This window comes from Phodopus roborovskii, unplaced genomic scaffold, assembly GCF_943737965.1.
Source record: "Phodopus roborovskii unplaced genomic scaffold, PHOROB, whole genome shotgun sequence".
Classification (NCBI taxonomy): domain Eukaryota; kingdom Metazoa; phylum Chordata; class Mammalia; order Rodentia; family Cricetidae; genus Phodopus; species Phodopus roborovskii.
Window position 1 is genome coordinate 20961446 of NW_026126571.1, and position 144179 is coordinate 21105624.

At 43.2% G+C, this 144179-nt stretch overlaps 1 protein-coding gene across 1 annotated transcript; it reads left to right on the top strand.

Moving 5' to 3' along the window:
* Positions 1–3574: 3574 nt before the first annotated feature.
* Cpvl (carboxypeptidase vitellogenic like) lies at positions 3575–110351 on the top strand. The gene is made up of 12 exons (XM_051202778.1): positions 3575–3753; positions 10502–10620; positions 23851–23965; positions 24892–24950; positions 25851–25930; positions 30574–30640; positions 43940–44062; positions 44439–44570; positions 49640–49738; positions 51287–51460; positions 79636–79818; positions 110159–110351. Exons 1-12 carry the CDS (start codon positions 3579–3581, stop codon positions 110267–110269), a joined length of 1437 nt encoding a protein of 478 aa, XP_051058735.1. The 5' UTR covers positions 3575–3578; the 3' UTR covers positions 110270–110351.
* The last annotated feature ends 33828 nt before the right edge of the window (positions 110352–144179 follow it).

Below are 144179 nucleotides of genomic sequence, written 5' to 3' on the forward strand. Positions count from 1 at the left end.
ATGTTAATGGTTTTCATTTCCCTTAGGAGAGATGACAGCTGAGCAGTTGTGGAATTCTGTTAAATGAGAACTGTGAAATGAAGTATGTTGTTGCCTTCATTCACTGACATGGAAAACCGAGACTCCACCAGTTATTTGATTAAATGAGCTCTACTAAATTGACCTAACTTACTTTTGTGTACTAAATTTATGTCAATTGAAACAAGCCCCCTTGCACCTATTTTCTTTTTTTGCATCGCTGAGCAAAGCTCTGCTTGCGGAGGCCAATGCTGTGACTACAGTAGTTGTTTAAATATTAATGGTGCCATTAAGCAGGCTGGAGGTTTGGTGCTGGAAGAGAGGGAAACTAGACAACAGGGTGGGTTTTTTGTGTCTGCCCCAGGGCACCCTCTTCCTGGAAGAGCTTCTTCTATTAGTACTATTTTTTTTTTTTTTAAACTCTATGCTTCTCTTTTCTGAATCAGTAGAATTGTTGATTTCAGGCATTTTTTTTTTAAGTAGCTATGTGATTAAAGCCTTGGTGTAACAAATTTACATAATTAAAAACAATATCTTAACTGTGCCATAGTGGCCATTACCCCTGGGTCTCTTAAGAACTTAATTTCAATTTCTAAATGCATTTGGTTCTTCATTATAGTCAATAATAAGCAAAATCATTTTTAGCTATGTACTATATTTGGATGGGTTTGTTTGTATTAAGCATAGAGAATTCTATTAAGTTAACCCTGAGAGACGTGACAAGGGTCATATATTCAATCAAATTATGATTATAAACCGTTACTTCAATGGGAAAATGCTGCTGAAAGGCTTTTAAAAATTGCCACAACCCAGTATTTTGTATTATGCTAAATTGGGTTATGTTAAACATGTGGTTAATAGGTTTGTACACATATTGTAGTTTTAAAATGTTCCAATGGTTTAACATTTTGAAGCACTGAAAATCAAAAGCAGGCATAGTATTTACATAATTGTATATTTCCTTTTGTAATCAGAAACCTGAGTGAATGGAGTATTTATTCACTGCATGGTATTTTGTCTAGAATGTAGCTGCTGGGGTTATGAATCAGTGGCAGATTACTTGTCTACCATGTGCAGGGCTCTGGGTTCCATCCCCAGCTCTAACACAAAACCTCACAAAGCAGAATTTAGAGCTAAGGCTGTCCACCATGCTTAGGTATTGGTGGTGTAGAGCCAGGTGCGGGCAGGTGCAGCGCTGTAATACACTAGGCAGGGTTGGGGTGAAGGTGTGGCGAGAGCGGCATCTGCCTCAGGTGGAAGATCTAAGGCGTGACAAAAACTTGGGAATTGGTGGGCAGTGGTGGTGGCACACACCTCTAGTCCCAGCACTCGGGAGGCAAAGGCAGGAGGATCTATGTGACTTTGAGACCAGCCTGGTCTACACAGCGAGTGCCAAGACAGGCTCCAAAGCTACACAGAGAAACCCTATCTTGCAAAACCAAAAACAAAACAACAAAAACAAACAAACAAACAAACAAACAAACAAAAAAAAACTTGCTAATCAAGGGACGTGTTATAATACAACACATTGGAAACTCCATATAATGACAACAAGAAAACGGAGACAGAAATAAATTTGTTTGTTTTGAGGCAGGGTTTCTCCGTGTAGCTCTGGCATTCTGGAGTGCTCTGAGTTACAGGCAGAGGTTGGCCTTGAACTCACAGAGATCTGCCTGCCTTTGCCTCCCTCAGTGCTGGGATTAAAGGTGTGAGCCATCACTGCCAGGCTAAATCAAGATCTTAAATGAAACCAGCTGTAGTCAGATTCAACAGGAGTTTCATGTATCCCACATACCCAGGGGGCCCTGAAGTCAGGCCCTGGGTTGTCTAACTTCATGTCCTTACATGACATCACCTATCAAGTCCAGTTTTATTACCTACCCTTGATATGTATTATTCTTGCCTTTCTGGTGGAGTTATTAGGAGATTCAAATCAGCTAAAACACATTAAAATATAAAGGAAGTTGGGCAAGCACAACTTACGTGTTTATGTAAAGTCTGGATGGCAGGCAGCATGATTTCAAGCCATTGTGATGACATGCCAGGAGAATACTCTCAGAAAAATCGCATTTAAAGATTGTTGCCAATATTCTACTTTTCTTCTCTCTCTTAAAAAGTACTTATTTTTTATCTTTAACTGAGTGTGCCTGTGTCTGTGTGTGAGTACGTGCACTTGTGTTCATTTGTCAACAGAGCCAGAAGAGCGCATCAGATCCATGGATCTTGAGTTACAAGAGGTTGTGAGTTTCCAACATGGGGAAACAATCTTCTGATCTTCTACAAGAGTATCAGGAACCCTTGACATCTAAACCATCTTTCTGCCCCCTTCTACACCCATATTTTGTTTGTTTGTTGTGTAAGACAGAACTCTCCTGTACCCCACGCTGGCTGACTATTCTCTCTAACTGACTTCTGAACCTTTTGACTCCAACTTCTAAGCACTTGGTGATATGGGATAATGCTCTTGTACACTGTAAAGATTTGTCACTCTTAATGGTTTAATAAGACGCTGATTGGCCAGTAGTCAGTTAGGAAGTATTGGCTGGGCAACCAGACTAGGAGAATTCTGGAAAGAGGAAGGCAGAGAGTGAGTTGCCAGCCAGATGCAGAGGAAGCAAGATGAGAATACCTTATTGAGAAAAGGTTTAGCCACATGGCTAAACATAAATAGGAATTATGGGTTAAGTTGCAAGAGTTTTGTTAGAAATAAGCCTGAGCAATAGGCCAAACAGTTTATAATTAATATAATAAACGTCTGTGTGTTGGTTTGGGACTGAAGGATGGGGAAGGACTTCTACAACTTCTTTCTACAACTAGGATTATAGGTATGCTTGTGTCCCATCTGGCCTAATTTCTTAAGTTTACTTATCAGATGACAATGAGGTATAGGATCCTCCATCTCTTCTTTCTGTTTTGTTGTTGGATATAAAACTTACAATTTATAAGAGATAGAGGGATTCTGAAGAAACCTATAGCTTATTTTAAATTCCCCTGTGAAGAGCACTGGAACCCCTTGGTCTCCCTTTGCTTAAGCCATTTCCTGTATATCTAGTGCCGTGTGTGTGTGTGTGTGTGTGTGTGTGTGTGTGTGTGTGTGTGTGTGTGTGGGTGTGTGTGGTGTGTTTCCATATGCCTGAGTTTGACCCCCTTTCATACCCTGCCATTCTGTAGTGATGGAATGGTCCCTACCATTCATTTACTCAGTGGCCATGTCTAGAGCCCTGGTTGCTCCCCAGCTTTGCCTAATTCTTTACTGGATCTACTGTCCAGGCCATAGTTTTTAACAGTTGCTTTCCAGTTTCATTGTAAGTCTCTTGCAGAATCTTTCTCTGGGTATCTGAGGTTATGATCAACAGGGATTGAGTAGGACTTATTTTCTGGTGATGCCCAAGGTGCTCAGTAACCTGCCTTTAAACACAATAGGAAAGGTTTTCTTGTATGTTTTGCTCTTTTGTTTTTCTTTTAGTAAACAAATGGATTTCTTGCATGTAAAGGGGATAGGCAAATACTGACTTTTGACTCATGCGTGGAATGTCACTTCTCTTTTCCAAGGCCAAGAAATGGTTGGCATCATATCGAAGGTGATTGTTTCACTGATCCTGTTTATGGTCAGCCCTGGTGATGGACTGTTTCGCTCCATATACCGAAGCACCTATGTTTCCATGCCACTCAGGGGAAATGCAGGACGGCCTCTGTTTCTTAGCCCTTATATCAAGGCTGGGAAGATCAAGGAAGGTAAGTGTCAGAAAAGGGCTCCTACACTTTCAATGGTATTTTAAAAGCAACCATCCCCCAAGATGTGAAATACTTGTCAGTATTTTTATTCAGTTGTTTTATTTCAAATATTAAAGACTTGCTGTCATGTATCATCTGACTTTTGAGCTGAAATGAGGTGGTTGGTTGGGGAAGGAATATTGGTATGGTTAAGTTGCCGCCTTTCTCTTTATACAACCAGTGAATGTCTCCCAGTGGGACAGCATTGACCAAGCCATCACAAACCTTGCAACTTTCATCTGTGAATGTTGACATTAACACTTGGCAACTAAGCAAGGTGTGTCCACATAGGAGGACTGAAGTAGGAGGTCCAAGGACCTGCTAGAATTCACATAGACACTGGCTGGAAGGTGTGATCTCCATACCCACAGGGTTTCTCTCCATCCACCTGCTGTGACTTTTACCTGGCGAGTTATCCACAGAGCAGGCCTCAGTTTCCATGTTAAAAAGATTTAACTAACATCTTATATAATTTGCAAGAATACCAGGAAAATGTAGTGAGAGAAAACTTGGAAGACTCCCCATAACCTGCAAATTTCTCCCCAAATCTCATTGTTTGCAGAGGTGTCATTAACAGACTATCAAGAGGCTGATATCTATCAGTTAATAGATAGAAGTCACATTTGGTGTTGTTAGACTAAAGTGTATGATTGCCTCTGCTCTCACCACATCTTAGTGCCTAGGTAAGTCACCGAGGCCACAAAGAACATCATCTGTGGGAAGTCAGTTTTCCCATGAGCTGCAAACAGCACACAGACTCTGGCTTTGAGGAATTGTTTGTAAAAGGAGCAGAGGACTGGGCTGGTGGCCAGAAGGAGTCAAGGAAGGGTTGCAAAGAGGAGACAGACAATGAGTGTTTGCTGAAGCAAGGGTTGGCTGAGGTGTGATGTGAGGAGCTGCTGGCAGGCATTGAGTGCAAGAGACACAGAAGAGGGACTTGCTGGAGAGTCAGCTGGGATTGAGAGTGGAAGACACCAGACGTTTCAGGGAAATAATGGTTTCAAAGACCAAAAGTAAGTCTAAACATTCTACAAGGAAGTTTAAAATAAAGCAGTTTGCTCAATGGAAGTGCCCTCACAATCAACGGGTTGCTCTAGACTTTGCCAACTCTTTGCTGCAGGAAGGTAAAAACATCTTCCTTGTGTAATCAGAATATGTAAAAAGGGATTCAGTTTCACTTTCTGCACCAAATTCACAGAAAGATGGCTGCCTGGCCACATGGGCAGATTCTTAAAGATGTGTCTTAGTAGGAAACACAACAACCACCGAACTCCACAGTGCCACACTGAATTCAGCCCAGCTTCCTTGATAACTGCAGACTGACACATTTATCTCATTAACAAGAAGTCAGAGAAAACCATTGGATGTGGAGCTGAAAAGGAGTTAAGGTCATTATAACCAAGTCCTACCCAGCCTCATGCAAGGAAGGAGACTTGCACATCTAGATTTGTCCAAAGGGGAAGCTGGGAACAGAAACTCAGGAGCAGAGAAGCCTGTAGGACTCAGATCTTTTGGCTTCCCCTCTGTGCCTTGCCTGCTGCGGTCTCTTTTTTCTTGTTTAAGAAGTTTGTGGTCTTCTGAAATAGATGTACTAATATATGGGAATCAAGTAAGAAATGAAACTGAAGTGTTATATATAAGTTAAGTATGCTAAAAGATTGAGAAGGAAGGCTATTGATATAATCTAGATAGAAAATAATAGTAGTAGTGAAAATAACTAGTAATAAACTATAAACTCAACATAAATAAAATAATAAATAAATTAAAAATAAATAATAAAAAGCGATGACTAAAATTCATTCATTATTTCCTAATACTTAACACAATACTTTTATGGAGTAGGCACTTAGTAAATACTTAGGCAATTTACATTTGGGTCTCAACCTTGTGCCAGAAACCACATTTGCCATCTATTAGCTCATGTAGGTCTCAGAGTAACCCTAATAAAGCACATATAATTACTGTTCCCATTGCATAGATGAGAAAATTGGGGTTCTAGGAAGATAAGTATCTTGCCCAGAGCTATAAAACTAATAAGTGACAGATCTGGGGTCATAACTTTTGTCTACCAACCATACTATGAACCACTGTGTCATGTGACCATCTCCCGACTCAATGCTGTAGGGCAAGAGATGGGGGACCCAAAAGGTCTTTATGCACACCGAACGGTTAGACGGCTAAGCAGAGGCATTGTTAGGGGGAAACCATCACATGCCTGTGCCCTATGCGGCAGAAGGAGTGAGAAGAGCCCCGAGGAACCCATCTGAGCAATGGTCATCCCCATCCCTCCCTCGAGGCTTCTCTGGCTTAGCAGCATTCCAGGGTCATGGGCATACACAGTAAGGGAGAAAGCTTGAGCTTTAGACCTTTGGTAGCAAGCCCTGCAGACCCTCGCCCCATGAATGGCATCATTTGAGACCCTGATGGATAGGTAACTTCCATCATTAAAGTTGTGTTTCCAACTCAGAATTGCTGAGTGCAATTTACATGGTGGATCCCAAAGCTGGCGCATCTGGGGACTCAGATACTGCCCAACAACATAATTAAGGATAATTTTATTCACCCACTTCGCTGAAAGTTCAGGGAGCTGTGGGCAGATGGGCAGCTCCCTCTTTAAATCCCTGTTGCTAACGGAATCTCTTAAAGCTGCAGGAGCCTTACCATTGCAACAGAACAGTTTTGAGATAAACTGTAGTTCACAGAAAGACAAGGGGAATTTTTATTTTTTTAAATACCCAATTAGCTCACTTAATTTTATGTAATTGTAATTGCATGTTTGCTTTCTCTGAGGCTAAAATAAATCCTTACATTCTGAAAGAAAATGCAGAAGGCAAGTTTTAGCATCTGTGCAAACACTATATTTTTACAAATTCCAAAGAATATTTGCTGTTGGGTCCTAATTTGTTGCTTGTGGACCGAAAGTGCATTGTCACTCTGGGGATGGCTGGGGTGTTTGTGGATCTCAATGTGTACCCCAGGTGGCTGATTCAACCCTTCACTGGCCACACTCCAATTATTCTCAGGGTATTAATGTCACAAACACTGGCAACAGCAGTGAACAGCAAAGGAGAAAGTGAGGTGACTTCAGAGAAAACCTTTTCCTTCTTTAACTGTTTGTAAAACATTTATATTATGTGTCACCGTGCCAGAAAGATCAAAAAACTACCCATGGGAGTTTGTTTTCCATACCGCATTAACAGCTGACTTTGGTCTAAGGATGAAAGGCACATTCAAACATATTTAAAAATCAAGTTAGTGGAGGGGATTTTTGATTATTTTACTGTTATTTGGTGAATAGGAATTTAAAATATGAACTGGAACAAAAAATAATTAAATAAAAAGGGTTTCCTAGATTTGTTAAGATATTGACAAGGTTTGTCCGTTTTCCAGAGGGGTTTGTAGAAATATGCTAATCCCAATGCAGTGTCAGTGGCTGCCCATTCATTTATTCATTCATCTGCCCCTTCATTTATATTCATTCATTAAAAGGTATTTATGGAGTTTCTTAAGAATGTGAACTATCACACTAAGTCCCAGGGGTTCAGAGATTAAGTGAGACAAATTCGCTGCTTCCCTACAGCTCCTGCTGGAGGAGAAAAGGGACAGGACAAACCTAAGTACAAGTCAGAAGAGATGCAACCCAGTCATTCTCAAGAGGGAGGGACAAGTGAGCAGCCAAATCGATCTAGAGCTAGCTTGCAGACCGTGTGTAGCCCTGGTCTCAGAGACAGATTGATTCAATCATCTCTCGCCCACATTCCATCCCCTCCAGCTCCTTTCTATTTTATATTTTCTCCTTTTCTCATTGTACTTTGACCTCTCTCATCTTTCTCTGTCTTCTATCTCAAGTCCTGTCCTACCCATCACCTCTCTCTGGATTGTACCTCACCCATTCCAGCCTTTAATTTTTACTTCTTGGTCATTCTTTTTGGGGAATGGATGTGTGTCTGTCTGATGCTAAGATGATTAGTGGATTTGCTTAAGGAAAAGGCTTTCCAGCCCTGCAGTGTGATGCGGATGCTCTTATGATTGAGAGTAGAAGGAAAGGAAGAAAATGACAATTGGGGGGAACAGTGTGAGTTGAGACAAGGCCAGTGTCTTAGTCACCGGTCTATTGCTGCGAAGTGACAGCATGGCCAAGGTGACTCTTATAAGAGGAAACATTTCATTGGGGGCTTTCTTACAGTCTCTGAGGTTTAGTCCATTATCAGCATGGTGTGAAGTATGCCAGGATGCGGACAGACGTGATGGTGGAGAGGCAGTTGAGAGTTACAACCTGATCTGCAGACAGAGAGAGAGGGGATGTGGTAGACTGGGCCTGGCACGGGCTTTTAAAACCTCAAAGCCCACTCCCAGTGACACACTTCCTCCAACAAGGCCTTTCCCCCTGGGTGAATACATTCATGTTTATGTACTCATGTGCACATATGTGCCTTAGTGTGGAAGCCAGAGGACAATGTTGGGTGTCATTGTCAGGAATTTTATCCATCTGCTTTGGGACAGAGCCTCTCACCAGCCTGGAGCACACTGATTTGGCCAGAGTAGCAGGTCACAAGTCCCCAGGGTCCTCCTGTCTCAGCCTCTTCAGCACTGGGATTGCAAGCACCCACCACAGAAGTTGCAATGACATATTGTTTATGATGTATTAAAGCCACTGGAGATCAAAGTAGCAAACCAGTCATACTAGTTAGCCATAGAAGCAAGGCAGTGGTGGCAAACAGCTTTAATCCCAGGACTCAGGAGACAAAGATCTCTCTGAGTTCAAGGCCACCTGGGACTATAAGAGATTGTATCGGTCTAAAAGAGCAACAGAGCTCATGCTTTTAATCCCAGCATCAGAGAGGTATATAAGATAGGAACAGGGTCTTCAGTAGTCAGTATCAGGCATTCATTCTCCAGCCACATTGAGGATAGGAAGGCATTGACTCTGTCCATCCATGCTGAGGGGAGGCAGCAGTCTGAGGCTTGATGAGAGCTCATGAGACAGGATCAGCCCTTTCAGCCTGAAGTAGAGGTAAGAGATAGTGACCAGCTGTTTTGCATTTCTGTTCTTCAGCTTGAAGCTTGAACCCCAATATCTGTCTCTGGGTCTTTTATTTTTCATGTTACAATAAGATAACTTTTTCTTTAGGTGCTAGGGCTTCAACCCAGGTCCTCATGCTTGCAAGGAAACCCTTGACTGATGGAGCAATCTCTCAAGCCCCTAAGCTGGCTTCTCTTGACAGACTTGGATATGATGGACCGTGTTCCTGAGGATCCTAAAGGATGCCACTGAGAATCTACAGCACAGACGAGGCTGTCACAGAGTCACAAAACTGGTTAGGCAGCTGTGCTAGAGTACAAATGGAGAAGAAGACAGGGAAGTGTGTCTCAGAAGTGCATCCCCTTCTAAAGGCATGCCTATTTCTAAAAAAGGACATGTAGTCTCAAAGCTAAGTCTTACAAGACTTTGGAAAAAGAGAAGCATAGGATGGGCCGGTAATGTGCCCAAGGCCTCCCCGCATTGAAAAGGAACCGAGACACACACACACACCCCAGTAGCCACAACCAGGCTGTAAGGCTGTTCCTTCCTGCCTGCATTGAGTCAGGGGTATGTGGGAGAAAGGTCCTGGACTTTACATCACTTCCCTTGTAATTGAATACTGTTACTATGGTAGATTTCTTTGTCAGTGATGTGGCTGGGTGCTGGGCTGGGGAGAGATGCCGACAAGAGTGGGTGTCGTTAGTTGAAGGCATGTTGACCTCTTTTGCATTCTCCAATTTCATGTATCTCAGACGAAAATACCATTCTGGAGGGAGTCTGTACTAAAGGACAGTTCTCTCCCTCTTGCTCCCATATGCCCCAACGCCCACTTTCTGTTCTCCTTCTAGACTGTTCCTTGTGGTTCCTTCTTCCCACGTCTTGTCGCCTATACCCCCAGCTCAGTGCAGCCACCTACAGCAGGCAGGAAGGAACAGCCTTGCAGCCTGACTGTGGCCAGTGGTGTGGGTGCCTCAGTTCCTCTCTAAAGCTGGCAGACCTTGGGCACATTACCTCCCCTTTCTCGTAGGCTTGTAAGTCATAGCTTCCATGGGCATCGTCTTGTCTAAGGCCCCAAAGGCTGGCTGAGCATGCCCTTTTTTTCCTTTCCAGTCCTTTTGCTGGCGTTAGAAATCCAGGGCCTCTGCCTTCCACAACTGTCCCTGTTCTACTCGGCTCTCTGTGTAGTCATGAGGTCACCCCAATCTCAGCGCCCTTTTCCAACCACTCTGAGTCTCTCGGACCTGATCCCTAAAAGACCAGCAGGTTTTGTGCTCCTAACAATGATAAGGTGGGACCCAGAGGCTGCCCTAGGACTCCCAGCTGCTTAGTCTGATTCCCTGCACCCTTCCCCCTGCCCATTCAGTGGGTGCTGTGGAAACGCCCGAGGTACTAAAGTGATAGATGATGGGTGACTTCCTTTTCTCAGGAAAAAAATAAAAAACAGCTACAAAGCATTGGATCCTGCCCCCCCCCCTTACAGCTTCTCTTGACCTTGGCCTCACTGTGAATGGGGAATCTATGGGACCAGCCGGAGGAGGCTGGAACTTTCAGTTGTGAGTACCCTTCATGCCAGCCTCCTCTTAGCTTCTTATCCTGGCCTAGTGGTCGGCATAGGTCTCCCCGACCTGAGCAGGCTCATGGAGCATGTTCTCTAATCTCTGGGTATGCTTTCTTTCTCTTTACCAGGGCAAAAGAAGAGCATAGTCAGTCCTCTCCCTGGAATGAACATGAAGAGTTATGCTGGCTACATCACAGTGAATAAGACTTACAACAGCAACCTCTTCTTCTGGTTCTTTCCAGCTCGGGTAGGTGGCCGAGGCTTGTAGTGGAGGGCTGAGGGGGGCTCACTCAGGTGAGTGGAAATGGTAGCTTCCATGGGTAGATCGATGGGTTTTGTTATTGTTTATTTTTCTGCATGTGTCTCTCTCTCTGTATGTGTACATGTATGTGCATGGAGGTGGGAGGTGGATGTGTCTTCTTCATGTGGTCATCACCCTAGTTTTAAAGGCAGGGTCTCTCCCTGAACATGACCATGCTACACTGGCTGGACACTTGCCCCTGGGATCTGTCTTTGTCTCCAAAATGCCAGGGCTACAAACCCATGGTACCAAACCCATCTTTATGTGGGTGTTAAGGATCCAAACTCGGGTTTTCATGTCTTTATGTCACTTTGGCCACTGATCCATCCCCCCCCCCCCCCGCCCTATTGGCCTTTCTTTTAAAATCAGCACACAAAGGTGAAAACTGACATGGTAACAGATTTCTTACGGAATTTTCATGCATAATTTGTTTGGGCTGATTTTCTTTCCCACATCTGCCCCGTCTGCCTCCCCCACCCTTGTTTTGTACCTTTCTGCCCCTAGCGGTCCTTTCTGTGCCGTCTACTACCCTCTCCCACTTTCTTCAGAAGGCTAGAGAAACTTCAAAAAGTACTTTGTGTTCCTAAAAATGAGTAAATATTTGTGGAGGAGGTGTGGGCAACCCCCCTCTTCATTTTATAGTAACACAATAACTCCCTTCCTGGCATACGACCTTATTTGTATCTTTTAATGGTTGTTTTATTCAAAGAATGCTTGGGGCATGGTGGGCATTGAAAAGAGTCCAAGGAAAGTAGGGACTGGAGAGCCCCTGAGAGGGAGGAGTGGGGCGTGGCTAGAACTAACAGGTCCCGGCTTAGCCACCAAGCTCACTTGTGGTCTTCCGCGGCTACTCACACCCCCAGGTCCCTGGAGACACAGGAGCTTTTGAGCTCACCAGTGAGGTCTGGCTCATTCCCAGGTCACACAGTTCTTTGGGAGCAAGACACATTAAGGTTGAAGGTCCCTTTGGGGCTCTGAGGAGAGGTGCTGAGGTACATAAACACATCAAAAGCCCACTACAGAGACCTTTTCTATTTTCACTTGCAAAACTGGATTTGCTTTAGAAGCTGGAGAAAGCAAAGCAAAGCCTATCTCCATGGAGGCTGGTGTTCATATTTGCATACTATTAGTATACAACATTGTTGCCTATTTAATAACCTAGCAAATTGCTCCAACCAGTGCCACTGTGAAGTTGCAGAGTTCTTTCCACCCTTGGTACTCTCCTGCTGTGTTTCCTTGACTCATTTCTCTCTCCTAACCACATGATTTGTGATGTAGTTCATCTCCCAGTAGGCTGTCCTTCGGAGAACGGAGGTGGGCGGGTGAGAAGTGGAGAGCTTCAGCTGTTCAAGGTGGGGTCTTTGGACCCTCACCCTGGTAGACTTTTCCTGGACTCTGAAGGGATGTTTATTTCTTCCTCCATGTGGCTGTTGGATGAGTAACTGAGTAGTACAGAGCACAAAGTTTTGGGAGAGATGGGGAGAGGTGGCTATGTCCGAGGTCAGCACTTGCCCAGGAGCACAGTCTTCTTCCTGGTCGTTGGTAGGCTCCAGCTGGCAGAGAAACTGAGGCGTGCTCCCTTGAGCCTCCCAGCAGAGCCCAGCAGAGTGAGGGCTGCTAATGGACCGTCAGCAGCAAACAGCCCAGAAGTCTCAAGTCCACTTAACTTAAATAAGGCCTAAAAGTATTACCTCACTTTACTACATAAAGATGTTTCTTGTATTTCTGTATTGTATTCATTTCAGAGCTCAGCTTTATATGCTTAGTCTAAAGTGATCAAAAAATACCTGAGTTCCTAGCAGAATTTTATTGTGTTTCTTGCCATCTCCATCCATGCGTGTTTCTCCTCTCCACACCTTGTCCTCTCAACTCTTTTTTCTCAAGCCCCAAATTTCCCTGAAGTTCCATACCTGACTTAGGAAATGTAAATGTATTTATGTAAGCTTTGTCTTGTTTGGAGATAGGGCCTTGCGATGTAGACTGGGCTAGCCTTGAACTAGTGGTGATCTTCCTGCCTCAGCATCCCCAGTGCTTAGATGACTGGAATGTATCACCACACCTGGCTACGTAGCAATTTTTAATCTACACATAGAAATTATACATCTTTATTGGCTACCATGTGATGTTTTGCTACACCTGTACAGTGTGTAGTGTTTAAATATCAGCGTGGTTTCAAATGCAGGTATGCATTTGATGTCTTATAAGTTAATGTCTTATAAACATGTGTTTCTTTGTGGTGAAAATATTCAAAACACTTTCTTGTGTCTGTTTTGGAATGCACTGTACTTTGCTGTTATCTGCACTGACATGATACTGTGCACACACCCGGAACCTCTTCCCTATTGTAACTTAGTACCCACCCGGAACCTCTTCCCTATTGTAACTTAGTACCCACCCGGAACCTCTTCCCTATTGTAACTTAGTACCCACCCGGAACCTCTTCCCTATTGTAACTTAGTACCTATGACGCCAAATTTGGGGACTAACCCTTGCCCCCTACCCCCTCTGCCTTCTTCTCTCCAGGCTTCTGCTCTGTTCCACAGTGGTCCCCATCTTCATCAGAAAGAAGTGCTCATATTAGTCAAATGCAGGTCGAGGGCTTCGTGGTCACCTGCATCCCTTTGGGGTCTGGACTAGGATGGGATCAGCTTTCACTAAGATCTCTTGGGACTCAGCCTGTCACCCCATCCTCTCTTTCTCTGTGATCCCCCCCCCATCCCAGCCCGTGAAGCCCGATTCTCTCCTTTCTCTTCCACATTGTTGCATCCTTGCTTTGTAGCAAGAACTTCTTCATCAATGTCTGAAAGTTGAGTCTTTAGTAATTATTCAGATTTTGAGAAACAGCAATTAGTAATGAGAAAAGATCAGATAAGAACCCAACAACAGAAAGAAGGTTTTCTTTTCTTCTGTTTCTACCTGGCAGGTCTGGTCCAGCATGGCTTTGTATGCTGGACTGGAAAAGGGGTGCAGTTTCTTTATGCTCCATGGGCTCGAGGTTAGCCTGTTTCTTCTCCTTAATTAACTGAGACCCTAGCTGTTCACCTACCCACTGAGCTGTGGTCTTCAGATCCAGTTCTATAGCCATAAATACATCCTAAGAAAGCCCCAAAATTCCTGGCCATGTACTGTCTCGACACAAAGATCTTAGGCTCAGGGTTCGACACAAAGATCTTAGGCTCAGGGTTCTACAACAAGCGGCAGGCAAGCTTCCTGGAGAAAGACTGTGCAACACCTCACTGGGATGCTCACAGTCCCAACCAGTTATCCAAGGCTTCCAGCTAGGAACCAAGGAACAGAGTGGGACAGGTAATAGCACCTGAAGAGAGGAGAAGCAAGTGCCAGCCACAATCAGGGACGCCCCCTTTCTTCTGGCAGAAATATGAGTTCCTTGCCTGTCCAAGGGAAGCCACTGACATTGTCTTCAGAAGAAAAATGACACCTTTAAAGACTGAGGGTAGCAAAAATAGAGATCCAGGAAGGATGTTGCACTCAGAGCATCCTCTGAGTCATTTTCTGGATGCTGTTTCTCAGATTAGTTTAGTTTTCCTGTTATTTCTGTGAGAGTCCCCTGTTATTGTCTACAATTCAGCACATAATGAATTCCAGAAGACAACATCAGTGTGCATTGGGAATACTGTAGGAAATAGCAGGCTTTATGCCTGGGATGGGCAGCACACTATATAGAAGATGACACCTCTGGTGGCTGCTGTCAGAGGGGACACAAGCCCTGTGCTGAACCACCTTGCTCCTTAGGCTGAGCTAGAATTTACAGCTCAGTTTTTGACCTAGACATCTTTGCATTTGACTGTTATGTGTCACTTCCCTAAAAAAGTCATCCCAGAAAGTTCTGGGGTACAGAGGTTGAAAGTATGGCCTCTTGAATTAGTCAGGCCTGAGTGGCTGGGGCACTCACCCATACTTCCTAGAGGCACAGAGCATCTGTTGTCTCAGCTCACAGTAAGAGTCTGAACAGCTCGATGCCTGACCTGGGTCTCAAGGCAAAGAATAATGGAACCAGCCGATTAGGGAACTCACAATAAATACCGCTTTTATTGTTATGTCCTTGTGACTGTTATTAGCACTATCACTTTCGTGATACTAGTTGCCACAAATACTGAGCCAAATAAACACGTTTGTGGGCTTTAAAGGAAATAGAGGGAAGTTGCAAATCAGAAGGCCCCAGCCACCAGGCAAGAATGTAGATTAATTGCTGTTGGATAAGGAAATTACTATGTGAAATTGGGATTTGTCACACTTCAGAAGATAAAGGGACTTTTGAGGCTGTCTTCATTGGAACGAGATAGCCAGATTTTGACCTTATCTTCTAGGAACACAAGTAATTTGAAGTGTTCAGAGTTAGCCAAGCCCTTTTCCTGAGGTCTACCCCTAGCTCTTCTGGCAGAGGACAGGGCATGATTCCTGGTTTATTTGGTGCTTAAAAAAGAGCTGAGATACCTTGAGGCGCCTGGGGCAGCATATGAAGAGGTTGTCACTCGGGTGCCTGCAGGTTGGACCCTCCACAGCCAGACACCGGGAAATCACGTGCCACGGATTACACTATCAATCCCTGCACCCAGCCATCAGAGAATGGCAAGGGGCTGCTCTGACACTCATGGAAACAAGGTGTTTTCTCTGTCAGTGGAGGCAGATGTTCTAAAGTGTCCTGAGGACCCTACTGGACAGCTTGTCTTAGGAGTGAAGGTGGAATCAGGGACCCCCTAATCTGCAGCCAGGTGTAACTCCCTCCTCTGGGTATCAGAACTTCCTCAGCAGCAGAGTATATGTTGGAGAGGAGAGGAAGTCCAGACACCCTGCTGCTCATCAGAAGCACCTGGAAGCTTCAGACAAATGACAGCTCCCTCTCAGGTGCCCCGCCCATCTGGAATCCCGAGGGTCCAGATCAGCACACCACATGCACTCCTAGTAGAGCTTTCGGTGCTGTTGGAGAATGGGAGGTGCGGGTACAGGGATTCTGTTCCAGGTGCACAATTCCTGGTTGTTTAACTTGTTACAAGGCATTTATTCTTCCTGGGGTTCTGATCTCATTCAAACAGGGGAGATCGATCTAATCGACGTCTAGGACTATGTCTTAGTTCTCCAAGACACCCTGAACCAGAGCCACCCTGAGACATCACCATGTCTCTGACCCATGAACAGTAGGAGGGATGATAGTATCATCAAGGTGTAAAAAGCTATTAAGGTTTGTAAAGACACTGCACAGCCCTGGATAGCAAAAACCTTGTTCCTTTAGATTGAGCTATAGTATCTTGGGGCAATTGGTATCTACTCATTATTAAACTGTGAGATGGAAACTTAGGCAGTGGTGGCTACTGCATAGCTTGGATGCGCCAGTGTGCATGCTTGCTTGTTTTGCATCTCAGCTCTAAATCACCATGACCCAAGATTACAGCATTAAGAATCTTTGCTATTGGGTGAGTATGTCAGTAGAGGGCGCTGGCACCGCGGCACAAAGTTGCCTTCCTTTTCTGTTCCCTGTTCTGTGTTTTGCTTTTTTGGGTCTTGCTGCCCAATGGGTGACGTTTTGCCTTTTAGTTGTTCACTCAGACCTCTGCCTAGGTGGCCATCCAGCTGTGGCCTGTTTATGGTGAGGTAACCCAAGGAACTTAGCCCCAAAGGGTTGTTCCCAGGACTTTTTCAAGGTGGCCTGGAGCACAACCTATATAGTTATAGTACCTATATCCCCCTTTATGGGATTGACCTTCCACAGCCTTGAGTAGTGCCCACATCGGGGGTTTTGAGATTGATCCTCCACAGCCTTGGGGAATGCTCACATCCCTCCGTGTGGGATTGATCCTTAGTCCAGTCCCCTCTAGTCCAGTGTCCTCTTTATACACCTATGGAGAATTTCCTATTGCAGCTGTGCCTTTTATACTGTCTTTCCTGTTCCCTGGGAGACACAGGCAGCTTACAGGCATGTTGGTCTTGGTCCGCTCTCTGGACTTCTGTCCCACATTGCCTGATGCTGTCTGTACCCCATGTGGCCACAGCAGACATGCATGCTGAAGTAAGATTAGAAGTCAGTGTTCCTGGCTAAACAGAGAGGCTGGTCAATCACACAGGGAAATGACTAAGAGGCTCCTGTCTTAGGACCAGACCCTGAGAGGTAGCACCACTCTTTCTCCCAAGGAACGGAGAATTTTCTGGAAAGACCTCAGGGGCTGGGTCAGCCAGCATGTCACTCACCCTCCTTCTTGGCACATCAATATGCTTTCTTCTACAGGAAGTTGGCCAAGTTGGCCAAACTGTAGCTTCCAGGCTTACCTTGACCTTGGTTATGAAAACATCAGGGATTTGCTAGCGTGAGTTTAAAGGTACTTGTGATTGGCCAAGCTCACATATCACATGATCTTACTTTGATCAGCCAAGGGTCATCTGATAGAAACATGACCAGTGTGCCTTTTCTATGAGTGAGGGACCGTTCCTGTGAAAGGCACGTGGGCCAGCAGATTCTCAAACTATGTGAACTGCAGGACCACTGAGCCACTGACCAAGCAGCAGGGGTTAGAAGTCAAAGACTACTGCCTTCATATTTTCTTTTTGGTGTTCTCAAGGCATCAGGAATCTGAAATAGCAAAGCTATATGGATCAAAACAAACTAGCTAAAAATGATGTTACAGATCACTCCATTCATAAGTGTATTTGAACTCTGTAGAAAACTTTTTGTGCCCAAATGTGTTTGGGGGTAAATGAAAATTCTAACCAGAGATGGAAGTCCTTTTCATCTTATCTTGAAGCAGAAATAAGACCAGATTCCACATCCACACTGCCTTTCTTTCTTTCTAAGCCAGCTTTCTTGCCTGAGGCCCTAAGACACCCTTGTTACCTCCCTGTGTCAGACCGCAGTCTGATGGTTAGGGAAGAGCCAGCAGAGAGTCTGGTAGGCTTGAAGCTGATTGCTTGATAAGAAAAGTCAAAGCTTGGTAAGAACCTAGTAGAGCTTGGAAATGATATGAAGAGACCAGAAAAAAAAATGAAAAAGTTAATTTTCCCTATGAATGATCATAGTAAAGGAAGGTCTAATGTGTGTCAGCATGAAGCTAGATGAGCATCCCTCCCTGGGAACACACATAAATCTTAAGCAAGTGGTTCACATGTGTTGGGACTACGTGTGTAGAATCCAAATGGGTACAGCATAGCCGTTTAATGATTCTGGTTACAAAACTAATTGCTTTCAATAAAAACCCTTTTCCTTGATTAACACGGTGTGGCAGTTGAGGCATCATAACAGCAGAGATCTGTGGGGAAGAGTGGGAGTCCGTTCAAATCCACTTTGGGGAATTTAAAGACATTTACGTCAGATACTAATGACTTTGATAAAGAGAGAACACGAGACTTAAAGCAAGTAAACCACCAGTCTCTGCATATAGAGGTACACAGAAGGACTCATTGACTTACAGAACACACTTTCCATTTTAAGCATGGCTTGAAGTCTGGCAGTGGTTTGGCTGTTATATCCTCACCTAGAGTGGTGTTTCTTAGTGGCTTGGAAGAAAGGGTTGGCTAGAAGCAGGTGTGCAGATTGGGCACTAGCAAAAATACTGTCCTCTTATGTGATAAGCTGTGGTGATATATTAATTATGATTTAATAAATCTTGCCCGAGGGTTCAGAATGTAAAGCTAGCTGCAAGTCATAGAGGTCAGGCAGTGGTGGTACACACCCGTAATCCCAGGACACGAAATTGATCCAGTCTAAAAGAGAAATAGAGTTCGCACAAAAGTGATCTCAGCACTTGGGATCACACACCTTCAACCCCAGAGCTAGAAAGGAATACAAGGAAGAGGCAAAGTCAGTCTTAGTCTCCAGCCATGTTGAGGAGAGGCAGCAGTCTAGGACCACGGTCTGACGGTTGCCAGAGAGCAGTGCAGTCATCACTGTACTCTAAAGATTTGTGGAAACAGGATCATGCATTTTAGTCTCAGGTAGAGGTAAGAACTAGTGACTGGCTGCTTGGCCTTTGTGATCTTCAGCTTGAAGCTTGAACCCCAATATCTGTCTCTGGGATTTTATTATTCATGTTACAGCAAGTTGCTGAAATTCCCTAGAGCAAACACAGCAGAATCTTCTATGTAAAATACAATCACTGGAATGTTTAGGTTTTTGTCTACTCGATACAATGCAGTCACCTTAGAAGAGGGAATGTCCACTGAAGAATTGCATCCATCAGATCAGACTTCGGGGTATTTTATTCATTAATGGTTGATGTGGGAAGGTCCAGCCCACTTTGGTGATGCCACCCCTGGGCAGGTGATCTTGGGACATATAAAAAGCAGGCTGAGCAAGCCAATAAGAAACATTTCTCTATAGTCATTGATTAAGTTTGGTTCTTTCCTTGAGTTCTTGTCTCCATTTCCCTTAAAGATGGACTGTAAACTGTAAGATGAAAAAAACACTTTCCACCCCAAATTACTTTTGGTCATGGCGTTTATAACAGCAATAGAAAGTAAACTAGAACAACCACACTGAAATTGGTGCCTTTAGTCCCTGCACCCGACGTATTGACTCTCCATTTCAGCCCTTGTGTAAGATACAAATAGAAAGTCGTATATACACTGCCGTTTGCCTATGCTGCAAAGCTTGGGGTCTGCTCTGGTTGGAGACATGGTTTAAAAGTCTAGGAGTGTGACTGATGTGTCTCTATTTGTAAAGTGATGGGCCAGGTCAGGGCTAGTTTATATCTCATAAATTTTGCTTCCTTCAATCCATGAAGGTATGAAGGGTAGGGTACAGGATCTTTTTAGTAGTAGAATGTACTAGTGTAGAAATGTCTAATGGACAGAATAGAAAAAGTGCCACCCCCTGGACTGGCTGTTGATTACTCAAGAAACATTGAGGAAGGAGTAGCCAAGTTTGTGACTGGCCACCAGGGGTCGCCAGAGGAATTGAGAGGGCAGCTGAAAAAAATGGGCCTTGTTCTGTTCTTTCCTTTGCAGCTCTTTCTCCCTTTCCGTTTTCTTTTCCTTCCTCCCTCCTTCATCTTGACAGAGTCACTCTGTGTAGCCCAGGCCAACATAAACTCTTAATCCTTGTCTTCATCGTCCTAGCAGTGGAATTGGGGGTGTGTCTAAACACCCAACCACCACAGTTCTTTCTTGCTCACCAGTGAAGGGCTCATCCTCTTGGGCCCCATCTTTCCCATGTCCACCCGTCTTCTTTTGCTACCTAGGTACCCAAAGATCCAGGAATCCTCTGCTCCTTCGCATCTCATTGCCCCTTCCTTCTTTCAGCAGCTCCTGTGATAGTACTCAGACCCACGCTTCTCTGTGCTCCCAGAAGTCTTCTTCTCTTTGTCATCAAAAAGATAACTCTTTGCCAGTGGGATTACTCATCTATGATGTCCAGGGCATTTGAAAAACCCCTCAAAAGCCCTGCCTTTCAGTCCTCGATCTCGTGTTCCTTTGCCCATCTGTCCATATATGTAGCTATACTTAGCTGTCTTCCCACCTGTCAGAAAAACCAGTCAGAACTCATTGTTTAGAAAGATGCACCAGATACTGCCTGAAGGTTATGCCTGTACCTACTATTCACATATGCTCAATAACCTGTGTTTCCAGGCAGAGGGCACAAAGGTACAGAGAAAATAAGGAATTTGCCCTAGGACACACAGCTATAAAGTAGCATAGTTGGAACTCCAGTCCTGGCAGTGACTCTGGATTGCACACTCTTTACCAGTGTGCAATTTTATTTTTTTTCTAGCCATGAGTAGGAGCTAACCCACAGCTTGAGAGAGCAGCCTGAGAGTGGATAGTGTGTGCTATTAGATAAACTGAGCTAGATGCAGGCAGCACAATGGTGATAACTTATTGCCGTGGAGTGATGCCCACGACCTGTAGTCCAGGACCACAGAAACAAGATCTTATCGCTTACTGTGTCTACAGCGTATGGAATGTTCATAAGATGACCATGCACGTGGCATGTGTATAGAGAACTCCGCAGATGTCTCCATGGTCAGCTTTAGGAAGTAGGACTGGGAAGAGCAGAGGGAGATTTGAAAATGATGGCTCAGTGTGTAAATGCACACACCACCAAACCTGAGGGTGTGAGCTTGGCCCCCCAAGACCCGCATGAGAGAATCAGCTACCAAGATTTGTTCCCTAGCTTCTACAAGTGTTCTGGGAGATAGAGATAGATAGATAGATAGATAGATAGATAGATAGATAGATAGATAGAAGATGGAAGTTTCTGTCCCGCCTGATCCCACAGCCACTTTGCCCCAAATAAACACACAAAGACTTACATTGAGTATAAAATGTTTGGCCAATGGCTCAGGCTTCTTATTGGCTAGCTCTGTCTTAATTATTAACTCATTTCTATTAATTACCCATAATCCAACATGTTATTCCTTCTGGAACATGGCGTCTCTTCACGGCCTCTCTCTGCCTTCTCTCCCATCCTTCTCCTTGCCTGGTAGCCCCTTCTATGCTTCCTGCCTGGCTACTGGCCAATCAGTGTTTTATTCATCAACCAATAAGAGAGACATATGTACAGAAGAACATCCCCCATCGATATATAGATAGGTAGGTATGTAGGTAGGTAGTTATGTAGATAGATAGATAGATAGATGTAATAAGATTTCAAAAGAAGTTCTTCACTTGAAATACAGTATGTATTGAGGAAAATGACTTTAAAGCCTCCAGGGGAAGAACTAAATGTTTTGAATCATAACTTTAATGAAAGTAATTTTTTTTAAGTTCCAAATTCCACCCTACCTGCAACTAATGAGCAACAGTTTCTTATTTCATTGGCTGCCAAGTCTGTAGTGTGGCTTTGTTCAGGATGTCATCGTCGAATTCTCTTCTTTCCCAGGAGAAGGGCCTCACCTCACAGGTGAGAGAGGGCTATGTCACACAGGATTATCTGTAAGAAATTCATGCCACTAGTGTGGTCTGTCATAGTTTTTTTGCTTTCTTCACCACGGAAGCATGCCACGCTGTGAATGATGCTTGGGGACATAGCATTAAATATACACCTTTGCATCCCTGCATCTGGTTGAGGCATGGCATAAGCACACAGGGGGCTCGGCCCGTCAAGGTGTGGTAGGGTTTTCTTTAAAATCAAGCTGCTGCAAGAGCTGCTGAGCACCGAGAGGGAGGTCAGCTGAGGCTGCAGGCTGGCTGGCTCTTGGTATTCCAGCCCAAGAATGCAGAGTGCTTCACAGCTCCATAAGAACCCTGTTTGGCACATTGCTATTTGACTTGTCCTGTAGAGGGGCCTCTAAGAGTCTAGAGATAACCCTAACCCTGGCAGGTCACTGGACAGTGGAGGAGAAGAGGGCAGTGGAGACCAGTTGTCTAGGAGACTAAGACAGCAGGATCGCTGTCACCTTGCAGGTCCCCAACCTGTTTGTTGTGTAAGAAACTTCTGAAAAAAGCCGAGGGTTCCACCCTGCTCCTCCACAGCATGGCATTGCAACCCCTGTGGCGTGAGGCAAGGCGGAAGTCATTTTCTTAAAAAGACATTTCCATATTATTTTAATATATGAGCAAGCTTGAGGAACACGGGTATACGTGGACCTAGAGGAACCCTGGGGTTGAGCATCCTTAAGTCAGTGCACCCCAGAACCTCGTACTCCCAGGAGGCTGTAAGAATGGGTATGACTTCCTGTTCCCCTGGTTTTCCCACCTACCCCTTGTTGTGTGGAGTTTGCTCCCTCTACTGGGTGAATAAAAGTGTAGGGGTTAAGGACCTGGTGAGCAGCAGAGGCCCTAGGAGGAGGTAACTCACAAGTCTAAGCAAAATACACAGCAAGTGGCTCCAGGAAGGGTGGGGCAGGGTATAGAGCATAGATTTTCAGCAGAGCACTCAGGTACCGCCACCAGCATCGCCACCACAGGGCAGGTGAGGAAGCTGAGACTGGAAGAAGCAGGGGCCAGGGTCACCACAGCTGTTGTCGAGTAAAGTCACAGCCTCCTGGTTCCAGGCCTCCCTCACAGCAGCTCTGACACAGTGCCTTCAGTTTTGGGTTTTCTGCTGTGACTTAACAGAGAAGCCCCACCACCACCGCCACCTAGTGTGTGTGTGTGTGTGTGTGTGTGTGTGTGTGTGTGTGTGTGTGTGAGCCATGTCAACATTTGAGACAAGAAGATAACAGAGTGAAAAATACATCAGGGATCATAGGAGCCAAAGGATAAAAGAGAAGCCGAGCAGGGCACTCTGCTGTTCTTCTGTTTGTAGAAGCGTTGAGTGCAGCTCGCTGCTGAATCCTTAGTGTTCATCCTTCCTTTGCAGCAGTAGCTAGCATTTGCAGAACACATATCACAGCCGCTCACCAGGTTTTATGGAACATGATTCAGCCTCCTGTCAACTACACATTGCAGATAGTGGCACCAAAGCTCATTTCACAGGTGTGCAAAGCAAAGCCCACATTGCTTATGTGTCTTACCTAAAGTCACCCAGTTGGAGACAAGCAAAGCCCAGGCTTTCATCTGGAGAACTTAGTGCAGGTATTTGTCACTCACCCATGCCTGACCATGGCTATAGGCCTGCAGGCCAGAAGCCCAGCCTGACTAACACTTTCTACACTCACTCCTCAGTTATAACAGCCAATCACATTTACTGTGTCGGAATGCCCCAAGAGAATTAACTATGTCACTTTATGTCCTGAGAGTTGAGAGTGGGTCTGGAGGTGGCACATCATGTCAAAGCTGTTCTACAGCCAATGGCTGTTCCCAAGAGCACTCTCAGAGAAGGTCCAGAACAGACGAGAGAACCTATTAGACGACAGGAAAGTGGTACCCCATGTATGGTCCTCCATATTCTTGACTTCAGCTCTCAGTGACACCCTGCTAAGTTCGTCTGGCCTCTCACTACAGCCTCCTCACAGTGTCCTGAGGAGGAATCCAGCCTCCTCCTGTACTTGTGTGAGGAACTGGGACAACTAGGAAGGGCAGGAGATATTTGATTTCCTTACTGTGCTTGGAGGATAGAGCATGCAGATGGCAAGATGCTGTCAACTGCACAGGAAGACACCAGCTTTTGGGGCACACATAAATCCCAAGTAGGAAAAGGTGACCGACCTTTATTTATAGGGTAGGTCCCTTGGGGCTAGAGGCGTTCTAGAAAGTTGTCAAGGATGGGTAAGACAGAGGCTTCATGCTCTTGGGTGTACTTGGCAACCTTGGTGCATTTCTGCTCACTGGCTTTTCTGTCCCCTCCAGATACAGCCTGAGAGTGCCCCAGTAGTCCTCTGGCTTCAGGGTGGTCCTGGAGGGTCATCCATGTTTGGACTCTTTGTAGAACATGGGCCTTATATTATCACAAATAATATGACTGGTAAGTGATGCCTCGACTGCTTTTCCCATGGGCTTCCTTCCAGACCATGTCCCATCTTCCTTCTTTTATCTACGTTAAGATTAATTGAGAATAAACACAAGAACCACCACGAGTAGCTTAATAGTTCCAGACTATAGGAACACAACTTTGTGTCTGTCTAGAAGGAGGAGCCCCGGGGTGAATGTCCTGCCTGGCTTACTTTCTCCTGCAAATGTGGGCGAAAGGGTCTAAGCTGTTTTCTGCAAGCCAGCTGCTGACTCAAGCATTCTTGGCTTACAAAAACAGTTGGTATTTATTACTGTTTGGGTGAGCCCTCTTGCACGGGCCTAATGGTGGAATTATATCCCTCATTATCCACAGGGATTGAAAGGACAGAAGGCTTTATGAGTCCATCACTTAAATGAGACAATGCCTTGAAAGCAAGATGCTGGGGGTTGTGCTAAGGTAGAGGAAGGGTTAAAGAAAGAGCCTCTGGCTGTGTCCCAGGTCGGACTCTATCTCTGTCTCACTGTGGAGATAGTTCGCCATCTCTGAGGCAGCATTCAAAGTATGAATTTGTTTGCGACTCACCATAAAAGCTTTTGTGACAGCTTTGGTGGGGTGGTTGTTCTTTTCATCATTGGGGAGGAGGAAGAGGATCCAAGAGCCTGGGTGTAGGGTATAGGAGTCCTTTATAGGATAGGACAGATAGGCATTTCATGTTAGTTCTTCACGGGATTTTGTTGTTATACTCACTTTCTTAGCTATAGATGCTGCTATGTTGGGCAAAAGTACAGAAAAGAAGAAAAAGGGTGAAGGTGATGGGTACTGGTCTTCCAGAATGTGGCACAGTGACAGAGTGCATGCTGAGAGGACAGTGGGGCATGCTGGGGCACACTGCCTGGGATATTTTGTCACAAACTCAGCCATTTCTTCTGTTTTGACAGTTCTTGCTAGAGACTTCCCTTGGACCACTACCCTTTCCATGCTTTACGTGGATAATCCAGTAAGTACCACAGGACACCAGGAAACATCAGTGCTGGCATCATGTCTGTTTTTTTTTTATTATTATTATTTTAATTACACACAGTCATGGCTGCATGGTGGCATTTTTGGTCAACAGAAGCCACATACACAATGATGTTTCTGTGAGGCTCTCAAGGAGCTGAGATGCTCCTGTTACCAGCATTTTTCTGTTTTCCTTTACCTTTTCAATCATTACACACGTTTAGATATACAGATACCTGCCACGTGCTGACGATTCTTGCTGTATTCAATAGAATAACATGTTCTTGTGTACATTCCTCCAGTGTGTGATGGGCTATGCTTTCTAAGTTTGTGTGACCCCTCACTCTGATGAACTTATGAGAACAAATGCTTAAGTTGTCATAAGCATCAGCTATATATTACTGTATGTTTTCTAAAATACAGAAACATTTTTTCCTTTTTAGATTAGAATTTAATTTATAAAGTGAGCAGCCAGGCATGGTGAAGCATACCTACAGTTCCAGCATTTGGAGTCTGGGACTGTAGAATAGTGAGCCCAAGACCAACCTGAGCTGCATCAGGAACTCTAGGCTAGCTTATTCTGCATTGTGGGATCCCTCCATCCCAAACAGCATTGAATGTCACCACTAGGAAAAGGGACAGGTAGACTTTCACTCACGGTATGAGTTCCCTTTCTCATGAGTTACTGCTTAATAATGGATTCCCCATCTCTTATGCAGACTTCTAGACACAAAGAGCAAGGGACGCAGAATGCCTCAATGATACATAGGATGATGGCAGAGATCCGAAATCAGAGGTGGATTTAGAATCAGTGGGGCCACCTCCCAATGTGGGGTCCAGTTGAAAGTCCCCAGGGAACATGTATCTTCATACTTCTCTTCATTTCCTTCCTCCTCAGGTGGGCACAGGCTTCAGCTTCACTGACAGTATCCGGGGATATGCCATCAGTGAGGATGATGTAGCCCAAGACTTATACAGGTATGATACGCATCTATGGCAATAAGAAAAGTCTGGTGGTAGAGTTGCTTCAGATTGGTCCTTATTGCCCAACTTCTAAAACTTTGCAGAGCGTTTCTACATGAGTATGAGTGTGTACCCACACACAGCTTCTTCTGCTCTTTCTTTCCTTGTCATTGGCAATTGTTTGTATGATGACCAGACAAAGTAAACAGAGCTAAATCATGAGTATGAGTTTTACATCAATATCCTATGAGAAACAGTAAAGGTATAATACACATTTTCAACTAAAGATTCCTTCTCAAGTTGTTCATCCAGATGGCTTACAAGTTTTCAATTGTCTCTAAAATTCTATTTAGCTTTGTGCTTGCCAGAAGCATGTCTTCCCCCCCCCCACAATTGCCCCTTCTGTGGCTCTAGATGTATAGTATAGTTCACTCTGTAGCTTTGTCATTACTTTTCCAGACTGAATATGGTCTTTCTCCTTCTCCTTCATCTTACAAAATTTTTCTTTCACTTAAAAATAAGTGGTGGTGGTGGTGGGGAAGAGATATAAAGTTGTGATCTTGCTTAAAGTATATACACATAAATTTTCCTTTCATTTTCTTGCATTCTTTACATCTATTTTTAGTATGTTTTAAAAAACTAAGTTGACCTTTCCTAATTTGGTCAAATTTTTCCAGGCTATAAATTGTTAGTAAAGAATAAGCCTGAATTCTTTCAGAGAGTCTGAGCACCCTTGGATGCTTCATGACAATCTACTAGAAGACTCCTAATGGCCAGTCTTTCCTGCACACTCACTCTGCTAGTTACACAGTGAGCAAACCCTTCATGGAGCGGGACTCCAAGGAGGAAGTGTATCAGATATGTCGGGGGCCAAGCCACCAAGCTTTCCCTGGCTTCCTGGTCTTTATTTATTTCCTGCCAAGGACTTCTCTTTCTTTCCCTCTGCTAACCCAGAAAAGAATACGACTGCTCTCTAATTTCCCACATCCAATCCCTGAAGATTTTTAACACTTGAGTTCCATTCCCAGCAGGGATACCTAGGTCCTTACACCTTTGTGTCTGGGCGGGCACAGTGGCTCCTTGGGCCATATTAGCCGGCCGATCCCCCAGAGGGACCTCTTTTAGCCTCCCACCTCCACTGTCTTCATCCCGGCATAGATGTGACCGTGGTGCCTGTCCTCAGAAGCTGACTCAAGTGCCTCCCACCACTACTTGACACTGTGTGTTCTCCATGTCAGACACCTACCCCGACCCTTACTACAAGGATCTTCTGGCTCCACTGTTTAACTAGCAAACAGCCCTGAGGCTAGAGGCTCTCTAGTGAAGAAATGTGGTCAGCCTTTGCAAGCCAGAGCTCTGCGGAGCGCCCCAGCCCTTAAGCCGGAAGCAAGGATGCTTCTTCCAGCTAGCAGTTGACCCTCTGTGTGGATGTTTACTGCTGACATGTGGTCTGTCTCCTCTTGCATGGCATGGAAAGGAGACGGATTTCAAAGCAGCCCTTGTTTATTGCTGCTTCAGTTTCCTTTGCTCCAGGCTCCTCGAACTGGAAAATAGCTAATCAAGAGTAGTGCAGAAAACTGATTTCAGCTGTTTCCTTTGCAGTTCACACCATTCCTTTCCTTTGGTGACTGCATTCTTCTCCCCCGATGGGGGTTTGCAATAAGAAGGATGCTTCAGAACTAGTAAATGGGCTACCGGGGGAGGGGGTGGGTGAGTTAAAGAGCAGATCTTTCTTCTCACCCCCCCCATCACTTCCCACCCCTGGAGACGGAGTTCTATTTTTCTGTGAACAATGCCTAGCCTGCAAGGAATGGCCTCTCGAAGAGCCATTTAGCATTTGTGTTTCTACTGACTTTCTTTGTGTTCCGAGAGAAACTTACTCACTCGTGTTCATACACACACTGTGAAGATTGGCTGCTGAGCTATGGCAGCTCTGGGCCCAGAAAAATGTGAATGAAATGTAGTTAGCTTCCTCACTCTGATGTGGGTGTTTTCCCTGGTGCCGCTGTCCAGTCTCCCTTGATCACTGGATGTATTCCTGAAGCGGGAAGCACACAGCTCCTGTCATCTTATAGTTCATGGCCCTGTACAGCTTCTGAAGTTACCTTCTTGGAGCTGACTGGAGGTGGCACAAACCTGCTCTCGCCTCATGACAGCCAGGAGGTAAAAATGAGGAAGAGAAGGAGGCCAAGACAAATTATACCCTGTCAAAAAGACATCTTGGTGACACATGTCTTCCCATAAGTCCCCGCCTCCTGAAGTTTCTGTCTCCCAACCTATTAGGCTGTAAATCCACGTGTGGATTAATTTATTCCTAAATTGGGAGCCTTTGTGAGCCAGCCACCTCCCCAAAGCCCTACCCCATGAGCCTCGGAGCTAACCATCAACACCAGAGTTCTGGCAAACCTTTCAGAGTCTGGCAAACCATTACAGTGTGGCATTCCTGCTCTGAGCCTTGAGTCCCCTGAATGTCTCTTGTGCTCATGTTACTTCCACTCAACCAGAACTGACCAGATTCTCTTAACAGCCACTGCCTCTGTTGCATATCATCCTTCCATCACCTTCTCTGCCCTATATGCAGGAGAGAACCTTCTCAAAAAATCATCTGAGGAGTAATGCTCCCCCAGGCCATTCCCTCTTTCAACAATGTGTCATTCTGTGAGCAAATAGCCTTTCACTAAAACTCTGTTTATCAGGGAAGTCCTTGGCACATAGTTCCATCGGGGATGACTAATAGTGATGATGACGCAAGACGTCTGTGCCACGTAACATTCATCCCTAAATAAATCTCGCACACATTTGTGCATCATACATGCCAACATTATGCTTACCTTTGAAATGCACAAGAGAGTCCTGGTTGCATTTTAAGCAGAACCTCAGCACATCATCAGAACAGTGCTTGCCTCAAGTACAGTTAAAAGAGCAAGGAGTGTGTGTGGCTCTGGGTACTGAATTTGCCTTTTTCATAATTCACTGCTGTGTAAGAGCCACTTACCAAAGACTGAAAAAGCAGGCAGTCCGTGGAAAGACCTGAACTGTGAGATGAAAACAGTAATAGCCTCTTTGAGCAAGCTCTCACTTTAGAAACCTCAGCTACTATGCTGGCGCTACCCAACCAGAAGTAACATGGAAGATTATCTCCTTCAATTTAGGCTGCCAGATACAGAGAAAATTTCCAGTTAAATGGAAAAGTCAGATAAACAATGACTATTTCTTTATATGTGTGTCTTTCAAAGGTGAAGAATATTGAAAAAGAGAGCCAACACAGACCTCTGGCTTATACACACACACACACACACACACACAAACAAACACACACAAACACACAAACACACACACACACACAAACACACACACACACACACACACACACACACAGAGAGAGAGAGAGAGAGAGAGAGAGAGAGTATATTCTAGAAAATATTTGGACCAAAGCATTACTTACAATTTATCTGAGCTTCAATTTTAATAGACACCTTGAGTTTTTATTTGCTAAACCTATCAGCCCTAATAAATCCCTATCAAATGCCAAGGAAGTAAGCTATAAGTTAAAGCAGAAGACTTGAAGTTTACTGTAGTAAATGAGCTGGTGCCCTTCCAGCCATCAGGGAGGGAGGAAGGGAAGTGGTTTTTAGCCCCAAGGTTCCTGAGGGGATGGTGGAGAATGCACTCCTCTTTTTACCCTGTTCTGAAGCCAGCCCTAATGTGGAAGCTATCAAAATGCAGCCTCCCAAACGTAGTTCCCCAAAGCCGCTATAAATAACAAGCAGAGAATGCACCCAAACACCAACCACAGCAGTGGACTTTTATGGAGCCTTTGAAAATCAAGTCTAGCAGGGATCATGGTGGTCATAATGCCTGAGCTTTTCTCTCTATAACCCTTGAACTCTCTCCTGCTCCTGGCTTTTCAGAGCTTCCTTGCCTTTCATCTTCCCTGGAAGGTTCATGGCTTTTAGTCCCTCAGTAGGAAGCTGGGACCTAAGCCCTGCCTGGCTTCTCAGGCCTTGCAGTCCAGGTCAAGACATTCCTAGAGTGCCTGAGTTTCATGTTTTTTGTTTTTGTTTTTGTTTTTTCCTCCTTTTTGGAAAGACTTTGGTAAAGACATTTAAAAGTCAGCTGGTCCCATTTCAAGCTGTTTGAGCTTAGGTCACACCAGTGGCCATGGGGTTCTGGTCATTTTGTTTTGTTTTGTTTTTCCTTCTTCTCTCTCCTCTGTTTTGAGAGCTTTGGTGTTCTTATTAAAGTGCCAGCATTCTGGGAGCTTCTTTAGAAATAGTCTGGATCCCCCCCACCCCACCGCAATGGTTGGTTGATGAGAAGCTGAACTTTGCGTTTCCTCCTCACGAATCTGGCCTCACAGTCTCATAAGGTTTAAATGAAAATTGCTCAACAGTATGTAGAAGCTGGCATCATGGGCACAAGGACACCTCAGCAGTTAGATGACCCGAAGTGGCATTCACAGGGTTTGAACTTGCCTGTGATGAGGTCCAGTGTCCCTACTTCTTAGTATGATGGCATCAGCCCACCCATTTACAGCATTAGCCACTAAGGACGAAAACCACTCAGCAGAGGCATGCACACTCCAGGGCCGGTGAGGCATGGCAGCAAGCAGCCCTCACTCATTTCTCCACTCAACTTCAATGTCCTCTCTTCCACAGTGCGCTGATTCAGTTTTTCCAGCTGTTCCCCGAGTATGTGAAGAATGCCTTTTATGTCACTGGGGAGGTGAGTTGACATCTTATTTCCTTGTGTGCCTCCAATATTATGAAGACTGAACTATATGATGACAGTTAAAGCAAACATTCATAAGTGTGTGTGTGTGAGTGTTAGTATTGGTCCTGTCTGCCTTCACGGTTTCCCCCAAATATCCTCTGTGACAATGTTTTGATCTGGGGATGAGTGAAGGTTCACATATTGGGATAGGTGCTGTGAGTTACTGTGTTCCAATGTCCCGCCCCTTTTTGTCATTGCCCTTCATAGCAATGACATTTAGTGGGGACCAGGCGCCTACAAGTACATTCTGTACGGGAACCTGTCTTATTCTCCCCACAGTGTTCAGAGTCAGTGAGGATTACACCTGGATAAGCCTGTATGCTTTCCAAGCAGTCCACAGGGAATCACCTCATGGTGCTTTGCCCCGAGGGTGATTAAGATGGCATGGGCTAGACTCCACCACTTAAACACACCTGCTTCTGTTCGTAATTCATAAGTAGTCCATGGCCACATGAACCACTCTTCCCCAGGCCTGTCTCCCCACAGTTTTAGATCCACTGACAAGCCATGTCTATTTTGACCTGTAGGTTATAACACGGCAAGTTTCTCATCTGCCTTTGTACAGATCATCCCACATTCTCCTACAGAGCCGAGTTCCCGCTGTCTCCTCTCTGTATTCTTGTATATCCTGCTGGACCCAAACATTGGTATTTCTCTTTGATCTGTCAAAACTGATTACTTCTGTTTTTATGTTTGTTCCGATTCTGCTCTTTGAAAGGCCCTTCAAGCTGGCTCTTGTATCTTTTGATGGGTTTGGCCATTTTTGAGCATTTCCTTCTGTATCACAAATATTTGCCTCTGAAGCACCCTGTACATCCCTTGCCCTGATCCTGCATGGAGTCAGGCGTTTTTCTAGGGACTCTGGCTCCTTCCAATGGAGAATGGTACTGAAAATCCAAGGCTGGAGAACTAAGTGTGCTTGCTGCTGCTGGGGTGGCTGTTACTTTGGATCCTGTGCCTCTGGCTGTGTCCATAACTCTGATCCCCACCTCAGGCTTCTCCATTTCTTTCCTCTGCTGACATCTATGTGCACACCTTCTTCCACACTGAGGAGCAAGATTCCCAGCAGCACTGTGCTCTCCTCCGATGGATGTGCAATCCCACTCTGTGCCCTAAATGGCTTTAGCATGGCTCCATTGTTACCACAGCCAGCCTGTTTCTTCCGCCACTCTCTGCTGCTGTCCCTGGAGCTTTGTTCTTGTCTGGGTTCATTCCCAGGCAAGTGCTTTTCCTATTAAATAGCCCCTGTCTTCCACCCTGGTGCATGTCTCATGCACCAGACAAGTCTACCCATGCTCCTCAATCTCTGTTTGGGAACCAAAAAAGCTGGGCTAGAGGGATACAACAAAGGACAGCGACCAAGCCCTACCCTGATGCTGTGGGGGAGGAAGAGTCATATTGGGGCCATCATTCTCCAAGCCATAAGGCTTAATTGTGGAATGAGTAATCTTCACAGAAAGGTCCAAGGGATGGTGCCAGAGGAAGGGCTGAAAGGGTGGCAGGCAAGTGGTCCACAGATGTGCATGAGCATATGAAGGGGCCGAAAGACAAAGACAGGCTAAATGCCTAGGGAATGGCAAGCATGGGACCGGGAACTAGAGCCTGTCTTCTTTCTAAGCTGTCAGAGAGACTGCTTTAGCCATCCATACTAAGTTTGGTTTGGTTTTTAATACTCAGCTGCTCAGTATCAAATCACACTTACTTCCTCTGTCAGTAATATTGCCCAGTGTCCCTTTCCTTTTGGCCATTCCTAGAGGCAAGCTGGAAAAGGGACAGAAAGTGACACCCTTGTCATTTCCTAGTTCCCCCGGAAGACACACATTTCCCCTTCCAGCAAGAGACTGGTCTGCTCAGCATGTAATTCCTTGTCTAACAAATAATGTGGGGATGTCATTAACCATGTTGCTCCACCAAGCTGCCAAATGCTGGAGGAAAATTTTGACTTGTCTGTTTTATTTGTGCCTTGTGGTTTTATGCATGACATTTCCAAATGTGTGTGGGAAAAGAAAAAAAAATTGTATTCTTTGCTGCCGGGATGGATACTCTTAAAGAAACCTGTGCCTTCCATGTGATAAAGGAAGATGATGAGGAGGGCAAAAAGGGCCTGGGGGCAGAGAGGCAGCCACCATGTGGCCTCAGCTTCAAAAGAGCACAGTGGTCTGTCCATGCCTGTTCAGCCTTCTAGCATTGCGACACTGTGTCATTCCTAAAGTTCACAGTTGAGAACTAGCAACTGGGTTGCAGAAAAATAAATAAGGAAAGAAAGAAAGAAAGAAAGATAGGTAGAAAGAAAGAGAAAAGAAAAAGCAAAGCAAACATGAAGCCTCATGTGTTAAGTATGTTTGCGATTCTGTGTTTGGCTACAAGATGGACGTGCCTGCTCTAGAAGTCGCGTGCCTTTTTAGGAGGAAGAATAAGAAGTAGCGATGCCCCACTTCTTTGTTCTCACAGGTTCTGTTTGGTTTGTCATCTAAGACCAACAAGGAGAATAGAGTTCTGGGTTGAGGATTGGAGACCTGGAATAGAGTAGAGGAATTCCCGGTTGAGAATTGGAGAGCTGGGTCTTAATGGAGTTCCAGGCGAGTCGTTAACCTTTCCAAGTCTTTGTTTTGTTTTTAATCTTGCAATCAAGCGTGTTAGCTACTTCTAAAGTCAATTCCCATGGCTGTTTTGCTTTACTTATTAAAAGTTCCATGGCAGTCGCTCAGATTCACTCGTACAGCATCTCCATGTCTCTTCAGTTTGAACATAGTACTAACCCTCCCTGTCTCTCTCCAGCCCTTCACCAGTTCAACTGTTAAGTTATGGTTCTTCCCTTCCTTCCTTCCGTCCTTCCTTCCTTCCTTCATTTCTTATTTGCTTTTGTTTTTAGAGACAGGGTTTCTTACAGTAGCCTTGGCTGTCCTGGAACTCACTCTGTAGACCAGGCTGGCCTCGAACTCATAACGATCTGCCTGCCTCTGCCTCCCCAGTGTTGGAATTAAAGGTGTGTGCCACCACTGCCTGGCTCCTTCCCTTTCTGAGTGCTCATTTGTTTTTCTTCTTAGGGAGTCTCAATACATTTGTAGATTCAATCTTGAAAAACAATGGATAAATTCAAGGAATGTTTTTCTGCTTTTCATTGAGCCTGTGTGGGGTAGAGCACCCTTTTAATTTATGTTCCAGGAATGAAAGCAACCTGCATAAAGGGGCTGCAGCAACTGTCCCCAGTTCCAGGTCGGTCTAAGCGAGTCTGGAAATGATAATGGTACCTACTACATTGTGCTGTTTGAGTATTTGATTATATAATTCCCCTTAGATATTTCAGTGACTGACTGTAGTGAGCATCCAGCACATGATGCCTCCAAAGCATGTGGCTCACAGCATATAGATCAGGCCAGAAGTCTTTAGAAGTTCTGCTTGTTCATCATAGGTCTATAGCATTGCCAGTTCTAATCTGTGGAGCTAGTGTGTGTCTGGAACTCTAACCTAAAGCTTTGAGCATAAGCCAGCCCACTATTCCTCATTCTCAGCCAAAGTCATTAAAAAAAAAAAAAAGCATTTGTTTTTACCTAAATGATGAAGGAGCCTTGAAGCTGATATTAGAAGTTTGGTTGGTTTGTTTTATATGCATCAGCATGTGTGAGGACCCACCACACCCCACTGGCAGGGCATAGCAGGGAGAGGGGTGTAGGTCTGCTGTGGGTGTGAAGGACAAGGGAAAAGCCTCTTCTCTCTTCTCTTCATCTCTGCCCGGAACACCAACTGGAATTAATTTTCTCTAAAGAGAGACAAATGTGTCTGTAAATCACCCTCCTTGAGGCAGGAAAAAAAAAAAAAAAAAAAAAAAAACATACTTCAAAAAGAAACAAGCTGTGTTTAATTCCCGTGATTAACTTTCTTTCTAAGTGTTAGACTCCCCGAGCCAGTAACTATTAGTGAGAAAGCTCTTGTTCTTGAGGCATCGATGATGCACTGTAGAACCCTCCCCAGATTCCACAGGTCAGACTTGAAGTTAAAGAAGACAGCCCTGAGTAGAACACAGGCAGGCAGCAGGATGAAGAGGGACTGCCCACTGTTGGAGCACGGAGCTGCAGGTACCAGTCCAGGCAACGATTCAAAGCTGTAGTTTTAGAAGTGGGGGTGCTTCCCATATGGCAAGGCATATGCTTAAGACTGGGCATCTCTTTCCCATAGCAGAAAAGGTCCGTAGCCATAGCGGAATTGAGGACCAAATACAGGCATAACCTTGAATCTACTTACATGTTAGTTAATAAGTCCAAAGTAGGTACTTTATCTTCATCAGCATGGGAAAAACCCTATGGGGAGCATGTTGTATGACAACCTCATGGAGGTCATTATGGGCCAACGGCTAAGGGGGGCAGCCCAGCACACGAGAGTCATGTTTGTTTCATGTTTTCTTATGCAGTGTTAAGCCCCTGATAAATGTGAGATAGAAGGGTGGTTTCATGAGAGGCTGCTATTAGATACAATAAATCCATCAGTGTTATTTCTCCTCAGCTGCTTTCCATCTCCCTGTCATTGTCCCTCTCTCCTGCCCAAATCACCAGGGACTCTCCCATCTACCACCCTCTCTCTGCTCATCTCCCTCTCTCACTCAGTGTTATTCCTCTGCTCTTCTTCCTGTCCAGCCACATCATTCTTTTTCTCTTTCTCCATTCTGACCTACCAGCCCAGCCCATGGCTCATTAGAAAAGATGAGATCAAATTCTACCCAGAGTCTTTTTCTCTTAACATAGTTATGTTTGGATTAAGAAAAGTACCCATCACGTGGGAAGATATTTATTTATTTTATTTATTTTTTTATTTTTCTGGTCTTTCGAGACAGGGCTTCTCTATTGTTTTGAAGCCTGTCCTGGAACTCACTCTGTAGACCAGGTTGGCCTTGAACTCACAGCGATCTGCCTGCCTCTGCCTCTTAGGTGCTGGGAAAGCCAAAACTGGAACCTATTGATGAAACTCCAAGGCAAAAGATTGGAATGTTGACATCTACTGTGGTTTATATAGCCCTGCATGGGAGGTGCTATCTGGAAACCAAATCATCTCCAAGAACTCTCTCCTTCCTCAGAGCTGATCCTCTTCTCCTGGGAGGGAGTCTGACACCCCCCATTTGTATTTCCTGCATCTCTCTAGGGTTATAACTCTCCAAGTGGGAAGAGGCTCTCCAGCTCTTTGGATGTCTGTCTTTCTGGCCAACACCTAGTTTTAATCATGAAGACTTAGCTTTGATCATAAAGTTTAATAGAGCAAGTGGAAATTTCAAGTGATATAAGGACTGGAAGTCCATGGAATGCAATTATTTCTCGGCTGTGGAACTTGCTGAATTTTATTAGATAGCATTCAAGCTGGTTTAACTCTTCAGTCCATGACAAACATCTATTTTCAATTACATCCATCTGTACTTGCCAATATTTTCCTTTAGAATTGAAAACGGATTTGTGACTGTTTAATGAGTTTAATATTATAAAAATCAAGGTTTAAGCTGCAACCCAAGGCACTGAACAAGGGCATATGGAAATGTTTACAAGTTGGGCCTCCGGCTTTCAAAGAATATATCCAAATCAAATCAGTTCATATTTACTGATTCTCAAGTTGCATGGAAAAGAATGAGAGTACATAGACAGAAGTCAGAAGTTTGTCTAAAGTGAGCTGTCCTGCTGGATTGTATAGTACAGTCTAGACACAACACCGGGACCTGGTTAAAGATGTCCAGGGTAGGGACAGACAATTCTAAGGTAAATCACTTAAGCAGCTTCCACCTTCTAAATTCTATCTGCAGAGCACAAAGGCCTTGGTTTGTGCCTGTGGCCTGGTTTGCTCACACTCATTATTTACAAGTCAAATTAACTAGAGTCTCCAATTTAAACAAAGGAGCTTATTCATCTGCTTGAGTCAGCTGGTAGCAAGCTGGGCTTTCCCAGTTAGTTTTGAGGTCAGAATAAGATGGGGAGAGGAAGCATCTTAGGTCTCTGTACCTGTACTGGTGGATGATGTTTTTAAAGACACACCCTTAGTATTAAAACTGAACAGTCTATCATTTGGAAGTCAGCATGTACATTTGTGTGGACTGGTGTGACTGGAAGTTGGCGGTAAATCAAAATGTTCTTGCTCTGTGTCTATGCCTGTAGATCTTGCAGCTTTCTTTTTAAGCCCATATTCAAGAGAAATAAATGGCTGATAATATCATGCTCTTGTTAAAAGCTCCCCTTTTAATTGCAGCAGTGTGGTCTCAAAGTTGGATGATGCATGGTCTAGAAGTGTCTAGGAAGTTGTGAAGATTATTTGCTCTTTTTCCAAAGTGACCATCGGAGGTCACACTTCTCTCTGCAGAGATATTAATGGTGCTGAGTGCCTTAGTTAGGGTTTCTATTGCTGTGAAGAGACACCACACAACTCTTATAAGGGAAAACATTTAATTGTGGTGGCTCACTTACAATTTAGAGTTTTAGTCCATTATCATCATGGTGGGAAGCAAGGCAGCATGCATGTAGACATAGTGCTGGAGAAGGAGCCCTAAGAATTCTTACATCATGACCATCAGGCAACAGGAAGTAGTCTGAGACATTGTATGTGGCTTGAGCATATATGAAACCTCAAAGCCTGCCTTCACAGTGACTCACTTCCTCCAAAAAGTCCACACCCATTCTAACAAGGCTGCACCTAATAGTGTCACTCCCTTTGGGGGCCATTTTATTTCAAACCACCCCATTGAGCTAAGGTGAGATTGCACCTACACCAAGGCTAGATGAAGTCAGGGTTGCTTTGGTCTCATCTTGATTGGGCTTTTCTGTTAGACTTAGGTATTTATTTGCCACTTTTGTGGCTTTCTCTGTGTTTCCAGTGTGTATGAACTCTGTTCATTGCATTGAAGCTTTCCTGTTCTTTACTCTACTTCCCTAAGTGAAGGTGTCTGCTCCAGAGCCTGTGTGTGTGTGTGTGTGTGTGTGTGTGTGTGTGTGTGTGTGTGTGTGGGAAGAGCTTTGCCCCTGGGCATGCGCACAACTCTTTCTAGGTAGGCAGCTAACATTGCTCCCTTCTGGAGACAAGAGAATTCCTTCGACTCAGCCGTGAATTCTTTACAGAGGCACAGAGGCCAGCCAAGTGACTGGGGACATGGGAGCAGAGAAGGACAGGATGCTCAGGATCACCCTGAGGGCATTCAATTCACTACTGCTGAGGTTGCAAATTCTATGGTCTTTTCTGCTGGATAGAACTGCCCAATTCTGAATGAAGGAACTATGTCCAAGCCAGCTGTCTTTCTTTGAAAAGCCACAACTTATCATCACTGATAAAGCTATGAATGTTTTACCCCAAAATCCATGCCTAGAAACAAGGCAGCAAGTGAATATAACAGCACTATCTTTTTTTAAAAACAAAATAAATAAAAAAACTAAACTTCACAAATGTGGGTGAATGCAGCTTAAACATGAGAATCCGTGGGTACATGCAGTATTTATATAAAAGAGAGTGGTTTCCAGCGCAGTGTTATTGTCTGCTGCACCCCCACTTTGAAGGAGCTAACTGAAGCTTGATTTTCGCTTTGGAAATCTTTCTCCTTCTGTTAAAAGTATCTGGGTGGCAGGGATGCGGTAAGTCATCCATGGATGCTGTTGACAGATGTAAGAAGGGAGAGATTCAGATGAATCCCATTGTCCGTTTACACATCTGGATAACTTAGTGAGCACTACATCCTCTGCAGACTGCTTTCACAAGGACAGTGAGCGCTTCACGTGATTTCCATGAAGCTGGTCCCAACATCGTTTAAGTATTCCCAGGGATGGCAGGCCAAGAATCAAGACTGCATTCAGCTATGATTCAGCTAATGATCTGAAGACCCTTCCCTCATAGGCAGAATAAAAGATTGAGAGCTGAGCTCAGTCATGCTTCTGATGCAGGAGACGAAGTAGAGCTTTATTGCTTTTTTGAGCTCCAGCAAATGAAGCAAGTACAAACAAACACAGCCGGATGTCCCTGGTCCTTCTTGCTGGAGGTGAGTGTGATTACAGTCACCATGGGGAAAGTGAGCTGAACACAAACAGTGCTTGAATTGGCAGCTTGCAGTGCCCTTAAATATCAGAGAGCAATATCAAGGCGAGACTGGGATCCAGATGTGCTGATTACTAACTTTGCTTGAGTTGTGGTGTGAGACATACATGCTTATCTGGCTGAGTTCCTTGTTTGAAGGTCAGAGGTCACTGCCAAATGCTAACATAATGTGTCTGTTCCCAGCAGCACTTTACTTTTTAGAATGGCTTTGATGTTGCTCTGAGCTTTTATAAGAGCAGTATTGGATCTGGGGATGAAAGGTTAGTATTAATTTCCAAACCTCAGAGGCTTTGTTGGCCTGCTGTTGGCCACACTGGGGAGCATCATTGGGAGGTCAAAGAAGACTCAGGACTGGAGTTCTGGTTGTGGTCATTACTGCCACCATTAAGGGAATAACTCAGAATCAAGGAGCAAGTGATCTTATGTTCTTGTCCAAAGTAATAACATAGGCGACCATAGTCTGATTCTAACCCAAGAGCAGACACTCCTCCCAAATATGAAGTTTTAATTAATATAAAATATATACAGAGGTGGTGGGAGGCAAAACAAAATATGCTTAATTTGTCAACCTGTCGTGTTCCAAAGTGTTTGTGATAGTCAGCGAATTGTTAAGCTGAGAAATAAATGATTCTGAAATAAGAACCCTGCTATTGTAAACACAAAAGAAATATATCTCAACAGGGAATATAAAAATAATGGACCTCTCACTATAATGAGTTGATGCCCCATAAAATAATCCTGCAGTTGTCTACTGTGTGATAGCTGGAGTCACTCAGCCAATGGAATGATTAATGAACAAGACAATGAAGGATTTGTCACACTGACACAAAGCAAGGAAGTGTGTGATAGTCGCTAGAAACAAAGAATAAGATAAACATCCTCAGTGCTAGGATGGTTGATGTGGAATGAATATTGAGGAATATGGTGGCTTTAGAAGTGATTATAGAAATATCCATCTCATTGTCCTGTTTTTCATGAGTGGTCTGCTTAGTGAATATGGAGTAGATAAAAACAGGTCCCAGCATGGGACCCGAGAGCCACAGGACATTCTGTGACCACTGACTGAAATGTGATTTGCTAGAAAAGATGAGAGCTATGGAATCAGCCATGCCTGGGGAGAACTCCAGCTATGTATGCCATTAACAGGCACAGATCACATTTCATTGCTGCAAAATATAAGAAAATGAGGTTTGTTTTACACGGACTCATATTAGGATAAGTGAAATAGCTCCGTTCACAGATGAAACTCAAAATCTTGAATGGGCATTAAAATAGAGGGTCCTTTTTAATTCCTTACCTAGTTATGTCCTGTGTGCATTGACTCTTAGGAAGGTTCCATATACTGGGTGTTTTAGGCTAAATTTACCACCACTGAACCATGTAAAGGACATGGCCATCCCAGAAAGAGTACATTTCATTTGTCAAATGTAAGAAGAAGACAACTCAAGAGATACTATCACTCTGTATATACAATTTTTTTTTTTAGCATTTGTACCAACTTCTATAGAGAAAAATATTGGAGGTAATGTGAGATCAGCCATTCATGTATCAAGCATGCTTGTGTCGGGGCCTGTTTTGCCCTGGTCATTGTTCACATCATGGGAACACAATTTATGAATCATATATTTGCTCTGGTGGGTAGGGGACATGATTTCCATAATGTTCTTTAGAAGTAAGTGTGATCTTTCTAAGGACATTTTTGTGCTTTATTCCTATTTGAGTCTCCCTGAGTATCTAGCAAGATGGCCTAGACAGATGGCTTGTCCCGGAAGCCCCTGTTGACTGAAGGCTTGGTGATACATTTACTCAGGAAAGTGTGTTACATTACAGACATTTATTTGATAAATCTTCAGTTATTTTCACTAACCAGATCACATTGCACAGTTATGCAGCACACCAAACTTCAGACATATAAGCCCGCCTTTTTGTTGCCATAAAAGGAAACTAAACAGATTCCTAAGAATGAAGCTGGAAGTATTTTGATTCACCACTTTGCCTAAGTAATTGCTGTTGCACAAGAGGGCTGTGCAAACAAGATCTCACATAAGCTATGTGAATTACCTGCTTTTATCAGCTTGAAAGAAGTTTAAACTTTTGGAGGAGGTCAGACCATGTGTGGTTCTGACTCTTACCACTTAACCTCTCCAAGTCCCGTGTCCTAGCCTGAAGTGAGAACAGAGATGTTTCCATCCTGTGATTATGGTGATGATATAGAGGAAGTTAGAGAAGTCAGGTGTTCCAAGGCTGTGAAGAACCCTGGGGACGTCGTAGAAGGTCTGTGAATTCCCAGATACTTGCACAAGGCCTCTAGTCTACTGTGAACACCTGTATGTTGCCCTTTTCCAACCAAACATGGACTCACTAATTTCACAGCTATTTATTGAGCACTAATAATGTCAGACAGTATGAACAAAAGTAAGCAAGTAAGCAAAGTAGATGCTTACATCAATATTCAGGCATCTTCAGGGATGGGGACAAGCACAACACTGAGTAGGTGATGAGCAGGTGAAGTTGGTTGAGGAAGAGTAAGGGTTAAGAGGGAAAGTAAAGGATATAAAACAAGAAAACAGGACTATTAAACATTTTGGTAAGTGGCCAGAAAAGACATTGCTCAGGAAGCCTCACTTAAAGAAATGAGGAACTGAAACATTTGCATGCTTGGGGGAAAACATCCCAGGTGGAAAAGATATGAGCACAAAGGCTGTGGTGCACACAGCGAGCATTCAGGTCCCCAGTGAGGCCGGGAAGGATTGAGTATGAAGGTACCCTGAGTGAGGCTGGAGAAAGGAGTGGGCCACATCAGCCTTTATGCCTCAGATCAAGCCCGCTGCTTTACTGAAGTGCAGAGGCACAGAAAGATGTTAAGCAGAGGACTAGTGTAAGGAGTAGGTCTCCCCCCACCCCGGCCTGGTCTGGTCCCGCCGCCGTGCCAGCCCCAATTAATACAACGAGACTCTGTATTTGATATAATGCTGTTGACCAGGTACTAGTTTCTTATCGGCTAGCTCTGTCTTAAGTTTTAGCCCATTTCTGTTGATCCACATGGTCTCATCTTACTGGGGAATAGGGCAGGTGTCTTGTCTCCCCAGTCTCTCCATCTTGACTCCTCCTTACTCTTTCCTCTCTCCTCCTCGTCTCCTAGTCCCTCCTATCTTCCTTTCCTATTGGCCAACAGTGCTTTATTCATTAACCAGTATGAGAAACATCATCTCCTCTTTTCTGTGTAAATAAAAACAAGGGTTTTAACCTTAACATAGCAAAATATATAACACAACAGTTATCAAGTAAGAATCATAGTTAACAATATTTAGTCCATTGACATTTAGCAAGATTAAAAGAAACTATTCTATCATCTATCCTATATTTGTGAGTCTAAAGTCCTGTATGTAACTTATCTTTAAGCTTAACTAAGGAAAACTTTAACCATAACTATCTGTCTTCAACTCCTTTAAAGACCACAGAAGGATAGTATGTAAACTCTAGAAATGACAGAGACATCTTACCTTGTCAGTCACCTGAAGTTCTTCTGTAATCTTCCATCTTCAGCCCATAGGCCATAGTGTGTCTGGCAGACTCTTCTGCAAAGCAATAAACTTCAAACTAAACTGTCTTCTTGTATTGGCAGTTTGTCAGTCACTTTTCTCTGGGTCCTGCAGACCGGTAGACCCTTCCATGAAGCAGGAACTCTGTAGCAATGTCCATCTTGAATCAACAGTCACTTTTATCTGGGTCCTGCATGTCCAGTTTATACAGCACAAAGTCAAACAGTCCAGACAAGAGCAGTATCTTGTCCAAATGGCTAGTCTTGCCATACTGGAAGTAACTTCATAACACGTGTCTTCGATGTCCATCTTCCTTTCTGACACAGTGGTGTTGCCAGGAAAGTTATATCTCACTGTCAAGAAAAACCCTAAACCATTTTAAATGCCATATTCTGTAGGTCTTTGAAAGGTTTGAAGAATTTCTATCTATCTCAAATACATCTCTGTATATCTTGAAATTAACTAACTTAACTCTAAGCTTTGACTATCATAGGTAATTATCTATAATCTGTACTTCATTATATATTACATTTCTAAATGAGCTATATAAACACAATACCTAAACAAGAGGAGAAATATACATATCATAAAATTGACCTTTAATTGTATCAATAAATGAAAATCCATTCCAAAACAAAGTATTCATATCTTTACCATAGACTAGCATGGCCCAGCTTGTGTTTTAGCTTTCCCACTGTCTAGAAAATGAAGTGGCTGGGGCTAAGGGCCAAAGAAGAAGAAGACGCTGCATTCCAGGTGCATTTAATGGGCTAGAGAGGACTGGCAAGCCCAGCTGGTGAACTTTAAGGGGTATGAGAGAAAGGAATAGAAAGAAAGGTACTGAGATTTTTGGCCTACGCATGCAGAGCAAAAGCAACATGGAAGACTCGGGATTTGGAGGCTTCATTCTGAATGCATGGAGTTTACAGTTGGATAAACAACTAGACAAGCCATGAAGGCAATTTTGGTGAAATTAATTAGACATATGTTTTCAAATGTTATTGAGCAGGCCAGTGAGAGGGTTCAGCAGAAAAAAAAAAAATAGTGCTTCCAAACAAGCCTGACAGCTAAGTTTCATCTCTGGGACACTGTGAGGTAGAAGGAGAGACTTGACTCTTACAAATTGTCCTCTGACTCACCCACCCATAAATAAATTAATGTAATAAAAAGCATAAAACTGTGAGCCAATAATAGCCCTTCCTGAAATAGTTGAAAGTGGAAGTACTGTGTTTGTCAGAAGAAAAATGGATCATAAAATAATTTGCCTTGGAAAAGGATCCTGTGCTAGAAAAGGCTGGGACACATAGAAAATCTCTGACCAATATTATTTTGTTTGCCCCTTCTCTTATTCCTTTAGTAAAAGTTGGAATAGAAGACCCTGGGAAGGGACATTCAGCGGGCGGTAGAATTGTGTCCAGGGCTCTAGGTCCTTTTGTTTTGGAAGAACATTAGAATGTTCCATGATAGCATGGTATTTATGCATTTTTCATGTCACTTGGGACCATATGGTATGAGAACAGAAGTAAGAGTAGAATTGTTACTGTAGAATTTTCAAAGTGAGCTGAGGAAATGGATGGTAATTATTGTTAATTAGCTTCAACCCATGCAGATGTGTGTGGATCAATTTGGGACTGTCATTTCAACATCTGTCCGTCCTTTTCAGTCTTATGCAGGGAAATATGTGCCAGCCATAGCACACTATATCCACTCCCTCAACCCTGTGAGGGAGCTCAAGATCCACCTGGAAGGAATAGCCATCGGAGACGCATACTTTGATCCAGAATCGGTGGGTGGCCACTTTTTCTTTCTCAATCTGTCCCTTACAGAGTAATTCCTTTTAATTGAATGAACACCACTCTCATCTGACCTCAGAGAACTAACTTGTTAAAAGGCAATGTTAACTTAGTTCAAATCTAATTCTTAACTAAACCTTTCAAGTGTGTCTTCTTACCATTTTAGCCTGGTTGCCAATGCCAGATTGTACATATGTGTGTATTGTACTGTATGCGCAACTTTTCTGTTGTATATGTCTGTGTGTATAATTGTCTGACTTGACTAATGCCAGTGAAAATTAATAGATCACTGCAAAATGTTTCTTCTTGAAGTAGAGGGTGTCCTGACCTTCTCTCTTTGGCATTCATGTGTGTTACTTCTGTCCCCAGATTATAGGAGGGTATGCAACATTCCTGTACCAAATTGGCTTGTTGGATGAGCAGCAGCAACAGTCCTTCCAGAATCTTTGCAACAAGTGCATAAACTACATCAAAGACCAGAACTGGATAAAGGCCTTTGAAGTGAGTTCTGGGGCCCCAAGGCTGCCCTTGAACAATTAAAACCATCTGAGGAGAAGAGGGGTCAGGAGGCACGCCATAATGACATTCCACCTTTTGGGGTGGTATCTCTCCCCTCCTCTGCCTAAGATGAGGACTCGAGAGGAGTGCACATGAAGAAACGCACTGCCTGCATTTCTCTCAATTCACTTCAGCTGTATATTTAACCCGAGATCGTCCTGGCATGCTTACCTGTGTCTTTCATTAGCGGTTCTGACTTCCTTAAATGCTGTGTGGGACCTGAAGGCATATTGTAGCATATGGAAATCAGAAGCCCGAGCTTCAGCAGATGCTTAGAAACAAATTTAAAAGGGTTTATGTCCACAAGCAGGGCTTCAGGTGGAGAAGGGACACGGTGTGTAACCCAAGTCACACACTTCCTAGTGTCAAGATTAAAGACTACAAAATGTAGTGTAATGAGAGACATCTTCCAAAGAAATAGTATGTGTGAATATTATCACACAGATAACCTAACAATTGAACATGAGACTGATGATATGATTCAAGCCTTTACCCACTTGTTTTTCTTTGGCTTTTGCTTATTAAGTGTAAGGTTTTACTTAATACAGGAACTAGCATGTTTAAGCCAATGCAAAGGCAAAGTAAACAATCTTCCTCCACTGTTTCTGCTACACACCTATGGAGCCATCCTGTCTGACACACTGGTAAATGCGAGAAGAGAAGACCTCATTAAGCTTGCTTTTAGATACCTTCTCTATGTACCTAAAGTCATTGTGACTGTTCAGACCAAGGCTTGATGTTAACACACTTTCAGGTGCATCAGATATGCCAATTATGACCAAAACAGGAGAAATACAAACTAGAGAAGAAAAGAGGCAACTTATAATGATGCACATTTTATAAGTAGGGTAACAGGACACTACTGGGATCCCTTGTGGAGGTGGCTGGGTTTGCTGCGAAGTCTGATAACAGCAAGCTGTGCACATAGATGGGTTGTGAAAGGGAAGTCCTAGCCCTAGGCAGAATGCTGACATTTTTCTGGGTCAGAACACCAGATGTGGCAGCAATAAGCCGAACCAGAATGTCCTGTGCAGTTGTAAGCACCAAGGAAGCAGGGTTGTCTTGCAAGGATTAAGATCATGCTTTCACTGACAATCATAGCATCTTCCTGATAGGTCTTGGATTGTAGGCTACCTGCTGTGCTAGAGCCAGGGAGAAGAGGAAGGCTTTGGAACTGAGTGTTCCTCCAGAGCTTATGTGGCTTGAGACTAATTTGCAAGAGAGTGACATTTGCTATGGCTTTGAAGAAACCAACACAACTTGTTAAGCAGAGTCTGAGGCAAGGCCAGTTAAGAAGCCTGGAAGAAGGAGGCAGAATGACATACACTGCACATCATGTGACAGCCACACACAGAAAACTGTTGAAAAAAACATGAATATTTTGTACAGTTAGAGAAAATGAGACTGTGGCCCAGGAGTTTCTCCTAAACCAAATTCAGTAGAAACATGAAATACCTCTCTTGTTGTTCCTTGAAGGTATGAGATGTCTCTTTTAATTGCTGATCCAAGAGACTGAGTGATTAAAGCCTGTGAGTTTGCAAAGGAAATAGACAAAGCAGTGTTTAGTATGTTAGCCAAAGATGTTAAGGCATCCTAAAGTTCAAATCTCAAGTCCAACATAGTCTATTTGATGTTCTTAATCTTCTATCCTAAATTTTTATTTATTTATTTTATGTGTATGAGTGTTTGTCTCTATATACATATGTGTACTACATGCATTTCTACTGTCACCAGAGGACAGAACAAAACATCAAATTCCTGGAACTGGATTTACAGTTGGTTGTTAGCCATCAGGTATGTGTTGGCAACTGAACGTGGGTCCTCTGCAAGAATAGCTCTTAATGGTTGAACATCCTCCTCCTGCCTCAGTGTTCTGACTTTTCAAAAATGGGCCAGTTAGTAAAAGAGCAGTAACAGCTGGTGAGAACATTGAAGATAGTGATGCCATCCCTACACACACACTGGTAGGGATGCTGGGCTCAGAGGATAGTCATGAATCACAGAAGGACAATGTAGATTGTGGGAGGCCTAGGTCTGGAATGGGTTTGCCTGACTCCTAGCCCAGGGTTTCCCCTTCCTGCACTAAATATTGGGTGTTCTATAAAAATCCTGGGGTGTCCTTCCAATTCTACAGTAGTAAAGTGACTGCCCTCTGGTCCCTTCTTTCTCCTTCCTGACAATGAACATTCTCTGTGAAACAAGTTTTGATTAGAAAGTTTTCTAATGGACTAAATTAGTGGCATGACTTGTTAGACAGAATGTGATTTTGTTTCTTGGTGAAAGCAAAACTATTGTTTTACTTTTTAATTTAAAATTTAATGTGTATGAACATGTGCATACACACTAGCACGGATGTGTGTTTATGTATGCACTCATGGAGGCCTGAAGTTGATGTCAGATGTGTTCTTCACTTTCCACTTCGCTTTTTGGGACTCACCTAGGATGCATACTACACTGGCTAATAGAGAACCCAGGGATCTCCCTATTTTCATCTCCAAAACTCTGACATTGTTAGTGAGCACCACTACTCCAGGGTTTATACACGGGGACTGAGGATTGAACTTGGGTCGTTATGGCTGCGGGGCAAGCACCTCACCACCTAACCTACCACCTTAGCCCCAGCAAATTGACTCTGAAAGCTTGGATCTACATTCTCATTGGTGTTGAGGATGGCTTCTAAATATGAGTCCCACCAGAGATGTGTGCATTCAGTACAACTTTTAGCCGAGAGTGGGTAAATCAGAGAAAGGCACCTGCTCTGGGCTATAAACCTGCGGGTTCCTTATTTAACACACAGATATTCTCTAGTGTGAAGGTCTGAGTACAACTATTTCTCCAGATGGTGCCTGGAGCAGAATCCCTGGTGTCCTGGTGTGCCTAGCACACTTCGGATGGTTCCTTACCCTTCTGGGTCCTCATCCAGACCCCTCATCTCTACACAGCCAGATGTGGGGGCCACTGCACATCTAGAGGTGTGGAGGACAGGAAGCCATGCCATCCAACTGCTGGTACAGCGGCACGTGTGTGGCTGAGGGTGTAGGCTGGGGTCTCACCCATGCCATTGTCAGGGGTACCCTGGCCAAGCACTGCACTTTTGTGAATCTTCCTCTCCTCGCCAAACATTAGGATAACAGTGTTTTACCTTTGAATACACTAACTCGTTCTTAAAGGTTTTTAGAATGTGTTGAATGCATGCCATGCAGTCCTTTCAGAGGACCCTCTTAAACTATATCCTAGCAGCAGAGGAAGAAAAGACACACCCCAGCCGCCTCCTCTCTTCACCTTCCTGCTTTAACACGCTCCTAACATGCTGCACTCCACAACTCTTCCATATTGACTCCTAGGTGGAGCAGCTGTCTCCTTCTTCATTGCTGCTTCCAGAACAATTTCTTCTTCCTCCTAAAGCACTGAGCATTCTATTTCATAGCCTCAGAGGTGCCACCAAGCACCATTTAGGGCAGTTGTTTACACCACGTGTCTCTCTCCACATCCACTGGCTGGTTTAGCTCACCATCGCTCCCAACATAATTCCCGGTGACTGTAGTATCCATGAGAGTGATGTAAAAATAATAATACTCTATTCTTGTGTTCCTTAGCCTCTCCCTTCCCCCCCAGCAGTCTTGTTCTTCCCTTTAGTTACTTGTTCCTGCTACAAAACAAAGCCAAAAATCAGAAAAACAACCAAGTAAATAAACAACCAAAGAACTGACAGAGCGGTCACCCACAATCTGAAGCTGAAATGCCTTTATTCAGTTGTCACATCCTATCTGTCCATCCTACTTATGTTAATGAACCAACTGTGGCGATTGTCCAGCTCCAGTGCCATTCAGTGCATCTTCATGAGGGCTAAACCTAAACTCAGGTCCACCCGCACATTCCAGTCACTAAGCTCTACTAATGCTTCCTCCAACTTCTTTGGCTAAGCCACAGCCCTGGCTCATGTTCCTACGTGGCTCCCTCCAAGCTGGCCCTTGTCCAGCAGCCCATGGCTGGAGAAAAACAACAGCCATGGTGACCACCCTTCCCTGCCGGTGATGGGAGCTGGAGTCTATGGATGCCCTCCACCAGTTCCAAGCCCCTGAGTCTCAGTCCATGTCCCATCCCTTCTCTGCTCATACTGTAGGTGAGTGTTCCAAGGACTGTCCTCACTAGGCAAACTGGCAAGTTGGAGCATCTGGTTTTACTATCTTCTGCCTAGAGTAGTCTTTCCCTGGTTGTCTACATTCTTGACTTTCTCCCAGCCAGTGGGTTATAATTCGATTGCCATCTTCTAACAGAAACTTCTTTCATTGGTGTCCCCTACATGTAGGCACTCAACACCCGCAAAACCTCTCATTCTTGTTCTCCTTACCATTCCCCAGTGCACACCTGCCTCTAATACCTGACGCATTTTGCCTTGCCATCCTTATTTGTTTCTCTAGAATATAAGTCCTATGAGGGATGGAATTTGTTTACTACAAATGTCCAGTAAATGATGAGGAAGGTTTTACATTACAGGGGTATAGAGGTAGCTCAATTGGTAAAGTGTTTTTCATGCAACCCCAAACACCCCAAGTCTGAGCCCTATAACCCAATAACAAACAAGAGCTTCAGCGTGATGTGCATGGACTTGTGCTAGGGTAGCCAATCTACCCTACTTGGCTAGTCCGGGTGTGTGAGAGATCCTGTCTCAAATAAAACAATGGACGGTGTCTGAGGAATGATACCCAAGACTGTCCATGGACTTCCACATGTCTGTGCATATCATCTATATGTAAATAATAAGCACACACATAGAGATACACATATGCTAAAAAATATGAAAAGTGTCCAAAAGAGTTTGAACCAGCCCCTCTTCTTCTTTATAAGGAGTCACATCTGAACACACAGAAGCCACACCCTAAGGTGTGGCCACCACCCCAAGTCCACTGACAGAACAAGATGCCACTACAGTCCTGACTGCGTGTTACAACAAGGGTTACGAGTGCTAACCCTCCCTGACACTGTCCTCCCTCCCTCCCTCTCTGACCTAGATCCTGGATAAGCTGCTGGATGGTGATTTGACAAATGATCAATCCTTCTTCCAGAATGTGACAGGATGCACCAACTACTACAACTTTCTAGAGTGTGAGGTAATGACCACAAGCTAAAACAAACAAACAAACCAAAACAACAACAACAACAACAACAACACAGAAATGTCTGCTTAAAACTTCGGGCAAAACCTAAACTTTGATAAGAAAATATAGCTCAATTAAATTAGGTGCCTGTGTCCAACGTGTATTGCATACTTTCATCTCCTGACCCCCGGGGCTTGTTTCCCATTGGAATTGTTAGCTGTAGCTCACCATCATAATATGTGATACTGTGTTCAGCTCAGAATGGTGTCTATTAAAGTCAGTGTTCCTACTAGACCTTGTCTCTGGGAGGAGTTCTGGGAAGGGTGCAACCTGGAACTGCATCTCTGGGTGCTGGGTCTAGGCTTCAATCTATGGGCTCTTGAAAATATCCATTTTCTTTGTTCTGCACTTGTGATGGCTTAGGTAATCCACATTGCCACGCCTCCCTGAAAATATTTGCCTTGTCTTACTTTTAACTTGAGGTGTTTAGAGCGTTTAGGACAGACCTCACTTCAAAGCCTCTGGAATACTTATCAGAGTATTCAAGTAGTTTCTTTCACAAAAGTAGGCCAGAGTTGACTGACATCTTTTGTGTAGAGTTAAGTGAATAAGAGAAGAGCCTGCTTGGCAGTTTGGATGTGAGGACTCTTTGTCTACTGCACAGGACAATACATTCTGTTTTTAAATTGCCTTATTTATGAGCTATTTGTAAGTAAAATTTGAAGTCACTTTTGGTGGGATTCCCAGCCCTGTGGTTTTGGACAATAACAAAATATGGCAGGAAACAGAGAAATAGAATTTGTGATTACAATGTTTTTCTGAAGAAAGTAATATATTCACAGCCAAAAAAAGAACAAATTGCTGATGAAGCACAGAATTGTTGAACATAAATCCTAAACAGTATTTTTGCAACCTGGAGAACTAAAAAAAATGAATATTTGCTCCTTTTTCTTTAAAGTGTAATGACTATTACAGAGACTTTCAGGAGGGTCTTTTTTTTTTTTTTTTGGTTTTTGCTTTTTAATAAGGGCTGTGAACAACTTGTTATATGTCTTTTATTAAGTGTCAGGGTTTTTTTTAACCCCATAATCAGTTGACTGGGGGGCAACACAGAGAGATATTAATAAATAGCAGAGAATGGCAATTAAACCATGGCTTTAACTATGCTGTCCCTGGTCCCTTTAAAGCTGCCTCACCATCTTCCCCAGAACCAAGGTCAGGGAGTGATTGCCCTAACCTCTTTTCTGTCTCCAACATTCTTGCCCATGAGCTGGCTAATTAGTCAGTAGAACTGCGAATATTAGTGTGAGCAAGAAAATCCATTCCCCAGGCAAATTGGATATTGACTACAAATGAAGGAGATTCTCTGCATTTGGCCTCAATGAAAGGGTTGCTCTCACTTGACTAGGGTGCCCAGTTAAAATGTGGAACATGAGGACAAGTTAACGATCTAGTCATGTCCTGTTTATTGTGCTGTATGTTGTGAGAAAGTCTCAACTTTCCCACTAGGCCACACCTGAAATCCTCCCCCATAACACCTTCTGGTGTGCCTCCTGCCAGGAAACCAAGGACCAAAGTTACTATGGGAAATTCTTGTCACTTCCACAAGTGAGACAAGCCATCCATGTGGGAAACCGGACTTTCAATGATGGTGCTGATGTTGAGAAGTACTTGCGAGAGGACACAGTGCAGTCGGTGAAGCCCTGGCTAGCTGAGATAATGGATCACTACAAGGTGAGCAGGAGGCATGGGGTGGGGCGGGGGTCCATCCCAGAACTCCTGAGTCACTGTGAGCCAAGGGGACTTCCTTTTATTTCCTATTTTACTTTTTCCTTTAATATATATATAAAATAGAAATAACCTTCTTCATTTTACTTCTCAGAGTTGTGAGTTGACTTTTTAATTGTTTCTTTAAGTGAAATTCCCTGTGGCTCACACCAGCCCTTAAACCCAAGAAGATGGCCAGCCTTGCCTAATAATCAGTTGTCCTTGTTAGCTCTATAGTGTGAATGACAGCCTCATCATGGTCAATCCAAGATTGCATCGGCTTAAGAATTACCCGCAATGGCCGCAATCAGTGATTACTCTCCCTATCTGCTATAAGCCCAGAACTGTTGGGCTGTTGCACTGGAGTGGGCAAAGACTGTTCTGAACAGAGCAAGGCAGGCACTATGTTCAGGTTGACACAGGAAGCCCCAGCGGAAATCACAGTGAACCTCTTCTTAGTATCCCACTATGAGGGCAAATGCTAACAGCAAGTGACCTGGCCGGAAGTCACCTGTGTATTATTGTGTTGTTCCTTTTCTCTTACCACTCTCTCACACCCCCCACATCCTAGAGTTGCCTGTGGGGCAACCCTGAAGGATGAGTGCAGAGATGACGAAGGCTTGTATACACTGAAACTTACTCCTTCTATCAGGAAGAGGAAAGAGAAATACCCGAAATGAACAAAAGCCAAGCAACCAGAGATCTGTAAGGCACCTGGTATGAATTAGACAAAGTCCTGTCTTCAAAGTGTTTAATTTTCTCCTCTCATAAGTTGTCCACATCCTGCTTCTGTAGACCACAACCCTTTCTGCCCCTTTCCAGCATGAGGAAAGGTGGTGCCTATGTAGACATGGTCCTTGGGACTCTTGGGGTACTGTCTGCACTCTGCTGCAGGAAGCTTCCAAACAAACACATACTTATCAGTGTTTTAGAATATTCCTGCCTGGAAGGCTCTCCTTTTCTGGTCCTGCCCCTACAACATGGGATTTATCATTTGTGTAATGTCTACTAGCCACATGAGGAAACCCTACACTCTAGAGAGGAAAGGACCACACTAGATTAGGCCAGCATTTCAACCATCCTTGCTTTTGGCTTTGCTGAGGAAAAGCAGTACTTGTCTCCTCTTAGTCTATTCTCCCCTCCCAGTGAACCCCCCTTTGGTGGGATTTATGGCATCTACTTCCATTCCCGGTGCTTGCTCTGACACCCACGCAGGCGCAGACCCCGAAGCACATGCCCGTGTCCAAGGAATGAATAAAAGAAACCGTAGCTATGTCAAAAGTACGGAGAAAACCTAACTAACTAAACTAACCAGGTACTTATTGCCCTCAAACTGATTAAACCAAAAAGCACTTAACACTTGTATTTTAAGACATAAAAAGTTAGAGATACCATAACAAAATCCAAAGCGGCTTTGTTGAAAAGAATTTCCAGTATCAGTCTTTATTTGGGCCCTAGGGTGTGTGTGTGTGTGTGTGTGTGTGTGTGTGTGTGTGTGTGTGTGTGTGTGTGTGTATACCTGGAAATGAGTCCTTTCTCAAGCAGGATAGGCTAGGGTGGGCATACAGAATTCTTGGTGGTAATAATGTTCCAGATGTTGACCAATCATCTCAAGCTGACCCCTACCTGATAAAGGGAACATTTTGACTAGAGTACGTTTGGATATTTCAGCATCTCCCTTTGTTGCCCTTGTAACAAAATCAGCTGTCTCAGATCTTCCAGACTGCCATGACAAAATACTTGACTGGGTAATTTCCATTCTGCAAAAGTGTACTGCTCACAGTGCCAGATGCTGCTGCCTGCTGGGAGTGGTGTGGGAATGCGAGTCAGCTTCCTGTTGTCTTCTCGCTGGGTCCTCCCTGGCTGGAATTCCTTTATAGGGTTTCAATCTCATTCTCAAGAGCTCCACCCTCACAATTACATTACTTCCCAGGTTCCCGTATTGGAGATTAGGTATGGGCATGTGCATTTGGGGGGAAAGACAGACATATTCAGACCCTGGCACCTACAGATGTGGACTCTAATGAAATCTGAATGTTCTCTGTACGTCTCAATTCTGGGGCAGTTTCCAGCAAAAGAAAATGGTTTAGTGGTACAGATAATGTCTGTTGCCATGAAGAAAGGACAAACTGTGCAGTCAATTCGAACAGCCAACTAAACAGGGCGGCTGTGGAACAGACCATGCATTCATGGAGACAGCTGGCAGAACCCTCCTGGCAGCGATGACTATTGGCTTGCCCGCTATTGATGGCAAGCCTCAGTGTGTATATAACAGAATCAGAACAACATAGATTGGCTTAAGACATTAGTGTCCTTAAAGTTATATTTATGTAAGACTCAGCTCTAATTTGTCATAGGAAAAAAGAGAGAGCCTGTTTCCATTCAAATGAGCATAGGAGTCTTTCCCTAGTACTGTCTTGGCTTCAGCGGATGTGTAGTGCCTGTGGTAGAGTAAGGAAGGCCCTCAGGGATGTCGGTGTTGGTGTTTCTATGGGAGCATCAGTTTCTGTGTAAACCAATGGCAGTACGGCCATTTCTTGCAATGATTTTTAGGAGGTACAGATGCTGCGATTTTGGGTGGTGGAATGGTAAGCTGAGATATAAACAACTAGAGTAATTTGTTGGATGATCAAATTTCTTCATGATTAAATACAGTCAGAATGTTGTAAGGATGTTTAGGGGTCATATAGTAAAAGACCGTGGTGGCCGAGATAGGGCACATGCTCTAGGGTCAGCTAAAACATGATGGATTTGGGCCCACTGCTGTTCCTTTGGGATGGCTATTAAACTCTTTGTGATTCAGTTTCCTTATTATAAAATGGGAGGGAATAAGCGAGCTTACATGAGGCTTCAGAGTGATTACAGTCCCTGGTGGATAAAAGGTGTTTATAACCACAATCTGTTATCAAGAAGTTTTAGCCAAAGTGTCTAAAGCTCACTGTACAGAAGAGGGAAGACACGATTGAAGAAGGCTGGAGAGATGGCCCAGTCAAGGAAGCCCTGTCATGCAGCTGTAGGAGTGAGAACCCGAGTACACACCTCCAGAGCCACTTTTGTGCAGTCCCAGTTTTCCCATGGCAAGATGGGATTTGGAGGCAGGAGGATCCCCAGAATCTTGTGTGTTAGCTAGCCTGGAGTATACAGCAGCAAGCAACAAACAGACCCTGCCTCAAAACAGATAGAGGTCAAGGACTAACTCCTGAGGCTATTTTCTCACTTCCACGTGCACAGCTTCTCTCTCTCTCTGTCTCTCTCTCTCTCTCTCTCTCTCTCTCTCTCTCTCTCTCTCTCTCTCTCTCTCACACACACACACACACACACACACACACACACACACACACACGGGCTTATACAAGAAACTCCCTGAAATACGAAAGCAGAAAAAGCCTCACAGAATCCCACTTTCTTACACTGCCCCTATGGAGAAAAACTCTTCTCAAAGTTGTGACTAAATGAGGTTACAGAGTATTCCAAACCGAAGGCAAACAGAGAGACTCATCCCTCCCTGTCTAGAACACAACCCCGGGAGGAGGAACCTCTGTAGGAGCAGGGCCTCGGCAGGAAACAGAACTGTGATTGGCACATGGCTGGAGGCCAGAACAAGGACTGCAGAACTCAACACACTGGGTACTCAGTTCGGCCGGGCTGTACCTGTCTGAGAACTTTCAGGAGTTCATCCAGGCTCTCCATCTGGGGGAGACTCCCTGGTGATACACTGAGGAGGGGATGGGGAAGCTAAACAAGATCTGCCCAGGAGAGCAGTTATCTTCCCAGCACCAAACCTATTGGAGCTAGATCATAGTCTACCAGTATTGCGGTAAATAAGGATCAGGATAAACAAATAGGTCGAATAGATGTTTATTCAGGGAGAAATAACTTACAACCTAGACAGATGAACACCAGGAAATTCAACCCGATCCTCTCCTGTCCGAGTCACGCCAGAAAGAGAGAGCGCCTTCCTGGCCCCCTCCGACCTCCTTCCTCAGGTCACCTCCGCCCATCGCTCCACCCCCCCCAATGGGCGTGGTCAGTGCTACAGAAGGACTACCTCACTACATACCAGTACTTCCATTTGACTTAAGGTGAGGTTGTACTTCCCCAAAGTATGGTAGGCTGTAGCACGAATTCTAATCGGCATTAACATTAAAAAACACGGAGTCAGATATTAGGGGCGGGAGAAAGCTGAAAGATCAGAGAAAGATCAGCCACTAGTTCTTACTTTTACTGAATCCTCAGACCAAAGTGGTGATCCTGTCTCTAGGAATCCTCAGACTGAATTCATCCTCAGATTGACTACCTAGACTGCATCCATCTCTATGAATCCTCAGACTGCACTGAGCTCCTGTCTCCTCTTGCCTTTATATTCCTCTCTCTGTCTACCCACACCACTCCTGTCTCCACCTCCCTAGTGCTGGGCTTAAAGGTGTGTGATCCCAAGTGCTGGGATCAAAGGTGTGTGCTCTATTTCTCTTTTAGACTGATTCATCCTTCGGTAGCGCAGGGTGGCCTTGAACTCACAGACATCCATCTTCTTCTGTCTTCTGAGCTCTGGGATTAAAGGTGTGTGCCTGGCCTCTGTGACTAACTAGTGTGGCTAGCTCTACATTCTGATCTTCAGGCAAGCTTTATTTGTTAAAACATAAACAAAATATCACCACAGTAGGCTAAACATAGTGCTACTTGTTGAAAATGCATCTAATACAACCTAATAGACAGTGCTCAGCCCAGCCTACCTTCAACCTTCTTGGTCATCCAACATGACCCTACTCTAACTAAATGGTGAGCGGTTCCTGCAATGAGACATAGCAAGAATGGCAACATTCCAGACCAGGAATTTTAAAACAAAACAGAGCATACTTGTTCAGCACTTTCATAGAAAATGACAAGAACATGTATGAATGGATGGATAGTGGATATGGACATATAGAAAGTCTAAGAAGGGAAACAGAAATGTTGGTGATATTAGAAAATTCAAAATGATTCTGGTAGGTTGAGGAAAGAATCACTAAGTTTAAGAATATGAGAATACAAACTTCAAAAACTGAAATACGAAACAGAACAAAACAGCTCTCATCCCACAGGACAATGTGTACCTTCCATGTGACAAGAGTAAGAAGAATGTGACTTTCCTTCAATGGCATTACCAAAGGGAGAAAAAGTTAACAGTAAAAGAAGCAAACTTATAAGCAGTTAATGACAGAAAATTTATGCCAATTGATACTGAATGTAAACCACTCAGAGAACATCAGACAGGGTAAATGTAAAACAAATAAAAACATAGGTATCTAATGTAAAAAGTGTGCTTAGAGAAAGAAAAAAGAAAGGAATTGCTGTCAGTAGATCTGCATTGCAAGAAACTTATAATAAGATTTTAAAAGAGAAAGAAAACAAAAATTGTATGGAAAATTCAGCTGTATGAAATGAAATGGAGCAAGGCATAGTGGGTACACCTTTAGTCCCAGCCCATGGGAGACAAAGGCAGATAGGTCTCTGTGAGTTTGAGGCCAGCCTGGCCTTCATAGTGAGTTCCAGCCCAGCTAGGGCTAAATAGAGAGGCCTTGCTCCAAACACACACACACACACACACACACACACACACACACACACACACACACACACACGCTCACCAAAAAAAAAAAAAAAAAAACCAAAAAAGTAGAAAATATTTTTTAAAGGAGTCAAATAATGAACATCAAAGGTTGTATAGCAAATCCAAAGGAATCAGCATTAAAAAAATAGCTCCTTGAATAACTGTTAAAGAATATTGCTTTAAGGTGTGTTACATTTGTGTCTGCCGTGGAACATTTGTTTAATGATGCAAAGATGTGTTGCATTCTTTTATGTTTCATTTAACTCTGTGAAGCTGTGTTAATTTTCCTGATTGGTTTAACAAGGGGCTGAAGAGCCAATAGCAAGGCAAGAGAAAGAACAGGCGGGGCTGGCAGACAGGCAGAATAAATAGAAGGAGAAAAAGAGAGCAAGGGAAGCAAGAGAGATCAAAGAGGGGCAGCCACCCAGTCACCCGCCAGCCACAGAGTGAGAGTGAAAGTAGGATCATAGAAGTAAGACAAGGAAAAAAGCAGGGGCAAAAGGTAGATGGAATAATTTAAGAAAATCTGGCTAGCAACAAGCCAAACTAAGTCTGGGCAGTTATAAGTAAAAATAAACCTCCATGTGTGATTTATTTGGGAGCTGATTAGCAGACCCTCCAAAAGAATAAAAACAACAACCATAAAAGCAAAAATAAAAACAAAAACCCCAAACAAACAAAAATCAACCAACTACAATAACCATGACAGAGTTGTAGGATATGAGATAAATGCATAAGAATTGATTACTTTTCAGTTACCAGGAATAAATAAACAGAATTTGAAATCAAGACAGTACTATTTATGTCAACACACACACACACACACACAGAAAGAGAGAGAGAGAGAGAGACAGACTTCAATGTAGAAGCAGTGAAGTATGAAATCACAAAACTGATGAAAGATAAAAAAACACAGAAAAGAGAAATCTGACTGATCATGGATAGGCCCAGTTAATGTTATCAAGATGTCAATTCTTCTCACCCTTTTCCATTGTTTCAATTTAACACCAATTAAAATCTGTCAGCAACTTATTTTGTACACATGGATAAGCTGATTCCACAGTTTATATGAAAATTCAAAAGTTGCATAATAACCACTACAATATCAAAGATGTACATTGTTGGAGGACTTATGAAGACTTCCTATAGAGCAGGCGGTAGAATAGACTAAGAGATCCTTGACACAGAAAAGAACTCAGAAGCGGAGCTGTGTAAACACAGTTAGATGCTCCTTTATAAACTGTATATGGCAGCATGAAGGATGCTGAAATACTGTATCACCTCAATAAAGGATGCTGAAATACTGTATCATCTCAATAAAGGATGCTGAAATACTGGAAAGCCATGTACAAAAAGTACAGTTAACTGCAGATGCATTACAAGTGCAATCCTAATGCATGTAAGATCTAGAGCAAAATAACAGCAGAAGACTACACGTCTGAACCCTGTGAAGTGGGGACAGGGTAACCCTGAGGATCCGTATCCCTGGGTCTACAGCTGAGAGCTGTTCTGTGAGACCACATGAAAGCTCAACACCAAGTCCAGGATGGGTGAAGAGCCTACACTGCCCCCATGCTGGTAGTTACCACTCAGCCAGCAGAAACAAACAAAAACCTAGAGGGACATTAGTCTCTGGTGTTTCATAATTAAGTTTAAAAAAACGGTACATTCACCTGTCTTCTTTATGTTTCCTCTGGGACCAAAGACATGACAAAAAGTGACTCCCTGGAGGGAGGAGGTCTACAACCTCATGGTGTGAGGAGATCATGTCCTTCACGTCAAGAAAAGCATGGTGTTGGGAGTGGCTCACTGCCAGAGTAGTGAGCCCTTGCTGCCATCTGCATGCATCAGGAGAGAAGAATACCGTACACAACTGGCTCTTGGCACTTATCTGCTACTCTCCTTTTTTTAATTCAGTTCTGGATCCCAGCCTATGGGTTGGTGGCACCCAAATTCAGCATAGGTCTTTCTTGCTCAGTTAACCCTCTTCCTCAAAGTCACATCCAGAGATGAGTCTCCTGGGTGATTCTAAACACAGTCAAAATGACAATGAATATTCAGCATGTCAGTTTATAATTTAAAATAAAAATCACTTAACACACAAACATGCAGAGTAAACACATATGGAGAGTCAAGATGCTTGATATGCAGGAAACATGATGGGCAGAATGTAATAATACAATGAGGCCACCAAATAAGAAATAAATAAGGAATTATCAAATATCTAGATGCTGGGACAGTAAGATGGCTCAGCAGGTAAAAACGCTTATCCAGCCAAACCTGACTACCTGACACTCGTAATGGAAAAGGAGAACCAACTTTGCAAATTACCTCTGCCCACCCCCCACACTTCTCTGACCCACACAAGTGCATCATGATATGTGTGCCCTGCTGCCCTATAAGTAAGCAAATAAATAGACATAAAAGTACCTTTAAAATAACCAATTGGCATCAAATGAAACAACCGTTGAATAAAACACAGAAGAGAAATGACATTCACCATGTGTCTAAGCAGAATCACAGAGGGTGAAATGGAAGGCAAGGAAAGCAGTGGGGGTGGTTTTGCTCTTGCTAAAGGACTGTGGTCAGTGGGCGCCTGTCTTTCCTTCCCATGCTTGCTTCTGTGTCTTTGGAGAACTCTTTATGTACGTTCTCCATCCAATTACTGATTGCTTTGTCTTCGACTTGTGTAGCTGTAAGTGTTCCTTCCACAGTTCACACAGGTGTCTTACCAACTCTCAGGGTTTGTTTTGGTTTTATTTTCCTCTGTCATGTTCATCAAGGCCCACAGTTTTGGTTTTGGTGGATTCGCCTTGATCTCTGCCCTCTTTTATTGTGGGTGTTTTATTACTGTACCTAAGAAGTCAATGCCTAACCCAAAAGAGCAGAGGTATAATACTCTGTTTTTTTTTTTTTCTCTCTCTAAGCTTCTTATATTATACACACAAATTAGACACCAAGATCCACAAATGAGAAAGAACATTTTGCATTTATCTTTCAGAACCTGTTACTTCACTTACTATAAAAAAATAGTTTTATCCACATTCCTTTGTATTTTATAACTTAATTTTCTTTGTAGCTGAATGAAATTTCATTGCATGTAATCATTCATTCATCTGTTGATAGAGCTCCAGGATGATTTCATTTCTTTGTCATTATGAATAGAGTAGTAATGAATAGGGATGAGCAGGTATCTCTGTTGTAAGATACAGAGTCCTTGGGCTAGCCTGGGAGTGGTATAGAGAGGTCATGGGAGGATGCTGGGCTTTGTTCAAGCCCCCCCCCTCTCTGCATGACTTTGTACTATCTGTCTTACAGTCTGTTTGTTGATGTGTGGCATGTCTTGACTTGCAAATATTGAGCCGTCAGGAATCTCAAGAATAAAGAGTACTTGATTATGATGAACAATTTTCTCAATGTTTTCTTGAAAGCGGGTTCCAAGTATGTTGTTGATTACTTTTCCAGCTATGTTCATAGCTATGTTCATTGGGAAGATTAATCTTCAGTTATTATTTTTGCTGTCTCGCTGCACTTTTGGTGTCAGGATAATGCTGGCTGTGCCAGAAGGGTTTGCTAGTGTTCCTTCTTTTTCTACTTGTGTAATACTTCAAGAAACATTAGTATTAATTTTTTAGAGGTCTGATGGGTTCAGCCATGAATCTGTCTAGGTCTTTACTTACCTTTAACTGGAAGGATTATTTTTACTACATTGGTCTTACTGCTTGTTACAGACCATTTAAATCATCTTATCTTGATTTGATTTGGGACATCATTTCATCTAAAACTCATCCATTTGTTTTAGATTTTCCAAAGTATGTAATATATACTTTCAAGGTATGCCCTAGTGAGTTCTGAATTCATTAGTATCTTTTGCAATGGCTTCCTTTTCATCTCTAATTTTGTTAATTTAAGGCTTTTGCTTAGTTTGGCTAAGGGTTTTTCAATCATTTAGTTTTTCAAAGAAATACCTCTTTGTTTCATTGATTCTTGTTCACTTTCATGTTGTTAATGCTTGTTCTGATCTTATTATTACTCTCCATCTACTGATTTGTGGCTTGGCTTTCTCTTGGTTTTCCAATGCCCTAGAGTATATAAATAAGCTATTTATTTTCATTTTCTCTGATTTCTTAAGATAGACACTTACAATGATGAACAATGCTTCTTCAGACTGCTTTCATTATAATCTATAAGTTTTAGTTTGCTGTGTTTTTATTTTCAGTTTCTAGGAACCTATTGATTTCCTCCTTGACTTCCTCAGGCACCCATCCACCATTCAGCAGTGTTATTTAATCTGAATGACTTTGTGTACACTTTATAATTTCTCCTACTGTTGATCTGGAGACCTACTGCATAGAAAATAGAGTACAAGAAGTTATTTCAGTTTTCTTGTATTTATGGAGACTTGCTATGTGTTTTAATATATGGTCTAGTTAGAGAATGATCCACAGGCTTCTGAGAAGAATGTGTGCTCTACAGTGTTTGCCTGGAATGTTTGTAGAGGTCTGTTAAGACCATTTGATCCATGCTGCCATTAATTCAAATGTTTCCATTGATTTTAATTTATTTATTTGTTTTATATTGCTATATTTACTTTTATAAGGTAGGGTCTCACTATGCTACCTTAACTTGCCTGATATTGCTAAGTAGATGAGACTGGTATTGAACTCACAGAGATCTGCCTGCTTCCTTCTCCCTAGTGCCGGAAATTCAGGACTCACCACACCTGGCTTTCTGTTTATCTTATGATAGGCTAACCCTCTGTCAATGGATGAGAGTTGGATGTCAAAATTACCATGATTACTGTGTTGAGGTTAATCTGTAATGTTAGTGGCATTTGTTTTTATGCAGTTAGGTGCACCTGTGTTGAGTGTATGTCTAGAATTGTAGTGTCCTATTGATGGATTTCTCCTAGAGCTGTATGGAGTGACCTCATTTGTCTCTTCTGTGCAGTTTTGGTTTCAAGTCTTTTTTTTTTTTTTTTTTTTTTTTGCCAGATATGAGAACAGCAACATCCGCATGTTTCCTGGGTCCATTTGCTTGGGATGAATAGCTTTTTGCTGCTTCTTTTACCCTAAGGAAATATCTGCGATGAGATGTGTTGCTTGGCAACAATACACAGATGAAATCCTACTGTTAATTTTTTTAGTTAATTTATTTATTTTGCTGGGTAGGGGTGCCAAGTTTATGTGGGAGGTCAGAGAACCACTACCCCTTGTGGGAGGCATGTCTTCCTTTCCATCATGTGGGCTACAAAGACTGAACTCAGTCGGTGCACCTGGCAGTGCTTTTATTACTGAGCTATCTTTCTGTAGGGATGCTGACATTTTTAACTGATCTTCTGCCTTGTAATCCAATTCGCTAATCTCTGTCTTCTGACCAGGGAGCTGAGACTATTAGTATTCAGGGTTAGTACTGAAAGCAATGGATTATTTCCTGTCATTTGGGGTGGGAGTAGCTGGTAGTATTCATTGCCTCCCCATTCCTTCCCTGTTTCATTGTAACATATTCTTCTGTGTAACCCATGCATGTACAACTATGTATGCATTACCCCATGTTCTCTGCAGTGTGCAGAATTCCTTCAAGTATCTTCCGTAGGCTTATGGTCATGACTTTCTTAAACTTGTTTTTATCATGGGAGGTTTCTTCTTCCATTTTGACAGGTAACTGTGTGAGCTCTGGGGTGGTCCCAGCTTGTCGTCTTTCAAAACTTGAAACACGTCATTCCAAGCCTTCTTGATTGTTAAAGTGTCAGTTGACGGGATTGGCTGCTATTCTGGTAAGTCTGCCTTTACTTGGGAGCTCATGTTTCCCTCCTGCCACTTTCAATATCCTTTCTTTGTTTTAAATGTGCTGTCATTACCTGGGCGTCCCCAGAGCACACAGCAGTGCCTGTAGGTCAGTAAAGGAGGAGATAAACCGCTCTAGAGCTTTTAGGGAGCAGTGTCTGCTTTTTTGCATGGGAGCAACCACTCATATAGCAGAAGCCTGTGACTGGTTAGCACATTGCCTGGATTGGATAGTGCGCTCTCATGACACCAGGGACTTTTTGAAGCAGAAGCACATAAAAGAGACACGGAGAGTACAGATTCGTGCACAGGGCAACTGCCGGTTACTCAGGCTACTTCAGAATTCAGTGTTCTGACTTCAGGAGCATGGGTGCCACACTTCTTACTTAGAAGTACAGTGTGCAGAGTATGCTGGCTGCCAGGTCATGCTCGCAATTTCCCTACATACATCAGTAGTTTAATTCTCAGGCAATGGGGGAAGTCTTTTCTGGTCTTGTCCATCTGGTTTCCTGAATGCCTCCTGTACCCTGACAGGCACCTCTTTCCCTAGTTTGAGGGTATTTTTGCAATTATGTCACTGAAGTGTTTCCCTGGCCTTTGGAATGGGATTCTTTACGTTTTAATCCCATGATTCTTAGGTTTGGTCTTTTCATGGTCTCCCAAATCTGTTACAGTTTAGCTAGTGCTTTCTTAGTAATTCATCTTTCCTCTTGTTGGGATGTCCCAATCCCTCCACCTTGTCTTCAACCTCATGCATTTTGACTATTCCCCTCACCTATTTGTGAGGCCTCCCCACAGAGTTTTTATTTGCCTTCCCGCATTTTTCCTTTCTAGTATCTCAGTTTTGGTTTTCTTTAGTATTTCTACACTCTGTTATCATCTGACTCTTCCTGGGGAGCCTCCCATACCACCCAGGTGACTCCCAGGGCTAGATTCTGATAGATGCATAGCCTTTGTCAGGGCAGTGGGTAGGGTTGAAGCCATATGAACCTATGATCCTCTTTGGGGTGGCAGGTATGGCTTGAACCTTCTAGCAATGCTGTGAAAGTGGAGTGAAGCCTCATCGGCATGCTGACCTCACAGGGCAATGGGTGGGGCTGACGCTTCCTTGGTGCACAGAACACACCATCTTGACAAGCAGGGCTAAATCCCCACAGATGGTTTTTTTATCATAAGGAGATACAGGCATGACTGGAGCCTTTCATGTGTAGTCCTTGCCAGAATGACGAGTAGAGCAGGAGCCTCCCAGCAGGCCATGCTCCTAAGTTCAGAAGGCAGGGCTACAGCCTCCTGAGTGCATAGTACAGTATATTCAGATGGATGGTCAACATGTGTGATTACATTTCTTACCATGCTTCTAAACTTATAGATAAGCTATGCTACCACGTAGTCTTTAGTATGTATCACACAGACATGTGCGCAAAATTTTAACAAAGGTTCATGTGATTACTTCTATGCAGAGATTTAATTTACAGTATTGTAAACATTTGGACTGCTTTGTGGGAAAATGCCCTGAAAGCCTCTCAACCTGATGTGAAGAGTTGTGAGGCAGTGTGTGTGGTGAAGAAAACACCCTCATCTACTCTCACAGAGCGTTCTAACAGCTTTACTCAACAAAGGGAAATGATTCCGTAATCCAAAATAGCGGGTCACTACTGCAATAATCTTTTGTGCATGGCTCTACTTTTGAAGTGCTGGGCATCTGATTAGCTCTGTAAATTATATGCTATTATATATATATATATTTGGTGGTGGTGTGGAAGATCATTCAGGGTTAGAGGTCAAAGTTCTTGGAGTTTGAAAACCTCCTCTCCCTTTCATTTCAGAGCTGTAAAATTGTATCTCATCTCATAGAAAATAAGCATTCTCAGGGCAGCTGTGTACCCCCTTGTTCACCGCTCCACATCCAGAGTTTGGTCCAGGGCCAGGCGCAGGGCAGACAACTCAATAACCTTTAATAAATGGAAAAAGAATTGTCACAGGAACAAAGGAAGCGATAAAAGTCTTGATGGATCGCAGATGTCACTAATACACTTTGCTTCCTTTAATCTTCCCTTTCCTGTTGTCCCAAAGCTCTATTTCCACTGCAGCTGTGAGTCTCATGACCCCCTTTACATTAGAAGCACAGGGGAACTTAAACATCACCCAGCCACGGCCTTCCCCATTAAAGGTGCTGATGTAAGTTGCCTGTCCTAGCAATAAGCGTAAAGTGGCATGCAGGAAGTTTGGAAAGAATGAAGGAAGGAACTAAAGGGTGGAGTGACAGAAGAAAGGTGGCCTGTTCATATATACAGCAAATTTACTCCACAGTTATAAGTACAAATCATTTGCTGCCTTAATTGCCATTGATTATGTTATATATGACCCTCCTTCCTCATGTTAGCAGCGTTTCCAAACAAGTCAAATGTAACTATTCTTATGTATATAGACTGGGGTTGTATCCTGATTATAAAATAGTGGAGTTGGTGGCCAACCCTAAAATCTCAAGCCGCTGGCTTTGAAATTTCGACTCTTTGGAGAGGTCTCCTGGTCCCTTGGTTCTTTGTGGAAAAGACATTTTATTGTGCTCACTTTTCCAGAAAATGTTTTCAACTTCCCTTCATCTGGTTGTAGTTTTCATCCTCCCAGAAAGTACATGGGCTGCATATCCAAAGGCAGTCATGACTGTGTTAATGTTTCTATGTGAAATCAGCATTTTAACAACTAGGAGTGACAGCTTGTTACCAAGAAGCCTCTGGGGCCCAACCTTTCACACTGTCCTTAAATTAGAACCCTCCTGCCTTGCAAGCAAGCTAGCAGTGCACTGCAGGTTGGGAAAGCATCTTCTCTAAATGGCTGTTCTTACCAGCACCGGACTGTGCTTTTAAAACCTAAGTGGCCCCAGGATAGGGCTTAATGTGCTGTGTTTGGAAGTTCATCTAGTCAGGAAATTGTAAATATAAAGTTACATTTCCCTGTCACTTGTCATTCTACAGCTCATTAAATGTCCCCTAATTGCTTCTTCAGAATTCAGGGTCTTCACATTTCTTATTTCATTACCAAACTGAAAGCTTAACACCTGGGTCACTGGTGTTTTATTTGCTTCTCCAGGCCATCAAAGGAGCTTCCTTTAGGGTTGAGGACTCCCTGATTAATGAATTCGACTTAGAAGTCGAAAGGGAAAATCTTCCTAGTTTAGCTTGTTTTAGCACTCATTTTAATTGCTTCTATCTTCTAGTGACACATGATACTAGGGCCAGGAGTCTAGGTCTGGTAAGTGGCTAGCATGTCAAGAAAAACACTCACATTTAAATGAGTCAAATTCTTCCATTGTTGGTTGGATCCAAGCATCTTTTGAGCCACAAGGGAGAAGCAGACTTCATTGACCTTAAACTTATGGGACTCCCTTCTTTGATGCTCTTGGAAGACAACGAAGGCCATGAGAGTATTGATCCCTGAGTCACTGCAGGGAGGAGAAGGTGACAATCAGTGAACCGTAATGGAGAACAGTGTTCATCCTGGGACATTTCATTTTCTCGTAATTGTAGCCAGCCTACTACAGACTATTAACTGTCCCTCTGAATCACATAAAAATAGTGTAGGCACAGAAGCCACTTCCTCTTGCTGACTCCTTGTGAAGTCAGTCTACCTGTGTTGCTCACAATCCGAGTAAAGAGGGGAATGAATTGCCTGTATGAGGTGTGTCTCCTGGCAATGCGACTGTTTTTTGTTTATTTGTTTGTCCACCATTAAGCATTTCAAGAAATAAAAGGAAGAGAAAGCCCATGAATTATGAAGTAGAATTTGATTTTACCTGAACACAGTTAGCACCTGTGCATGTTCATTCTCTTAATTTAAGTTGCAAGAAATGCTCAAAATGCAGGCCAATGCGCATCTCTCCTTATCCATCAAGGCATTTAACAATGCATCTGCCTATGAGTTACCTTAAGTTGCTTTGCTTGGTGAGCACTGTCATTTTGCCAGGAGTTTACTTTGTTATTTGAACATACTTCGTATTAAAACATTAAAATATATGTTGTCATTTAAAGCAACAAGAAAAGTAAGATTTAGTCTGGGCTCATCCAAATGTGGCAGAGTGAGGATAGTTTGGAAAGAAAGACAATAAATGGCAATGGTGTTAATCCAGTTGTTGTGAAAGGCATCTGCTAAAAATGGGCAATCTGTCAGCCGGCTTTGCAAAGATGACGTGGGGATGGTCAGAGACTGTGCAAAACCATGGCACAGGTGTTAAAAAGGACTCGACTACTGGATGGAATTCAGTGATTTTCAAAGCATTGTTTAATACCACCCACCGGGATGGACGTGGACACAGTAACATCGTTAAAAAACAAAGCCTATATATTAAGCTTTACTCATAGTTCATGTTTAGATCGGGCCTGCAGTGATCTGTATCACTTGTCAGATGTGTAAAGAGTCAGGATGCAAAGTTAGTCTGTGCTTTGTTTGCATTCTCTAGTCGTCATCATCATCATCACCATCATCTCCATCATCAACCTATTTTCTTCTTAGTCTGAGTCTCAGCCCAGTGCTCCTCCCATGGCTGTTACCCATTCTTCTGGAAACCCATAACTCAATCCAGTGGCAGCTGGCTCTGGTCTAAAGATGGAGAAAGAACACAGGATTCTTATACTTCCCAATGTCCAAGGAAGAAGCCACAACAGCAACCTGTAGGGCTCTCCCTAGGAAGATATTATTGAAGGACTTGTCCAGCCTATACCTGTGGGAGTTTTTCAACCTCATCGTTGCTGTGGGTCAGCCTGTTAACTGTGGTTGCTACTGTTATTGCAAACCAGTCTTGTCACAGGAGGACAGTCAGCACAACCAAGGTCAGTCTTCCCGTGTGACATGTGACTGAGTGAAAGCTGAACCCTGGAGAGGTGCCACCTTCCTGGCCTGGTTTTTCTGCTCCATCCCCAATGGGCTTTTATCATTCTGCTGCTCACTTTGTCTCCCCAGCCTCCGCTCAGTCTCTGTATTTGTTACAGTGGGTTGTGTCTTTTTTTTTTTCCTGTTTGACATTTTCTAGAAAGAATGAGGAAGGTGAAGCCTTATTCTCCAAAAGTGAGCCACCCCAAACTTAATTGCAAGCTAATGGAGTGAGTGGCTTTGGTGAATAGAGCCATTGAGTGTGTGTGAATGGGGTGGGGGTGGGGGGACGCTTGTACCTGACTGACACCTGGTGTTCCGGTGGAGATAAAAACATTCTCCTTGATAAGGGAAAGCCAGCCAGCCACTTGCTTTCTCTTGTGAAGTTAGTTAGCAGGGTTTCCATCACTTTGCTGCCCTCCTGGGTGGGCCCTGGGGATTCTTCTCTGCGGATGGGAACTGAACTCCTGCAAGCAGCTCCCCCGGCATTTGGAGGGATGCCTACTTGCTCTCACACCCAGTCTCCTTGTAAGAGAAGGACAAAGTAATCTCCATTCATGGAGAACTGGACTCCTCTTAAACTGAAGGGCAAGTGTGTTATGGGAGAAGAGATCACCAGTGGGCCAGCCAGAGGCCAAGGTGGTCTCCAACCCATGCCTGCTCTGCTTGCTGAACACGGCACGCTCCCTACTATGTTTGAGAGCTTCAATGCTTCTCTTAATGTCTGTTGAGGGCTACTTAGGGTTTCTCCCACAGCAAAGCCATGCTGCTGTCCTCTGCAACCTGGGCCGACTCTAGCAGGGAAATGGACCTTCCTTCTCAAAGCTGCATTGTGGCACCGATTCTTGGCTGGCTCCTCTTGCCATTCTGGGGAAGCCTATCCATGTCTAGCAATACTATTGCTGTTGAATCTGAGAAGAGCAGCAATGATGGAGGATTGGGGAGTTAATGGTGTACAGTGTGTGTGTGTGTGTGTGTGTGTGTGTGTGAGAGAGAGAGAGAGAGAGAGAGAGAGAGAGAGAGAGAGAGAGAGAGAGAGAGAGAGAGAGAGTGCGCATGCAAACTCGCAGATACCCACTCTGTGGTGTCTGCTGTGCCCCTAAAGTGCCATGTCTCCAGTTGCCTTAATCTAGCTTGATGAACACTGCAGATTGCAGCCATGATTTGCTGATCCTGAAAGCTACTTGGGTCATTTAGCATCTATAACAGAGGAATCTGTTCTTTATAGCATAAACTTAACACAAAGCATACCTGTGCCTTATAACTGAAATACAATGCAAGCCACACATAATTAAAATTTCTAGGAGGCACATTAAAAAATATGAGTAGCAATTAAATCATTTTGATAATATACTGACCCTACTTAATTGTCTAAATATAAAATGTTACACACACACACACACACACACTTATAGTTAGAGTAAATACTAAGGAACCACTGAGGTATTTTGTATTGGTTACTTCATACAAAAAGTTCAAAGTTCTGTGTGTATGTTGGACTTAAAGAGTGTCTCAGTTTGAACTGGCTACATTTTAATCCATTAAAAGTGTATATTAGTACTATAAATTTAATGTGAGCATTTGTTTTCTTTGCAGGGTTGTTTCTGGTTGGCTAGCTTATGTGCAGATGTATACACATTAATTAAATACATTTAATGGAGTGGAAAGGAATTGGCTCCTTGCCCTGGTTCCCCCCACCCCTTAGAAGGCTAATGGTATTGACAAGCATATTGTAGCCTTTGGAGTTGTCCCTTGAACATGACCTTGAAGTTGCTCTTTGATAACCAGGAAGACGCCCCTCTTCTGGGGGGGAGCTTTGTGAGGAAGATTGGGGAGGCTTGCTCCAGGGGTGTGTCTGGCTCATTCAAACGCATTTGTTGACAATGGTTAGTGAACATTCTTGAGAGAAACTGATCCCTAGAGAGGACCACCAGGACCTGCATATCCAAACTTAGCAGAGCAACATTATTCTGGGTCACTATGGAACATCTTTTGCACTTCGCTGTTCCAAGGTCATTGGAATTTATTGTAAGACCGCTGTGTGGGAGCACGGGCCTTCTAGATGCTCTTCATTGGCTTTGCTTCTCACTCCCTTCTACAAGCAGCTCAGCTACTCAGCATGAGCTTGTGAGCAGTGGCGATCTGATTTTGGCTGAAAGGCCCTGTTTGTGTAGTCGCTGGACATTCACTCAAGCCTGTCTCTGCCCTTCCACTTTCCTTCTCTCTGCCATGGGTGGACTGGCAGGCCCACAGGGCAGTTACCCCAGCACACGTCCCTGCCTCCTTGTCTTCCCTTTGCCTAAACTTGGAAGCAAAGTTTCCAGTGGCAAGAACGACCTGATTGCAAGTTTGACTACTGTTTCATTCAACAGCTGCATTATTTTTCTGCCTTTGTCCTTTCCAAGTAATGCCGAGGACTCAGACTTCCATGTGACACACCCCCGGAGTCCCTGGAAAATTAAGAAAGGAGAAGGGCCAAGACAGTGAGCCATGACCATGGGAGCCAGGTCTTTGTCCATGGAAGGGCAGTAGCTCCGCCTCCAGGCAGAACAGTTCTCCTCCTTAGCTGAATTCAAGTTTTTCTTTTGCATTTAAGTGTTTGAGAAGCCTTGGGGAGTTATCCTTTGTTGAGCTGAATATTAGTGCAATTAATTCTCTCTGTTCAGAGGCAAGGCACCAGTGGGCCCTGCTAATTGCTTCAAGCAGAAAGAACTCCCAGAACCTTGGAGACTGTAGTAGAAGAATGATAAGAAAAGCAGCCAAAAAAAAAAAAAAAAAAAAAAAATGGAAGGCTTCACTTCGTTGTAGGGTTTTTGATGATTTATCATCTGTAGGGAAAGTCTCTTTAAAAAAATTTTTTTTTTGATTACTGAACAGGAGAACATTCAAAAGTAAGACAGATAGAGGCCCGCTGGGAATGCTGTGCAGCCTGGAATAGCTTAGGCTTCTGTTCAATCATTTCCCCAAACAGGAAACCACAAAATGTTGGAGATTAAGGTCACTAGATCATTGGGAAAAGAGCATAAGTTTGTCTGCAAAGCATTATGATGTATTGTGAACGGGCCAAAATGCAAGCATAAATCTTTCATGGAAAAATGCAACAGCAAAAGTCTGCCCTTCACACAAAAGCTCAACTTGCTTTCCCATTGCACCAAGAGGCTGGAGTTGTCTCCAGGAGGATTTCTGTAATTTTCCTAGTGAGGGGCCTGGCAACGGGAACATAAGGAGGCAAACCTTGCATTGTCTGTGGGTGAGGCATGCGTTTTACTTTGCCTCGCACACTTACAGATCAGACAGGTAAAGTTTAGGTTGGTAAGTGGGCCTCATGTCATTTACTTTCTATCTTTTTATATTGGTGGCAATGAAAACATTCCAACAGGAACCTTTGCATACAGTTCCGCCTCAAGCCCCTTCTACGTTATAGAGACTGTGTAAAAAACCAACCAAACAGGCAAGAACAAGAAAAAACCACACGCATCTCACTTTTCACCTCAGTTGTCTTGTGGTGTTCCTAATTTATTTGAGGCAAAGTCTAGGTTGAGAGAGCATGGAGCCTCTCTGGATAGATCTAAGGTCTGGGGCTATCTGGCTACGACCTTGAGTCTTAGGCCATCTCACAGCATCTTATACCGTACCTGACCCTGCTCCTTCGAGAAGGGGTCCTTGCGGAGAGTTATCCCCGGGTGAACTGCTGATTTATGAACTCTGAGAATCTGCGATGTTTATGGTTTGAGTTGCTAACATGATCAGCACTTCAGAAAGGCTGGAGTGATCCCAGTGCTGTTGGCCGCTCTTCTGAGGAAAGCTTCAAGGATGAAAGAGCAAGGGTGCCTCTCCTCTCCTGATTGTTCACTGTTTTGCAAGGTTTAGAGAAGTCAGCAGCATTGGGGCAAGGGCCATCCCAGGTGCGTGGTCCCTCAGCTACCCGTATACATATTTGTCTGTGGGCTAGCAAGAGGGGATTGAACAATCAAACAAATCACCATCGCGTCACCTGTCTTAGTGAGAATGCGGTCAGCTCCACCTCACCCAAAAAGCCACTTCCCTTCAGTCCAGATGGAAGTGACATTCAGCTGCCTAAAGGTCCAGAAAGGGGAGAAATAAATAATTTATTAATTTATTTATTGACATCTACTGATTTTTTTTTTTTTACCCCAGACAGAGACATGGGTACAAGAAAATATATTTTTTTCTATTCTAACAGCACCAATGTTGACTGTAAGAGACAACTGCCCTAGCTTCTGTGTGTGAGGACACTAGGGAGGGATGGAGCCATTGGAGGGGGGTGGGGAGACAGCGTGGTGTCAGCTTGCCATGGCTAAGGGGAAGTAAGTGTGCAGTTTGGCCACGTTCCATGGCTGTAGTTGGACTCCTATTACATATTTGATAGCTTAGGAGATTTAAAAACAATGGGGCTTTGTTTTGCTGTCTTGGAGGCTTCAAGACCGAGATCATGTGCCAGTGTAGTTGGCTGCAGCCAGGATCCTCTTAGTGATGCAACCTGCTAATTTCGGGTATCGTCACATGTATAAACAAACAAACAAATTCTCCAGGTGACCTTCTATTGCTAAGGGGCATACCTTCATGACCTGTCACACCCTTCTTCTGACTATGTGGCAGTGCGGATTTGAATTTTGCAGGGTGTGTTATGGCTTGGATCTGAAATGTCCCTAACAGGTTCATGCATCTCATGCCTCAGCTGGTGGCACTCATTTTGGAGGTTGTGGAGCCCTCAGAAAGTAGGGCCTGGCTGGCAGAAGTAAGCCACTAGGATGGGTCTTTGAAGGTGTCCTTATGGCCTTAGTCATGTATTTCATTTGGGAAATTCTAAGCTGCTGTGACTTTTTTCCTCAAAGGTGGCTCTGATGAGATTATTACTGAAAATGTTAATTGTTTTTCCCTGCCTGGGATGCTGTGAGCACTGTGTGCAGAGATCACATGACTCCTCCAATTCTTATATGGTTTTTATCCCCATTTTATGGGTGAGGCAATGCCAGGAGATGGGCCTAATAGCTTAATTGAGGTAAATTTGCTATTTCAGAGCTAGGGTGCAAACCTGGGCAGAGCCTGTGATGTCAACTGTAATCAGGCATTCTTCAGCCCAGGGGCTTATGTTTACCTTGAATTTGACTTGGTCTCTGCAATGATGCACTGTGGAAGAGGGTTATTAGGAGCATGGTGTGGGCTTGGTCAGACTTGAACTTTGTTCTCTGTATCCCACTAATCATGGGTCTGCTAATGTGCCTTTATGAATTTCTGCCACCTTTCATTGAGTATGGGACCCCTAACACTTGCCTTCTGGGCATTCTTTAACTGAGTTCTAGTGTTATTCAAGACTCTTGTTTTATAAGCAGTGCCTTGTGATCTTGAATTCCAGGCTTCTAAGTGCTTTCAGAGCAATTCTTTAATAATTTGTGGCTCCAACTTTCAAGAAAAACTGAAGTGCTATGACTAATGAGCATAAAATAAGTATTGGAAGGCTTCCCTCTCAAGAGTAGGGGTACTGAATGCAGACTTATCCTAGCTGCATGTCCTCCTGCTGCAAATCTGTGTGTGAATCTGAATGAAGGTCCATTGTGGATCATGAAGGTTTACTCTAGAAGGGCTTCGTGGATCCTTTTGGGTCATTGTAAGCTGATCTGCATACTGAATAAGAGGGAGCTGAAATTCTCTGAACAGTAGGTTTCATGCTGGGAGCCTGGAGCAAATGTTCTCATTGCCTCTCACTTCTCTTGTGGGGGGTGTCGCCATGTCTGTGCCCAGGAAAGCAAACAGAACCTCTGTGAGGTTAACAATCACATCTTGGTGCTTCTGGTCTCAGCATGCAGACATGAGTACTACTGGTCCAATGTTACATGTATCTAGATTTTTCTAGCTTTTAGCAGTGGAAACATGAAAGTATTGGTTAAGAGATATTAATGAATCACAAAATTCTCAGAACTTGTGAAGGACAGAGATGAGAAAATAAAGGAACCAAAGAGGTTTTGGACATTTACATAGGAGAAGGAAGTCTGTGCACTGTTCAGGTCCCCCATGTCCCTTTGCCCGCCAGCCAAATGGTAGGTGAAAAGCTTTGAGTCCCTTGTGCTAATCCACATACCTTTTCTTCCTGCAGAAGAAGGAAACTGTGAGTAACAGTCTCTGAGGAGCTGTGCCCAGTGAGTACTGGGTACAAAGAGTAATAACCAAGAGAAAACAGAGTGGACCTGACAAGATAAAACAGCAGATGACTCCATATCACATGGCATAGAACCTCCACTCTCCAAGCACTCACAGATTTTATGAGAGTGTGGAATAGGGCAGGTGCAGCAAGCACATAGAGACACCCTTCCTCAGGCAGCTCATGGCATTCCACAGCAGCCCCAGGAATTTCACAGATGTCTTCAGGGTGTAGGTGTAGACAAGGCCTTTCAAAAGCAGACTCTAGCAACACAGGAAATAATAACATGAAAAGCTTCTTCACATCAAAGGGAGCGAAGATATAGCCTACAAAATGAGAAACAATTATTGTCAGCCATACATCTGACAGGGGATTAGTATCTACATTACATAAAGAACTCCAAAATTAAACAACAAAAAATTAATCCAATCAGCATATAGTCAAAAGAATAGGACAATGCCCAACAGGAGTATAAATGTACAATAAGTTAAAAAAATGTTCAACATATCCATAGTCCTCAGGATAACAAATCCAAACTATATGGAAAGGTAGACATTTGCACTCCCAGCACTAGGGATATGGAGACAGGAAGATTCCTGGGACATGCTGGCCAGCTAGCTTTGCTACTGGGCTAGTGAGAAGTTTGCCTTAATAACAAACCAACTAAAACAAAGTAGACAGTGGCTGAATAATAACACTCAGGGTTGTTTTCTATCTCTCACATGCATGTATGGGCCTACACCCCAACATTCATAAACACACACACACACACACACACACACACACACACACACACCAAACCCTAAAACCAAACCAAAACTATGTGGTGATTCTATCTTCCCCCAGTCAGAATGGCTATCGTAAAACATAAGATTGAGAACAAATGCTGGAGCAAGGATTGGGTGGTGTTGGTAATGGAACTTTATATGTTATTCTTGGGAGTGTTGTCTGGCATACCCATTGTCAAAGCCATTATGGAGGTTCCCAAGGAAACTGAAGATAGAACTATCATATGGCCCAGCTGTAGCACACCTGGGTACATAGCCAGAGAAGTCCAAAGTGAGCATGCCACAGAGGTGTTGGTACATCCAAGTTTATTGCAGCACTGTCCTCAACTGACGGTAGGGGCTCTGCCTAGATGTCTATCAACATATGTGCAGATAAAACAGATGCTGACTAGAATACACACAAAATGGAGTTTATTAAGCCATAAAGGAGAACAAAATTTTGGCACTTTCAGTAAGATAGATTGAATGCAGGATCGTGTTATAAGAAATGATGCTCAGAAAAATAAATATTATGTTTTTTTCTTTTATAGATTGGAGGTTTACACATACACACACACACATCCATACACGCAGCATAAAAGTAAACTGAGGGAGAAAAAGTAGGAAGGGGAGTGATGGACAAGAGAGTGACATGAAGATAAATAAGAACAGAGAATTTTATAGAGTTGCACAGAAATGTCATAATGATACCTAGGATGTTTATAATGAATATAGACTAACAACAAAATTATAATAAAAACAAAGAAGGCTGTCCTTATGGCAGGAATTAGACTCTGTCACCATCTGTGAAAATACCCCTCCCCATGCATTCTTTTCTTACAAAGAGAGAAAGGACTGAGAGAAATACCTCAGCAATGGTGAACAAACTGTCCAAGGTTACCTGTGGAGACAAGAACTGGGTTTCACACCCACTCATCTGAAGTTTCCAGGGGCTTTGGGTGACATTGGTAACACTGACCACTTAGTCACAGGAACCAGCACTTCCGTTTTGTAGGATCTAGGCTGCTTTCTGAAAGTCTGGGGGTCCACTTAGTAACTCATACCCTCATGGCTTCCTTAACACAGTGACCACATACCTAGCCCTGCCTCAGGAAGGTATGCATAACGTCACATGTTAAGAAGTGCACTTTAGAATACAGATCTAAACACTTTTCCTGTGCCTTGTTTTTCCACTTATCCATGTGTTTATGTATGTGTGCATCTATGTACGCATGGATGATTGTGCCACAGGACACATGTGGACACAGTAAGAGCTGTAAAATGAAGTCAGCTATCTTCATCCACATGTGGGTTCCAAGTGTTAAAGTCAAACTTGGTGGCAAGCCACCTTACCAGCTGAGCCACCTCACTGGCCCACCCTCTGCTTTTCATCAAAGATGGAAAGACTGTTGTCTTCCTGATAGCTGGTTCCCTTGCTCATAAACACTTCAGTTTTAAGGCGATCTAATAACCAAAATGAAGCTGTTCTATCTAGTTCTATGAGAAACGGCGGGGCTGGTAGTGTTGGAGGTTCACAGGTTCTTCTGCCATAGCCTTTAACAAACTGAGGCAACCGGTTGGCTCTTAGTGTCCCTGCCTGTCATGCAGTTTTTCACTGTGACAGCACTGTAACCACGCGACTGGACACTGATCGAGCTGCGAAACAAGTTGACCATGCTTCGGCTGCTTTGAGACTGCCAGCACATTTCCTCATTCTTTTCACAAGTCGAAAGCATGCACGTGTTTTGAAAGCATGGCAATTATAGAGTACAAACAGAGAGTACAATTTTTGACTGATTTTCTTTTCATACAATAAGCGTTTTTCCATCTTGTAGCAGAACAACTAGTTTTACTGAGTTAACCAGCCAGCCTTCCAGAGAGCGAGGGAAAAGACAGCAAGAATGCCTTTGCTCCTTGTCGGTATCACAGCTGGCAGGCAAGAGTGCTGGGGAACTGGAGTGTTCAGGGGGCTGCCTGGGTCATTTCTGGAAAGCACTGCTGACAAGGAATGTAGCTAAAATCTCACTTCTCTCTCTTTTCTCTTTGCCTCTAGACTTTGTCTAATTACCATCATGCCCAGTGGGGAAGTTTGTGTGATTCTCCTGCTCTTAGTACTGCAAGTTCTGGTCCGGGGAAACAGATGGAGTTTCCCCGGAGTTAGATCCCTACTGATCTACCTGGGGAAAGCCAGGGCATGTGTCCGTTGTCTTCAGGAGCATGGGGTCAAGCATGGTCCCGAGACCCCTGTGCCTCTGGAGGAGAGTAAATGGCTCATGCTCATGGCTTCCAGGCTACAGGTACCTGGGTTCTCAGCTCACAGGTGCTGCACCCTGGGCTCTTTTACCCACTCATTCAGTCTTGGTCACCTGATAAAGACCAAGAAGCCACCCACTCTAACTCCAGGTTGTGGCTGGTGCACGTGTGCACTGAAAACCCGGAGAGTCTGGAAAATCTATAAGAACTGGTAGTAACACACTGCATCTGTAGAAGACTCACAGGCTTCTACTGGTCCTGACTTATTGTTCCATCTGGGCCCCCAAACTGTCGAAGTGTGCCATTCATGTTCAGGGCAGACGTTTCCCCACTCAGTTCCCCAACATACATGCTAATCATCTCTAGAAACATCCTCATTGGCACATGTGTAAGTGTGCTTTAGCAAAAAGCTAAGCTGGCAACCACGGTGGTCACAACCATTTCTTTAATTTCTCTTTTGCTCCGTTTGATTTATGTGCCTTTTCGAAATGAAAAGTGTGTGCCTTGCTTTGGAAGGAAAGGCTATTCATTACCCCCCCAACCCCTCTCCCCCCACAAAGTGAGTCTTTTACATCACTTCACATAAGATTGTGCAGTTTAGTCTGCACTACCTTCTCCCAGAGTGTTGGTGCTCTTGTTTGTGAAGAGTTCGGGATGATAAGGGAAGCAGCTCAGGGGTGGGCTGTGTTCAGACCAGCAAACACATACTGCAATGCTGTGCAGACAAGCCTGCAAGCTATGACTTTTGTTATTATCCATTAAGAATGGAAAAAGAAACAAGTGAACAACCTTATGTTATGGTTTCTATGTTACAGTGAAGATTAAAAGGTAGCTTCCAGGAATACATCTGGGAGAAGATGCTAGCTCATAACATGGCCATGGTCAGCCCAAATGAACAGACAACCTGGCAAACTGCTAATTAATCAGCATTTCTTCACTGAACTCTGGAAGGAGGATTACTCTGTACATGATTATCTTTGTTAATCAGTCGTAATGTGGCCTTTTTAGAATGGTGAAGTATGTGAGCCTTGTTCACTGGTACCTATCACATGTAATTGTTTCCATACTTTTGGCTGGAACAGCTATACAAGGCTTTGCACAGACCATAAGTACTGTAATCCTTTGAGGCAGTGTTTTGTATAAACAATGCAAATATTTTATTGCTCAGTTGAGTCAAGTCTTTAAAATGGCCTTAAATCTATCAAGGACTTTTTCTTTTGGGTTTCTGTGTAGGAGAGGGGGTAGCATGGTGGGTGAGCGATATGAAAGGCTGAGTGTTCCTGTGGTGGAGGCCCAGGACTCTTTCATCTTAGCCTGAATCCTACCCCACCTCTGTTTGAGGGTTGGGAGTGTGTCAAAGTTCTAGACTTTTTAATTACATTGAAGCCCTTTAGGAAGCCTGTGCCATGCAGAGATGGAAACATATGTAGCAAACACTTGATATCTAAGTCTGAACTAAAAGTCTCCCCACTGAGGCCAAAGCAGAGCCTCAGAGTAGATCAAAGGTTGCTCAGTGTTTAGGAAAACCTCTTGACTGGATAAAATGGCAATGCTTTATGATAATTATGATCTTGTTAGTACCATGTAAACAATGTCAGAAAAATAGAAAACAAAGGGGTAAGTGTCTCAGATCTCTACTGTGTAAATTAATGAGATATATATATATATATATATATATATATATATATATCATTACATATATATGTAACTATAATATGGCTTATGTTAGACTTTCATCTTTCATATATCATTTTTTATAATAAGCATATCTAACCTCACTTAATGGCTCAACTAAATACTTAAATGACTTTACACCATCCCATAAAATTCCTGTACCAAGGTACATTTAATGACATACCAGTTACAAAATGTTGGGTTTTGTTAAGTTCTTGGCAATAATGCCATTCAAGGAGCATAATTAAATAATTTTTTTCTAGAGTGCATTTCACAAAATAGTGTTATTGGGAACACAAAGTATCTATACCTCTAAACTCTTGACATGTGAACTGTGAGTTGTGTGGAGAGAAGGAAAACCATCCCAGGATTCTCTGTGGTATCCATTCATGTGGGAGGAAAAGGTGTGTTCTGGAATGGAAGGACTTCCCTCACTGTGGATGAGTGACCATCACAGTAAAACGAAGAAACCTTAGGAGTGGTGCGGGGTTATTTGAGAATTTGTGTCTATCATTCTGTTTGAAGGAGTTGTAGTTGCTAAAAATGGCACAGGAGGACAAACAATGTAAAAAGTGTAGTATTCCTTGGTTCCATTAAAATATATACCCTCTTCCTAGATAGCTAAGTTCATGCCTATACGAACACACACACACACACACACACACACACACACACACACAGAAAGAGAGAGAGAGCTTTTAAATTTGCTTAAACTTTTTAAGAAGGCAGCATCACAAAGGCAGAAATAACATACACAGTGGAATTCAATTTGAAGACTCAACCAAAAGTCTCCATTCAGGCCAACCACAGAAACTGAAGAGCTCAACATTGACCTAGTCCAGGATGCATTGGCTGAGACAAGACCAGGGTTTCTTTCAGGTTGCTGCTGTGTGTGGTGACCTGGAAGGCAATGAGTCTCAGATCTTCGAGGCTAGCCTCTTAGAACACTGGCTCTAAAGCTCAGGTTTCCATTTCTGATTCAGGAGTTTGTCCCTTGTTTTCCCCTTTTGAATTCCATACTTGCTAAGGGCTGGGTTTCATTTCAGGTTCTGCTTTACAATGGCCAACTGGATATCATTGTGGCAGCCGTCCTGACAGAGCGCTCCTTGATGACCATGGACTGGAAGGGATCACAGGAATACGAAAACACACAAAGAAAGGTTTGGAAGATCTTCAAATCTGATAACGATGTGGCTGGTTATGTGCGACAAGTGAATAAATTCCACCAGGTATGCAAACAGTTGGGGGATACAGGTCGTGGGGGTGGATTGGGGTCATTAAACATAAAGCATAAGAACCAATAAGACATGAATGTCCTGCGGCAAAACAGCCAAGTCCTAAAACAGCCAAGATTTGTCTCCTACAGCCCTGTCTTCAAGGAGAAGATAGGACTCCATTATCAAAGTTGAGAGCACTGATGTCAAGGCAGACAGAAGTCTAAGCATTGCTGAAGACACTGGAAAAGTTCAGAGTGGCAAATCATTAATGAGAAAATACCAGGCTGTTTGGGAGCCAAAGGGAACTTGGCCAATTATTTGAGGACAATTGGATGCAACTGTCCACTATCTGTGAACATGTCTTTATTAAGTGACATAGAGAGCTAACTAGAGCATAATCTCTCCGTAGCTAAGCCTGTAGAGAGAGCACCACCCAGGGTGTAAGGTTTACTTCTGGAATTTTCTTTTCTCTCTGAATTTTGAAACAGTCCTTTGTGGACTCCATAACATGCCTTGCTGAGAATCTTCTCCCTTCCCAGTGGTCAGTGGTAACTTTCAGTGTTAGGGAACTGCATGGCTGAGGCCAGCTAGCCTGGTGTGAAGGCTTCCTGAAGAAAGAGCTTCAAATTGCAGGTTGAAATTCTGTGAAGGAAAATTAATCCACTTTTTCCTGTTTCTAAAAAAAAAAAAAGTTTTTATAAGGCTTTAGTTTTTTTCACTAACTAGTCAATTTCACCTAAAATTTAGAATTATTAGGTTCTTTTAATCTTCATTTAATTCCCCTTAAGATCTGTGGTGATATTAGTAACTTATTTCTCTCTTGCCTGAGCCATAACTTATTACTGATTTCAAGTAACAAATAGTTTTGCCGTTGTTGATTTCTCCATTGTGTTTTTGCTTCCTATTTTTATTATTTGTGCTATTCTCATGTTATCTTTTTTGTGTGATCCATTTGCTGTCTTCTTAAATTTTTTAACACAGGCTTAAAAGACAAAAGCTTTTGCTTTCACTTTATATGTGCTCTCAATGTATGTTAGATGTATGTTAGGCTTGGTCTTAAGTGTACACAAAGATTCATTATAGTTTTATTGAGCTAAAACATTTATAATTTACATTGTATTTTATCTCCTTTGGCCAGTGGATTATTTTGAAGTGTATTGCTTCATTTTCAATCATTTCAACTCTTCCATTCTTTTATTTATTATAAGCTGAAGGGAATGTACTCTATTGTAGCTTTGTGGTTTAAAAGCCCATATATTGAAATTTACTTCCTGGCCCTCAAAATGGTTATTTTTGCAAAAATTCCCTATATACTTTTAAAGCAATTTCATTCTGCAGTTGTTAGTTGTAATTCTTTTTACGTCAATTAAGATCTTAAAAAAAAAAAACTTTTTACACTTATTACTTTGAGCATTTACATGACTTCAACTCACCCTTTCCCCCAACTCCCTCTCAAATTCACAACCTCTTCTTTAATTATTCTTGATATACATACAAACATAACCTGCTGTGTCCAGTTAGTGTTACTCATACATATATGCACTTAAGGCCTCCACATGAGACTGGCTAACTTGATGGAGGGCTCATCCCTGGAGAACACTCAGTCACCCTCGCTTTGGCTGTAGCTCTTCATCAGGATTGGGGCCTTGTGGGATTCCCTCCATCTATGTTGGAATGTCAACTGGTATTGTCACTGTATGAGTCTTGTTTAGGTGACCATATTGTTAATTTCCTAAGTATAACTCTCTGTCTTATAGGGGAGACACTGCCTGGAAGCAGATGTCCTGGTCCTCTGGCTTTAGGTGTAGGGATTGTGTTGCCAATGGGCACCCCACAGTTGTTCTATGCATTTGATCAATTTTGGATTTCTGTGATGTCTCTGCTACAAAAGGAAGCTTCTTTGATGAGGGGTCACAATTATACTTCTCTGTGGATATAAGAAAAGATATTCAGACTGTAGTTGGTAATTACAACAGCTTAGAGAATTGACCGTAGTATGTTCTCCTAGTGGTCTATGGCCTCACCAGCCATGACCATTTGGCTAGATTTAGAAAACCAGGCATGAGTCTTCTCCTACTGAGTGGGTGTTAATTCCAATTAGAACTAATTAGGCTGCTGGTTAGCTCAAGAAAAATGTGCTCTCACATGCTTGGGTATATCTTAACCTGGTCATTCTGCTTTGTGGGCTATATAGCTGGGTAGAACAATTCTTTTCTTTCTGTCTCTTCTTCCTCTCTGTCTCTCTGCTCATTGTCTCTGTCTTTTTGTCTCTCTGTGTCCATGTCTCTGTCTCTTCTTTTTCTGTGTCTCTCTCTCCTCTCTGTGTCTCTCTCCTCTCTTCTACTGCAGCCTATCTCTCTTCTCTATGTCTCTCTCTCATTCTTTGTCTCTGTCTGTCTTTGCCTCCCCCCCACTAACCCTCCTTTCCCCATAGCTGACAAGAAAGATCTCTTAAAATCTCTCACTATGATTGAAGATTGTTCTATCTTTCCTTGGACTTTGTGCTGTTCAATGCATACAGCCAGAGAATCCTTGTTAACTTTCCTGGCACTAAATCTTCCTTTTTTTTATAAACAATCCTCTTTGTTTGTGGTGATGCTTCTCATCTTAAAGTCAATTTGATTGATAGTACTGTAACTATACCACATTTCTTTTGAAAGTATGCACATGGGATCCCTTTCTTTTTTCAAAATTTCCCTTTCTGTCATTTTACAGCATCATATTTAAGATATGTTTCTTTTACACAGTATAATGGATTTTGGTTTTTGTGGATCCTGACAATATTTTAAATTTGGAGTCATATATTTGCATTTAATGTAATTACTGGTTGTTTGTTTAGAATCTACTGTCTTGTTAGATGTTTTCTGTTTGCTCCCTTGGCTCTATGTTTCTGCTTCCTTTAGTTTTAACTCCATAGAGTTTTCTTGTCGTTTTATTATTTCCATCAGTACATCTCTGAGCTGTCATTCTTTTGAGATTGTTTTATAATGGTACTAGCACAATAGAATGCTAGACTTACTAATGTAAGTTAGAATTTTCCAGACAAATGTGAGAACTTCAGAATGCTTTAGTCTTTACCTTCTCTCCTGTTTTTTTCTATTAAAAAACCAATTCTCTATCTGGTTTAAATAGGCATTATTTACAGCATTTGATCCATCCAGTACTCATGGAGAATTCACTCCACATTTCACCTGTCAGCTGCCATTATGTTTTATTCCTTTCTTGTCCCCTCAGAAAAAAAAAAAAAAAAAACTCCTTAGCATTTGGTTTAAAACTGTATGCTGACAACATGTTCTCTCTCTTTGTCTTTAAGTGTCTGTCTGTCACCTTTGATTGGGAAGGCCATGTGTAGTGCAATGGGAGGCTGCCTTTGACCGTGAAAAATTGTAAAAGCTGTGTCTTGTGCAATGGGATTTACTTGCTGTCCCTGGGCTCCTGAAAACTGTGCCTTCTGTCCTCTCCTGTGCAATTGTGATGAGGAGCCAGACATTAACTTTTTGGATGCTGCTTTGAAAATGATTTGTGTTTTGTTCTGCTTAACACCTTCCAAGGTGCTCTCTGTGCTGTTTTCCATTCATTCTACTGTTTGAACCTATAAGGCATTAATTTGGGTGTTCCTGTCATTGTTGTTATTGAGTGTTATTGAGTCTTAGTTAGGGTTTTTATTGCTGTGAAGAGTCACCATGATCACAGCAACTCTTATAAAGAAAACATTTCATTGAGGGGCTCACTCACAGTTTCAGAGGTTCGGTCTATTATCGTCATGGTGGGAAGCATGGCAGCGTGCAGGCAGATGTGTTGCTGGAGATGAGAGCCCCACATCTGGATTCAGAGGCATCAGGAAGTCGACTGACTGTCACACTCAATGAATCTTGAGGAAAAGACCTCAAAGCCCACCCCAACAAGTCCACAGCCACCCCAACAAGACCACATCCAACCCAAGAAGACCATACCTCCTAATAGTGGTAGTCCTTTTAGGGGCCATTTTCCCATTTTCTTTCTAACCACCATAGGTGAGGTGGTTTTTTTTTTTTTTGTTTGTTTTTTTTACTTTTTCTGACTTGACACAATCTTCAGCCATCTGGGAAGAAGAAATGACAACTGAGAAAATTTCCCTATCAAAATGGTCTGTAAACAAGCTTTTAGGTATATATATCTATATCTATATCTATATATAGATATATCTATATATAGATATAGATATATCTGGTTAGTGGTTGATATTCAAGGCCCAAACTCAATGTGGGTGGTGCTGCCTCTGGGCATGTAGTACTAGAGTGAATAAGAAAGCAAACTAGGAAGCCAGGGGAAGCAAGCAGTACCTTGCCATGGCTTTTGCATCACTTCCTGCCTCCATGTTCCCACCTTGAGTTTCCATCCTGGCTTCTGGATTCCCTCAGTGATCCACTGTTCCCAGGAAGTATAAGCTGAGGTAAACCCTCCCCTCTCCATGTTGCTTTTGGCCATGGTCCTTATCACAGGAGCAAAAACTTAACTAGGTATGCAGCGTGCACCCTGCCTGGGGCTCTTGAGCGTGGTGAAACTATAATCTGAGGGTTTGTTGCTCTTGTTTATATTTATAAGATCCTCAGCCTCTATTTCTTCACAGTCTGGTTATGCTCCATTGTCTTTTTTCTCCTTCTAAGACTGTCTTTGGGTTGTGGGTGTTCATCCTGCTAAGGTCCTGGCTTTGGTCCCTAGCATTAGAAAGAAAGAGAGAGGGGGGAGGGAGGGAGGGAGGGAGGGAGGGAGGGAGGGAGGGAGGAAAGAAGATCACGAAAAATTCCTCCAAATCCAGGCATGAAGCCCAGGTCACACTCTTCTCCATGAGTCACCCTTCTTTCCTACTGGCTCGCTACACATTCTTACTTCTATGTCTAACATGTGGCTTAACCCAGTTGTTCACTTTTTCATATTTCACTTAACCTGCCTGTTGCATACACGCACAAGCACACACACTCAATCGCTATAACCCTACACCATGCAAATGCATTGTGGAGATAGGACCTGCAAGTTATATCTAAGGCCAAATGAAGGCATGAGGCAGGGCATTATTTTTTTTTAAAATATCCTTCTTGACAACATAAGGAGAGACATGAGAGGACATGCTCCATGATGGCACAGGGACATGGCCATTATCTGCAAGGCAAGAGAATATCATCTCCTGATGCAGAATTAGTGCCTAGGTCATGAACTTCCCAGACATCCCTTCTGTGGTTTCTGCAGGAACCTTTGAGATGATTCAGGTATGTTAATACACACACAGTACTACCAGACTCACACTGAATGTTACTGTTTCTACTTTTATTGTTATTACCTGGATCTCAAACAAGAATTCGTGTAATAATTTGGAAATTAGGAACAGTGAAATTCATGATCTAAGAAGGTATTTTTCATTCAAAACCAACCCATAAGGGAAAGATGAGGGCTGCAGAGGCAAATATGAACACTGAGCTCTGATGAGCCCATGGATGGTTCCTCTTTAACCTGCCGAGCTCATCCTGGTGGTGCAAATCTCAGAAGCACACACAGGTCTCAGCCACCTGTTACTGCATGCCCTCTATCAGCCGGGTGAATTGCTGCAGTACCTGAGACTGCACACGTGTCCTTCTTGCATCTTGTACAAAACTACCAACTTAGGAAGCCAGATTGATGCTCAGGGAAATGAGTGTCACAGAGGTAGAAAGAGGAATTGGCCACCAGTCATACCAAGATGTCTGACTCTTCCCATGGAGTCAAGAAACATGGAAACACAAAATAACCCTTCCATGGCTTCCAGAAGACAAAGAAGCAGAGGCCCACGCATGCTGATTATAGGGAGGAATTACCTCACAGTTGGGAGCCTGCATTCTGCATATATGATTTGAGCATTCTGGGAGGACCCCCCACACACACACACACATGTTCAATGCCTTGGAACTGCCTACCTAGTGGTTATGGAGATGAGGGACTGGAGGAGAGTAAGGAGGTTCCAGGTGAACAAAGGCATTCTCTGTGAGGCTCAGCTCTGGGAGTACAGTCCAGATGCCAACACCTGGTGATGAAGAAAACTGATCCAGCCATGCACTTTAGACACACAAGGCAGAGCATACATATATGTGTCAGGAAGAACCCACAGCCTCTGCAAATCACCATGGCTTTTAATTAAAGAAATGAAGCCAAAGGAGACTCATCTCCACACAGGTACCCAAAATGTCCACTTAAAGGGGTGACAGCCCTCCTAGTAGGGCACTAGGGGCTAAGAAGGAGGCTTACACCAGCTTCTCCATGTCCTGTATGTCCAGAGAACTGGACTCCTGCAGATCCAGCAAGGTTTCAGGAGACAGAGGGAGAATTCTTTGTCCCACTGCAGGTTCTGTTCAGAGTGAGCAAGTCTTTGATATTTGCAGCACTGATAACAGCAGGCCCAGTCTAGTCACTCAGCCTGGGGCCACAGAGTGTCTGAGCCCCAATCTGTCTGTAAAATGCAGGCTTTGGAGTGAACAGTCTAACATGACCTCTAACAAAAACGTGAACTATCTATTCTTCATGATTGTCCAAGGGAGCCTGGGGAGATGGCTCAGTGGGTGGAATAATTTGCCCCTCAGTCCTGAAAACCTGAGTGTAAACCATGGAACCCACATAACAAGTCAGATGTGGTAGTGAGCATCTATAATAACTGTGCACCTTCTGGGACCTTGGAGGCAGACAGGAGAGTCTCAGGCCAGCCAGTCTGGGTTACACAGCAGAACATCACAAAGAAAGGCTGTGCCTCAGCAAGGTAGAAAGCAATAACTGACACCCACAAGCTGTCCCAGGGCCTTTTCTTGTGCTCCTACATATACTCATGCACACACAGTAAAAATAAGGATAAGAAATGGCAGAGTGATCTTCAGCAAGTGTTGCAATTTTCTCTACATCAACATATTCTTGTCTGGTCACATTGAATCTATCATCCACCCATCCACTCATCCACCCACCCACACCCACCCACCTACCCACCCATCCATCCACCTCTACCTAGAAGAAAGAAGTTGGAAGTCAAGATGAAGGTGGAGAAGGAGAGACAGGGAAGGGGAAAAGGAGGGAGGGGAGTATACTATGTATAATGTTAATCCCCAGGCTAGGGGCCCACCAAGATCATGGCAGCCTCTATGCTGGTGTTACCCTAGCCTCTTGCTAATGTTATCTCTGGATCACAGAGCCTTAGTCCTTTTCCATTGACTGTTCTTAACTTGTGGCCAGGCCAAGGGGGCCCTGCTGCTGTGCCATTTGAGATCTTTCTGGTCCTTTTCCAAATGTGAAAGTTGGTGATACTCTGCCATGTGCAGATCATTTTGTGCTGACATCATTGAATGGTCAAGCCAGCTAAAGGATGCTTTGTTGGTCTTTGTTTCAGTGCTGGGCCTCACATTCATGAAACAAGTGCTGTACCTCTAAGCTACATCCTTGGTCTTTTTTATTTTTATTTTAAGGCTGGTCTTAAACTTGTGATTCCCCATGCTTCCGTTTTCTGGGTAGCCAGGATCACAGGCCTACACTACTAGGCCTGGCCCCAAGAATTTTTTTCCCAAGCCTGTTTTGACTCCTCATTGAGAAATGCATAAAACTGTGTAAGGATTCTAGGCACACTGATGAGCTGTTTGAGGAACATGTTTCTATTTTAAACTTCATTAAGCTACATGTCTTGAAGAAAGTAATTTAATCATTTCCATTTTTGTATCTTTACAAAAATATTTATTGACACTAATATTTCTCCATGTAAACATTGAAATAAGAGCTTGGATTACTGCCTATTTTCATTCTTTATTAGATTTTACTGAGTGAGAATTCTGTTAACACAAGTTTTGTATGATTAATTAATCTAAGTTACCTGATTGCAGCTACTCATAGGTATTACATTTTACATTTTTTTTTCCACTGTCAGTTTCTATCCAAACCTTTTCAGGAGTCACAGGATGGGTTATCTTAGCCAGGTAGCATTTTACAACTGGGACACAGATCTCACCATCCAGGTGAGGATGCTGAGTCCCAGAAGCCAAGTCCTCTGTATTGGGTACTTGTAGAAGTAAGAGTTAATTTGGTCTATGGTTCCAGAAGGGTGAGAGTTCATCATGGCAGGAGGCATGGAAACAGCCAGTTGTTATGGGGATTTTGTCTATGTTGTGGTTCAGTGTCCAATGGAGTCATTCAGCTGGTTGGAATGGATCATGGAGTTCCCTGGCAGACTTGGGAAAGAGGCCCCAGGAAGAAGGGGAAAAGGTCAGAAGGTTGTTCTGCTTTTGGAGCCTGGAAGTGAACAGTGGAAGTGTGTGTTGCAGTTGCTTGTGATTGTCTCAGGTTTTATCTTTAATATTTGTCTCTGGGTATTGTTTTATAATAACTGGTAAAAGAAATCATTTTAGCCAGCGTGGTGACGGCAGCAGGTAGTTGAGAGCTCACATCGTCAAATGAAGTAAGAAGCAGGGAGAGTCGACTGGAAATGACACAAGGCTTTTAATCTCAGAGCTTGACCCCAATGACACACTTCCTCCAGCAAGGCTGCACCACCTAGACCTCTTCAAATAGTGCCACCAACTGGGGACCGAGGGCTCAAGTACATGAGGAGCATCCTCATTCAAAAAACCATCACAGTCTCTTTCTCACTCCTTATGGCTGTTTCTCCCCCCCCTCCTGTTTTGTTTTGTTTTGTTTTGTTTGTTGTTTGTTGTTTTTTTTTTTTTTTTGAAACAGGGATTCTCTGTAGATCAGGCTGGCCTCCAACTCACAGATATTTGCCAGCCTCTGCCTTCCGAATGCTGGGATTAAAGGTTCCATTTCTTATCACTGCTAAAATGGGATTCCAAGAGTCCTGGCTTCTGACCCCATGGTTTCTTACCTCAGGCCTGCTGCTGGCAAGACAGAATCATAGTGGTGTCCTTGGACAGGAGACAGTGGAAACTAGACTTTCCCGCCATAAGGAAAGCACTGACTGAACCCCAGGTGGTGACAACATCCTATAGACATAGAACACTGGGTTTTAAGAAGGCTGTAGAGCTGTTTGTGGTGAGGACAGCTTCATCTAGTATTAACATCCTATAGACATAGAACACTGGGTTTTAAGAAGGCTGTAGAGCTGTTCGTGGTGAGGACAGCTTCATCTAGTATTAAGGAGAGTGTAACTAGGAACTGTGATGTTAATAAACTAACAAATGCTGGAAGTGGCTGAGTAACCAGAGAGAATATGGGTGGGGACTTGGATAAGAGAGGTGAAGTGGGCAGAACACATTGGTTAATGGTCTGGAGCTTGGAGTAGAGCGGAAAAGGGACTAGAAGGGAGCCATAGGGACTCGGCAGTGGGATCAAGGACATATGTTCTGCTTGTCGGGAATCACTGAAATATTTTAAGGACATGATTGCAGCTCTAAGGGAACTTTGAAATGGCAGCAATAGGATGAATTCAGGCCAGGGAGGCCCTCGAAACAGTATCCATTTAGGAGGTTTATGGTAAAAATACACTTTATCACTTCCATGAGATTGCCTGCTTGATGCTTGAATTCACAGCTCTAAGTAGAGATGGAGATGGATGTAGCTTTAATGGCCAAGCTGTAAAGACAGGTTCCCTGGAGAGATGTTGCTCACTGTGTATTCATGTCACCTTAAAAGTTCATGATGTATAGAAGCATGTTAGTGTCCCTGTCGTATGACAGTGTCTGCTGTCATACAAATCTCCAGCCCCCAAAATACAGTCCTGCCCAAGCTTATGCCTGACCCTAGGGGATGTTTACCCCACTGAGCACTCAGACATATCATCTGCCACAGTCTCTGGGGCTTCTCCATCACTCCCTGACATTTGTCATGAAGGGAAGAGGCACAGTGGCTCAGAGTTTGACTCTTCGAGAATGTGACCATATTGGTGGGTGTGTGGTTAGGAGCACAAGGCAGACTGTGGAATTAGATAAACCCGGTTTGAATTCAGTTTGGCCACTTAGTACCTGTTCAGCAAACCCAAAGTAAGAGCAGTTATTCTGTAGGAATGTGGCAAGGGCCAAGGGAGTTGACAATGTTCCTGTATTAGCAAGCCCTTGGTCTGTGGTCTGCCATGTACATCTTTATCCTGAGTCTATGGAATCCTTGTTGCTACTCTGTAATCTATAGTAATACACTTGCCATACATTTACCAATAACTTATAAATGAGAAGCTAGAAGCATTACCTGAGAAACCTGTTCAGTGCTCTAAAGACTCTCCGTAGTGGATAATGTTAGGCAGCACATCTTCCCTCCACACCAATGTGCTGAAATGCTTCCAGGACAATGAGTCAGAGTGGGATGGAGTGCTCTGGGTAGCAGGCTTGAGGCTACAGGCCTGCCCATGAGGTGCACAAGCAGTGGTGGCATCCCTAAAGGCAAGAGCACTTCTTAGGAGGAGGAGGAGGGATAGGGCAGAACATGCAGAGAGAAAGTGATAACTAGCATAACTCTCCAGCTGCACTGTTTTAAAACTAACTTTAACTTTAGTTTATGACCACATAAAATTCAAAACAGTAGGAGGAGATGGACACTGGGTGGTCTTTAAATGGATAGGAAAGTCAACTGGGGATTTGAATGTTTCCAAGGAGGATCTACCCAGGGAGTAATGAAGCCCATGTCTGTATTTACCTATTGTTATTGTTTTTTATTTTTTTTAACAATTTTAAATAATGTGTGAGATTGTTATGGACAGTTGACTCCAGAAGAGTCTTCAGCAAGGCCCTGTTGTTTTGACATGATAGAGGGAGGCAAAGAGCAGTATATGCAGCCTTAACATTTGACTGATTGAGAGAAGATGAGACGTTCCTTAACAACATTGAACCAAGACAAACATTCTGGGTGCTAATATAGATTAACACCCAGAAATGTGTCTTGGCGGGTAGACATACACAAAATTTGAGTTCAAAATGGATCAAGGCCTCAACATAAATCCAGTCACACTGAACCTCTTAGAAGAGAAAGTGGGAGGTATCCTTGAACAAATTGGTATAGGAAACTGCTTCCTGAACATAACATCAGTAGCACAGACACTGAGATCAACAATTAATAAATGGGACCTCCTCAAATTGAGAAGCTTTGATAAGGCAAAGGATACAGTCGACAAGACCAAATGGCAGCCCACAGAGTGGAAAAAGATCTTCACCAACCCCACATCTGACACAGGGCTGATCTCGAAAATATTCAAAGAACTCAAGAAACCAGTCATCAAAACACCAAATAACTCTATTAAAAAGTGGAGTACAGAACTGAATAGAGAATTCTCAATAGAGGAATCCAAAATGGCTGAAAGACACTTAAGAAAGTACTCAACATTTTTAGCCATCAGGGAAATACAAATCAAAACAACTCTGAGACACCATCTTTCTCAGAAACACCAATGACAGCTTATGCTGGAGAGGATGTGGAGAAAGGGGGACACTCCTCCACTGCTGGTAGGAGTGCAAACTTGTACAACTATTTTGGAAATCAGTATGGTGGTTCCTCAGGAAAATGTGAATCAGTCTACCATACGACCTGGTAATTCCACTCTTGGACATATACCCAAATGATCCACATCCATGCAACAAAGACATCTGTTCAACTATGTTCACAGCAGCATTATTTGTAATAGCCAGAACCAGGAAGCAACCTAGATGCCCCTCAACTGAAGAATGGATAAAGAAGATATGGGACATTTACACAATGGAATACTATTTGGCAGGAAAAAAAAAACAATGGAATCTTGAAACTGGCAGGCAAATGGATGGTACTTGAAGAAACCATTCTGAGGAAACCCAGTCACAAAAAGAGGAACATGGTATGTATTCACTCATATATAGATTTTAGACATAGAATAAAGGATCACCAGCCTAGAATTCACACTGCCAGAGAAACTAGGATACAAGGAGAAACCTAAGAGATTCATACAAGGTCCCCCACAGAAGGAGAAAGGGACAAGATCTCCTGAGCATATTGGGAGCAGGGTGGGGGCAGTGAGTGGAGAGGGAGTTAGGAGAAAGAGAAGGGGAGGAGAGGAGAACATGTCGGACCAGGAAGATTGAGTCGGGGGAGGAATAGATGAGAGCAAGAAAAGAGATAACATAATAGAAGGAGCCATTATAGGTTTGAAGAGAAATTGACTCTAGAGAAATGTCCTGAGACCTACAAGGATGACCCCAACTAACACTCTGAGCAACAGTAGAGAGGCTACCTTAAGTGCCCTTCCCTGATAATGAAATTGATAACTAACTTGTATGCCTTCATGTAGTAGCTGTTGGAAACAGAAGCAGATACCCACAACTAAACACTGAGCTGAACTCCTGGAATCCAGTTGCAGAGAGGGAGGAGTGATGAGCAAAGGAGTCAAGACCAGGCTACAGAAACCTACAGAGACGGCTGACCTGAACAAGGGGGAGCTCATGGACCCCAGACTGATAGCTGGGAAACTAGCATTGGACCGACCCAAACCCCCTGAGCGTGGGTCTCAGTTAGAAGGCCTGGGCAGTCTAAGGGACCTCAGACAGTGGAACCAGGATGTATCCCTAGTGCATGAAAGGACTTTGGCAGCACATTCCCCATGGAGAGATACTCCCTTAGCCTAGAAACAGGAGGGAGGGCCTATACCCTACTCCAAATGATTTGACAGATTTTGATGATCCCTCCTGGAAGGCTTCACCCTCCCTGTGGAGTGGGTGTGGAATGGGATGGGAGGAGGTTGGGGGGCATTGGAGGATGGGAGGAAAAACACAAAAGAAATGTGCTTGGCTTTGTTACAGCATTTGTTTAAGGAAGATCTTTATCCCCACCCCTCGTCTAGCTCTGTTGCCTTATATAGAGAGGTGTGCCCTGGCTTTAGCGGTCCATGTCTCCATTTTCTAGACCTGGGACAATTCATTGTTTTGTTGATGCAATCATGGGCAGAAAACATACGGCAGTCTGCTACATGCCACCTCCTTCATGGAAGCTACAGTTAGGGTCTCCAAAAGCAGGTGTTGAGAACTTTGGTGATTATGCACCAGGAACCAATGGCGGTAGGAATGATAATGAAAATAAGATGCTGGCCAGATAAACCAGAAGGGAGCTCTGGTGAGAGGATTTTCATCAGGATGTTCATCACAGGCCAAGGGATTCCAGCCACTCAGCTGTCAAATGTGGGCAGGTCAAGGCGAGCATCATCTTGAGAAAGGCTCAGGCAGTGGGGATAATGCCAGATGAGGGCTTCCACTAGCTGTATCCCTTGACAGAAGTCTCACTGTACTTAGTGTGGCTGCTGCCAGATGATGCCCATGGCTGTTCTCAGGCCTGTAGGACAAGACTGTGGGAGCTGGCAGTTTGTGGAAGACCACATAGGAAACTGTCTTCCTTGCTTTGTGTGACATACAATCTGTCCAAGTTCTCACTCAGTACATGTTTTGCTAGAGAGATGGATTAGTAAGTGGGGCATTCACATGAGCAAGGTACCATAATACATACATATGTACATACATGTCATATATTCATGCACATATTTCTAAATGCTAGTAAAAGTTAACTCAAGACACAAAGAAAGAGGGATTGGACTTTGGCTTTCATTTCTCAGACTGTAAGTTAGGAACCCTGAATGAAAAACTGGCTAAGACTCATCAGAAAACATTTTTATTTATTTTAGTTATTTACTGTGTAATAGCAAATGTTTCTAAAAGTCAGTGCTGTAAAGCCACAGTTTGTTATTTCTCACAAGCATGTGGACAGACTGGACTCGGTTGGGGGTTCTGATTCAGGCAGGGTAGGTTGGGGTCACACACACAGCTGGATCCAGCTGGAGCCCAGCTAAAGCTGGGATGTCAGCATGGTCCCTGCTTTGGGGTTTCTATCTCTCTCTCTGGGGACATCTAAGTAGTATGTTAGTCTGGACCTCATTACAACATGGCAGCAGGTCTGTCAGACTGAGACTCACAAGTTTCCTTTAAGGTCTGTGCTCGAGAGTCACGTGACCTTTTTCTACTGTGTTTGTCTTTGACAAGAAAACCCCAGAGAAAGGCCATGTTATTCTTGGGGCAAAGGATAGAAAATACTTGAAAGTAGAAACTATGCTGTCTTTTGTTCCCCATGACATTACCCTGGCCTTCATCTTACAGGAGCTTCGCTCATGTGTGCACAGATGTCTTCTGATTCACAAGGGCGTTGCTGAATTCTAACCGATTTTCCTGACTAGTTTTCTAATCAGAAATCAGAGTTCCCAGCTCTACCCTTAAACAAATCAGCAGTGTTCCAAGGCATCACATCTGGAGATGGCTCGCCCGCTCTGTGGAGCCCACTGCCTTGATTCACAAAAAAATCTTCAACCAAAACCTGAAGCTTAATTTTCACCTTCTGTTCTTGCCATTCATTGTTGGTTACAAGTGAGCCTTGTTCTCTCAACTCACTGGGAGACTGTTGGTGATTTGGATGTGTAGAAAAACGCTTTTATTTATTCAAAGCATCAGCTTCCTTTCCCCAAGCTAGCAGTCTTGTTCTGTACTGTGATTGTGTGGTTTTGATGTGTAGTGATCTTAGATGGGGCTGCATCTGTTCTTCTCTGACAGGGAAGACATTACTTTGGCCAGTGTCTTCTTTAACCATCCAGAGCGTTAGTTCTCAGCAAAAGCACTGGCCACAGAGAATTTGTTTCTATTCACTGTTGGTCAAATACAGCAAGGGATTGATAGATTTCTGTGCCACAGCCAGGGGAAATTTTATTGTATTAGTCTGTGTAGTCAGTCTTTTAAGGAGTAAACTTAACATTTCCCTTCAGTTATTCAATAAAGCTTCTTAGCCTAGGACTAGAGTCTTTTGTGATTAGGACTCAAGAGGTCACTGAACTTAGGAAAAGCATCACATCCTTACTGTTACTAACCTTTTGTTGAAATAGTATTTCCTTATGAAATCTAGCCTTTCCTTCTTTGTTTTGAATGTATGCAAAAAAATTACAGTGGCACTGGTGGTACCTTTGACTACCTGGCCAGAAGAGCCATTTTCATGTCATACTCACTGTCGCAGGCATGTCAGTTGATATCTGGAAATGACTTTTGTGCTCATTAGTTTAAAGTCACAGCCTCACTAGACCCAGTGATTTCAGATTAAATTAATTGAATATATATACACACATATACATTGTACTAAAAATTATGTTTTCCTATGTTGACTATTTCATTGTAATAGACTCATTTGTGATATATACATATATATGTACATATGTGTGTATATATATATATATACACACATATATAGCATGTGTGTGTGTGTGTGTGTGTGTGTGTGTGTGTGTGTGTGTGTACACAATTGGGTTTCTGTGTCCATAGGTTCTGTGTCTGTGATCAAACGTGTTTATGATAGCTGCATCTGTATAGAACATGAAGACAATTTTTCTTATTCTTATTCAATATAATACAGTACAGTTATTTGTGTATCGTTACTTTGTAATGGATGTTTATAGTATTTCAGGCTGCCAGAGGAGGGAGCAAGTCCTACCACCATAACTTAACCGTCCATGAACTTGTGAAATGATAAATCTATTTCTTCCCTAAAGTTTCTTCTTGTTAGATATTTGGTCACAGAAATGGGGGGGGGGGAAGGAATGGCAGTATTTTAACTAATTTATAAGTGTGATTTAGCATCTTCAGAAGTATGTGTGCATAGATGGTATTAACCATAACCACACTTTCATATCAAGACAGTTGTGCATCCATAGATTTTGCTATCTCTGGGAGATTCTGAAATCTATCTCCTGCAGGTACTACAGTCTACCCGCTCCCCATTTTAAAACATTATGGCTATATCAGATAGACAGAGGGGCCTATAATATCCACACACAAGAGATTAGGGACCCATGTGTTAGACTGTTTTGAGTTATTGAAATAATATATAGGCTCTCCCAAACCCAAAACACAGCCTAGTTTTGGTGACCCAAGCTGAGAAGTTATTAACTAAGCTATTAAGTGAATCATTACCCTGGTCATCCTACCTTCTTCTGTTAACTGCATAATTTGGTAACACAATAGGGGAGGGCCTAAGAGGACAGATGCAGTGTGTTCATGTTCCTCATAACAAATACCTGAGAGAAACTATTGAGGGGCAGATTTTGGTTCTCTGTTTCTGAGGTTTCAGGCTGTGGTCACTTGGCCCTGTCACTGTCAGCCTATGGTTAGGCAGAACATGGTAAGGGAGGGCATACACTGTAGAGCAGAGATGTTCAAACATGGGCACTGGGGAGCATAGAGTCAGAGTGCATGAGACCGTGGCTGTGACACATCCTTCGCTGGCTTTCTCCCAATGACATGCTTCCTCCCATTAGACCCATCCTCTCAATAGTGCCAGATTTCCAACCCCTGATCCATCACTTCTCCAGTGATTTGATCCATCAACCGGGGACCAAGCCTTCAATACACGAGCCTTTTGAGGGATACTCCCTATGCAAACCATGCTATGCCTGGTTAGGTCCCTGCTCTACTCCTCAGCAGTGTGACCAGGCAAGTTATTTAGCCTGTTCAGGTGGTTCCTCGCCAGTGACACAGTAGATTTCTTAAACTTGCTGGCAAGGATAATGGTGCTCACCTCTGATCTGTTTTCCCTCACACAAACATTATTACTATTGCATATACACTTATGCATTTAAAACTATTTAGTTCTAAAAAGAAAAGAGAAAATTCACAGGAAGATTGGGTCCCATAATTATGGAGCTCGTGCTCAGTGATTACTCAACACCTGGTGAACATGTGTCGTTTCCCCCTCTTTGCAGCAGCCTGTCCTGCATTAATCTGTTTTCACAGAGCAGGAAGCTCTCCCCATGTTCCTGGGGTCACTCTCTGATACTGTGTTAAAGGTTCCAATGATTAAATTACTTCAGTAATGTCTATCAGGCCGGTCTGGAGCCGTGTCTGGTTACTGCTTCAGTGTGACAGGGGAACCATCTAGATTTGAGTAGGGACAGCTGAGGTGATGTTTGCCACTCGATTTGTCTAAATGGGACAATAAGTTACTTCTCTTCTTTTCTTCTAGTTGTTTATTTGGAGGTATACAGTGCACATTGGCCTCTACCTCGGATTCCTCTTGCCTCGCCCGCATGCCGGGTTCCAGCGCTGAATTACTTCCAAAGCCTTGATTCCCTCCTGGCTCAACAATGATCCGAAACCACCCAGCCTTTCATTTTCTTCTCACTTGTGTCATATCCCTGACACCTGGAAACAAAGAAGGGAAATGTCAGAGCTTGGCTGCAGCAAGCAGCAAGCAGCAAGCGGCAAGCAAGCTTCAAAATAAGAAAGCAAGCTTCCTGGGCTGGGGCTGTCCAGTGTGGAGATGTCAGGATTTATTTTTCTTCCTGAGATTTATTTTTCTACACCGCAGCCAGAGTCCCAAGGCTTGGGTCCTGGCAGCTCTGGCTTCCCGGAGCTCCTGCACAAGGGGACTTCCAGCTTCAGCCTGTGTTTAAGTCCTATTGCTTTTCTGTGTCCCTCCCACCTACTGCGTTGTGACGGGCCACGACCTCATCATCTCCATGTTGGGAGAAGAGAAAGGCACATCAGGCAGCATACTAAAGCCTCCTACAGACCCCTTGTTGTGAGCCCGGCTGCGTCCGTAGGCAGTTCTTCTCTTTTAAAATGAAATATTGAATGCGTACTCAGGAGTAATAATGTTTGTGGAAGGTGAGATGGACCAGAGGTGAACGCTATTTTCCTTGCCAGCCCGTTTAAGAAATCCAGTATTCCAGTGTCATAGCCTTCCCTGCCCCACTCCATCCCTACTACCCCTGGAAGGAGATGCTTTCCTGTGTTCATTATTCTCTTCCTTTGCTCATTTGAATTAATCATCTGTTACATCCATAATTATATATATATATATATATATATATATATATATATATATATATATATATATTTTGTTCCTTCATTGCTCGAGTTCCCATAAAGGAACTACTCAGTGTATACTTTGTGATGATGTGAATTTGTGCCAGCCTACACTACTGAGAGTCACCCATGTTGATGTGCTCACTGTTGCTGTCCTTTTGCACTACACCATATGATTGCATTATTTACCCATCCGCTGCTCCTCGGGCTGCTCCAGAGACTGCGCCTACAGTTGGTCACACTCTTGCCCACAACTCTTTGTGCCAGTGTTACCATGACTAGATAACGTGTGTCTTCCACATGGATCGTGTCCTTGACAACTAAGAGGTTGGGTTATTTAACACTGAGTCTCTTTTCTTATCATCTTTCCCTTACTTGGTTGGTTATGTGAGGGACGGCTTCTCGCGTCTCTTCTGTGTCTTAATGTTTGTGGATAGTTTTCTTTTGTCCCTGCCTTCTGCAGTCTACTTTTCTGGTCCCCATCAACTGCACTGACTGGTATGCCCATGCTTCCCAGGTTCTTCAGTTGTGTGTTTCCTTCTACATATCCACTGTCAAGGCTGATGTCAAGGGAAAAAAAGTTCTTTCAGCATTGTTCAACTCCACCAGCCAATGGCTCTGTAATAAGAGACAACTAGTCAAATCGACAGGCTTCGGCTGTGCCTTGCAGCTACAACCCAGCCTTAGGCAACAGCAGAGGGAACCTGATTCTTTCTCTCTCAGAACCCTTCTCACTTTCATCACCTGTCTGTCCAGACAGGCAGGATACATGATTCACATGGCTTTCTCTGCCATCTGCATTTCCATAAGTCTTAGCAGAAAATTCAGGAGAGCTGTCATTGTCAACTCCCCCTACACCTGGTCCTCAGCTGGCATCACTCAAGTATGCTTTGTAGTCTCCTCTCATTGGCATGATTTGACTCATTCCCTAATGCTGGCCATAGAAACCACAGAGAACTACTTAAAAAGCATAATACTGCATTCATACAAAGCAATAAAAAGAGTACAGTGTTTAGGGGAGCATTATAAAACCATAAGGGCTTTCCCACCCTGAAAATTCCCAAGTGAAGCCCTCTGTTGTCCTGTGGTGATGTTCTAAATGATGCCATTTGAGAGCATTCTGGATTTGGGTTTTTAAATTTCTATTGTTCACTTCTTTCCTTTCCCAGGAGCTCCTTAGCTGATGCTAACTCATCAGCTGACCCTTGTCTCAGTACTTTTCCAAACTGCAAGTCTGGTCGTGTCTTTTCCTTATTGATTCCCTTGGCTGAAGTCTAACCTCTCTTTGGCCTGTAAAGATACCTGCTTAGGCCTCAATCCTTCTCCACACCCTCTTCCCAGTTAGAATCCCGAGATGCAATGTAACATGCCACATCACCCCCCACTAGAGCCTAGCAAATCCCACCACAAAGTTTCTACACCTACCTGATAAGGCACTGGCTGTTTTGGCTTTGCTGAAACAGCTCCCTTTGCTTATTAAAACTCAGTTCCATGCTCCCTCCAGGAAGCCCCTCAGCATAGCTGCTTCTTTGTGGCCCTGATCAGGGACACCCCTATTGCATGTACCACATTGGATATCATGGATGTCAGTTTCTTCTTTGTTAATTTTATATTTTTATTTGTTTTACTCACCAACCACAGTTCCCCCTCCCTCCCCTCCTCCCTCTCTTCCCCACCTCCTCCCAATCTATCCCAATCCACTCTTCAGAAAGGGTAAGGCCTCCCATAGGGAGTCACAAAGCTTGGCACATTCCCTTGAGACATGATCAAGACTCCCCTCCCCCCCCCCAGCATCAAGGTTGAGTAAAGCATCCCACCATATGGAATGGGCTTCAAAATGCCAGATCATGCATACATGCTGGTCTCACTGCCAGAGAGCCCACAAACAGACCAGGCTACAAAACAGCCACCAACATGTAGAAGTCCTGTTTCAGTCCCATGCAGGCTCCCCTGCTGTTGGGCTAGAGTCTGTGAATTTCCAAGAGTTTGGGTCAACTGTCTCTGTGGGTTTCCCCATCATGATCTTGACCCTCTTTGCTCATATAATCCCTCCCCCCTCTCTTCCACTGTAATTTCCAGTTTGTAGCTCAGCCTAGTGCTTGGATGTGGGTCTCTGCATCAACTTCCATCAGTTACTGGATGAAGGTTCTATGATGACAGAGCAGTCACCAATCTGATTACAGGAAAAGGCCAGTTTAGGCAACTTCTCCATTATTGCTTGGGGGGGGGGTGGGTCTTAGCTGAAATCATCCTTGTGAATCCCTGAGAGTTTCCCTAGTATCAGATTTCTTCCCTATCCCTGTAATAGCTCCCTCTATGGAGATATGCCTTGAAAGTGGGAAGTATCCTTGAATGCAGTGACACAGGAGAACACTTCCTAAATATAATGCCAGCAGCACAGACACCGAGAGCAACAATCAATAAATGGGCCTCCTGAAACTGAAAAGCTTCTGTAAGGCAAGGACACAATAAATAAGACAGAATGACAGCCTACAGAACTGGAAAAGATCTTTACCAACCCCACATCTGACAGAGGGCTGGCCTTCAAAATATATAAAGAACACGGGACACTAGACACCAAAATACCAAATAATCCATTTAAAAATGGGGTATAGATCCAAACAGAGAATTCTCAACAGAAGAAACTCAAATGGCCAAAAGACATTTAAGGAATTGCTCGGCATCCTTAGTCATCAGGAAAATGCAAATCAAAATGACTCTGAGATGCCAACTTACATTTGTCAGAATGGCTAAGAACAAAAACACTAAGGACAGACTATGTTATTTCTTAGACAAAAGGAAATGGGAATTAAACTACCTCAAGACCCAACAATAACACTCTTCAGCATATACCCAGAGGGTACACAATCATATCACAAGGACATCTGTTCAACTATGTTCATAGCAGCATCATTTGTAACAGCCAGAACCTGGAAACAACCAAGATGCCCCTCAACTGAAGAATGGTTAAAGAAAATGTGGTACATTTACACAATGGAGTACTACTTATCAGAAGGAAAAAAACAAAACAAAACAAAAAACAATGACATGAAATTTGCAGGCACCTGGATGGAATTAGAACAAGCATTCTTATTGTCAGCCTAAGGACACCAAGCCGCTTGAGACTGAAATGATGTGCCATGGCTCCGTTTGCACACCCCTTACCATAGCCCTAGGCTCTGAGTGAATGTTCAGTGGAATCAAATCTATCTGGCTTCAGTGTTATCCTCAGACCTGTTTCCTCCCCTTCACCCTCCCCTCTCCTCCTTTCTCCCTCTCCCTTCTACACATGTGTGTGTTTTAACACATTTCCCAATGAATGTGATAGTTTCTCAGCAGGGCATCTTCTAGGCAATAGACTAGACATGCAGAGATAATGAAGAATTCACTATGGCATTATTTCAGCCATAGACTATTTCCTTTCTGTATTCCCGAAGAGAAGAAAAAAACCCAACCCCGAAGACTAAGATTATTCTGGAACAGGAAGTCATGAAAGAACTCACAGTCTCCATTATTCTGAGGCTGAGGACAGCAGAGTCTCTTTTCAAAGACTGGATTCTTACTGTTTGGTTTCCTTGCTTTAAAAAAAAAAAAAAAAATCCACACAGCTTGTTTCCTGAAAACAAAGGAAACAATAAACAATGGCCACACCCAATTTGACTCTAAGAATTTGCCAGCAGGCTTCTTAACTCACATGGTTCTATTTTATTAGGGAGAACTGCTTAGCATAAAAAAGAATGTTTCTAAATTAAGCCATCCAAATTGCACTTAGTTAATACTCTGGGAACTAATTTATTGTATGATTAAAATATACATTGGCTAGCAGATCTACTTATTGATGTAATACAGCTAAACAACAATGCATAATTTTCTTTTAACTGTTGAGTGGTTTTTAATAATCTATTGAAATTTGAAAGAGAACCATTTCATTAAATGGGAAGTGAATAAATACTAAGAAATCTAACATTTAAAGAATTATCTACCCATGGAGAATGGGCTTTAAAAATAAATGGTATTTCAGTAACAAGAAAAATTGGGCCTGCTTTTTAAACAGGAACTTTTTGTTGTTTGGATTCAAAAAGAACGCAACAGTCACAAAAATCACTATGGAGATGCTAAACAGAGTCAGAAAACAAACACATGATGGAGAGAGTGGTGGGAGAGGGAGGCAGGCCTGGTCCCTAGTGGAATGGCAGGAAGTTGTGTTAGAAGTGACTGTCACGCTGTCAGCGGGCCCAAGGAACTACGTCTTCTTAGAGTTTGGGGTTCAGCAACCAAATGTTTTATTTCAGGAAATGTCATCAGGAAAATTTTGACTTTGGCAGGCTCTCTACCCCAAATCCCTGGGACTCAGGAATAATTGTGGGTTCTGCCATCCCTGTAGACTGTGAGTCGACAACACAGCTAAATTAAAATGCCCTGCCTGGTCTGAAGTCCCCTAGTAGCCCAGCTTTGGAGTATGCTGAGTACTCTGATGTAGATGCTGGGAGCTGGGTAGGGTAGAAGCTCCTTAATGCCAGTTATACCAGAAAGCATGGGCAGGTATGGGCAGGCAGGCAGCAGGCCTTCTCATCTTTCTGCAAATATTTGAAATCTAGCCCATCTGATCTCCACAGGCAAGATTTGGGACCTTATAATTTATGTTTCAATGACTATTTCATAGGATGACAGAGGCCTTCTATCACTGTGACAAAATCATTGTGAGAGAACAGATGAAAGAACAAAGATCATTTTTTTTAAAGATTTATTTATGTTTACATGCATTTGTGTTTTGCTTACATATGTGTCTGTGTGAGGGTGTCAGGTCCCCTGGAACTGGGTTTGTAGACACTCGTGAGCTACCATGTAAATGCTGGGAATTGAACCCAGGTCCTCTGGAAGAGCAGCCATTGGTCTTAATCACTGATCCAAGTCATTTTGGTCACATTGTCTGTGGTTCATGAAAGGGTCAGCTGCTTAGTCACTTTCTGGCCTGTGGTAAAGTATCACATCACGGTAAGAGTGTGTGGTGAAGCAAAGCTGCTTGCCTCAATGTGGCCAGGAAGAAAAGGACAGGAAGGAAACCAGAGTCCAATATCCCTTTGAAGGCAACAGCTCCAGTGATCTTTGCTTCCCACTGAGACCTCTTAAAGGCTTTCCCATGTACCAGCAGTACTGAGGGCCAGGCACCTAACCTGTAACCTGGATGTTTGGAGACTACTTCATATCCAAACTATGGCACTAGAGTTTACCTTGAAAAAGAGGAAGCAAGCCAGCACGTTCCCCGTTTGTCTGGGAAAGACAAACATGTAAGAGAACCATTGTCTGAGCATGTGTCAAAGGTTTTTGTATGCCATGTTTGCCAGGGTCTGTGATGTCACTTCCAACTCAGCTAAATTCATGTCACTGAGTCTGGAGCTGAATGGCAGTGTTTAACTGGCTCTCCTGACTGTGTAGGAAAGGCCTAGCACAGCCCTGAGAGCACCACCCCATCTAGTTTTTTGCAGGAAGTAGAGCCTGGGTGGGTTGGCTGGCTTACCTTGTGTGTTATCCAGGATACTATGAGCCATCCCCACTGCTAGAGGGCACTGACAGCTTAGCCTCTGCCCTCTCTCTACCCCAGCCCTCACACAAAAGAAACAGCAAATGCAGATCCTGAAGTGAGATACTGGCTAATGGTAAATAATGAACTGAATTGTGCTTTCTTCTCTCCTGTGGATATCAAATACAAACACTGGATTCAAAAAGGCCAAACAAGGAGGGACGTTTCCATTACTTTCTAATTGCACCAAACACGATGTTGTAAAGTGAGTTCCTAACAGGGAAAAGCCAGAAGAGTTCTTGCCATTCTGCTAAGGCGAGTAAGGTCTTGCCTGCTTGTCATTTGTGTGTAGAGCAATGAAGGAGTCTGGCACTACCTGTAGGGGGAGGGTGAGACAGGGTGCAGAGAAAGAACGGGATGGATGACAAAGGGGCAAGTGGAAGGGGTAAACTCACCTGGGTGGTTAAGCTGAGTATGCTGGTGAAAAGTTAAGCTCACAGTCAGATTGCTCCCATGAGCAAGAGGGATCTCTAACGCGGAACTCAGAAACCCTTTGAAGATAACCTATTTCCACTCCTGATGAGTGAATCGCATCCTTTTTTTTTTTTTTCTAAATACGTGACCATGAAGTTTGTTTTTCTTTTCACATGTGATGTCTCTTCTGCATTCCCTTTATATCTTTTTATCCCGTCTATTATTTCAGAGCCATCATGTTTCCCATTGTAATTTGCTAATAACATGTTTTTATTATCTATCCACTTAATAGTTCCTTAAGAAGTATGCACAGATATCCTAAATTAAGAAATACATGTGAACATATGAAAATCTGTCAATGTAATCCACCTTATAAATAAACTGAAAAAAAAACCCATATGATCATCTCATAGATGCTGAAAAATCCTTTCACAAATTTCAACACCCCTTCATGATAAAGGTCTTGGAGGGATCAGGGATACAAGGAACAAACCTAAATACAATAAAGGCAATGTACAGTAAGCCAACAGTCAACATCAAACCAAATGGAGAGAAACTCAAAGCAATTCCACTAAAATCAGGAATAAGACAAAGCTGTACACTCCACATCTATTCAATATAGTACTTGGAGTCTGAGCTAGAGCAGTAAGACAACAAAAGGAGATCAAGGGGATATAAATTGGAAGGGAAGAAGCCAAACTTTTATTAGTAGCAGATGATATGATAGTTTACATAAGTGACCTGAAAAACTCTACCAGGGGACTTCTATAGCAGGATACAAGATTAACTTAAAAAAAAAAAAAAAAAAAACAGTAACCCTACTATATGATAATTGGCTGAGAAAGAAATCAGAGGAAGATCACCTTTTACAATAGCTAAAATTAACATAAATTATCTTGGGGTAACTAACAAAACACGTGAAAGATGTGTATGACAAAAACTTTAAGTCTTTAAGGAAAGAAATTAAAGAAGATATCAGAAAATGGAAAGATCTCCTATGTTCTTGGAAACTGTCAACTGTTTTACTGTCAACACAGTAAAAATGCCAATCTTACCAAAAACAATCTAGAGATTCAATGCAATCCCCATCAAAATCTCAAAACAATTCTTCGTAGACCTCAAAAGAATATTCAACTTCTTATGGAAAAACAAAAAACTCAGGATATCTCAAACAATCCTGTACAATAAAGGAACCTCCTAGAGGCATCACCATCCCTGACTTCAAACTCTACTATAGAGCTATAGTAATGAAAACAACTTGATATTGGCATAAAAACATGTGGGTCAATGGAATGGAATTGAAGACCTTGATACTAATCACACACTTATGAACAACTAATTTTTGACAAAGAAACCAAAATTATTCAATGGAAAAAAGAAAGCATGTAGAAGAATTAAAATAGATCCATATCTATACCCATGCACAAAACTCATAAGTGGATCAAGGACCTCAACATAAATCCAGTTACAATGAACCTCATAGAAGAGAAAGTAGGAAATAACCATGAACGCATTGGCACAGGAGACCATTTCCTAAATATAACACCAGTAGCACAGACACTGAGAGCAACAATCAATAAATGGGACCTCCTGGAACTGAAAAGGACAAATAAATAAGGCAAAGGACACAATAAATAAGAATGACAGCCTACAGAATGGGAAAAGATCTTTACCAACTCCATACCTGACAAAAGGCTGATCTCCAAAATATATTAAGAACTCAAGAAACTACACTGCTTTCTATGCACCATGCTTCAGTCTGGATGTTGTCAACTAACCTAGAAACATAAACTTACGTTTCTAATATATTTTATTTCTACTATGTATAAACTGATACCATTTGTTAAATTCTCAATTTCAGTTAGCAATGGATGAAAATATTTTTATTAAGATTTGTGTGTGTGTGTGTGTGTGTGTGTGTGTGTGTGTGTATGTACGTATGTGTTTGCCAGCATGTTTATACGTGAACCCTGTGTGAGCACGCTGGAAGAGGGTGTCATGACCTCCATTGCTTCTGTGGTGAGAGGATTTTAGCAGAGCAGGCTGCTGGGGTTCCTGAGGTTTTCTCACCTCTGGTTCTTTCCCCCTCTGTAGGCATTTATGGATCTAATGGAAACTCTGCTGTTTCCCAGTGCCAAGCCTCCATCATTTCCCCTTTGGAAGTTTTCACTGAGTTTTTCTTTTCTTCACACCCCTGAGACAATAAGGTCAGCTTTCTCTTAGACTCAAAACAGACAAAACCCACACCAAAGCTCCAGCTGGATTGCTCCAGAACCACATGGTACTATGACAGCTACATTTGGATCTACTAAGGCACCTGGAAGGCACCCTTCGCCTCCTGTTCAATAGTCTTTGCTAGTCTGAGGGTTTACGATGGGAAACCCCTAGGGCAGCTCCTCCTGTGTGTTGCTGAAGTATCCCTACCTTGATCTCTGCTCTGGTTTTCAAGGCCAGTCCTTGCCTCATTCACAGTCAGAGGTGTCTGCTGACAATCTAGGGCTGGTTTTTGACTCTTGTTTTCAGCTGCTTTTTCTTTGTAATGCGCCTTTTCCTGAGGATATATTTATCTTAGTTTGACCTGTAGTTACTATCTGAAGGCTAGAAGCCAAGATTTCATAGATAGGATGCATAATGAAATAATAAAGGATCTTAAGTTTAAACCTGAAAGCCTAACAAGTAGGTATCTCATATGTATTAGTTTGTCATGGACACTGGGCTCCTCCAACCCATCCTACCTCTTGTGTCTCCCATGGATCTCGTTTTCGTTGTCCTGGACAACAGTACCATCCTTGCTCAGGTCAGAGTCTGAAGGGGAGTCAGGAGTGAAGGACAATTGCCAGTTGCCTTTGTATCTGATCAATAGCAGATCTCATTGGTTCAGCTATGGCACCGCTGCCACTTCCTAACAAATCCCACTCTTCCCTATGAACCTACGCTGCCCTTCATCTAGGCTGATGGTCCTCCACTGTTTACCCTGCCCTCATTCCCTTCTGAAGCCTTCTCTGTGGTTGGAGTTTCCTATCCCGCCAGTCAGCCAGCTCTGTTCCACCAGCCAGTTCCCAAATAACCACACAGAGACTTATTATTAATTATAAGTGCTTGGCCGATAGCTTAGGCCTGTTACTAACTAGCTCTTACATCTTAAACTAACCTGTATTTCTTATCTATGCTCTACCACGTGGCAGTACCTTTTCCCAGCGCAGCATGTTCATCTCCTGCTTCCTTTGCTGTTGGCTGGTGACTCCGCCCACTTCCTCCTTGTGCTCTTTTTGTCTAAAAGTCCCACCTACACTCTGCCTGCCTAGCTATTGGCCAGTCAGCTCTTTATTGACAATGAGGGCAACACATCTTCACAGTGTACAGAAGGATTATTCCACAGCACTCCTAATTAGGTATTAGGTAATTTTAGTAGTAGAAATCTGAGCATGACATCCCCAACTTATAGATCTCTAGGTTCTGCACAGAATAGGCAGATCCACAGAGACCTGGAGTGGCTTATGTTTCCAGAGACTGTGGAGGAATGAGGACTGGGCCGGCAGAGTGTCAGCTATGGTTTCCATGGGGACAATGAAAATAACCCACAACTACCTAGATAGAGGATGAGGATGCACTAAATGTGACTGGGCTGTACACCTCAAAATGATTAAAGATATACTTGTGTGTTAAATGTATTTTATTGCAATTAAAAAGAAACTCCAAATCTAATCCGTCCATCCAGCATATCCCAACAGGCCTGTAACCTGGGCTTGCTCGGAGGTTCAGCTCTCCTCAGCCTCACTCTACTACTTAGTGAGTAGGGCTGCATACAGAAGTTGTGCATGCCTGCTGTTTCCTGCACATGCAGGGGCAGATTCCTCTTTGGCAGGGTATTCCTGCATCCTTGCTCCCCTGCCCACCCACCATTATTAGTCCAAAGACCCCTGAGAACTCCGCCGTAATATAGCTGCATCATAAAGGCCATTGCAAATTTCTCTGTGTTCTGGCAGCCAAAGGAGCCCCAACTGGGAAGCCTCTCCTGCTAGATCACACCTCCACATCCTACTAAAAAACTAAATTGGAATGAAGCTTTAAGTGTTTGCATAACCCTTTTAAAATTCATAGCACACTTATGACCCCCGGAACATCTGGAACATATGAGCATCGAAGCTCCCAAAATACATCATTCCTGGGGATGAGGCTATTTCCATCTGGGGAGCCTTTAGATTAATCTTGTCATATTTACATATGTAATCACAACCCTGCCACATTTTTGTCACACACCTCTGAAAGCTGCTGAGTGGCTTGCATCCTTGATTTGTGAGTTGTGAGACTTAGCTATGAAAAGAAAAGAAAAGAAAAAACTGAATGTGTTTTCTTCAACACTCATAAATTTAATTTTGAGGTTGACATTGGTAAAACCCTGTATGTGGATCAGCTTGGATACTTGGAGCCACATGAAGCAATCTTGTGCCTACAGAAGAAGCTTTACTTTCCAGTGTTAAGGACAATGGGTCCCATGCCATTGGCCCATTACATATGGTAGCTCACAAGTGGACCAAGGTGAGATACAAAATCATTAGTCCGTTGATCACTGAATGATCAAGGATGAGGAAAGTGTCCAGGCATAAGGATATGTGGATAGATATGAGGAGAACAGATGGCCAGGAGGAAAGGAATTGTACTACACTTGCATTGTCTTGGGTAGATAGAAAAATGCCTTGTTTTGGTGCAGAAGAGAGAAAATACCAAACAGCAGATCACAGTGGATAGTTCTTAGACAGACAGCACCAGCCACACTTTGGAATTGTTAGTGATGCAGATTCTCGAGACCCTTCGTGCACCCTCAGAATGGGAAAACCCAAATATTTTTATGCACATGCAAGTGATGAAACCATTCCTTAAACAACTCTTTGAAACCAAGATTGTTGATATGACTGTCAGGACACTGAGTGTTCCAGGGTAACCAAGCAGATATTTTGATGACCTGTTATGTTTGTGCTAGGCCCTTCACTCCATCCTTCATAACTTGACAGCCTGCCCATGTAAATACTGAGCCACCTCTCCAATACCAATCCTGGGTTTTCAATACAGATCATTAGTGGGCAAATGCTGTTAACTGCAAATAAATGTTTATTTATTTTGTGACATGAGATTGAACCCAAGAGCTCTGCATGACTAACATTTATTGTATATTTGGGCTCCTGTGCTAAGTATTCCATCTCAGTATCCTCCTAGTAAGTCTTCACACAACTTACCATGAACCGAAGAGGAAGTATTTCTCTCCTAGTTGGACAGATGGACCGTCAAACAGTGGTGCTTGTGCTGCTGGGGAAGCAAAAGAAAAATACCTACCTACCTGTTCCAATGGGCCTCAGCAATTTAACCCAGTATTGAACCAAACATTTCTTAAGTGATCAGGATGTCTAGATGCAGAGGTAGTCAGGATTTGACTCAAAGATTGAGGGCAGACATGACATGAAGCTGGAGATGCCAAGCTTGTCATTTCACTTGTCATCCACCAGATGATTCGGGCACCAGCAGAAAGTGTTTCGGCAAAGTGGCCGCCAAGTGGCTATAAAGCTAGCAGTTACCTTAGCCCATGTCCACGTGAGCAGACTTGTGAAAACAAAGAATGTAATGCCCAGCTGCATATACTCCAAAATGAGTGACTTTTTTATTAAGTTAACCGAGTGCAGATGGAGTGAGAGGAGGTTGATGTTTCCTTGGAAATTAGTCCCCCTCATCTTTCCATCTCTGAAGCCCCAACAGTTTTATCCCCAGCTATGAGTGGGGGACAGAAGAAAACACACAACCTACTTTTAATGGACAGCAGAGTAAGGGGCCAGAATCAGCTTGTTTAAACACACACTAATAGTCAGATGCTCAGGAGTTTGGGAGAATTACACGGATGTCCCCGTTATATTTTGGAATGTGTCAAAAGACCCAGTGAAGTACTCTCTGGACAGTCCGGCGGAGGGAATCAGGCATGAGAGCTAAGACAGCAGTTGTTAGTGTGAGGGGGAAACGAGATGTGAATGCAGGAGTCTTTTTGAAAATATCCTGTGTATTTAAAATTTTTTATGATATGATATCAGAAAAATAAGAATATTCTAATACTGTGAGTGCTTAAAAATAACCTTTTATTTCAGGCATCAATGATTTCTGTGTATTTTAATTAATGAATCAATCAATTATTATAAAAATGTCAACTTTACTACTGTTAAAACCTCAGCAGGGAGCCTTCCCAGTATAAGGAGCGATTGGGATGGCTAATTAAAAGACAGAAGTTGCAGCCTGACTAGGCAAAACTTAGTACAACATTCCCTCCCATCTAGGGGCTCAGGCCAGACAGTCACCCCAAAGTGAAAAAGAGAAGTCACATTCAAGGTGATATGAGTTGTTGTAAAATTCATTGAGCTATATCACAATCCCATTCTGAATTTATATATGTATGTATGTATGTATACGCATGTGTGTTTAATCTGAGTTTATATTTTCCATGTATTGATAATATGTATTTCTCTGTGTTCTTTTATTTTTGTTCACCAAGGTAATTGTCCGGGGCGGAGGACACATTTTGCCCTATGACCAGCCGCTGAGAACTTTTGATATGATCAATCGATTCATCTTTGACAGAGGATGGGAACCTTATAATTCATAAGCTACTTTCCTTAAACAGCTAAGAGTTTTAATCACAAAAGAGTAAAAAAAAATATAAGAATGCCATGTAAATAAGAAATGGATCTTTTTATATTTGCAAGTTATTTCTTATAAATAAAAGTCACCTGAAATGCCCTTTGATTGGAGGTTATGGTTCATGATCACTCCTAAATGAGAATCACATGACTTGATCTAGGGGCTGGGAAGAGTAGGTTCCAATGGAATATCCAATCTTTCTCAGGATAGAAATTTCCCTAAATTAATAGACTCATAAAAACATCTGGTTCTGTAATAACGAAACAGTTTATCTCGCAACATATTTATACTAATGACTTTTCCGTTGTTCTGACAGAAACACCTGATATCCAGCAACAGCTAAGGGGAGGAAGGTTAACTTTGGCTGGGGTTTCAGTCCTTCCCTGCAGGAAAGGCACAGCAGGGGCTCAGTCCCTGGTGGCAGGAGTGTGGAGAGAGGCTGTTCACACAGTGGTGGACTAGGAAGCAGAGAGAGAGGTTAGACTCTGAGCTGGGTTATACCTTGTGAGTTCACCCCTTGGTGCTCCCAGCAGGACCCCATCTCCTAAAAGTTGTACAGACTCTAGAATAAGTGCCACAATATGAGCTTGTGGGGATATTTCAGATTCAAACTATAACAGCCTCTGAGAGGGTTGATGAATATTACTGCAGAAACAGCTGAGCAATCCATCCCAGAGGAGAAGCAGACCATGTAACAGTCTCCAGAAGGGGTCTCAGCATAGAAGGTACCTTGTAATTCTCAGAAACAGAAGCTGTCCTTGTAGAAGAATGACTACTGTATGTCACTAACTCCCATAAGCCCGCGATGTGATGATGAGAGCAAACGCAATCCGCCTCTTCTTTTTTTTTTTTTTTTTTTTTTTTTTTTTTGGAGTTTGTTGGTTCAATTGAGTTGTAGATATTCAGTAAACAGCCTGAATGTTAGATGAGTCATTTTAAATCTGAGTTTTTAACTCTCTGCTTTCTGTAATCAAATAAAGAGCAGGCTAACCTTATGTCATTGCTGATTGTTGGAATTAAAACTGAGCTAACCTGGCACCAAAATATAGATATTTTGGAATATACATTCATTAACATTCTTCTGACATCCAGGCATATTTTCCTTTTGACATACACCATCTCTGAAATTCTATAGCACATTTAGGTTTTGAGCATGTATTTCTCAGGTATAATTTGGCTTACTGAGGAACTAAATTTTACTTTTTCCTCTTCTTGAAAATAGACTTTTTTCTCACATAATATGTACTAATTGTTGTTTCCCCTCCTCTACTCCTCTCCATCTCCCATTCCTTCTAGATCCACCCCTTCTGTCTCTTATTAGAAATAAAACAGGCTCCTAAGGAAGAACAGTAAAATAATACACAGTACAATATAATATGATAAAACACATATTAACACATTACAATAGAATAAAACAAACTAAAGGAAAATAGCCCTCCAAATGGTGCAAGAAACAGGTACAGAGGGCCACTCTTTTGAACACTCAGAAATCTCATAAAAACATTAAACTGGAAGCCGTAATATATACCCAAAGGGCAAGAAGAGAAAGAGAGAGAGAGAAAGCAAAAAGAAATATTAAGATAAAATGTTTTTTTTATAAAGGAAAATCCCTGACACAAAAATGTAAGACAAGAAACCTCCAAAGATGCCATTGAGTTTGTCTTCTGATGGCCATCTACTGCTGGGTATGAAACCTTAAAAGTAGTTTGTTCCTCTAGCGAGACCACATTGGAGAAAGCTAAATTTCCATTTGAAAATGGTTATCAATTAGAGAGAGCTTCTGGGTCAGGGATGAGGCATATGTCCACTTCTGCTTTCAGCCCTAGGAGCCCACCTGGTGCAGGTCCGTGCAGGCCCTGTGCATGCTGTCTCAGTCCCGATGAGTTCATATGTGTGATTGTCATGTTGATTTAGAGGGACTTGTCCTTTGTCTGTCTGTATTGTGTGTGTGTGTGTGTGTGTGTTCGTGTGTGTTCGTATGTATTCTCTGTCCCCTATGGCGTTTACACTTTCTACCTCCTCTTCTACAGGTTTCCCTGAGCCCTAAGGGGAGGGGGTTGATGGAGACATCCCATTTAAGGCTCAGTAGTACAAGGCATCTCACTTTCCACTCATGGTCTGGCTATGAGTCTCTATATTTATTCCCATTTGTTGCAGGAGATGGCTTCTCTGATGGTGGCTGAGCTGGTTACTGATATACGAGTATAGTAAAATGTCATTGGGAGTCATTTTATTGCTATGTTGATTAACTTTGTTTTTGTTTGTTTTGTTTTTAAAACAGTAGTATTAGGTTTTGCCCTGTTTCCATGTCTAGTCTCAGGGGTTTGGTCACTCAGTGTCAGGTATCAGTTCCATCTCATGGAATGGGCCGTAAGCCAAATCAGACACTGGTTGCTTAATCCCATAAGCTTTGTGCTACCATTGCATAGCGTAACGTGCAGGCAGGACACCACTGTAGATCAAATGGATTGTGGTTGGGTTGGTACTTGTTTCTCCTTTGACAGAATGCAGAGTACCTCCTGTACCAAAGTCACTGGAACACATAAGTGAAGGCTCCATGTAGGCCCAGCTCAACTTCTCCATGTTCAGTGAGTTGTGTATGTGTTGTCTTCAGCAATGGGAACTTGCTGTTAGTTTGTCAAGAGCAACCTATATTCTTAGCAACAGCCTGGGTTATTTGGAAACTCCCATAGGACCTCTTTGGCCAACAACTCAATTAGATGTAACTCAATTCCAGCAGTAGAGGCTTCATTTGGTAACAAGAGTTGGCCAGTTGAGGCTCTGTCTCCCCCATTATTTGGTGAGCTCATTGAGATATCCTTTAAATGTGTATATGTTTTAGGAAGCTTCTGCTGTATTAAGTTTCCATAAAACCCCCCAAATGACCTTTAATTTTAGTTGCATCTTCCAAGTTTCTCTCCTTGATGCCTCCCTTTTGATTCTGCCATTCTAGGGCCTCACAGAGTTGCATGGTTTCAAGTGGAAGGTGGCCCTCATTAGAAGAGTCACACTAATAGGGCAAAGGCCTTCTCCATCCTATTTCAGGCAAAGGTTTTGTTGAAAGTGTTATAGATTTTAAGGATAGTTTTGCTCTTGATTTGGTAATGTGCTTAGAGCAAGATGGAAACATTACCAAACATCTGTTTCCAAATTCTCCTGTTAAAGATTCAAGTCTTGTTAAAAAAAAAAAAAAAAAAGATACCATCTCAATAATTGGGGACATGCCACTGTACCTTGCAAAGTCAATCTGTGCTTCCTTTGGAAAGAATACATGTGAGGTGGCACACTGCCATTGGCCACTGGCCAACAGAGATGCTATCACAAGGTAATGGGGTGACACAGAGACCACTTGCCCCTTCCCCACCAAGAGTGGAATGCTACAGTTTGCAAAAAGTGTTTCTTTTAAACTCGTCCTGTGGTAGAGCCACAGGAGCCTTCCAATATGATTATGGATGAACATTCTTTTTAAAATTTATTGGAGCTGTGACTAGGTGCATTCAGAATTAGATGCATTTTTGTGGGAAGTGTTCCTTTTTATATAGGGGCCACATTTTTTCATAAAAAGTACTGTAATGCATTAGTAATAAATGTTCAAACATTAAAAAGGAGTGAAGTGTTACAAAGATCTGAAAGCTTTCATGAAGTTCATTTGATGTTTTGATGAAATTAATCACTGATGATTTTGTGTCTGTTATAAAGTGCAGCTCTTAGCAACATGTTGGACCCCTCCTCCAAGAAATTTCCCCTCTGCAGGTACTACAGGCTTATGGAAGGGCATAGTGACCAACAGCATTCAATATGAGTGAGGCTTATTTATGCTCTCACTTCAAAATGAAGCAAATAGATACAGATACTCTAACAGTTTCTCTGGATATCCCACGAGAGATAGTCACCCCATTTGGAGAATACCTGCAAAGGACCCTTTCCAGTTGATCTTGATAACTTGGTTTTCTGTAGCCTCTTCTAATGTAGCACCTTCTACTTGGAACCATATAACTCTTTACATGTTATCATGGACTTGGAAACCAAGCAATAAAATAGACTCAACCCTCAACTAGACATCCAATAGCTATGTTACAAAAGGCCTGACACAAGATTTCCCCAGATGAGCAAAGCATAGCCACATACTGATCCTACTAAAGGTTTTAACAGTGACATTCCAGAATGCAAACGTTTTGTACCATTAAAAATCAAACACATTTTAAAGAATGGATGTGTGCGTGCGCACGTGCGGCATGAGTGTGTGTGTGTGTGTGTGTGTGTGTGTGTGTGTGTGTGTAGGGGTAGCCTGAACACATACCTGACTATACAGTGCACATGTAGAGGGCACTGTGATGGTCAATTACCCTCCATTGTGGGGTTCTGTGAGTTCTGTGGGTCAGGTTCAGGTCATCAGGGTTATTTCATTTCTTAAATTTATTTTTGTGAGATGGGTTTTTACTTAATTTAAGTTTATTTGATTACTTTATTTTATTGAGAAAGACTCTCACTATGTAGACTTCCATAGCCTTGCAGTTATGGCGGTTCTTCTGCTTCCCAAGAGCTAGCATTATAGACATGAGCCACCACACCTGATAAGAACTTAGACACTTAAAATTTGATACTTATTTTACCTTCTGTAATTTCCACTTTGGTTAAAATGCCCTGTGTTGTATTACCCATGTGGTAAGAATGGCATTATACATTTGAATATGCCGTCAGAGTTACTGTTTTGCAAAGCCATGTGAACTCAGAGGTACATGCATGCTGAGGAAGTTCTGCACTAGAAACTACATGCTTAGCCCCACATACTTTTAATGAAGAGGTTGACAGCAACAATGTTTGGATGCTGCTCTTTGGGAGGACCAAAAAAAGAGTCTAATTTAAAATAGAGTTAAATTTAGTGATAATTTTCTGAAGTTATAAGAATGAAGGGACCATGCTGCCTCTGGAGTAATGCTGATTTGAGTGGTTATGCTGCCACCTGGGGCCATGGTGATACCTAGGACTAGACTGCTACCAAGGGCCATGTCTGGCTCCATCTGTGGCCCTACCACAGCCAGGGTCTGTGTTGATGTCCCTGGCCTGTGTTGCCACCAAAGACCACATGGATGCCCGGGATTTGGGCTGACACCTGTGACCACGCTAGTGTCTGAGGGCCATGATGTTTCCGGGGTCATGGTGTTGTGCAGGCTTCTGAGGGCTATGTCTGGGTTCATGTCCCTACTGCAGCCAGGCTCTGTGTTGATGTCTGTGGCCCATGTTGCTACCAGGGGCCATGTAAACCATGTGTGTTGAAATCCAAGGACCATGCTGAGTCAGTCCCACCTTCGCTGGTCCTGGGAGATCTGGCCCTGTTCCTCACCAACCATAGGAGGGCTGGCTTGTTCCCACTTGGGAGAGCTGGCCCCAATGGCTCAGGCCCTGGGAGACCTGGTTCCGTCTCTCATGGGAGAGCAGTTCTACATGCAGCAGAGCTGGTCTCAACAGTGTGGGTGCAGGAGAGCTGGCTCCACTCCTCACCTGAGGTGGGCAGACCCATTGGAACCCAGGACTGACCACTTAGCTACCACCCAGGGCTACAGCCCTCACTTTGAGTTGGCCCACCCAGCATGTACCCCATCTATGACCTGCTGGAGCACGTGAAGGGACTGGTCCTGTGGAACTATAGCCAGAGGATCTCTATGACATGGCAACAGCAGGATGTCTGAGAGGAGATTCAGTGAGTGAGCATTGATGGTATACCAGAAGCCAGGGGCCTTGAACCAGACCAACAACTTATTACAGGGAACATTTGCAAGTAAAGCTGTTTGGACAAAAGGGTATACCGTGTGACACACAATAGCCCCTAGTGCCACTAGGATGAATAAAGAAGTCATGGAGAGGGGCGAAAGCCAGAGGATCAAGGGGGAGTTTTTTATTTTAATTTTTTAAAATTTTCTTTTGGGGGGGCACTGCAAAGGGTGAAGGGTAGAGATGGTGGAAATGGAAAATGAGTGGGATTGGGGTACATGATGTGACATTCCCAAAGAATCAATAAAAAATGATGTTAAAAAAGAGAGAGGGGAAGAATTGGGAGGGAAAGGGAAAGGGAGAGAGAAGGAGAGGGCAGTGAAAGAGGGGAAAGGGAGAGAAGGAGGGAGGTAGGGAAGGGGAAGGGAGGGAATGAGGGTAGCAAGGAAGGGGAGGGGAAGGGAGTGGGGAAAGGGAAGGGAAGAGGCAGGAAGCAGTAGACACCATTTACTTTACTTTGACAGTTGCATACACTGGGCTCATACGAAGCCACAGTGACAATGCTCCATATGAAAATGCATTTGAATTTTGAGTCTCTGCAAAGTGCTAAGAGCTGTCATTTAATGAATGTTGCCAAATTATCTTTTGTTATGCCACCAGAAATAGAATACATACAGCCAGAAACCAAGGTCTTAGTCTTGCCACAAGTCATGTGACTAACCCCCTCTTCCCCCCATGAATGGGAATTCTGGCGCTCCTTCCCTGACCCTCCCTGCCTCTGTTGATGCCTATGCCATGCTGTGTCAGTCTTACCGTGTTTTAAGAACCACCCTGTCCTTCATGCAGGACCCTTAAAGGGTGATGGCTGGCCAGAGACTCTTCGGCTTCAATATTTCACAGGGAGCTTGTCTCTTGGGTAATATACAGCTACCTGTACAAATGTGTTGACGTTGTCTTAGTATAGTGGTTATTGCTATTAAAATGCTGGGAATTTAAAAAGTATTCAGGGGTGAAAGAAATCTGAAAGTGATTAATTTTGTTGCCTCTAAGATACTGAGCCTAGGAATTAAACACATTTCTATCTCCTGGAGAGCGAGTGAAGACATCTGGTCAACCATTTTAGCAGGACTTTTGGCAAACTGGGTTGTGTGACTCAGGCCTGAGTGAATTCCCCAGGGCTCTGGCTATTTGAGGAAGCCAGGGCTGTAGCTGCCACCTAAATGGATTTCACAGGAAGTGCTGTTGCATCAGCAAAATCTTTGGGCAAATAATCATCTTTTCCTTAAGTGCTCAATATTCAAATTGCAGAAGTAAGAGAGGCTCATTGCAAAGTAAATAAATAAATAACCCCATAACAGACACAAGTGACTGACTACTGGTAACTTGTACCCATGCTTCATAAACTGGCATTTGTGGAGGAGACAGGGCCACTACCAAAATATTATGCCAAATAAATAAAGATACACCCCACCCAAGATGTTGTGACTCAAAGAAAGGGGCACAGCTGGATTTGATGTTTGGCAGCCCCAAACCAAAATCTGCCCACCACACACCAGTGTCAAGCTTCAGAGGAAAGATGAAGGCCAGATTCTGCCTGTTGACCCGCACGGGAAATCCGCGGGAATTCCCCAGTGAGTGTTTACAAGCAGAACTCACATGTATATCTAGCAATTTCCAAAACTATCTGAAATTCTCACACATGGGGGGGGGGAGGGCAGATAAAGAAATGCCCCAGGACTGGGGATAGAGAGCAAGCGATACTCACGGTAGGACCCAGTGGCGTGTGGCAGTCAGCGCTGGGCACAGAGCTTGCGGGATAACAGCCACATCTTCCTGCCACTGCACATCATGAGGAGCCGCACTATACTGAGAGACTGAACTCTTTCTGGGTGATAAGGACCCAAGTCAATAGGATCTCATGCCCGGCCCTTGAAGCCTTCTAAAAGAGAGAAAGAGCCTGTAATGGGAGGTGCCGACTTCATGAATATTAATTCCAGAGTAAAGGAGAGTCTAGTTGCTCCCCATTGAAGAAAAGCGGGCGCTGCCAAAAGCCAAGCCGCCACACTGGTGTGCAGGGACAGTGAGGCTCAGAGCATGCCTCCATCTCTTATTTTTCTTCCCCTTTTCCCAATAGCGTTTTTTTTTTTTTCCTCTTGAAAGTCTCTCCTGTAATTGATAGAGGAGAAACAGTGGGTCCACAACAAGCTGACAGAACTAATTCCCAAGTGAGCATGGCTTACTTTCCCCCTTCTTGTGTCTATACAGCCCAGGAAAGATCTAGAGGCCCACCTGCCTAATGGCCTTGGGAGAACGTGGAGTGATATTTCTGTATGAAAATCCCCACAAAGGGGTGGGTAGGGGGGCAGCAGCAACAGCTAGGACAGGCTGTCCTTGGCCGACTCCAGCCTCCCCAGGGACGAGGCCTATTCTTTAAGGAGGACATTTTGAAATAGCCCTATCCTGTGATTTACTGGAGGGAAGTAACAGAGGTTTGGCGGCCAAAATAAACAAAAGTTCAAAAAAAAAAAATAAATAAAAAATAGAGATGGCTTCTGTGACAAAAGCTTGAACTGGTGCTGCACTGGAAAACTGAGGTTGACCTTGGGCAGCGTGGAGGGGCCTTGGGCAGGGACTTTGTTACTCAGACAGCAGTGCCTTCCCCAGGGTATTTCAACAGCTGGGGTGTGCTGTGGAAGACATGAGATCTCTAATAAGTCATTGCTCTCTCAAACTAGCTCCGCTGTTATGCCCAAAACCTTCCAGTAGGTCAGGCTGGAGTCACAGAACAGCTCAGAGGAGGTCTACTTCCTTAGCTAATGAGATACATAGTTCTCCCAGAAGTGGGTCAGGCTCTCCAGAGCTTTGCCTCTGCAGAAAAGCTCAGAGACAGGAGAAAGAGGACCAGCCCAGGGAGTGCCCAAAGTTTCTGTTATTCTTATTTGTCAGAGAATCCCCCAGCCCTATCTCTTTCTCCCTCTCCCCCAACTTCATAAGAAGAGATCCAGTAGTCTTGGCACTAGAGCGATGGCTCGGTGACTGAGTGCTTGTTACCCTTGCAAGAAGACCAGGGTTCAGTTCCCAGCACCCATAAAGCAGCACACAACACACATAACTCCAGTTCTAGGGGATCTATGTCCTCTCCTGACCTCTGCCTGGACCCAGCATGTGCACGGTGTACATAAAGGCATGCAGGCATACTATTCATACGCATAAAAATGAAATAAATCTTCTAAAGATGCAGTTTAAAATATCTATGCAGGTAAAATAGAAATGTCATGAAAGAAAGAAAGAAAGGAAGGAAGGAAGGAAGGAAGGAAGGAAGGAAGGAAGGAAGGAAGAAAGAATTCAGTAATCCTGTGTTACTAGGCTCTATACTGTGATGAATCCCAGAAGCAGGAACATCAAGGCTTGTGTCTTTCTCTCCTAACTCTTGCTTCAAGCAACTCCCTGCATTCCTACCAGCAGGTTGAGAATGAAAACAGGAGCAGAATCTAGAGGTGACGCTAGGGTAGGGTATGGTGGTATGTAAACAAGAAATGGAACCTAGCCACAAGTGAGGAGGCTCCTTTTATGAGATGCCAAGTTCTCGGCAGGCGACTGACAAGGATCACACAGGCAATCAGGCTGTTTACTGACAAAGGGAGCTGTGGGCCTTTATAGATTCTTGGATACTCTAATCTGGTCATTTTCTATTTGTCATTTGCAATTTCAAAAGTTGTCTCTGTGTGCAGTCATCCTGGTCTTGTACTTGTGGGCTAAAGAAGACAGGAACAAATAGCCCATGACTCTTGTCTAGCAGGCGGTGTGGTCTGCGTGTTCTCTGGAGTATTGCAGGGCTTCCTGGAAGGTGACTTGCTGCTAGCCTTTCCCCAAACCCACTTAAATCCTCGCAGACTGTACTGCCCTGCCACTGTGGTTTATAATGCTCCACTCAGCACCCTGGCTCAATGACTGCCAAATGCTAACTGAGGATATCAATCCTCTGGCTTTGAAGGTCTTCCACAAACTGGCTCCGTCCTCCATCTTTTGGTTTCTCTTACCTGTAGTCAAGAGAGATTATTGACCCTCAAGCAGACTCCACTTCTATTTTTGCCTGGATTTTGACTATCGATCCTGCCCTAGCCAGGGAAATGGTAACCAGCCTTCAAGATCCTACTGCGGTGTGAGACACAGTTAAGTTTTACACCTTTCCGCCTCCTCTGTCCTCCCCATCCTGCCCAGTACAAGCAGTCTTTCCATACACTGTCTGCTTCACTGGTGGAACTCACATTCTTACCCTCCGTCTAAGCTGCTTGACATTTTCCTTTCGTCTCCTCCTTCCCCCTGTGTGAAAGCTGCTGCCTTCACAGCTCAGAGTCTCTATGGCAGGGAGGTTCTGGAAGTGATGTATGTGGCTTTCCTTTTCCAAAAGCCAGAGGCCCAAGGGGAAGATGGGGCTTGGGGAAGCAGAATGGCTTAGAGAACCCTTCGAGAACAGCAGACTCGAAGTAATTCTCCCGAGCAGAGAAATTCTGTGAATCCTCTTCTGGGGGATGGGGGACAGGGGTGGGGGTGGGGTGGGGGTGTGGTGGGGGAGGGAACCCAAGCTGGGTGGAGGCTCTACAGAACCAAGAATTTGAGGCCTGCCCGGAAGCTGCAGAAGGCCACCAAGTGGCCAGGAGCATAGGGACTGGCACAATGTGAACACCCCACTGGCAGAGGTGCTCTCCAGGCCTAAGATTCCCTGGCCCTGACACTGCCCTGGGCACACTGAGATGAACTTGCCAGGGTGAACCCAGCATGCAAAAGAAAACGGCTTTAAAAAATGAACAGGTGCCGTATTTATTATCAACTAAACTTGAGGGTTAATGTCTATCCCTGGCATTTTAATACACAAGTCATTTTCCCTTTGAGGAAGAGAATCCAACTTTATCGGACAATGTTAATTGGATGGTTACTGTGGGTCAGACACTGCTCTAGATAGTAATGAACAAGGGTGTAGATTCCTTCTCAAAGGCATCGCAATGGTGGGATGTGTGTGTGTGTGTGTGTGTGTGTGTGTGTGTGTCTGTGTATGTGTGTGGTGTGTGGTGTGCGTGTGTGTGTGTGTGTGTGTGTGTGTGGTGTGTGTGTGTGTATGTGTCTGTGTATGTGTGGTGTGTGTGTGTGTGTGTGTGTGTGTGTGTGTGTGTGTCTGTGTATGTGTGTGGTGTGTGGTGTGCGTGTGTGTGTGTGGTGTGTGTGTGTGTGGTGTGTGTGTGTGTATGTGTCTGTGTATGTGTGTGGTGTGTGTGTGTGTGTGTGTGTGTGTATACACACACACTGGTAAAAGCTGATTATGTTTAAATGACAATTGTCCCACCACACTCGGTCTCCCATTGGTGAGGCTGTTCAGGGGATGGAGCCTAGACGGAGGAAATGGGTTCTACCAGCTGCAGCTCTCTGCCTCTTGACCCCTGCAGTGGCATCCCAAGCTCCCTCACTGCTGGTCCCAATGCCATTCCTTCCCCTCTCCATATCCCTGGCCCCCATCAGGTATTTTGCCACAATGATGAGAAAAGTAACTAATTAGAAAGAAAACTCATTGGGTGAGTGGAAGAAAACAGCAGTAGAGGCCTCCCTGACAGTGGACATGGACCTGCAGGAACAACACTGGCTCTGCTGTTGTGGGACCATCGGGCTCTGGGACGAGAGTAGAAGAGTTGGGATGCAGAGTCACAGGGGTGTCTGATCATGGGGATGTCTTGGGGCTTGTTCCCCTCTCTGCTTCCTCCTAGAGTGCCCAGCACACCACATGTGCTTGGGAAGCAGTTACTAAATACAGAATGGACTGCACATGCCTACTTATGCCTTATTAAAAATAATACGTAGCACAAAAAGTGTGGATCGTGAAAATTTACTCATAAGCTCATGGTGTAGGTATATCCACTTTTAAATGTTCAATGTACTCCTTTTATTCTTAATTTGTAGAGCTTAATTTTTCCCCATTGAAGAGATTATGTCCTATTTTCCTCATTTCAACATAAACAATTAAAAAATTATGACAAGATTTTTTTCATCATGCTGCCGCCAAGGCCATACAGATCTGGGTGGCCCGGGCTTCCATCTGGGGGTATGGTGACATACCAGCCCAAGCCCCAGTAGAGGGCGGTGGCTTGGTCCATGGCCCTGCTGCAGCAAGCCAGGGTCTGTGCTGATGTCCAAGCCTCGTGCTACATCCACACTGAAGGCCATGTGGATGCCCCAGATCTGGGCCACCATCTGTTGAAGTTCAAAGGCCTTTGGTGCTAAGCCAGCCCCACCCCTCACTGGCTCTGGGAAAGCTGGTTGTGCCTCATGGGGGAGTTGACCCCAATGGCTCCAACATAAGAGAGCTTTCCTCCCCCTTGAGAAAGCTGGTCCCACCTCTCACCATGGTATGGGAGATCTGGCTCTGTCCCTCATCCGAGGAGGGAGGTGGTTCCCAACTCAGCTACCACCTAGGCAAATATCCAAGGCTTGGAGTTGGTGCTCTCCAACATCTATCCAATATGACCTGCCTGAGTGCTTGAAGGGACTGGCCCTGGGGAACCATAGCCACAAGATCTCCAAGGCTCAGGCAACAGCAAGATATCCAAGGGGAAATTTGGTGAGGGTCCAGTAATGATGGTGAACCAGAAGCCAGAGGCCTTGAACCAGATCAACAACTCACTGCAATGGACACTTGTAAATAAAGCTGAGGGGACAAAAGGGTATGCTGTGTGATAACCACAGCCCACGCTGTCACTAAGCCTAAAGAAGAGGTGCTAGAGAGGCAGGAAAGAGAGGAGCGAGGTGTTTGTGGGTTTCTTCTGTTGGTGGTGGTTTATGTTTGTTTGTTTTAAAGCAATATTATTTATTTATTTTTAAATTTTCATTTTTGAGGAGGGATACTGTAAGGGTGAAGGGCAGCTATGGAAGGACTGGGAAATGAGTGGGATTTAGTACATGATGTGAAATTCCCAAAGAATTGATAAAAAAATTATGTTAGACTTTTTCATGCATTATATTTTGATCAAATTCTTGCCTTTTGCCCAACTCGTCTCAGATCCCCTCTACTCTCCTGACATGTTCTTCATGCTCTTTCTCAAAAAGAAAAAGAACAACAAAAAATAAACAACAGAATAGACACACACACACACACACACACACACACAGAATCCGTTGTTCATTTTAATAACATCATTTAGTTCACAGAAATTCTGGCTTCAGTAATTTAGGTCAAGCTCTCCTGAGACTTGAGACCACAGGATACTCGGTAGCCACTGTATGAGGAGGGTTCTCTCTGAGCCACTAAATCTTGTAGACCAGACTGAGTGACAGTGTGCAGACCCAGAGAGCCTCTTTTAGTCTTTTGCTGCAGGAAGCCAAAGTCTGGCCACTAGCTTAGGAAAATTTTTGCTTCAGAATGAACAGGGTTTGTCATTATGAGAGTAAGACCAAGTCTGTGACAATCCCCTCCTGGGTTTGGGTTAGACATTGGAATACATCCTAGAGAGACATTCAGTTCCTCAAGCCTTTGCATTTACAGCTGGTGCCTGCCCCCAGCTGTTCCTAATTCTCTGGAGGAATGATTCAGCTTGCTTCAATGTCTGCAACTTGTAGTTTCTTAAAGGAGACAGAAAATACATTTTAACAAAAACTAAAACAGATCAACCCAACTTAAATCACTTATAGGTCCTACAATAAAAACTAAAACATAAAGTATATTTACTTCAATGTATAGGAAATAACTCTACACCTTTGCAAACAAACACATGCCTTTCACATAAATCAGGCAGCCAATGGAAGCCTCCTGTCTTTCCAGGTACTTTGGGGACAGCATTCAGGAAACTGTGAGGTCAGTGCTGAAGGGTTCTCAGCCCTAGGAGAATTAGGAGGCATGTTCCGGGACAAAGAGGCACCGTTGAATGTTTTCTTGGAGCAAAAACAAATTCTACAGGTGAACTAACATCGTAATGGTCTGAAGATGTATTTTCACTGTGCTGCAACAGCTTTTGCCTATGAGCAACAAACAAATTTATTCAAGACTTGCTTTACTTGAGGAAAAATAAACCAAAGGCATGGCAAAATTCATGGGAAATTAAAGAGAACCCTCTCCCCTACCACTGGCAAATAATCAAGATGATTAGAACCAGGTGGAAAATGGATCCCAGGTGCCCAGGTGGGCGGGATTTCCAAGGATAGAGAAGCTTACCTTGGCCGGCATAGACCCAAACTGCTATATCACTGGCATAGCAGAGAGACAGCCTTCCTTCCTTCCTTCCTTCCTTCCCTCCTTCCCTCCTTCCCTCCTTCCTTCCTTCCTTCCTTCCTTCTTTCCTTCCCTCTTTCCCTAGAGTAATGAGGCTGCCCTAGGATCTTTTGGATCTTTTTTTTTTTTTTTTTTGAGAAGAGGGTATATAGAGAGGATGGAACATGGAACAGTGACCGGAGAGCTAATCTTGTCACTCTGCCTAAGCCATGGGTTTCAAAATAACATTTCCATTCCTGAGATAATAAAAGACCTCTGTAGCTGTCTCACAGTCACTTCCGTGGGTTATTGGATGCTCTGAGCTTAACCAGACCTGCAGAGAACCCCCAGTTAATTCCATCATGTCGCTTCTAATGTCATCACACAGAGCAGCTGGCAAGAACCCATTTTCCAATTGCTAATATCCTTTCCCTCCCTTGCTCATCCTGCCAGAATTACTCCCAGCTCTATGTCTGAATCTCCCCAGAAAAGATCATTTCTTTTCTTTAGCAAAATGGTTTCCAGAGGACAACAATTTCCCTGAGAAAAGTAAATTTAAAGCTCACTCATTGCAGTCAGCACAATGGGAAAACCATTCAAGGTATTGATGCTGTAGGAGAGTTGCAGGGATTATTTGCATGGGATTTTATGGAGATCACACCCATTTAGGGAAGTGCAATTTGTTAATGTTCTAATTCAATCCAGAAGCCATTCAGAAAAGCAACAAGAGAGTTTGGAGGACCTTTGTGTTTAGTCCTGGGTTCATAGCTCCTCATAGAGGGCCTAGCACTTGGCACATGTTCCTTCATATGTGTTATATAATGAACTGGGTATTTTCTAATGAGAAACTGTGTTTGATCATCTTTTGGATTTTTCAGTGTTTCGTGTGAAAACAGAGCTGGTTACCCATCTTGAATTAAGAAAAATGTAAGCTAGTTCCACTCTTAGAAGACAACAAGGTCCTTAAAATAGAATGTTTAAAATCTAGCTTTCTTTGAATTTGTAAATCTCCGCTCCTCATTAGGAAATCAACTCTTTCATGCAATGAAAATTCTATCTAGTGTCAGAGTAGAACATATGGATTTTTTGGGGGCAGTTGTAAGCCTTGCTGGTAATGCCGTGGTAATGGCCTGTTATTGTTTCCTCCCCTTCTCTCAATGCCTGCAGAGACAATTCTGGATTTGGGTAGGAGAGCATAATTCAAATTAGATATGCTAAGAGGGTAGTTCCTCATTTCCCCTCATCTGAAAAAGAAAACACCTGGTTTTAAAATCTACTCTGTATTGCTTTGTTCTTCTTCGGCAGCTACCTGAGCCAAGGATCAAAGAGCTGAGCAAATAGTCTCAGCCACTGATTTCACATCTTAAGGACAGTCAATGTCAGCATTAGGATTCCAAGAGTTACAGGCCCCATGCCAGATGAAGCTGGGCAGCCCTTCTCCAGCGACTTTAAAAGTCGGTCTCACTTATAATGAAAGGACCAAATCCAGATTGCTGAATGAATTTCTCCCAGAGAAATGAGTCTGTCCCAGATGTGCTTATAGATGAGCAAAGAATCCCTGGAACCCTAGAAATAAAATGGGATAAAGATGGCAGAGACATAATGGAGTCCTCTGAACAAAAATCAGATGTAAGCCTAGGAGTTTCCAGGGATGTCTTTGCACCTGGGCCTAGTGGCTCCATATCATAAGGAGCAAAACTACTATGTGATCATATGAAACCCGGGGTGTTATGAGCAGTTTTCCCTGCCAGCCTGGTCCCACAGCTGTGTCAGCCCCAAATAACACACAGAGACACTGTGTTAGACATAAATCTGATGGCCTGTTACTAGCACTTCTTATTGGTTAGCTCTGTCTTAAATATTAACCCATTTCTATTAATCTAAGTGTTTCCACATGGTCTTACCTTACCGGAGGGAGGGTCAGTCCTTACATCTTGACTCTCCTACTACATCTCCCAGAATCCTCCTTGTCCCCTAATCCGGCCTATCTTGTTTTCCTATAGGCCAATAGGGCTTGATTCATTAACCAATAAGAGAAACATATTTACAGAATGACATCTCCCATCATCTCCTCTTTTCTAAGTAGAAAGAAGGGTTTTAACCTTAACATAGAAAATTATATAACAAAACAGTTATCAAATAAGAACCACAGTTAACAATGTTTAGTCCATTAACATTTAGCAAGATTTTGAAAAAGTATTTCATCATCTATCCTATATTTGTGAATCTAAAGTCCTACATATAACTTATCTTTAATCCTAAGGAAAACTATAACCATAACTATCTGTCTTCAACTCCATCAAAGACCACAGAAGGATAATATATAAACTCTAGAAATGACAGAGACAACTCGCCTGGTCAGTCACCCGAAGTTCTTCTGTAATGTTCCATCTTTAGCCTATAGGCCATAGTGTGTCAGACTCCTCAGCAAAGCAGGAAACTTTAAACTGTCCACGTTATTGGCAGTTTGTCAGTCTGCGTCCTATAGAATGTCTGGCAGACTCTTCCATGAAGCAGGAACCCTACAGTAATGTCCATCTTGTATCAGCAGTCACTTCCTGTGTGTCCTGTATGTCCAGTTTATACAGCAGGTTCACTTTGAAATCACAGAGATCTGCTTATCTCTGCCTCCCGAGGACTGGAATTAAAGGCGTGTGCTACCACACCCAGCTCTTCTTTATTTTTTTTTTCTATTTTTTTAAAGCCACTTTATCATGTTTCTTTTTCTCTCCCAAGCCTACTTTATTTTAAACCACACTATACGCCTTTAGAGGCTTTTATTTATCTGAATCTGTATTTACTGTAAATCTTTATCTTTTTCTGGCCATGAATCTTTTATCTGGTAAACAACAACATTGCTAAAATGAAAGCTACAGCTGTATTAGCCTCAGTCTATCCAAGATGGTGGGACTACAATTCCCGCCAGCACCAAGATCTGTGCTCACTGCCTTGGTCGATGCTGCCATCATGCATCATGCTACCAGCTTGGAGATGTGGCCATTGCCACTGCCAGCTCTTGTGCACACCATTAAGTTCTTAACAGGGTTTGCCACTTATGCTGAGTCAGGAAACCTCCCTTAAGGGAGCCACTCAAATCTCTGCTTGTTTCTAGCAAAACAGAGTCCAACCGAGAAAAATGCTGCTACCAAGGAGCCTTGCTTGTCTCTGTTCTTTTGTTTCTAAAACCCTAAGCTTTTGTTAAGTTTTAAGTGAAAGTTCTCCTGCCCCACTTTGTTGGCACCGTTTTGTTATGAGCAGTTTTCCTGGACAAAACTACTATGTGATCAGATCAAACCTGGGGCTCCTGAGTGTTCTTCTTGGGTGATGCAACTTATGTGTGAAATTCTAGTGACTAGAGAGATTTCCCATGTGCACTGGCAGTTGAGGAAGAACTTTTCATGTTCCTTCTGTTCTGGCAATTTCAAAACCCATTTCCAATAAATAGACTTGGTGATGTGGTCCAGGCTTATATTTCTTGCTGCTAGGAAGGTTGTGGCAAGAACTTCACAAGTTCAAGGCTATTGTGGTGAACTCAGCATGATCCTGTCTCAAAATAAAAACAGACTTGGGGGCATAGCTTAGTGATATAGCACTGGCCTTGTCAATGTGAAGTACTGAGTTCAATTTCCAGTACATGAAGAGTGTTAAAAGTGCCAATGATCTAGTTATAAACTCATGTGTAGATGTAGATACCTAGGAAATTAGCCAGCTAGGGACATCATTCATCTTAGATAACTATGGAGTGTATTAAATGTTCAGCATTTTATACAGAGTATTTGAAATGGATGCAAATTCTAGGTGCTCCCAGTGAGGAAATCCAAAAAGAAAACAAATGCTCCTTTCATGTCTCTTGATATTTAGCTGAGCATTTAGAAACATAACCTGAATCTTTTAGAATTTAGCCCCCCACAAAAAGCAATGTGGTTCAGCCATGTTTAAGCTTCTGGGGCGTAAGTGGATTTGGATATTTGTATTTCTTGTCAGGATTAGCTGATTATTAGTAAAACATTTTGTTAATGTAGCTGACAGTGAAGTTGATGGTATAACTGCGTTCCCAAAGAAGCTTTGGTTTTAGCCTTTAAATAGAATTTTCTTGTCATGGCTACTCAGATTTGCCAAGGATTCTGCCTTATAGGATTGTGCTAAGGATAATAGAAGTTGCATCCCTGTTGAGCATGGAGGAGGCTGCAGATTCATCTTAGGATACGATGCTGTAGGCCTATTGGCCACAGTGTCTGTGGATGTTTGAGGATTCCTGTCACACATTAAGTTGCTATGACAGTGTGGACCTGCTGAAGAGAAATCCTGCTAGGGGAAAGGCCACTGAAAGTTGGCCTGGCAACCACAAATGCCTTCCCCACTTTGGAACATTATAACAAGTGAAGAAGTGGGAAATAGGACTGGAGAGTCATTTGCATACCTGGAAGGTGAGAAAGCCAGAGTGTAGAGACAACAAACTCAATAAGCAGAGGTGTGGGCAATTTCAGTGCAGAGCTGACCCTCATAGCTGAGGCTTTTCTCCTCTGGTAAGTTGGGGCAGACAATAGCTCATTGGAGAGGACCAGTACAGCCTCAAATGACTGAAGGGAGTGGGATGGTCTGGGCAGCCCTTCAATACCCATGTATTGAATAGACAGCACTACCTACAAATCATTTACAATACTGTAACCACTCCCCCCATGAAAGGGAGGCCGAGAAAGCTCAATAGTAAAACCCCAAGTGAACTAACTTGAACTGACTACTAGCTACATGACTCACTCCTTCACAGGCTCCAGTCACATGATGGCACAGAGGAGCTGGGGTTATGGCTACCCAGAAAGACGGAATATACCTTCAGCTGGTGTTCCCCACGGAGGAGGAAGCTGCTGTCTCCCCTACATGTTTACATTATTTTATAGACTGAAAAAAAACATCAAAATGCTTAATCCATTTTAAAGAGAAAGACCAGGGCACACGTGGACAATATTTCAAACAATTTTAAGCAATAGATAACCAGCTACAGATGGATACACTCTGGATTCTAGAGTTAAATGCAATCCTATTTCCTAATTCAGCCATTTGGCTCCCTGCATAAGAGCATTAGCATGTGTGACTCCAAATGGGAAGACACGATAAACATGGCCAAATAAATGCCTGGACCCTTCTTTCCTAAAGAGGAAACATTCTTATTGCTCTTACTGATTGAAAGACAGATATCAACTAACCACTCAATGGGGGGTCTCGTGAAAATACCATTTAGTCTTCAAAAACGACGACAACAACAACAAAAATCCTGGAATGAGGAAGCTTGCAATGTACTGACGTGGAGAGGTCTCCATCATCCAGTGCACAAATGGCATACAAAACTCTGTAAAGCAGAAAGCACATTATAGAGTGTAAGCTGCGGAGGATGCAATGTAGAGCATTGGTGTGAAAGTGCTGCTAGAAGGGCTGAGAAATAAAATGGGACATCTTACCAAAGACTAGGGAACTGCCTCTATGCCTTGGAGGACACCAGCAGACTCTCAATGCTGTCTTTCTGAAACCACACCCAGACTGCCACAGCCTGGAGCACATACAATCCAGCCCTGTTATGTGTCCTCTGCTCCCATTGTCCAAGGAGGGAAACAGCTAGCCTCTTCTCTCACACTGGAGTACACCTTATGTGCTTCTCCTGATAATCTAACACTGTGGTTCTCAACCTTCCTAATGCTGTGACCCTCATGTTGTGGGGACCTCCAACCACAGAATTATTTTCCTTGCTACTTCATAATTGTAATTTTGCCACTGTTAAGAATCCTAAGGCAAATATCTGTGTATTTGGATGGGCTTAGGTAACTCCTGTGAAAGGGCTGTTCAGCCCCCAGGTTGAGAACAGTTTATCTAACACGAAACTGGGTGACATTGACAACCAAGAGCAGGCACCACATCATCCTATGAATGCTAACATCTCCAGGAGCACCACTGACCTTCTCTGTGCCCGGCACAACATGCGAACCCTCCTAAGTCAATCAGAAGATTTCTCTAACAACAGACTCTAAAGGAGGACATGTTATCTCAACATCAAAAGAGATACAACACACACACTTCTGTGTTGTTGAGGGATAGTACAAAGCTCAGTAACTCCTTGGCTTTGGAAGAAACTGTCATATTCCCTAGGCCACTAGACCCTACAAATGTCACCAACCAAAGCCTTTGATTTTTCTTCAGTGTTATCTCCCACCTCTGGCATACATGTGTCACATCAGGGATCTGAGGCGTTTGCTACTTACTGCTTACTGTATCCCTAAGGACCCTGTCAGCATGATGCCATGTAAAGCCCTGCAGAGAGAGCAGAGGTGACAAGTCCTGTATTGTCATCTGCTGATGAAGAGCAAACTCTTTCTGGTGATCTTAGCCAACTTACTATTAAGAGGAAGAGGTGCCCAGGAGACCAACAGCTATGCCCAGAGCACCAAGAGCTCCTTGCTATGGTATGCTCCTTCTAAGGGTTGCTGTGCATGGCTTTGACTTGGTTAGTTGTTATCTCTGTGGAGGTGGGTTTGAGAAGGGCCTGAAAAACCATCACTTGAAGAAATTCCCAGGCATCACTCTTGCTGGTACCTCTGGGTCATGGTTTGAGAGTTAATGACTTTTGATTTCTGTCTCTGACCTGATTCTGATCTGAGACTTGGGTGACAGTATACCTCTCTCTAATAAACACCTCCGGTATGTTATCTAGAGTTTTAGGTTTCTACCATACCATAAATTAACACTTTTGTAGTGGTTTGAATAGGAATTGTCCTCATAGATTCATGTATATGCATGCTTAGCCCCCACTTCAATTGTTTGGAAGGATTGGAAGGTGTGGCCTTGGAGGAGATGGTACATCACAGGACTGGGCCTTGAGATTTTCAAAAACCTAAGCCAGGCCCAGTTTCTCTTTGCCTACTCCCTGTGGATCAGGATGTAGCTCTCAGCTATTTCTTCAGCGCCATGTCTGCCTGCCTGCCACCATGCTACCCTAATCACATGCTTTCTTTTGTAAGAATTGCCTGGGTCATGGTGTCTCTTCACAGCAACAGAACACTGACTAGGACAATTTCCTAGTACACTGCCTGACTATATTGTCTCTGGAGCCACAAACAATTTGTCTATAACAAAGAACCCTATATACTATGAGAATTTGCTTGAGCTGCCAACTTGTCTGCCTAGGAAAATAACTGTGCCTATTGTGTGTCCAGATGTTAAAACTGTCACCTGGCTGTATCCTCTACAGGCCCAGAATCTACTAAATAAAGAGGTCTATTTTAATGAAGGTATCTCCTTCTGATGGGGTTTTTATATGAACCCCCAAACCAGACAGTTGGTTTGAGACATATAGGAAGTGAGCAGAAACCTGATACCAAAAACTAATTCTGTTCTTCCTACATCCTGGAGGAATCTGAAATTGTAGCATCCCTCATCTCCACCCACACATTGAAATGAAAATCTCTCTTGGAATCGATTTGAGAAGGTCCTGGGAAATACAAACAAGGTTGTTTTTATAATTGAGCTTTCTTAAACCTGCTTATTCAATGTTCTGAGTACAATGGCAGTTGGTTTGGAAATACACAGAAGGTTATATACCCACAGAGATGGCAGAATCCAGAACAGTGAACCCCCAGATGTGGCCACAGCTTCCCAGGCCCCTAAGGCAGTATGGGCAGATGGAAGGGTTATGGTTGTGAGTGTTCCACCATGGATTTTTATTCCCTCCTTCCTTCATACCTGAGTGTTGGGAAACAGTACCCATGTGTCTGACTGCACATGATATGAGAGACTAGCTCAGTGCATTTCTGAGGACTAGAGGGGACTTAAGGTGAAAGGCATTTCCCTGCTACATCATGGAGTACCATGAAAGTTCTGGCAAAATATTGGGAAATATTTATATAACTCATAGAATGTCTTCTCTGTTTAGTGAATAATAGCGATTTAGACAAAGCCTTTAAATATACATATAGATCAGTTTTGGAGTTTGCTCTATTCCTCAGGTGCTCTATTCCCATGGTGCCATGGTGCATAGAAATGGCTGCAAAAGACCCCAAGGATGCGGTGGGTTTTGGCATAGAATATCTGGCTGGGGGTTCACATATGGCTTAGAAAGTCTGATGAAAGAGGATACCCTGCAGGGTTTGACCAGAGAGATGATGAGGTTTGATAGATATGTGTCTGTAGTTCTATGGACAATGGAGAAGTAGGTTTTTAAAATAACACACGTGAGGTAATGGCTATACAGAACGGGTATTAGAGGTAGAAGTAGTAAGCAGTCATCAGAATTTGGATATTCTAATGACAGAAGCCATGAGGTTTCTTACTGGACTGGATGTAAGGTGTGAATGCAAGGTTGCAGCTAAGAATGACACTCCAGTGTTTTACAGAGATCTGGGTACATGACTGTTACCTGAAATGAGGAGAAACCAGGAAAGGAAGGAATGAGGAAGATCAAACTGGAAATGATTTACTCAACTCTCCATGGTCTTTGAGCAGAGATGCCAAGCAAATGTGACACACAAAACTTGTGTTTAAAAAAGCAGTCGATGCCAGGGACAATTCAGGTACCTAGGGTAGGGAAAGTACATCTTTAATGCCATGGAATGAGATTTTTCAGCACACAGGAAGGATTCTGGCTTGAAGACTGAGTCCTAAGAACTTCAAGACATTATAGAGATGGAAAGCAATGTAAAGATGAGTTCAGACACTGTAGAGATGAAAGACAACAGAGAAACCAGGTGAGACAGGGCAGCCCCTCAGGCTAGGAGAGGGCATGTGAGAATGACCAAGTGAAGACAGTGGTACCCAGGGAATGGACAGATCTCAGGATCAAAGGAGGCTGTCAAACAGAATAAGATGAAGACCTACACCACTACATAGGGCAAGGGTTATTGTGACCTGCCGAGAGCAGCTCGGAGGATGTGATGAAGCTAAAAACCACAGCCAGAGAAGATTGTAAATGATAGAAAGAGAAACACAGCAGTTTAGACATCATGGTTTCCTAGACATTTCAGGGTGAAAAGAAGCAGGCAAGTAGGACAATAGTTGAGGCAGCAATTGTTCCTAGGGGATTTTTGTTGTTGTTGTTTCGTTTCAAGATATAAGACTTTTTTGTTTGTTTGTTTGTTTGTTTGTTTGTAGTGATGAGCAAGACAGTGTGTTTCTGAACTAATAGGAATTATCCTGAGAAGCTACTGATGGCTTGGGAGAGAAAAGAAACAATTTCCCCTGATAGATGGGTACCACTGGGTAAATACTTCACTCTCAAATATAACTTGTACACTGCTCAAGATTTTTAAAAAGAGAATCAAGATTACATATCAATATAATAGATATGCCTATTCCTTGACATATCTATCATTTTTACTTCTAAGATTCTATCCTAACAAGATTCTAGCATCTGCATGCTATTTATTGTAACACAGCTAATGACATTAAAAATTCTAGAATAAACTTAAGAGTATATTGATAATTATGATTAAGTCCATGAGTAGAATACTATGTAGCAACAAAAAGAAAATATATCTATGGATGATGATCTGGAGCAATCTTTAAGAATTTAAAAAATAATTAAAGAGTTAAGATTCTAGTTTCTTATGTAAATAAAGTAGGGAGCAAGATGCTATATAGAATCATAGATGAAATATATTTTTATATGTACATAAAACATTTCTTATAGATTACATGGAGACTTACTTTGCACAAATCATCTTTTTCTTACATTTTGGTTACTTTTTTAAGAAGTATAGCTGTTAATTTTTATTAAAAAAAATAAAAAAATATCTTGATTCAAAAAGTAAACATTTTTGTCTCTTCATTATTTTACTATCAATTACATTTCCTATATATATAATGTCTAAGGGGAAACTTTCACTGTCTTCTAATCTTTTGCCAGAAATATGGGAAAAGATACATAATAAATCACTCTAAATTGGTTTTTTAATTGAGCCAGAAAGTAGCAAGGTCTTCATGCTATAATTTGGAGTTTGCGATTAGAAATTCTCATTACATAAACCCAGTGCAAAAAAAATTTTAGTGTCAAATCTGTTCTCTCTTGGGCATATGATATATAGTCAATGAAAACGTGTTAATTTGAATCTGACCAGTAATTACATCAATGTCACCCTCAGTATTCAGTAAATGAAATGTAAATCCAAAACCTTGCGGGGAAGCTCTTGTGACAGTGGGTTTGTACAATTCTGGACACGTACCTGATCGTTTAATCCAATTGGACACCTACCTTCCTCTTTTACTTTTAGCTTACTGGACAGAATGATGTTGCTATGAACTAAACCAGAAAGTTGTCCTTATACATATTAGCAAACAGTTTCATTGTATTATGTTACCAGATGAGACGTTATCAACTGGAGATGAGGAAAAATGAGAAGAACAATCCAGAAGCAGACATTGCCCTGACACTAGAGTTTAACTATGTGGCTATACTGAGCTAAGACATTGTTGTAGACATTAAGGCTTGGGAAATTAGTGGTTCGTAAAATTAAGCATGTGCCCCTCCAGTGCTTCTATGATGGAACAGTGGACATCTACTGCCTTTCGAGTCTGTCAGGCAGGAAAGTCAGTTCAGTACCATGAGCTACATTCATGCTGCTCACTACAGATGATCTGGATGGGTGACAAGGCCTTGAATTTCCTCCTAGAGCACCAGTTAAGACATTTCAAGTGAAGCAATCAGCTGTTCAATACTAGCCCTGCGTGTGACACAGGCTCGTCATACCTCAGAGCCTCTCGCCTGCTATCGTGAGGATAAGCACCGTTGTTTTTTGTCTCCCTATTTCACTGAGTTGTTTGAGTTTTTCCTTGGTGCCACTGAATTCTATTCGTGCTCTGTGCTAAGTGCTGTTTCTCACTTGTTTTGCAGCAACGGTGCAAGTACGATTTCTACCCCGTCCTGGGTTTGAGACCTTCCTTGACAGTCAGGAAGTAATCAGTCACAGCAACCATCCCACGGGGTGGTAGTATATTTTCAAAAACCATCCAGACTTTTTGTTAATGTTGGCTGTACTTGTTGAATTCTCTAGTTTGCTTAGAGGCAATGATATATAGGCAATATGTATGTTTTATGCTGAAATACAGTTATTTGAAGACAAGATCTACACACCTTGACAAGCTTCCCAGATGAAAAAGGCAGAAACTTGGAATGCTCATCCATTCAGATCAGCCAAGAATTGGCTGGTGGATGGTTTCCACATCTATGCAAGAGGTAGCAGACTAGCATTTAAAAAAAAGAGTAGTGGAATCAAATGTTCCTCGGGGTCTCATTAACACACAGAGTTGGACAGATGGGTCTGGAATGGGGTCAGAGAGTCTGCATTTTAACATGATTCTGGTATGTATTGAGGCTATGGCCAACAGCCCTCAGCTTGAGCAGTGAGGTATATAGCAGAGGTCTGCAATCCTGGCTGCATGTGACAGCAAGGTTTAAAATAATTCAGATGCTAGTTCCCATTTCAAATCAACAGAATCAGAATCCCTGGGGATGAGTGTTCAGCTGGAATGCCTGCTCGCCCCAGAGCAAACTGGGAAACCCTGCCTGCCCTGCTTCCCTCAGCCCTGCCCATACTGAGAATCCTGAACAAAGGAACAGCACTAGAAGCTCAGTACAGTATTTCTGGCAACCATTGCAACTAACATGACCAGCATCCAGATGCCTGCCAAGGGGCTTAGCTTTTGACCATATTGGGGCACAGTCCCAGCTCCTAGCTGGCATGTCAACACCCCTTGCCAAAGGTCTATAAAACCTCTCTGCTGTTGCCAGGGCCCAGAACTTCTCCAGCCCCTGGTGAACCTTCTCAGGAGCAATGCTCAATAAACCTGCATTAATCTGCTTTTTAATATAGTCTGATCTGGCCTTTCATTGTTCCTATGTGCTTTGAACGAAATGCTATAGTCCCTACCATCTATGTTTAAGCCCTGGTGTGATATTTGGAGATTTGACCTTTGGAAATTAGTTAGCCTTGATAAAGTCACAAGGGCAGGGAATTCTATAATGGGCTGAGTTCTTATGAAAAGAAACACCAGATCTCTCTGTCTCCATGTCTGTGTCATCCTCCATGTACCTCTCCTCCATGCACCTCATGAGGAGACAATAAGAATGAGATGTCCGCAATCAAGAAGAGAGCCTCACCAGAAGCCAACCTTCCCCATAGAGTGATAACCATGGGGCTTCTGCTTCTAGGGTTAAGGAAACACAAACACATCTCTGCTCTTTAATCCATTCAGTCTATTCTAAGCACTGTGTTTCATTTTGTCAGCCTGGGCAGACCAATTATTATTAGATGAGTCTAAGAATATGCAGCAGAGTGGACAGTCCCTGTTGTAAAGGGCACTGAGGGGTCATGATTATATCTCTGCTTTAGAGAAATTGCTCAGTTGGAAGCTATTAAAATGAAGCTACTATGATAATTTTTCTTATAATTAAAAAACAAAACAAAACATGTCTTGCTTCTCTTGGGCAAATATGTAATGTTGGATATTTCCAGATGAGAGACATGCATAGGATTAGCTTACAAAGAACTGAAAAGCCATTCTTTAAAACATTTGTGCTTTTCTACTCCTATCAGCAATGTGTGAGCACTCCAGTTGCTCCGTATTCTTGCCTTCGTGTTCTTATGTTTGGTTTGGCCTTTGCAACGCTAAGGGTGGGACTTGCCACCTCTTATCTGTTTGACAAGCACTGTCACTGTGACACACCCCAATCCCAAGACTCCGACTTTTAGTGAGGACATCTTATTGTAGGAGAACAAGACTTTACATTAGAAACCTCTGTCTGACACAGTGCTGCAAACTTGAGGTCATGACGAATAATCTAGAAAATTACAGATGTGGTAATTATTTGATCCAGCAATTCTAACTCTAAAACACTACTGGTATTTGTAGCTGCCAAAGTACAAAATGCTGAACATGCAAGTTTGTTATATGTAATAATAATAATAATAATAATAATTCAAATCTATGGAAACAGGGAACTGATTGAATGAATAAATGGCAGTGTATCTACACTATGGAATTCTAATATTCTCCAAAGAGTGAATGGAATGATTTTGCATGTGTTGATATGGAGAAGTCACAAGAAGACACCATTAGGTGAACAAGACAAACAAGAAAATCAAAAGGTATATGAAGAAAAGGGGGAATAAAATCAGGGCAAAGGCCTACACACACACACACACACACACACACACAACCCTTCCTCACATATGTGTGTGTGTGTGCATGTGTCTGCATGTATGAAAACCCAGTAAAAGATGTTGACAAATAGGAAAGGGCAATCCAGATTATGGAGAGTTGTCAAAATAAGGTTCTCTGTGAATATTTTTTTTTTAATTTTGTAATTAAATTTGTAAATATTTTATTTAATTTGGATATTGAACTGACATAACTTAATTAAAAATTCCAACTAAAACTATCCTAGAGCTGAAAAACAAATTTGGCATTCACATATAGAATTGATAGTGTGTCCACACAGATACACACTAGATTTATGAAAAATCTCTGAGCTCATGAGTTTCAGAAGGAGACAGTCAAAGGGCTGCTCAGATGGCTCGCCACCATCCAAACCTGATGGAAAGTGTTTGACCCCTGGGACCCACATGGTGGAAGAAAAGACCCATCCTCCACAAGTTGTCCCTGATCTCCACACGGGTGCTACGGCATGGACATGATGGACATGATGGACATGTGCCTCCCCCATAAGTAAATAAAGAGATCAAGTGAGGTGGAAAAAAACTATCAATTGTCATTACTGAAATTATTGACAAATTTCTCTCTTTGAAAGTGGATGATTAAAGGATAGAGCATTTCCTGTTTCCCCAGTACAAACTGTTTTTCAGGGAATCAAGTACTTTAGTTAATTGGGGAACAGCTTTCCAACCCCAACCTCCTCAAGGAAGAGCAGCTAATAAGTCTAAAAAGACAGGGAAGAATTGAGTGAAGCTATCTTACAGTTTCTAGTCACTATCAATCCAGACATGGTTGTGAGATGGGATTGACCATTAGATGAGTGAATGAAGAGAACACTGACATCTGCATGGCATCCAAATAGGGCCACGCAGAGATTATTCTAGTAGCACGGGAGGTAACCTCACTGTGTAGAGAAAGCTTGGAAGGTCATTCTGTAACACAGACAGAAAGTTTCAGAGTACAGCCATTGTCAGAAACTCCTGAAGAGCCCAGCCCTGTCAAATCCCACTATCCCCAGGCAAATCACTCTTCTGACTCCTGTGACCTGGTATGAGGTTTGAGAACTGCTATCAGTGGAGTCATGCAGAGTGATCGTCAGCCACAGTGGCACATGTGCCTCCTTTCGCAGTGCCAAAAGGAACACGCCACAGCACCCAAGATGTATTCTAGAGTACATGTACTTGACAATTACCCACATTCTGGGACCTAACTTCCAATTTACAGAAAATGTGTGAGACGAGAACAATCAGAGGTGGGTAATATGGAGAAGCAATCAGACTGATACTGAGCCGGAAAAAGAAAGCACTGTTTTAGTTATTAAAATACCTAAGCAATGTATAATGCATTATGCATATTCCTGACCTGGCTCTTGAGACCCAGGGAAATCTGAGTATTGCATATGATGACAATTTATCACCAGAGAAGGTAACTACTGAAAGAAATCAGGCAGAGCTAGGATCTGGATGTGTTTTGTTCCACCGAGTCACTACCAACAGAGCAGTGTGGGGGCAAGGTGGGCCCTTATGAGTCAGATAGATGACAAAAGTTACGTCCTCGCAGAATGATCCGTGCACGTCCTACGTCCTGGTCCTGTCCTGTGCATGTTAGTTAATCATTATGTGAATGGGTTCTTAAACAAGCATTTGGGCTTTCTGTTGCTTCATCTCTTACTGACAATCTCTTCCATGTATGCCCACATGCCTCTTGCTTCTCCCCACACATGTACAACACATGTCCCTCTGAGAGGATGTGGGCACCGGGTGCTTGTACCTCCGGGGCGGTTGGTCTGAATTAGCTCCTTTCAGATCATGAGCTTTCATTATTACCTCGCAGCAATGGAAAACAGACAAGGGCAGGAAGTTTACAGCATTACAGCCTTAACTTTATTTCTAAAGAAAGATCACAGGAGTGGGGAGGCACGGCAATTAAGAGCTCTTGCTTCTCGTCCAGAGGACCTGAGTTCGGTTCTGGCACCCACATTGGAAGAGTTATAGCCACCTATATAATTAACTCCAGCCTCAGGGGTATCCGATTCCGCTGCCTCTGTGGGCACCTGCACTTAAGTGGGCACACACAGAATTTTAAAAATTATACAAATAAATCTTTTAAAAAAATAACCTGTTTATAAAAAAGATCTAGAAAAATATATTTCAATAGTTTTACTCTCTAGTTAGCTGATGTGATAGTTTTTAAAATTTTTCATTTGTTGATTGCTCTTTTCACACAATGTGTTTTGATTCTATTCTTCTGTCATTACCCTCTTTTAGCCCCTCCTAAAATCCTCCACCCCAACTCCTTCCCATCTTCCTCCATTTTTTTTGTCATTGATAATCCCCCGAGACCAAGTGCTGCCCATGTGTCCATGGGCCCGGGCCGTCCACTGAGGCCTGGGCAACCCTCTAGCAGCCATATCCCCAAAGAGAGTGATCCTCCCTCCCCTTCTTAGCAACCATCCACTGCCCTCCTCTGCACAGGTGCGACCTCAAGCCCCACCCACCCTTCATGTAGGAATTCTGCCCAGCCTGTCCTTATTGCAGTCTTTTGCATTTGATCACAGTTGCTGTGAGTCAATGTGTGCATTAGGGCCAGAGCTCAGCATTTCACAGCCCCGCCCTCATCGGTCAGCACCTGCCCTGTTTCTGAACACTCCTCTGCCATGCTCCCTGAGCCATGCTTCTTGGGTCGGGAAGGTTGATATTAGTGGTTCATCCACAACTGAGCATTTATGGATACTTATACTTGGCCCTTTGACAAATCTCTCCATTAACTTTTTACTCTCTTAGAAAAGAGACATTTCTGGTCAGAGTTAAGGGCAACACAAAACTATAGGTACACACAGAAGCACTCAGAAGGCAGTTTGACTGCATGACTATTTAACAGAACAGTAGGCTCCTCCTATAGCCCATGAGATCGTGACAAGGTTTACAGAGTCCCGTGTGAAATCCTTCCTGTAAAACAGGACTCTGATGCTCTCAGAAAGTGGTTGGTTTTCCCCACAACTGTTGCACTAATGGGTACATTGTCTGGCAGATCGGTATTATAGCACACAGGCTCTTGCATCTGGTAAGAACACTGGTGTCTGGCATTGTGTAAGCTAGCCAGCAGGGAGAGCGTTTTCTGATCACTCAAGTTGATTTCTCTATGCCCTCCAACCATGTGAGTAATGTCTGGAGCAATAGTCTTACCATTTAGACATGGGGTGAAACCATGAGCAATTACAATAGCCTGCATTGTTTTGGGTAACCTTGGCACCTCTTGGGCAATAACTCCTAGGGTGATGGCTAGTGCATGACATTCAGGTTTTTGTTTAATGACACATGTCTTCTGGGATCAGAACTCTCTGCACATGCAAAGTACTTCTGTTAAAACAGTGTGCATGTGTGTGTGTGTGTGTGTGTGTGTGTGTGTGTGTGTGTGTTCAAGACAGAAAGGTGTCTCTGTCTGGCAGTCCTGGAATCTACTCTGTAGACCAGGTTGGCCTCAAACTCAGAGATCTACCTGGCTTTGCCTCCTGAGAATGGGATTAAAGGCATGCACCACTGCCAGCCTATATATTGTATTTTTAATTAGCTTACAAACTTCTAGACTCTGTCAGACATCTTCATACAACCTTAGTTTAGGTTAACTACCCCACTCCTCTGTTTCCCCACTCACACCCCAGCTTTTAAGCATATGGAAAGCTTATATTTTCATGAAGTATAGACGCAATATTTCTCTATCGCTGTGGTAACAAGCTACTAAAAGTCTTGGTAGCATAGAGCAATGCACATTTGTTATCTTACAATCTATAGGTCAGGAGTTTTATTTCAACCTTACACAAGCCAGAGTTACTTGGAAAGAGGGAAGTTCGATTGAGGAAATGCCCTCACCAGAGTGTATGCAAGCCTGTGGTGCATTTTCTTGATTGACCATTGAAATGAAAGGACCCAGGTCAGTGTACCTGTGCTGCCCACGAGCTCCTGGTGCTGAAAGCTATAAAAATGCAAGCTGGGCAAGCCAGGAGGATCAAGCCTGTAAGCAGCACTCTTCCATGGCTTTCGCATTAGTTTCCCACTCCAGGTTCCTGCTCTGATTGAGTCCCTGCCCTGACTTCCTTCATGATGGACTGTGGAAGCATAATAAAACAAACCCTGTATTTCACACGTTGCTTTGGATCGTGGTGCTTATTCACAGCAATAGAAGCACCAATCCAAAAGCCATTGAACATGAGTCTTGTTGAATGTGATTCAGAGCATGGGCAGAGATGCTGTCCTTTGGAAGCTCAAATTATGAATGAATTTTGCTGCCATTCCAGCCCCTAGCTGCTCCCTGCTTTCCTGGCTCATGGCCCTTGTCCTGCCAGAAATGCCTACTTCTTTACAGCACACAGAGATTTCTGCCTGCCTCTTCCCCCTTTAAGGCCCACTCTGATACTCCAGGATCCTCTCCCTGTGTTAAAGCCAACTAAGCAGCAGCCTTAATTACGCTGACCTTTACTTCCTTACTCCATGTGATGGGGCTTAATACATCTGTAAGTTCGAGGCATAGATATTGATTGTAAATATTACAAACACTGAGGAGCCTTTATCCAGCTTGTCATGGAAGGGATGCAGTATTCTTGCATCCACAGCCATGTCAGCCTCCAAATAACACACAGAGAAGATGTATTAGATATAAAGCTATTGGCCTGTTACTAGCTGTGTCTTAAATAGTAACCCATTTCTATCAATCTAAATGTTTCCACGTGGTCTTATCTTACTGGAGAGAGGGTCCAGACCTCTGCTCTCTCAAGTCTCTACATCTTGACTCTCCTACTACATCTCCCAGAATCCTCCTTGTCTCCAGGTCCCGCCTATCTTGCCTTCCTATTTGCCAACAGTGCTTTATTCAGTAACCAATAAAAGAAGCATCTTTACAGAATGACATCGACCATCATATTCTATATTATCATTGTTGCTAATGTCTATTTTCTGAGTATTTACAATGCTCATATACTGCCTCCACAATAACAAAAGGCTAGTATAAACTAATATGGTAAGTGGTGCTGTTGTGGAGCTCATAAATATGCATCAATAGTAGGAAAGAAGAAAATTCTGAGTTCAATGTGGGAACAGATGCTGAGTTTTGAAATGTCCACTGTAAGAATCATATTCAACTGTATTTCAAACAATGTATTTGAAAGGGCAGATGAATTACTCTGGAAATACTATGTATCAAAAGTAGCCTTGGGAGCTGAAGAGATGTCTCAGAGGTTAGTAGCCCTTGAAGCTCTTCCAGAGGGCTGGAGTTGAGACTCTGGGCAGTCCTATGTCCATGCAGTGTGATAGGCAAGCAGGCAAGGAGAGGGGTGGGGAGGGTCCACCAGTCCCTGACAGTGAGGATGGGAGGGGACTTGTAATGAGTATGGTTTTTCCGCCTGCCGCCGCTGGTCTTGACCCGCCGCCACGCCGCCAGCCCCAAATAATACACAGAGACTCTGTATTAGATATTATACTGTTGGCCAGTTACTAGTTTCTTATCGGCTAGCTCTGTCTTAATTATTAACCCATTTCTGCTGATCTATGTATTTTCACATGACCTTCTCTTACCGGGGAGGCGGCTGGCATCCAGCTCTCTCCAGACTCTCCATCTTGACTCTCCTTACTACTTCCTATTTCCTCCTTGTCTCCTAGTCCCTCCTATCTTCCTTTCCTATTGGCCAACAGTGCTTTATTATTAACCAGTATGAGAAACATACAGAATGACATCTCCCATCAGGGACTGGCTCTGGGATTCTCTACCTGAAATTCTGGTTGAATTCTGGATTCAGACTCCAAGTTGTCCCAGATCATTAAAGCAGGCAGAATGGCCTGCTGGTTCACAGCAGACCAGGTGGTTCACAACGACCTGTTACTCCAATTTCCTTCCAACTTCCAATCTCCTTTCAACTTCCAGCATATTCCCTCCATATCCCTGTGCCCACCCCACCCTATCCCCCCCACACTACTCCCACTCTCCCTAACACATAAAATAAAATTTTAAGTTATTCCAAAAATCATAACAAGGACACTTAGGTCAAAGAGTCACATAATGGCCATTCAGAGGAATTTCCCTAAGCCATTAGTTTCCATTCCAACTGTGACACTGTCTTGATGGATGACCTTGTGCCCTTTACCAAATCTTTGCTTGGGGTGCATTATTTAGGACAGGAGGGATAATGCACTTTCCTAGATGTGTTGTTGGTGATTTGGTGATTGAATACTTCCAGAGGGCTCAAAACTGCCCCTGGCACAGGATTGACATTTCCATGCCAGGCATTACTGCTTGCTATTCTGGCAGATGTGTTGTATCCATCTGTTTTAGGATGGAAAATGACTCTGGAATTTTAGTTAAGCTGGTACTTACATGCTATCATCTCAAGGAATAATGTAAGTCACACACTGATTACCAAAGGGGCCCCACTACCTGAGCATCCTTGAGTAGGTTTTACTGCTGATGTTGTTCCAAATGGCAATGATCCTAGGAAACGCCCCACCAGTACTAGCATGGCAGCTACGAGATGTTTTGAAGAGTCAGCAGTTACTTAGCCAGAATCCCCATCATGCTAAACGGCATTCTCTGCTGTGTGGGTCTAACATCTATATCCAAGTGGAAGGAAGTGTCTAGCAATTTGTTAGTTTGGCAGCTTAAGGGCAAAGCAAAACAGCTTTCTAAGACTGTGAGAAACAGTCGCAGGTTCCACACATACTAGCCTTATTATTGTAGATTCATTTTAACCATCTGA

Excerpts from the sequence above, each read along its gene's own strand:
- Cpvl (XM_051202778.1), top strand. The coding sequence starts at position 3,579 with ATGGTTGGCATCATATCGAAGGTGATTGTTTCACTGATCCTGTTTATG. Across the intron at positions 3,754-10,501 it reads GGCTGGGAAGATCAAGGAAG|GGCAAAAGAAGAGCATAGTC; the intron begins GTAAGTGTCAGA and ends TCTCTTTACCAG. Across the intron at positions 49,739-51,286 it reads ACAACTTTCTAGAGTGTGAG|GAAACCAAGGACCAAAGTTA; the intron begins GTAATGACCACA and ends GCCTCCTGCCAG.